Below are 144,179 nucleotides of genomic sequence, written 5' to 3' on the forward strand. Positions count from 1 at the left end.
TTTATGTAGACTTCTGCAAATTGTGAACTTCTGAGTGCCCGTCTTCCCCTATACACTGGATATAAAATTATAAAAATTTCTGGACTTGGGGTTCTGAAGGATGGATTGATTTAGGCAAAAGCACACACTTCTGGACAAGCTGCAGGCAATAAACCTGTTTCCTCAGTGTTCAGCCTCATCTGTCCTACATCAAAGTGGTGTAGAGACTCAGAAATTTGGGTATAATAAACAAAGAACACCACATCGGAGCCACCCTACTGCTCCATGGGTGCCACCTGCACAGATTCACCACAGAGAGAGGGTACACACTTTTGGTACAAAAAAGCATGATATTAAAATATACTGCCTAATCTTAGCTAATCCAGAGGCTGCATTATGCACTGGTGTTTGAAATGCTTGCTCTGTATCTCAGCTTGTTTTGGAGAGCTGAGGCGGGAGCCAGCTTGAGGTGAGCACACTGCCATGGTGACTGCAGAACCTAGGAGATCAGGGGGGAGAAAAACAGACACCATAACCAGGAAGGTGCCTATCAAGTACCTAGGTTGAGTATGGAAGAACTTATATAAAAAGTGCAGAGTAGAACTTACCCAGGGGGTAATGAAGAGAAAGAGAGAGAAAACTCAAATTATTAAAAGCTGTGATGAATAGGAAATATCACAACAGACACTACAAAAATACAAAAGACAATTGTCAGGTTGTTGGTGGTGACTTAGGAAGAATTCACCAAGCAGCCCTTGCTCACAAAAGAAACACCTTCAGGCCTGACATCATCTGTCAATCAGCAGGGTCTCCTGGCCAATCTTGTATCTCAGCCAGTTCCCCCAACCCACCAATTCCAGTGGGACAAGGGACCCTCAAAACCCCTTTCCATGTCCCAAGCCCTCCCTTCCCGCCCTAAATCCAATAAAAATTCCAGTTTCTCCTTAGACCCTCTCCTTACTCTGTCAGTCTGATAGAGTTCCCTGCTGGAAGTGAAATCTCAATTAAGACGTTCAGCGGCCTTTTTAAATCTGCCTCCTCTTGGTTGCTGATGTTGCCTGACTTTACAATAATTAGAAATTATTTTTTAAAATTTGTACTTCAATAAAATAGAAAATATCGAACACAGAGATTCCAAGATGGCAGGCCAGAGGGAGGCAGCACCCTGTGTCATTTTGTGAACCAGATCTCACCTCATGGGAATACTGCATCTAGAAGAGTGCAAGAGGATCCCTAAACATCTGATTTCTGCAGAAATCACAAGTGCTGTGACCCCTGCGCAGGGTTCAGAAAAAAAAATTATAATCTTGAAAAGAACATAGATCACACAGAGATAATGATAAGAAAACATGAGCAAACATTCAAGAAACATGGGACAGCATAAAAAGACCAAATTTAAGAATTATTGGGATAGAGGAAGGCAGAGAGGTCCAAACCAAAGGAATGAACAGTCTATTCAATGAAATAATATCAGAAAACTTTCTAACATGAAGAATGAATTGGAAAAACCAAATTCAAGAAGCCTACAGGATGCTGAATGTACAAAATCACAACAGATCCACACCAAGGCACATTATAATGAAAATGACTAATATACAGAATAAGGAGAGAATTTTAAAAGCCACAAGAGAAAGGAATCAGATTACATATTGGGGAAACCAATTAGGATAATGGCAGATTTTTCAACACAGACTCTAAAATCTAGAAGATCCTAGAACAACATATATCAAGCTCTAAAAGAAAATGGATGCCAACCAGAATCTTGTATCCATCCAGCAAAATTAAGCTTTAGATTTGATGATGAAATAAAAACCTTCCACGATAAACAAAAGATAAAAGAATTTACAGTAAAATCCGGCACTACAAAACATCCTTGGAAAAATATTCCATGAGGGGGAAATGAAAAACAATAATGAAAATCAGCAGAGTGAGGTAGTACCCTAAAAGAAAAACTAATCAAAGAAGAAAATCAAGTCAAGTTAAATAACAAAAATAAACAAATATGGCTGGGAATACAAACCATGTCTCAATAATAACCCTGAGTGTTAATGGCTTAAACTCACCAATCAAAAGACATAGGCTAGCAGACTGGATTTAGAATAAAGACCCCACAAAATGCTGCCTCCAGGAGACTCATCTGATAGGAAAAGACACAAACAGACTGAAGGTAAAATGTTGGGAAAAAATCATAACCACTCATATGGACAGCAGAACAAAGCAGGGGTTTCCATCCTCAGATCAAATAAAGTAGACTACAAGCCAAGGTTAATCAAAAGGGATAAAGATGGACATTACATACAGCTCAAGGGAACCATATACCAACAAGACATACCAATCATAAATATATATGCCCTAAACAATGGTGTAGCTATGTTCATCAAACAAACTCTTCTCAAGCTCAAGAGTAAAGTTGTCTACACAACACAATAATTCTGGGTGACTTTCACCATTAGATCTTCCAAACAAAAGCTACACAAAGAAAGTATAGAACTCAATAATATAATCAATAACAGATTTAACAGACATATATAAAATATTTCATCCATCAACAGCACATGAATTCTTCTCTAAAATAGACCATATATTATGCCACAAAGCAACTCTGAGCAAACACAAAAAAGAAGAGAAACTACCCTGCATTCTATCAGATCATAATGGAATGAAATTAGAAAATCAATGCAAAATAAAAAATAGAAGGTACTCCACCACCTGGAGACTAAATAATATGCTATTGATTGAATAATGTGTTGCAAACGACATCAAAGAGGAGATTAAAAATTCTTATAGGTAAATCAGAACACTGATACAACGTATCACACTACGAAGGCAGTACTGAGAGGAAGGTTCATTGCATGGAGTTCATTCCTTAAAAGAAGAAAAAGTCAACAAATAAATGACCTAACATTACACTTCAAAGCCCTAGAAAAAGAAGAACAAAACAACATAAAAAGCAGTAGAAGACAGGAAATAATTGAAATCAATGAAATTGAAACAAAAGTAACAATTGAAAAAGTGACAAGTTAGTCCTTTGAAAAATAAATAAAATTGATAAACCCTTAGCCAAGCTAATGAAGAGAAAGAGAGAGAAAACTCAAATTACTAAAAACTGTGTTGAAAAAGGAAATATCGTGACAGACACTACAGAAAGATAATTAGAAATTATTTTGAACATTTGTACTCCAATAAAGTAGAAAATATCAAAGACATAGACAGATTTCTACAGTCATATGATTTGCCCAAACTGAATCAAGATGATATATACAAGTTAAACAGATCAACTTCAAGCAATGAAATAGAATATCCCATCAGAAGCCTTCCAACCAAGAAAAGTCCAAGACCACATGGATACACAGCTGAATTCTATGAGACCTTCAAAGAAGAATTAATACCTATACTCCTCAAATTATTTCATAAAACAGAAAAGAGGGAACACTTCCAAACTCATTCTATGAAGCCAATATCACCCTGATTCCATAAACAGGGAAAGACACATCAAAGAAAGAAAACTTCAGATCAACATCTCTAATGAACATAGGTGTAAAATTTCTCAATAAAATTCTGGCAAATTAAATACAAAAACATATCAAAAAGATAGTGCACCACGATCAAGGGGGTTCATCATCCCAGAGATACAAGGTTGGTTCAACATATGGAAATCAATAAATGTAATTCATCACAACAATAGACTTACAGAATCATATGATCATCAAATGCAGAGAAAACATTCAACAAAATACAGCACCCCTTCATGTTCAAAACAATTGAAAAAACTAGGGATAACAGGAATATATGTCAACATTGCAAAAGCTATCTATGCTAAGTCCCAGGCCAACATCATTCTAAATGGAGAAAAATTGAAAGCATTCCCTCTAAAAATGGGAACAAGACAAGGATGCCCTCTTTCACCATGTCTATTTAACATTATTGAAACTCCAGTCAGAACAATTAGACAGATGAAATTAAAGTGACACAGATATGGAAAGAAAAACTGAAATTACCACTATTTGCTGATGATATGATTCTATACCTAGAAGATCTAAAAAATTCCACCAGAAAACTTCTAGAACTTCCAGATTTCATTTATTAATGAATTCAGGAAAGTAGCAGGATATAAAATCAACACCCATAAATCAAAGGCATTTCTGTACATCAATGAAAAATCCTCTGAAAGAGAAACTAGGAAAACTATCCCATTTACAATAGTGTCAAAAATTAAAATATTTGGGAATCAACAAAAGAGGTAAAAGACCTCTACAATGAAAACTACAGAACACTAAAGAAAGAAATCAAAGAGGACCTTAGAAGTTAGAAAAATCTACCTTGTTCTTGGATAGGCAGAATAATATTGTAAAAATACCAAACTACCAAAAGCACTATACAGATTTTTAAAAATCCAATCAAAATCCCCATGGCATTCCTCATAGAAATAGAAAAGGCAATCATGAAATTCATCTGGAAAAATAAGAGACCCAGGAATAGCTAAAGCAATCCTTAACAAGAAGAGTGAAATAGGTGGCATCACTATACCAGACCTTAAACTATACTACAGAGCAATAGTAACAAAAACAGCATGGTTTTGGAATCAAAATAGACTAATGGTACAGAATAGAGGACACAGAGACAATCCCACATAAATACAGTTATCTCATACTAGACAAAGGTGCCACAAACATATAATGTAGAAAAGATAGCCTCATCAACAAATGGTGCTAGTAAAACTGGAAATCCATATGCAACAAAATGAAATTAAGACCCCATCTCTCATCATGCACAAACCTCAACTAAAAGCATATCAAGGGCCTAGGAATTAGACCAGAGACCTTGAACCTAACAGAAGAAAAAGAAGGCCCAAATCTTCACCATGTTGGCCTAGGATCTGAATTCCTTAACAAGACTCCTAAAGCACAAGAAGTAAAATCAAGAATCAATACATCAGATGAATTCAAATTAAAAAGCTTCTTCTCAGTAAAGAAAATAAATAACTTATAAGGACAGATATCATCTGATTTCACTTGAGTTTATTATATAGATCAGGCAAATTCACTGAGACAGAAAATGGAATACAGATTACCAGGGACTGTGTGGGGAGGGAAAGGAAGTTACTGCTTAATGAGATTCTTTTTGGAGTAATAAAAAGTTGTGCAATAGATGTAGAAATGATGATTGCATAACACTATAAATATAATAAATGCCACTCCTGGTACAAATTTGTAATAAACTCAGAATAAATAAAAGAAAGCATTCTGATCAAAATAACCAATCATCATATGTGAAACAGTAGAAGCATTCTCATTCAAAATACAATAGAAGAGTGATATTCCAGCACCATACATCATAAGCATTCCATTTTGTTTTGAAAGTATAGGCTAGTACAATAAAATATAAATTGAATATTAAAGTTAGACATACTGATATTCACCTGATGTGATTTTGATATGATATTGTTTATACTAACAAACACACCTGTTTTGTTCAAGCAAAATTATTACTTCTCTCTTATACAGACATTAGTTACTTGAAATAGACTCTCTGAAAAATATAATGGTAACTTATCAAATTAATTTTTATATAGCTATCATTATTCTTCTAAACCAGTGGATGACTAACAATAATATTCTTCCTTCATTTACTTCTAATTATAGCATGGGGACATTCATATTTCATATTACATGACAGGAAATCATTTTACCTTCAAATTCTTCTGCTGTTTGGTTTTGAGTCTCTGTTTGTAATTTCTCTTCTGATACATCAGCCTTCACAACAAAAAGTACAGTAATTCCAAATTGAATATCTCAGATCTCTATTTAATTACGTTCTTTTAAAAAGAAAGCTAGTTTTTTACTCTCATCTATAATACATTGAAGAAACTTTATAATTTTCCTGAATGTATCAAATAAAAAATGTGGGCAAAATTAATGGATCAGAGAGGCAAATGTGAATACTGAATAGTACTGCAGGAAACTCAGTAATAATATGATTCTTCCTCATAGATACTTCCAAACAAATTGAGTTTACAATTATTGATTACAATTCTTGTTTAGATTTGCATTTTAATAAGCTTAATCTTTAGACAAAGTTCAATGCTTGCAAAGTTTTTAAAATAAAGATATTAATAACTTCTATGATAAAAATACATAATAGATACATATCAAGTATATATAGCCTTTTTACCTTTTTTTCTTTTTCCCAGGATTTTTAGCATAACAATTTCATAATTAAATACTTTTCTAGCAAAAGAAATTCTTAAAAATTTCTATGTCTTCTTTAAAATATATAAAATTATTTTAAAACTGTTACATGTTTACAATCACCTTATTATAGAAGTTTTTGTGTAGATGAATCTGAAATTTTAAAAATGTAAAAATTTTCCTTCTTTTAGTAATTATATTACTTTTATCACAACTTTGTGTCAATACCAATTAGAAATGTTTATAAGTTAAAGGTATCATATAGATTTCCAAATATTACCTTCAACATTCTAAATATAAAACCAGTTGTGTTAGCAAAGAAGACTTTTTATTCTATATAAGATAATATTGATGAGTTTTTAATTAACATTTATTTAAGATACTGAAAGAGTCTAGTAATTCAAAATAAATACCTTTGAGTTTCCTTCAATAAGAACAGGAGGTGAAATCAAGGATGATGTCACTGTTTCTTTCTCATGAGGTAATATTTCAACATACAGTGACTCTTGATTTTGTTTGCTGGGTGATTCTATTTTACGTGGTTTATCATGGTTCTCTAATGAAGATGTGTGAGGTAGAGCTTCATCAGTTGAAACTTCATTTGAAATCTCTAAAAAAGCTGATTTATCTTGAGAATTGAGGTTCTGTGAAAGATCTGAAATAGCAGAGCTAGATCTTTTCTTCTCTGAGCTTTAGAATTACAAAACATCTGTTATTAGATTATATGAAGAAATTTTTATCTGCAACTGAAGAATCATTTTCATAATCAAGAAGGATATTAAGTATGTGATCATAAGTATTCATTAATTAATGGTAACAAATATGAAATTGACATCAGATAACAAGTTAAAGATAGCAATATCTCTTCTGGGATTTAAAACAGATGCATAAAATTAACTCATTTAAAATATTCCTACATAATATCTGTTCAATGTCATAACAGGGTACAACATGAGAAAGATTTAGTCAATCAAAGTAGAGCACTGGATGGTTTGGAGATTGCCCTTTAGTCACATTTATTCCAAAATTATTTTTCCACAATTTCAGAATGAAAATAAAAAAATCTTTCCATCACAATTTTGATATTAAAAGATCACTGTCTTTTACCAAGTCAATTCCCAAGTTCTAAGCTGGTTTTCTTTAAAGTAACAGGTACTTATTTTCTATCAATTCGCAGAGGATCAGCTCTCCTAGTTCCAGAACCAGAATGGCCATATGTCATGGTTTTGCTACACAGTTCTGGTTTATGCTTGTCCCAACGTTCTAAGTTAGATGATAATTTAAACAGTCAAACTACCTATGCTTTCTCTAAAAATTTAACTGCTTTCTTAGTCCTATCAAGTGCAAGGGTTTGATGGTTCTTCATCTTATCAGCTAATGCTCCAGTTGACATAATTTGTGTAAGGTATATTGCAAAGTTAGTAAAACAATTTCAATTTTGGTCCCAGAAACAAAAGTTTTGAAAGTAACTATTACCACTTATTCTACATTTGTTAATTTAGGATAAATTTCAAACACTGGAGTATGGATTATATAAAAGAGTAGTGAAGTGGGAAGGACATTCCTGAAGATAAAAGTGTAAAGTGGGTGGTGGTTTAAAGATGTAATTGACAACAAACAGACTTTTGTGGTGCTATTTATAAAGCAGATTCCAATATTAAAGTAATATTAAAGTAGGAGGCTTCCTATCCTCAACAGTTAAGGATATCATTGCATACTCAAACATGATTTAATAGTTTTATTAGTACTTGAATTTAAGATGACTAGCTGTAAAATAAAGTATAACACTATTCTAAAGACTGTTTTTTAAAGACATACCCTAGAGGACTATTGTCTTTAAGTTACTGAAACACAAAAATGGTCCAAGGGTATAATATAAACTGATACTTATTCACAAGCATACCTACAGTTATCATGCGGACTATCACTTCTGCCAGTAAAATTACCATATAGCTAAAAGTAGAAAGCAAAACATTTTAAAAGATTTTGAAATGGTTATTATGATACATAATTAATCACTGGATTCTAAACAGGTACATTATCATAACATACAGAAAATGTATGGCAATCCCAATAGTCTTAAATACTATCATAAAGTTCATTTATAACCTCCCACTGAGACATTCCCTTCTTTTATCTCCTGCAAGCAAATAACCATGATATTTCTACTGAAGTGATTAGAAATGAAAAACACTAGAAAGGATGCAAGCAGTACTGTATTCAAACTTGCATCAACCAAAGCCAAGAAGTAGAGCTAGGAAAACTTGAAAACCTTACTACTTATCTGAATATTGCATAACAGAAGGAAAAAGAGGACTATATGGAAAGTAGTATATACTCACACATAAAATAATAATGATAATAACAAAGAAAATGATTTACTCCCTTCATATGCTTTGGTAATATTTCAAAAACAACCTAAATATAGTTAAAAATGTTATTAATTTGTATCATTTGCTACCCATTTTAGATTGATTCTTTCTAATAATTATTGAATATTAAAATACAATAGTATAACATTGAGCATTTATTTATTTATTTTTATTGGTTCTTTTTAGTTATACATGACAATAGAATTTATTCTGATATAATTTAAAAAGCATGGAATATAATGTAAAATTTCCTCTTCCTTGCAAAAGCATTTGTTAATTCTGAAGGTCTGAACATTACATCCTTTTCTCACCTAGCAAATAGATGTATAAGAGTACAGTCTATTATGCATATCATCATAGACACATCATGACAAATAATACCTCAAAATATAGTCATCCATGCAAAAGGGAAAATCGCCCTTGGATATCTGCCAAAACTGTCCTTTCTTCTTCTTCTTCTTAGTTTTCTTTTTCTTTTTCTTCTTTCGAAGACGTTCTTTTTTAGGAATTTTCTTAATTCCATTCATTTTCTAAACTGTCAACACAATGTTCAACCCATGTCCTTCTTCCCCTTTAGGGGGAAAAACTCTCTTCCAAGTATTGGTGTGTACATAGAACTTTTAATTATCAATGCAAATATAGAGAAAAATGTATTTGATATTATTATGTATAATAATGCAAGATATGGAATGCATTTCTGTATACAAGAAAAACAAAAAATACATAGGACTCAAAGTGTACATTATAGTACAACCTAAAAAGATTAAAAAAATTAACTTTGTAGAAAATTTCAATTTAGGAAATGTACAAGTCAAAAGTTAACATAAATATTTTGATAGTTTTTTAAAAATTACAAATATCATTGTTTAAAATCTTCATAATGACTAATTTTAGGCTCCTCAACTAAAAAGAAATTTGAAAAGTTTGAAAGGTTTAGCAAAAATCCAACATTATTAAAAGACTAGAAAACTCAAAGGTTAAAATATTGGGAATTATCTCATCTAGAAAAATAGGTCTGATGGACTACTAAGAAATAGATTGTAAATGGGTAAATAATTCTTACCGTGATCATGGTACATAGGTCCAAAGGTACAAAGGTACAAAAATGTTGTTATTCAAACAATGAGAAATAGGACTTAAACTGAAAGTAAATTATACAGAACAAAACCAAAACCATTCTAACACTAGGAAAAAAAATTTTTTGATCCATGGAGATGATGAACATGGTTTTCTTAAATGGCCTGAATTGATATCTCCCTACTTGATAGCTTGGTACTCTCAAAGTCTTTCATTAATACTTGGAATATTCAAACATGTGAGCTCTTTCCAAAGGCTCTTTTCCCAACAAGACTAGTTCCCCCTTATCAGGAAACTTCATAATTCCAGAATCACCTGTTTTCCTCTGCCCTCCCCCAGTTTATCTATAAATTTATGAACTGGTATGTGTATAGAATTCTTCCTTTAGAGTATTCTCCATTGTCCTTCAAATGCCCCTAGACCAAACTCAACTTGTACAAGATAAGAGAGTGGAATGTCACATGTGCTCTGGTGCTTACAGTTCATTCTCAATAAATCTTGTTTAGTGTAGCTGCGGTATGTGATTCATCTGAGTATCATAGCTTTTGAATATAAAAATTTGGGGTCACTACTAAAGTGGGAATAACCCCACTGAAAACCTTACACCAAACAAACAACTGAGTTGAAATGGCCAATATCTCAGTAACTATATTGGATTTAATAGTCAGAATCCCCAGAGAGGGCAAATTACTTGGCCTAAATAGAATAGCTAAAGACCATTTAATCACAGACTAATGGGACCATCATAATCTTAGAGGGGGTGAAATGGCTATATAATCTGTAGCCTGGGAATTGTAAAATTTCTTGGAAATCCTTAGAGCAGTATATTTGCTACAAAGGAAAATGTGTTTATAAGTAGGTAGCTACAAAGTAAAGTTAACTTAAGGGAAAGGCAAGGAGGCTAGGCCCAACAGAGCCTAGAAAAAAGTTACAAATATGAGTGAAAGTTAACATGCCAATACCAAATCCTGAAAAGGATTTAAGAAAATATCATGGATGAGATGCTCTATCAGGTGGCCTCCAGTTTAAATCCTGGGCATCTAATCTCTAAATTTCCCTAGTTAAAAAAAATTCACAATTCACTGCTGGAGCAATTAAGCATGCCCTGTGTGCTTTCATGGGGAGAGTTATTCTTATATGCCTGCCCTTGGTTTCTTCTAACTTTACCCCATGTATCTTTGCCCTTTGCTAGTTTTTCTTTGTATTCATTTTCTACAATAAATCATAGCCATTGTAATAATTATATATTAGGTCCTGTTGAGTCCTCTCAGAAAGTCAATGAGCCTAACATAATTGTCATCAGAGATGAGATTCACTAGCATTCCCATGACTCACCAGAATATGAAGAAAGCTTTGTTTGGGGAAAGGAATAATGAATGGATGATGATTTGCTGTCTGTCAAAAGAGGAATCTGAAAATGATACAACCAAGTCTAGAAGAACTGGCTTGCTAGATCCACTGGCTACTTTTTATGGTAAAGATAAAATAAGAGAATGTGTTTGATTTTTATTCTCTTTTTCAGGTGAGAAGAAAAAGGACGTAAAAATTTCCAAAAATGGGGTTTTAAAAATTTTAAAAGGCATAAAAATTCATTTGTGGTTATTTTTCTTATAGGTGGGAGTATAAAAAAAAGGTTTATCCAGTTTAGAGGGTGCTAGAGTAAAGCTTTAAATAAGTCAGATTAAAAAATATGTATGTGGGGCAGGGAGTGGATTCCCATCCTCCAGACTTTTCTTGTATTTTGTAGATACTGCATCTGAATAAATAATAAACACTGATATAAAATCATATATGTTTAATTTAATGAATGCTAGAGGAATCATTCTGATCAGGGAAAGGTTCAAAGAAAGTGTTAATGGGGTACTATTTCCTTACATTATGAGTCCAAGGGTGCTTGGAATTTAAATTATTTCAATATTGAGAATAGAACAAGGTTTCATAATTTATCATTTTTACTAAGGGTATGCCTAGTAGAGCCTCTGGGAAAGAAATGCAACAGGGGAAAAAAGTCAATCTCAAAATGAGATGTGTCAAAATTATATGTTCTTGTCATTTTCAAAAGCATTTTTTAGTTGCTAATACACTCTATCAAATAATACGGTTGAACTTTAGAGGATGATTTTTTCTAGCATAATGTACATACTTTTTTGAGCGAGTCAATTTGGATTTGAAGATTGACAAGACAGAAAAGGCTTGGTGAAGCCCTGATTGTCACTTATACATGAAATAGCATTGACAGCTGTCTATCCCTCAGCTTTACTATAGATTTGAAGGAAGAAGGGAAGAAAGGAAGGGAGGGAGGAAGGCGAGGGAGGAAGATAGGTAGATAAAAAGAAGGAAAGAGAAAAAGAAAAGGAAGGAGAGAAGAAAAAGAGAGATAGAGAGAGATGGAGAGAGAGAGAGAGAGAGAGAGAGAGAGAGATAGGTCAGCCAGCTACAGGATTTATATGAAGCAGATTCTAATTGCTACGGAGTATTTCAGCTTTAGCACAGGCTGTCCTGAAGGATTATAGAAGGCATAACGTCAGTAAACAGGAATCAGACTAGGGGTCTGTTCCAGATTTAGGACACACCCGACTTGGGGCCCTAAACTTTAAAACATGGATGTAGGCTGAACTATCACATACATTCACATAAAAGGCTTTGCTCTCTGATGGGACTATCTGAAATTCACTTGCTGATAGATTCTGTTTCTGATACAGAAATCTATTGCAATCCTTCCTACTTGTGAAAGGTGCTAACTGGGAGAGGGTACAACATATGGGATATTGTCACTCTGTCTACCTGATGGATCATACTCCAGACAGATCATTCCAGTTCCCTCTGGAATGTGTCATTGCTGTTGATTACTGTTTGACTTTCCGGATTAAAAGTTGCAGCTTTTAGTTACAGCTTGTAACAGGGACTGTTGAATCTGGATCTACTTCCCTCACCTTTCTGCTGGTACACAAGCATTAGTAAAGCAGTCTGATTATTAACTACAGGTGTTCTAAGAAAGGGACTGATCTTTACTAAGCCACACATTAGAAAAATGATCCAAAAAAGGAGTGGGAGGTTATGTAAACCCATTTTGAAATTTTTGAAAATTAAGTGTTTTCATTCTGACCATTCCTGAGCATGACATGTCTTTTGGATTAAGTTGTCTAAAAATGTTTTTCTGTGAAAATTCTTTGGTCCTTCTACACAACGCTTCTAGTCAAATGGCTTGGATGAAAATAGAACATGACTTGTAAAAAATACAAAGCAAATGGGAACCCTGATTCTGTAACACTTGGTGGGAGGGAATCTCTGTACCGTAGGAGGTCCTGGGGAAGAAGAGGCATAAATCATCTCTTTGTTTTTCAGAAATGCTCCACAAGTTTCCCTACTTTCCTTTGCTGCTTAAGCTACTAAGAGCACTTCCAAGTGAATACTGAACTCAAAAACACACTTGATAATGATGATCAGGAGACAATACGGGGTGGCCAATTCCTGCACTTTCCACTCAGAACATCTGCAGATGTCATCTACTTGCCAGGCAGATGAACCGAGTCATTGACAAAAGGAACTGATTGATTTCAGAAAGTCCTTCTTAAACAAAGAGCTCAATTAAATCAATTGGACTGGACTAGGAGACCTAAGGGAGAGGTACCACAGCAGGAGACCCACACGTAGGCCCTGTTAAGCTGGACTGCCTAACATATAACCTAATAATTGTAAAGCCTTTGTTTCCAGGAGTATCACTTGTGCTCTCTGGAATTATACTTCTTGTATATGTATAATGATCATACCTCACTCCTGGTCAGCTTCAACTGACCAGAGTTGCCCAGAGTTGTGCTAAGTACCTGAATTGGTGCCTTAAGCCAAATAAAAAAGGTCAGCACAGGAAATTAAGGATAAAGCCACTTGGCTGTCTAAGATATGGTTAAAGTAAGTTTTTAAATTACCTAAGTTCAGGACTCCTATAGGGCATAACTGAGATCAATAATGCAAAATGGTCTCACCCTGGAGTGTGAGGCCCTAGTGATAATAATTTTAATGTAAAATTTTCTTGGCCAAGAACCACAGCACATCCTATAGAAGGAGAAGATAGCAGGCCTGAGACTGCTATCCTTAGAAAGGCTTAATTGCAAAGTTGACACTTGACTGGCACCTGGGAAATTTGGAAAGGTTCCAACTACTCCCCAAACTATTAAGAGTGGCTCATGTACCTATACTGTACAAAGAATGTAGTTTATGCAGAACACCTGTTTATCCTTCTGAGTGACCGGAAGTTTGGAACTTGGTAGATAGAAAGTTCTATTTGACTAGCCCTTAATAAAAATAAAAATCCCAGACACTGAGTCACTAGTAAACTTCTCTAGCATTCACACATTAACTTGTTACTTGCTGGAGGAATTAAGAACAACTTCTGGATTTTCCCTCACAGACCATTACCCTTTGCTGATTTTGCTTTGAATCCCCTTTTTTCTGCAATAAATGACATTAAGTTTTCCTAGTAATGGAACTGGTCTTGAGTATCCCTGACACACAGAGCTATTATTTTGTACTCTATTTTACTGTTTGCTGTTTCTCAGGTTACATAATTAATGTGATTTCTTAATTATTAAACTCGAAACAGATACACAGCAATACTTGTTGGATAACTAATCTGTTGGAAACATCTATAATAGCTGGTCATGTACATGATAAAAGTTGGTCACGCACATGGTAAAAAAGTGTCTGAACTGGCATTATCATTCAATAATATTGCATTCAAAGAGGGTAAAAATAAATTACATTCCCATTGAAATATAATGTATGCAATGCTAGTCTATCATAGTTGCGTTTTTGTTAAAAAAAACAACACTGAATACTTCATAGCGGACTACAGAAGCTTAAGAAAGAAATAAACAGCTCTGTTTGATGCCTTTGTCTCTGTCATTATGCAAGCTATAGAATAAACTACTACTGTTACTAATATATGTATGAAGCTAAGGATTTGGCAAAACATGTAACATACCTTAACTAATCTTCCTTGAGATTATCTGAATTCCTCTCATAATTTCAAGAGATAGGACAAAAAGTACCACAATATGAACTGCTAACACTATTGAAACATTTGATTACATTGATGACACTGATCTGCCCTGAAAATGCATTGTATATTTGCTAAGTACATTAGATTAAAGAAAACTTTAAATAAAAACATAATCTAGGACCTGTCATTCAACTCAACTTGGGAGCAAGAAGTCATTATATAGATAGCATCAAAAACACACATTCCATATCCTTCAAAAGAAAATGTATGGATTCTGCAACCCCAAACACAAAAGACTTTAGGTAGTGATGACATCATGTTCTATACCTGGTTGATTCTTTAAAGCATCTCTGTATCAATGCAACTAATTTTATATGGAAACCCTTACACTAAAAATCTTTAGAATAAGTCCAGGCATCATTAAAACATGTTTTAACTTTAGATTGTTATGTCCTATCTACTCACAAAATACAGATAAGTCTAAGCAACTTATCATGACTGAAGCCTTTGAAAATAATACTTCATGTTGTTGTCACCTCCTGGATCTTTGAACTCAATGACTTCCTTCTATTGCTAAATGGTATATTTTCTTTGGAAAGTTCCTGCTATCTTATTACTGAGCCTTACTGGGCAGATTTTCTTAGTCTTCAACCCAACATTCCTATTCCACAAATGGTTTTTACTAAACCAAAATCTCCTAAGGAGGTAAAAGCCCAGGAAAACTATTAAAAGGGGAGATATCACATCCTATCAGGGGCCAATCCTGTCCCATAAGACCTTACCCAAATTCACAAAATGTGGTCTTATACAACACAGAGATGTCTCCCTTCTGTTTTAACCAACCATTGTCTCAGTAAGATCTTTGCCTGTAAGATTTGACAAATGACAATAAAATATGATTAACTAATGCAATAGCCTCTCTCAAAGGTGACAAAATCTTATGGAATACTGCATTCATCTACTATAGCAATAGTAGGTTGTTGACATTCCATGGCATCTGAATATCCTTCAAAATTGGGTGAATTTTAAGCATCATTCATGTCCATAGAGCACAAACTGCCTTAGAATGACTGAATTAAATTTGTACAATGATTCATAAATCATTGCTATTGGATAGTTTCATGGTGAGGCCATTGGGACACCTATGCCAGACTTCTTAAACACATAGTTTTCTGAGGTATCTCCTGCCAAAGGAAATAGGCACAACAAATTAGTCACAAATTGATTTTTATTTTTAATATGGAGATACCAAGAGAAGGAACTGAATCTAAAGGAAAATATGAGACATGAAAAAAGCAGTCAAGAAAGTATAATGACCACCTTACTGGGTTCCTGTTTGAATTCATAGCACAATGAAGGAAGAGAATGACATCTTTCAAAGTATTTGAAAGACATAGAACCCACCAACATACATCAAGTTTATTTCATTTGCAAATTAAGCCAGCCTCTTTGAAAAGCACCTCCACAGTACTTGTTGGTCCAGCATTCCCTGATAATTTACAAGCTATAGGTTGTCATATTATATAAAGGCCCCTACTTCATGTTTGAACTCCAAAGCATTTAGGAGTTAGGAGTCAAGAGGAATAATATAATATTATTTTTCTTTTTTTAACCCCTTGCTTTGACCTCAGTACATGATGAATAAAACATATGGTTCATTTAAAAGACAGACACTGTCTTTATATCAGGTGATTTGGCAGACCTCCTCTTCTGACACTGCAGTTGAACTTTAATGGTAAATGGTAAGTGGTAGGATGTTGCTAAATCAATCACTTCAAACAACAATATGGCTCATTTCTTGGAGAAATAATGTTTTTTAGATATGAACTTGTCTGACCCTGGGAAACAGCCTCAAGGGAGGTGAAAAATGACTTTCTCTTTCCTATTCCAGATATTAGTAGACATTCCCAAAACACTTTTCTGTGGCTAGCCAGGAATTAGAGCACATAATGTGAGTTTATTATTATTTTTAGTTCTGAACCTTTACCTAACCCACCTGGTGATCTTATTAATACTTTTCTCCTAGACAATACAATGGAAATTAGCATAATCAGGTTCAGGTAACAACCAGAGCTAATGGAGAGACTTATCAATGAGACTCCCAAACCAAATGGTGGAGAGACAAGTCTTTATTTCTGGATGGCCCTGATGGCTCTCTCTCTTCTCCCTTTTGGTTATTCAGCAGAGCAAGCTTATCAGGACTATGCTATGCCCATTCCCCCAATCAGGAAGCTCTCACTGCTACATGGTTAAGTAGGTCTTATCTATACTCTCCCAATTCCCCTAGAATTTCTATGGTGAATCCAGCTGTCCCAGTTCAAATATATCTCTCTGTGGAATAATATCAATTCAGGAGATATTGTACCCTCTACTGCTTTTCAGGTTATTAGGTTTCTTCCAAAAATTTACCATATGCCTATGATGCAGATCACCAGTAATAAGCTCCTTATAAGTGCAACAAAAATAGTTAAATATTATGAGATCTCTAGAGCTTTCAATGGTAATATAACTTTTCATTTATAGGAGTTTATTCTGATAAAAATTAGAAAAAAACCAAAACATTTTATGAGATTTTTTATTTCAAAATTAGAAATCCTCTTTGTCATTAAATAATACCTTCAGTTACTACCCAATCTAAGTTATTATTTCCTGTGACTCTTTGATAGGGATTTTTATTATTTTCACTTATTGACTTCTAAAATTATCTTGTTCATTTATTTTTATTTATTGTCTAGCTTTCCTATTAAAATATAAGCACATAAAGGAAAAGGATATTATCTGCCTTACTTATCAACAAAACTAAATATCTAGAAAATACTTGGCATTTGAAGGTGTCAAAAACATCTTTTGAATGAATGGGTTTAATGACTAAATATATGAGTAAATTTAATAATTAATTGTCTAGTATATGGAGAAAAATAGGCATGAATTAATGTTCTGCTTTTTTTGTATGTTTTTGTGCTTTACAATAACCCTAACTAGTATTGGGGGCATACAAGTTCTAACAAAAAGATTTAGAAAAGTAGTATATTGGATATGAATCTCTGAAAAATAAACCACCAATAAATAGTTTATATTTTTGTTTCTTAAAGGTATGAATTTCGATGCTGTAAAACAAGAAAAGCTAAGAACACATATGATGTGAAATAATAAATTATTAAAATCTATTGTTGCACTAAATATTTGCCACTACTTGTTCCCTACGCCAAAATAAATTGTTAAATGCTGCAAAGTGCGAAAAAAAAACTGTATTTTATTGTAAGCAATACCATGTGTCTGCTCAGGTTGGGTCTCTTTACTTCACTCCCATCCACTCTCTGAAGGTTAGGAGACTTTTCCAAAGTATTTCAGAAATTCTATTAGGATCTAAGAAGTAACCCAAAATGAAGGTTGATGAATAATATTGTGCTTTGTGCTTTATATTTTGAACTTTTATAATATTTAGCAATATTTAACGTAAAGCTGTTATGGGCAATTCTATGAAACCTATCAAACTAAAACAGCCTATTTCATGTTATATTTCCCATTATTGTCCTTAATCAAGACTTCAAACAAAATCAATGTCTGGCCTTTCTCTAGGCACACTGTGTAGATTCTAAGCACCCTCATCTTTGCCTTGAAACAAAATTCTGTCCACTTGGAAAATCTTTTGCTTATATTCCCTGTAAAATCTAACCCAACTCTTTCTTAAATTAAATGCTATGTAGCCAGAAGTAATCTAGAATATCTAGAAAATACTTGGCATATGAAGGTGTCAAAAACATCTGTTGAATGAATGGGTTTAATGACTAAATGAATGAGTAAATTTAATAATTAATTGTCTATTATATGGAGAAAAATAGGCATGAATTAACGTTCTGCTTTTTTGTATGTTAAGATACAAAAGTAACCATTCTCCTTTTTTTTTTTTTTTTTTTTTTTTGGTGGTGCTGAGGATGGAACCCAGGGCCTCGTTCACGCGAGGCAACCATTCTCACTTTTATGGAACATCTTGGTAACTTCTTGTAGAATGCATCATTGTATTACACTCTACTTATTCTGTACATGTCTTACCCACTTTACCAGATAGTTAATTCATTGAAGGCAATGGCCATATATTTGCCACCCTTTATACCCCATAAAATCTAGCACAGTGCCTTGCATAGAATGAACTGTTAATACTTCCTCATTAGAGCTCAATTGAATTGAAATGAAATGAAATTATCTTCCTCCTGAAGTTAGAGAATATTACATCAATCAAGTTTCTAGAGGTGAAAAACCATTTAAGAGGAATTACTTGATATTAATTCTATGCTCTTTTCCCCTTAATCTTATATTCCTTATGATCCTCAGTCTGTTGTTATCATATGAAAGGTGACTGAGGCTGCTTTATTATATCATTTTTGAGAATAGAGATTCTCTTTAAAATATATATTTTTTCAATGCTGAAGATCAAACCCAGGCCTAGTGTAGGTTAGGCAAGTATTCTCTCAACTGAGCTGTGTCCCAGTCCTAAAATGCCTTCTCCCCCCCCCATTAAAGGCAATGTTTATATTTTCTGAGATGCATTAGTGTACAGTCTACCAAATTCATCAGCAACAACTAAATGGTCGATATTAAAACAATTTATATCAAAATTTACCACTTCATGTTCTTCAGAGTGATAAACATATTATTGACTTTCCAGCATTTTCAAAGCTATACTTCACCATATTCCTACAGAAAAACTAGTAACATGTCATGCTCTGTCATAATCTGAGCATGAGTAGAAGAGTCTCATGCTTTATTTCTGTTTCTAACACAGCTCATAAGATGGTTTAGTTTCCATAAAAGTTGTAATTAATCCCTTTTCTTATTACCTCTTAAATATTCACAATGCTGACCATTCACATATAAAATATAAAGGAATACATTACAAGAAAGCTACCCATAAGTTTGCAAAGCAAAAAAGTAAACCAATGTTTACACACTTTAAAAAATATAATCTCTACAAACATGAAAAATGGCCTTTTCAAAGCTTTTGACCATTAATCATCACACTTACTACCTAATACTTACTAATTCATCTAGATATATAATCTAGAAATATTAAAAATGGTAATAAATGAGAGAAATGCATATTTGTAGGTAATTCTTTTTTCTTTTCTACATGATAATAAAAGCCCCCAAAATTTTACACATTAGGCTCTGTAAAATTAAGGAATAAACAAATTCCTCATGTATATTTGATTTGGATTCTCAATAATTTATGTCAACAACAAAAGGAAACATTGACACAATTTATTTTTATCAAATAACAATGTAACTCTTAATGACAGAATTTGCTGTTACTAATACCTGTAGTTCAGGCTTACTATTTCTATGGTTATTCATATTACTATTAATATAGCTAATCATACAGACTCACAAGTAAAAACTACAAGTTTTCTAACTGGATGAATCAATAAACTCAAACATTTATGTACATTCATATGTATATAATAAATAAATATAAACAATATATATTTAAATATATTAATATTTATATATGTTTATAAATATATATTAATATATATATTTATCAAGTAACTGAGAAAAAATCACATTCAAAAATGTTTTCAAGTGAGTTTTTTAAAAATATAAGTCATGACAAGCATGGTGGTGTACATCTGTAATCACAGTCACTCAGGAAGCTGAAGTAAGAGGATTGCAAGTTACAGGGACAGCCTTGACAACTTAGAGAGGCCTTGGAAAACTTAGCAAGATCCTTACTCAAAATAAAAAGGGTTGGGGATGTGGCTCAGTATTAAAGTGTTCGTAGGTTCAATTCCCGATACCAATTCTACTAATCTAGGTCATGCATTTTGATAACTAAACTTGAAACAAAGGTTAGGGGCAGTTCCTACTCTCTGGAAATTTAATTGCTTGTGTTCTTACTTCAAATTTTTCATTTAAACTTTTTGATTTCTCACTGAATCAAAATTGTTCAGTCTTTGACATCTAAAGTTTCACACTTTTCTCTATTTAAAATGTGTTTCCAAAAAAATGTACTTCAAATATATGGGTACAATATTATAAGCAAAGATGTAAATCAACAAGTTTTAGACACTGGATTTTGATTGGATATTTTCATCACAGATGTATGAACTCATAAAATTAGAAAAAGAACAAAAATTTTTAAACGTTTTACCTTTCTTCAATTGGTCTTTGATTTTGGACAATTGAGATCTATGATAAAGATAATAATACATTTTAATATACCAAATACATATAAAATATTCGCATTACATATAAAATATTCGCATTAGGTCATTTAGAAAAATATCATTCAAAATACTTTTCTTAATATGACAGTTGTGTAATATTAAGGTATCAAAAAAGATAAGAAATTACCATATTTTGGCATTGGAATAGATATATATAGGAGAACATTATAGCAGAACAAATGATACTTTACTTTTCTAAATTAAGAGCAAAGAGGGTTTTACACTTTTAGTAAATAAAATTACTTTAAACATATGTTAATTATACAATCATTTTCAATATCAATTTGGAAGAGTTTGTAAGGCTAATACATACAATATACAAACATAGTACTGCTTTTTATAAATTTTTGTAAAATGCATGATCTGAATGCACACTATATTTATTGAGGTGTGTGATTAAAATATATAAAAACTGTGATTTTAAAAATGTGATTTCACTAATAGACTATCTCTTGGGAACATGATACATATTTCCCTACACCATAAATGTTGATTCTAGGTTTTACTCCAGGCCTGAATTTCATCTAACTTGGTTTCTTTTATGCAGAGATTAGCTGGCTTATCCTTATCTACCTGCAAACTTGTGTTTACCCAACTAATTTTCTTTTCTTCTTAGTCACATTGCTAGTATACATTCCTAAATTCCCCCTGAAGTTAAATGTGGCAAAGAGAATATGAAAGAAATGGTATGTTCCACTTCCAGTCTGGTCAATGAAAATTGCTCTTGTTTGTTCTCCATCTTCTCTTCTGATGTGTGGTGCAAAACATCACATTTAAAATGGTAAAGATTGCACATGCCAGGATACCTGAATGGCCTTGGAGACAACCCTCTACCTTGAATACTGACCTTTAACTTCTTAAACTATTAGCAAAGGAAATAAAGTATAATTTTTGAGCCATTATATATTTTGTGTCTATATGTCAAAATAGTTAGCCATGATAATAATTAACATATCAAAAGTGATTTTCATACACCCTACATAGAAAACTAGGATAGAGCTAAATAATGATGCAATAAAACATTTACGTAGTGCTTCACAATATAGAAAAGCAGTTCATTAACCTTATTTTATCCTCATTATATTCTTATAAGGTATTATGATCTTTCACTAAGGGTTTGTATATAATCTTGATAGTTCTTAACAGAAGATGTAATAGTTTAGTTAATTTTAAAAAGATGGCTCTTCTACTAAAAAACCTTAAAAGCAGATATGAAAACAATAAAGAACTACTTTTCCAAAATGTCATTTTTATATGTGTGTGTGTGTGTGTGTGTGTGTGTGTCAGACCTTTGTATAATATAATTTAGTGTCTAGTAGGAGAAATCCAAATATTTTCTTCTTTACCCCTTTTAGATTTTAGGCTTCCATTCCCCATAGCACAGGGTGACAAGCTAGAATCTCTGTGAAATCCAGATCCAAGAGCATTGGATATTTCAGACCTTAGAGAAAGCTTGATTTTGATACAGCAATGTCACAGCTTCCAAAAGAGTTAAATTAGCAAAAAAAAATCATTTAAGTTCATATTTACAATATACACAAAAGACTTCAATAATTATAGAATCAATGAAAGAGAAGACTCCATCTGCCTCATCTATGGTTTAATTACTTTCTATGTTTAATAACATAGATCTTACTTGTTATTCATTTACCTAAAACTTTCAGTGTTTCTTCCTTTCCTGAGTATTGAAGATCAAACTGCTTAATTTAGCATTCAGTTCGGGAGTTATCACAATCTCATACCAATCTATGTTTAGTAGGAAGCCTCTAAAATGGCCAGCTTCCATTGTTCTCTGCCTCAGGGTATTCATGCCAATGATATATTGTTATTTGTGAACTGTTCATAATGCTACTACTTCTAAACTTCTAATGAAAGTGATATAATTAAAGTGATGAGATGTCATTTCTGAAATTAGGTTTAAGGCATTCTCTCCCTCCCTCACTCTCTTTCTCTCTCCATCTATCTATCTCTATGTCTTTCTGCCCTTGCTTATATGTTGTAAGCTTTCTTACGGAGAAACTCCCATGAAAAAGTACTGATACCTCAAGCCAGCAGCCAGCAGCCAGCAAGGATCTGAGGCCTAATGAATGTTGCATTCAAATGTGAGCCCAGTGACATACTTGAAGTACTTTCTCCTCTACTTGGATCTTAAGATAAATGTAGTTAAGAAGAATATGTTGATTATATCTTTATGAGAGATCCTGAGCCATAGGACCCAGCTAAGGCAAACTTAAATTCTATTTTTCTTTTATTGGTTCTTTTTATTATACACCTGGATCCTTAACTTACAAATACTGTGAGATAATTAATACATTTATTGTCTGAACCACTCAATTCTGAGGTAATTTTTATGCAGCAAAAGATAAGTGAAATACTACTACTTTTTTTTGAGAGAGAGAGAGAGAGAGAGAAAGAAAGAGAGAGAGAGAGAATTTTTAAAATTTTTTTTTTTTTTTTTTTAGTTTTTTGGTGGACACAACATCTTTATTTTTATGTGGTGCTGAGGATCGAACCCAGCACCCCGTGCATGCCAGGCGAGCGAGCTATCGCTTGAGCCACATCCCCAGCCCATACTACTACTTTTTGATTCTCATTTATTTTTAAACAAGATGAATTTTAGAAAAGAGGAAAGTGAAGAAACAGTGTTTCAAGAAAAGAGAACAAAATATTCAAAATCCTGAATGTGACAGGAAACAGCAATTTAAATGAACTTAAGTACAATGTAGTTAAAGTATAAAGTGTATATCAGTGTGATACAATAAAATATTTATGATATGCATTACAAAAGCCTGTACAATGGCCTGGAGGTCAAGTCTGAACAAAGATAAAAAGAGTTTCTGAATCCATTGTCTTCACAGAAACAAAAATAAGACTTTTTAAGAGTTTTTTCTCCATAATTTTGAATTTATATTTAATTTTATTAATTTATAGCAGGATATCATTAGTTTTCAAACTCTATTTTCTTCTGGTTCTCAAATATCAGATGCTTAAATGATCATTCAAAATCCATATATACATAATTTATTGTTTGTTATACCAGATAATAATGAATTGATAAACCTTTAAGAAAAAAGGCAAAAGAAGTAAGTAATGATATGAAAGATAAACACATATTACTATTTCTATTTTGGTTATTTCCTTACCTCTTGGATTATATCATTTGTCCTTTGTTCACCTGAATTTGAAACAAATGCTGTCCTTGTCTCTCTGTCCAATGGCATATTTTTTGAATGTTCACCTTGTGTTTTACCAAAACCCGTTTCCATTGTTTTGGTCTTCCCCTCACTTTTAATAAGCTCCACCCCTTGATTTAGGAAATAGTCAAGTTGAAGCTTACTTTTTTCTGCTTCCTGTTTTTAAGAAAGTTAAATTTGTCAAGTATTGTTTTCTGTGACATTTTCCTGACAATACTACAACCTCCAGGAATCCACATTTATTTATGCCTATATGATTTCTCAATTTTTAAATATCTAATATTATTATTTTCATATTGACAGCTGAACTCAGAGATGCTCTACCACTCAGCTACATCACAGCTCATTTTATTTTTTGTTTTGAAACAAGGTCTTGCTAAGTCACCCAGACTTGCTTAGATTCTCCTGCCTCAGCCCTCAGAGTAGTTAAGATGACAGGTGAGGCTACCACATCCAGCTCATTTTTATTTAGTAGTCAGAGGAAACTAAGTTAAACCTTTGGTATAATGTATAGTTTAAAGTTTGATAATTAAAATTAAAAGCTGTAGAGCATTGTCTACTGCCTCAACACACGCCCCAAATCAATGGGCCAATACATCCTGGATTGAAACCTCCAAAAGCGATGCCAGTAGGCCAGAAGTTACAGAAGTTCTGGTGTTGGCTGAAATTTGTTATACCTAAGATGTCTGCTAGAATGACTTCAAAACTATCCATCTGCATGCTAAATCACACACTCCCAGTACCCTGAGACCTGACAACTGCCATGATACAACTAAAAAGAACCATAAAACGAGTGAAAAGAAGTGGTGCCCAAATTACCAGAAAATCTTCCCAGCCCTAAATTTCATTTCCCCTGTTATCTCTAACTTCTAGATCCCCAACAGATAGAGAAATTGATTTGCAAATTTATCTTCCACTTTTTCTATTCTTGGCCAAGAATAAATATTCCTTCACTGCTAAAAAACAAAAACTTCCATTTATTATTAGTAGTTATTTATTATTTTTACTTTTTTTGGTACCAGAGATTGAACCCACTGAACCACATCCCAGCTCTTTCCATTTTTTATTTTGATACAGGCTGGCTTTGAACTTGTGATCCTCCTGCCTCAGCCACCTGAATTGCTGGGATTACAGTATATCACCATGCCCAGAAAAACCTTCCGTTTTTAAGGGCAATTTTTAAAACATAGGTGTTTCTCCGAGTTTCTATCTTTTAAGACTCTAATTATTATACTGGAAAAATAAAAATAATAAGTGTTTATTATTAAAAGTGGTAAATAAGCAGGACAATTAACATCCATAATAACAAAGAATGAAAGAAACTGGAAAATAAGCTATTTATTCCTTCTAGAAATAAATTTCTCTTTAAAATGTCTCTTTTTATAGTTTTTATTAGAAAGAATATAAATAAAAATAAAATTCAAAAAATGTCTCACCATGAAGAGAAAAATATTTCTGATGTATACTCTTTTGAGTTATGTCTAAATACTAAATATACTAGTATATATGTGTATATTTAATTTTTATTTATATTGAATCATACTATACATAGTCACAAATATGCTAATATCATAGGTATATTTCCATGACAATAAACATGCATTTACCAGAGTAGATAACATAATGTATTTAGTAATATACCATAATATATTTAGTAAATTCCTTATCAGTGGGCCTCTAAATCATTTCAAAACCTTTTCAGTTAAAAAAAATATTACTTTACACATTAGCATAAAATTTCTGAACACTTTTTTCTTTTTTGTAAATTTTTAGAACTTGCATAACAAAATGGCTATAGCTTTCCAAGACTTTTGCTATGTATTTTTCTTTCAGAAAAATACAAATTCATAATGAAAATAGAAATATGTAAAAGATTATTCATTTCAGCATCCATTAAGAAGTATAGGTATTTCTGTTCCTTAAATTTTTACTGAAATGTTAGATTTAAAAAAACCTATTCCACTGTTACTTTAAGTTGCATTGATTCAATAATTAGTGAGGTTGAATATATTTGTATGCCTTTATTAGCATTTCTGAATTATGTCTTTCCAATTTGTGTTATTTATATATTTTAGGCAAAGGCTCCTTATTTCTTATATGTTTGTGAAACATCTCCATAGAAAATAAAAATATTTTCCTTTTATCTTTGTTTTTTATCATAAAAAGTTTTAAATTTATATCAAATTAAATTTATTAACATTATTTTGGGGGATGGTGCTTACTTTAGTCAATACCATTTAGCTGTTATCTAGTGTTTATTCTAATATCTTCATAGTTCATTTATTACTTTTGGATCTTAAAACAATCTGCAATTTATTTTGGTGTTTTTCATGAAAGAGAAACCTAGCTATTTTCCTTTAATATTTACTTTGTGTGGCTACTGTATCCTTCTATGAAAACTTCTAATAACTAAAAGTATATAAAATACTAAATTATTATATTTCTTTGAATTTGTGTCTGGACTTTCCATTCAGTACCAGAACCAGAACCTCAGTGATTTAATTATTACAGATTTATTTATATGTTGATGAGTGAGTCCTCCTTATTTGCTCTTCTTTTGTATAATTACCAGTTTCTTATCTCCTTATGTCTTACATTAAATTTAAGTTCAAAAATAATTCCATTTATATGTAAAAGTAATTGTTTTAAGTTGGTATATCAATTTGGGATATATGGAAAGCAAAATACTGACAATATCACATTTCCAAAACCAAAATTATAAATTTTTATTTCTTCACTGTTCATCTGTATCACTGGTAAAGTTCTGTCATTTTTCTTCATGTAAAGCTCTCTGTATTGTTTTTTTTTAATATGCTATCCTAATATGCTTGACTAATTTTTATAATTTCTTAGTTATAAAGGAATAATTACTTTTAAATAGTTTTGGATAAAAATAAAATCTTTTGCTTTATTATTTTGTGTTCTAAATCTATCTTATTTTGTCCCAGCCAATTTTTTTAAATTTATCACTGTTATTTAAATTGTATATTTTTATAAATTTATGTAGCATACAAATCATTATATTTTTGTCTATCCATTTATTAAAAGATTTGTGGTTTCTTTCATTTCTTGTCTTAGTTTTCAGCTAGAATTTGAAAAATAGCATGAGAGTAAATATCTTCACTTTACCGAGTTTAACTGAAATGACTGCAATATCTTAATTTCAAGTATATTTTCTTTGAATTTGAAAGAGATTGCTTTGTTTTATTAAGAATGTTTACTTTTGTTGGGTATGGTGTTGCATGCCTGTAATCCCAGCATCTAGAGAAGCTGAGGCAGGAGAACTGCAAGTTCAAAGCCGGCCTCAGAAAAAGCAATGTGCTAAACAACATGGTGAGACCTTATCTCTAAATAAAATAGAAAATAAAGCTGGAGATCTGGCTCACAGATCTCTGGTACCCTCAACCCCTGCAAAAACAAAAAACAAAAATCCAGAAAGTATACTTTTTTCTAGTTTACTGATTTTGATAAGAATGAATATTATATTTTATTAATATATTCACATCGCATAAAGTAGTATTTTAAAATTCATAGAATAGTACAATATATAAATCTATTCATTTATAAGGCTGCAATTATTCAATTGAAAAGTTCCTTATGAATATGTTCTTCATTTATAATAATTTTCAAGTAACACGATATCCTCTACCTGTAAAGCCTGTTTTAGTTGTTCCTGAAGAACTTTGTTCTCAGTTTCCAGAGCATCTGCTCGTTTCTAGGAAGTAATAAGAGAAAAAGCTCTTCACATGGGTATTTTTAAATTAATTCATTTTATAATTACTACTTTTCTAAAGTCCATAGAGAGTCAAAATGATGATTTGAACACACACATTTAACTGCATATTTCTCAGGCACAGCTTTGGGTAGATATTAGCTAAAGATTTCCCACAGGCATAAATTGATCAGAATCTGGTAAATTCAATGTACTTTATTTTTGGATAAAAATAAAATCTTTTGCTTTATTATTTCTCCTTTTCTCCTTTATTTCTCCTTTTCTTTAGACCTGAATATTTAAATAGAAACATTCCAAATGAGTCTTTACGCACCTCAACATAAAGAGTTCTGGTTTTGTTTGAATGAGTGAGTTCTATTACACATGAAAGATCTCAGAAATTGTCCATCCGATGAAAAATAGAGGAACATATCTAAAGTCCCCAGTTATGCTTCTGGTACATTAGAACAAGTTTCCACTAAACAAGCCATGCTACAGCTAACAACCATAAACTCTTGACAAAAATGCAAATAAACTCTGATGAGCAATCAAGTAGTAGGAGAGTTGAGTGGAAAGTGATACTTGGAAGAAGAGTCCTAGGTCGGATTCAGATTTTTATGATTTCAGCTTGAAAGCAAGCCCTCTTGAAGTCATGCAAGGCATATAATAGCTGAAGAACAATTCAGCTGATCCCAGTCAATCCAAATATCAATGAGAAATAATTAACCATTGATGTATTAAATCTCCAACTTTTAGTGTTGTCTGTTATAGAACAATAGATAAAAAACAAATATGTACTTGATCATGAAGAAAATCTTTTAAAACTTGAAATAAGTAGAGAGGAATAATTCCGTAAAAGAGAAATCAATAATGAAAATGTGATCTAAAAATACTTTGAAAAAAAACCCCTCAAATATCTATGAAATACAAATAAAGTTTTATTCAGTGAAATTTGTATAGTGTTTTGCTTGGATAGTGTGTTACTACTATTAAGCAAAGCTTAAAATATACGAATTAATTATATAACATAAAAACAAAGCAAATTAGCAAAGGAATGAACATTAAACAAAATAAAAAAGTAAAATCAATTTATAAAGATAAAGCTGGAAATAATTAAATAGAAAATAATCAATAACAAGAAAGACAAGAGTAACAACTAAATGAAACCCAAAACTGGTTAACTAAAAACAGCTATAGTAGATAATCCCCTGAGATTTATTTATTTATTTCCCTAAATAAAAGGGAAAGAAGGGAAGCAAACAAAAACAAACAAATATTTTTGTAAATAGAAAAGAAGTGGCAAAACAATATAACTATAGATACAAAACAAATAATAAAGAGAACACTAATACAGAGTAAAATTCTAATGAACAAATTTGTAAAAACATTAAGATGGATGAATTTATATCAAAATTTACAAAGCCAAATAGATTCATCAATTATCTCAAAATAAATTGAAAGAAGAAGGCTCTCACATTACTTAAGGTAAATTGTATATAATCTTCAAAGTATTTTTCCCTTTTAAAAAATTTATTTTTGAATTCTGATTAGAAATGCACTATATTAGTTTTAAATAAAATTAAATCTTCCCACTGGCAATAGTATAAATTTAGATTATAAGTAATGTCATTTATAATTCTATCTTAATAAATTTATATGATTTAGGCTGGAGATGTTTAGCATGCATAAGAGCCATAAGAACTTTCATGTGAGTTAAATTACTTCAAAAACACTCTTGTTCTAGCTGATTGAAAAATCCAATCTATACTCCAAAATTTATCATTGATATAGCTGGCAGAATAATCTCAATAAAAAATGCCAAGTGGCTCATTTCTGATATTCTTCAATACGACCCCATTTCCTACTCAATCAAATTCAAACTACTGATGTCATCAGTAAATGGCACCTATTAGGCTTCCTACTACTGTTCTGTTTAATTCAAAACTCCTATCAGACTCAAGTACTGAATTTTCCTTAAGTAGTCTTGCTACTTTATTTCTATCTTTCCACAGTGTTACTCATATATAAAAATCCTTCCTGTTTTCAATCTCCAAATTCTTAGCTACTATGCCATTTATTTTACTGAACCTAGTTGGAAACATTATGTTTCCCATGCTTATGTTCTATATTTCAGCTTCAAAATCCTTTAGCAACCTTAAATTCAGGGAAAAAATCAGCATTTTTCAGTTCTGTACCTCCTATATATTATGTAAGATACAGGAAATTTATTCAATTTTATTAAGGAAATATAGAATGTAATTAAAGTTACCGTTTACATTTGCATTATAGACTTCACATTTGGGAGTAGATAGTAAAGAGTTTTTACAGAAAAACAAAGCTCTTAGCACTATGCATAGTGCACATATATGTATATATATAAAATTTCTGTCACTTTAGAAAGGTGATGACCCTTGAAAACAATGGGAAAATTACATTTGAATTTGTGCTTGTAGTCATTTTAGTGCCACCTACAAAAAGAGTCTTTAGACTATTTAGTCCAACCAGAGTATACTTGATAATTCTGTACACCTAGTCTATTTATTCCATGTTTCTTCTACAAATATGGAATAAAAGTAACTACATCCAGGGTGTGAAAATATGGTGTACATGATTTAACCCATGGAATATTAAATATGTATAAATATTTCCATTTTCTAAAAGTTTTTATTAAAATGCAATTATCTTTCCTTATCTCCACATGATAAAACTGCAATCATCCAATGAGATGCTTGTCTACAATAAATGCACTCTATTTCTCTAACAAATAATCTGAAAATCAAAAGCTAATAGAATAACCTAATATTTGAATATCATTTTATCTAAGCATAATTTTTGTTAGGTGCAACTATGGTTATTGACTGCTAGTTGATAGAGTGTCAAAGAACTCTTCTTCTAGGCAGATTCAGCTCTAAGTCACAGTGGTAGGGAGGGGTACCAGGAATTGAACTCAGGGGCCCTCAATCACTGAGCCACATCCCTAGCCCTATTTTGTATTTTATTTAGAGACAGGATCTTACTGAGTTGCTTAGCATCTTGTCATTGCTGACTCTGGCTATGAACTCACTATCCTCCTGCCTCAGCCTACCAAGCTGCTGGAAATACAGGCATGCACCACCATGCACGATCAGCCTTAAGATTTCTAATATTAATAATATAATTAGATTATTTAAAAAAATTTTTGAGGCAGGATCTCCCTGTTATTGTCCAGTCTGGTCTCCAATTCAAGAATTCAAATGACTTCCTGCCTCAGCATCTTAAGTAGCTGGGACCACAAGTGCATGCTACCATGTCCAGCTAATAGATTTTTCTTTCTAAATATAGAAAATACTGTGCTAGCTAAAATAAACCATAGGCAGAATTCAAGGATAGCATCCTGATCTTCAGCAATATGGTAATGTTCTGTATAATCCACTTCCTTTGAAAGTAGATAGAACCTGCTTCTAGTTAATAGCATAGGGCTACTCTCTTGTGTCAAATTATGTATCAAGGGTGACGGGATACCACCCCCATGATCAGTTACATTGTATAAGATTCTGAGTTAGCAAACAAAGAGATTCCTAGCTGGCATAAAAAAAAAAAGCATGATGCTATAATATGACATGCCTTTGGAAAAGTTCATCTAGCTGCAAACTGCAGACTGCCTCTATGAATTGTGTGCCTGAGTTCTACAGATGGAAGGACATGAACTTATTGAGAGTGTGTGTTACCTGGACTTGAAACAAACTTTCTTTTACTTTAAGCTGGCTTCCTTGAGGCAACATCCTGTAATTAAAAATGTTTTAAAATGTAAATAATATTCTAAAATTCATCACTGCTTTGCTTTCTTAAAGAGAATTTTAAAGAATTCCAAATGAATAACAATTTTAAGAATTCTTATTTTTTTTAAAGAGAGAGAATTTTAATATTTATTTTTTAGTTTTTGGTGGACACAACATCTTTGTTTGTATGTGGTGCTGAGGATCAAACCCAGGCCACACGCATGCCAGGCGAGCATGCTACGGCTTGAGCCACATCCCCAGCCCAGAATTCTTATTTTTTAAAAGTTACTAAATCAATACAGGTTAAATGATAACAATTTAGTAACACATGTCAGACCTACTTCTTACTGGTATAATTAAGAATATGAAGAAGGGAGAGAAGAGAGAAAAAAAACGTGAAGTACTGATATTTTCAAAATATATTGGTCATTTTTTTCTTCTCTGATCATTTTTCTTCTCTAAGTCAAAGACAAAAACCTTTTGTCCAGTGAATTTTGTTATGGTTTATATGTGAGGTGTTTCCCAAAAGCGCATGCATGGGACAATGCAAGAAAGTTTAGACAAAATTACTGGGTTATGAGAGACTTATATTAGATTATAAAAGACTTGGCCTAATCAGTGCATTTATTACATGAAAGGGATTGGTGGTAACTGTAGGCACATAGGGGTTAGCTGGAGGTTGGTACCAAGGGGCATGCCTTTGGAGTATATATTTTGTCCTTGGTCAACAGAGTTCTCTCTGCTTCCTGGTTCTATGTTTTCAGCTACTTTTACTCAGCCACTTTTCTGCCACTCACATCATGCCCCAAAGAATGGAATTGTCTATCTATGAATTGAGACCTCTGTTTCAAATTTTTACTCCTTAAAATTGGGTTTTGTCCTGTCTTAGTCACAGCAGCAAAAAAGATGACTTAAACAAATTTCTTTTTAGCATTCATGGTATTCTCTAAAAATAAATTCATAGTTTTTTTTCAAAAATTATATTTCTATTTTAAGATGTGAACAAATTAAAAATGAAATGATTATTTTATAATACCAATGAAAATATTCATTTAATAAAGCCATTTTATAATAATCCATATACATAAAAGTTTACTTTTTTAATGTTTCTGAATAGTTTAATCATGTTACATTTTTTAAATAGTGGAATGCATTACAATCATAATTATCTATTCACAACACCATTTTCATAACTCTGTATATAAAGTATGTTCATGTAAAATTATGCCATTATACATAAAAGTTAAATTTTATAAAAATAAATACAATTAAAAACTTCAGTAGAAAATAATAAATTCTGGGTATTTGATTTGGGGATTTAACAAAGTACAAAGCATTAATTAGATGATTTTCCCATAATCATATCCTGGTCTTTTTATAAAACTATTTCCTAATTTTATGTTTTAAAAAACCTGTCGTGTTTATATGACTTTAAATTATTGGTATGTAATAAAAATAAAAATGTCAATTAACAAAGAAGAAAAATATTAACATTATCTTTGTCTTACCTTTCTGAATCCTCTGGCTTTTCTTTGTCTTTTTTCTTTTCTATTTTTACAGTTTTCTTTGTTCGATCACTTACATGTTTTTTCTGTGTAATCTTATATAAGCCAGAAATAAATGGTTAAGTACACAACAAATTGTGGGAAAATATTTGAAAATATACATTACTAAGATTTCCATTTTACTCCAAGAGTCACTATACTATGTTTCAAGGAAACTTATTTAAACAGAAGCAAACCAAAATTAGTGATTATAGTTGAACTGTTTGTAATAGTATTTTATTAAATATAAACTGTATATAAGTTAACATATATTGAAATAATTTAGTCACCCTGATAAACTACAGTCAGTTTTGTTGTAATGTAGTGTATGACATTCTGAAAATTACTTTACTATGCAAACAAATGCAATAAAACCTGCAGGATGTATGGGGAAAATGGGTTAGAAGCACATTATACAGACACCATCAATTATACACTTTGAAAAATAGAAACAGTAGTACTATGCCCTTCTACACAGTTAAATGATTTAGAATAAACATTATAAAAAATATAGTTGGGACTGGGGCTGCAGCTCAGTGGTAGAGTGCCTGCCTAGCACATGTGAGGCACTGGTTTCAATCCTCAGCACCTTATAAAAATAAATAATGTTATTGTGACCATCTATCAACTAAAATTTAAAAAAAAAATATATAGTCTTTTAAAGAAATCCTAATAACAAAATATTTTGGGGTTATGTAGTAAAATGTATGAAAACAATAGCATAAAGACTGAGAAAGGCTAACATATTAAAGTTCTTATATGTCAAGTGATTTAATATCACTTGAAGGTAGACTGTGACAAACACTATAAACCTTAAAGTAAACAATTAAGCCAATAGAAAACGTAATACAGTTCGGGAAGCCATCCGTGAAATACATGAGGATCTTCTCTCATAAAGCCAGGGAGATTTAGGTTTGACCTTGGGAACTATCTGTGGCTCCTCACTGCAATAGACTGCCCAACGCACGTGACCTTTATCTCCACTCTGTTAGGAAGATTCCCCATAGTAGCTCCAGAGATGGGCATAACCTGTTGAGACAGCCCACTTTCAACTGTTTTTGGTGAAGAACGTTATATGGAAGGCCTCTGATGTTTCTTGATATAAACAAAGCAGGCACAGGTTGCATTTTGCCTTTAGTCTAGAAGCTGGATCCATCTGAAACTACTTTCTATGTCCTGTGATTTTTTTGTTGTTCTATTTTTCCTAGCTTTTATTTCTCAGCCAGCTCCTGCACGGGATGGGCAAAATACAGATTTGGAGACCTGGAAGTGGGATGGTTCTATAACATAAAATCAAAAATGTGAAAGTGGCTTTGTAGTTGGGCAATATACATAAGACAGAAGAACCTAATGAAACACTATAAAAATAGAAAATTGAGACAAATAGAAAATAAAACAACCAGTTCACAGTAACGCTGATTAATATTTCACAAGCAATCACAGAAACCAAATATGCTTTTTGTTATTCAGCTTGGCTGTCTAAAAAAATTATTGAGAGAAACTATTAAGTTATAAAAAGGAAGGCTACGTTGGAAGAAAATTGGCTGTAAGAGTATAAAATTAAAATGCACACATGGGCAGATTACATGATAGATTTTCAGCCTTTTTTGTGCTGATTTTCTATTTCTACTTGGTCTATATCTAAACAGAATTATTTCTAAATTGAATATATACAACAGTCCTGATCTTATGTTTGATACTTGTATAAAATCACTACTTCTCTGACTGATTAAATTGCTAATCTCCTAGTACTATGTTGGCTTCTTCTTCTAGGAAGGAAGAAATATCAATATCCAACTTTAGCGGATTCAAGAATATGTTCATCCAACCACACAACTGGTGTTTTTAAGTGGTAAATAAAAATTCACTTCTAATCAATTTGACTTTGTTGTTGATAATTTAAATTTATAAGCTGTATAAAAACAAGAAAATACTAAAAGAAATAAAAGTTCATTTATCCTTGACATTTCTATTCACTGTGCTTGGTATAGTGAACTATAACAAATCATTAGTTAATTGCAGGGAAAATATATAATGCAAGTAAAAGATTCTTGAAAATTCTAACTTACTGATAAATTGATGAAGTTAAATATTTGGCAGATAAATATCTTTCAGAATGTTTTCATAGCATAATTTTGGTTTTGATAACTAATGTGATAATTTAGAAGATAAGATTATTTTATTTTTAAACTATTATAATTTTTTATTTTGAAAATATATTATAAAATATTTAAATATCACTTTGATTCCTATCCTGAAATAAGCAGCTTCGTTAGATACTATATGCCAATTTTAGACACTAAAGTTTTACCAACCTCTATATCCTTCAACTTTTGTAGTTCATTTTCCAGCACTGATTTCTCCTCTGATAATAATTCAAAATCATTTTGCATCTGTTTGTACTTCTAAAGAAAAATAATAATAATGAAGACCAAAGTTTTCATTAACTCATTAAAAATAATGAATTATTGCTATTAATCTGTATTAAGGTTAATAAAAACTAGGATTGGTAATGAATGAAAATATTCAGAAGACTATATAATATTACATAATAAGATTTCAGAAATGAAGTGCTTCTGAGTAATAATATAGTAAAATTAAAAGAATATCCCAAAGCTTTCCAGCTTACATTTTCATAGAAAACTTTTGAATAAAGTGAGCAAACATTGTGTCTCTATTTAGGATAATGTAATACTGGCAATTCTAGAGGCTATTAAAAACTCATGGACAAGGTGCAATTTCAAATTGAAAGTGACATACTCACAGCTTCTAATAAGCCTTGATCATCTTCAGCTCTGAAAACATAATATAAAATTGTATTATATCTATCAGTAATGTGCTAGACTTTTACATTTATGTTTTTATTTATGTAACACACCTATATATTTTTTGTAAAGAGTTTAAAATAATACAATCAAGGTTAGAATACATTTCTGATTCCTACTCCAAAAATCCATTGCTCTACCCAGAGATATTAATACACAGCTATTATAGTTTCAGAATACATCTACATAAGAGTGAATGTACCTATTCAGTTGTATAATTTTTGTTGCTGGGTTAGAGTTCCATGTCTTTTTTTAAATACAAATGACCACTCTACATATTACTCCAAACTTATTTTTTCACTTAACATAATGTTTGATACCTAATTTATTAATAAGCAAAGATTTTTCTCATTCTTTTAAAATGCTATTCCATAGCAGAGGTTGCCAAACATTTTCTGTAAAGAGTCAAACAGTAAATGTTTTAGATTCTACAGGCCTAATGGTATGTACCACAACTATTCGATATGCAAAATCAAATGTAGATGATAAAGAATGAGTGTTGCTCTGTTCCAATAATATTTAATTTATGAAAATAAGCTACAGGACAGATTTGACTTATGGGTCACCATTTGCTAACATCTGTTAAATACTATGAATAAATCATAGATTTTTGACAAATATATTGTTTATTAAGTTGGAATTTATAACAACTTTAGTAAAATATAGTTAATATTCCATACAATTCACTCTTTAAAAAAATATATAAATGCCTTTTAATATATTCACCAAGTGGAGCAACCATCGCCACTAATCTAGAACATTTTAGTTATCAAAAATTAAACTTCATACCCATTAGTACTCATTCTCTATTCCTCCTAGCACAGCCTATATATATAAACCAGTGGTTTGCTTTGTTTATATAAAAGTTCCTATTCTGAATAGTTCATATCAATAGAATCATACAACATGTGGTCTTTTGAGACTGGCTTCTTACACTTTGCATGTTTTCAAGGTCAATCTCTGTTGTAGCATGTATTAGAACTTTGTTCCTATTTACTGCCCAATAATAATCTAGTGTGTGGATATCTCACATTTTATCTCTCAAATCCTCAGTTTATGAACATTTCAATTATTTCTCCTTTTTAACTCTTATGAACTATGACATTATGAGCATTCATATACAAGTTTTGTATGACTATGTTTTCATTTTCCTCAAATACAAACCTAGAAATAGAATTCCTGGGTCATATGTTACCTCTGTATTCAGCATTATGAGGAAGTGACAATAAGAAAAACATTTTCTAAAGTGAATGCTCCATTTAAATTCCTACCAGAAATGTCTGTGGGTCCTACAGACTTGCTAACAGTTGATATTGTCTGCCTTTTAAGCCATCCTCATGGATATGAAGTAATATCTCATTATCACTTTGCTTTTCAATTTCCTAATGACTAATGAAGTTAAAAATATTTTACAAGTTTATCAACTATTTGTATTTCTCCTTTGAAGAAATATCTATTCAGTTCCTTACCTATTTACATTTTTATTATTGAGGTGTAAGTGTTTTATACATGAATCCAATGCATACTGTTTGAATAAATAAACTCACTTTCTATGAGTTGTTTTTTCATTCTTTTTATATATTTAACATAATATATATTTTATATATTGATAAACCCAGGAGTGCTTTATCACTGAGCTACATCCCAGTCCTTTTTTTCTGTAACTTTTAATTTTGAGACTAATTTGCTGAGGCTGGCCTCAAACTTGCCATCATCCTACCTCAACCTCCAAAGTCACTGGATTTCCGGGATGCACCACTGTGCCCAGATTTTATTTCTTCATGGTTATCATTTACAGTACTAATGTTTTAAATTTTAATGACATTAAATTATTCTATTTTTTCCTTCAGTTGGTGGCATTTTTCATATCAAATCTAAGGAATTATTGCCTAACCCAAGGTCACAAAGCTTTACCCCTTTCTTCTAAGAGGCTATAATTTTAGCTCTTAAATTTATGTCTTTGAAAATTTGGAGTTAATTTAAGAGGAAAAATTAAGAAAGAATCCAACTGCATCCTATTGCATGTAGATAACCATTTGTTCCAGTACTTTTGGACAAATTATTCTTTTAAGACAAGACATTGGTCTTGTCTTAAAAATCAATTGAGCATAAATGTAAGAGTTTATTTCTAGACATTCAATTTAATCTATATGTTTATCTTTATGCCAGTATCACATTGCCTTGAATACCATAGCTTTCTGTTAAGTTTTAAAATCAGTTAAGTGTGAGTCTTCCAACTCTATTGATCTTTGGTTGGCTTTGGCTATTCTGTGTTCCTTACATTTTCCATATGAAATTTAGAATTATTTTATCAATTTAGGCAAAATAGAAACAGATTTTGAAAGACATTGCATTAAATCTGCATGCCAATTTAAGAATTATTGCCACTTTAAGATTATTAAGTTTAACAGCCCATATATATATATCCATATATTGAGGTCTCTAATTTGTTTCATTTATATTTTGTAGTTTCAGTGCATAAGTTTTGTTTGCATTTCTTTGTTAAATTCAATCAAATTCTCATTGATATTATTATACATGGAATTGCCTTCTTTATTTCATTGTCAGAATGTTGACTGCTAGTGCATTAGTTCTATAGGGCTTTAGTAACAAAGTATCATGATCTGGATTACTTAAGATGAAACGTGAAGATTTTTTCCCACATTTTTTGTTGGTATATTATAGTTATATGTGATGATGGGATTTGTTCTTACATATATGTACATATGTACAATAAAAAACAATATAATTTGGCTAATATCATTCCCCAACACTTTCCCCTTCCCTCCCCACATCATACCACTTTGTCACTTTCCTCTACCAATCTCTCTTTGATTTTCATGAAATCAGTCCCTCCACCTTTCTTTTCCCTTTTTCCTCTCTAGCTTCCACATAGGAGAGAAAACATAAACCCCCTTAACCTTCAGAGTTTGGTTCATTTTGGTTAACATAATTGTCTCTAGTTCCACCCATTTTTCTGCAAATTATATAATTTCATTTTTTCTTTATGGCTGAAAAACTCCATTAATTTATTAATAGACACATAGCCTGGTTCCATACTTTGGCTATTGTGAATTCTCCTGCTATAAACATGGGTATGCATATATCACTGTATATATGTACATATGATATATGATATGCATATATCACACATATCCATACAGATTTCCATAGTGGTTGCACTAATTTACAATTCCACCAACAGTGTAAAAGTGTTTCTTTTTCTCCACATCCTCTCCAGCATCTGACTGGTGTGAGATGGAATCTCAGTGTAGTTTTGATTTGCATTTCCCTAATTGCTAATGATGTTGAATATTGTTTCATATGTTTATTGGACATTTATATTTTTTTTATTTTTAGAGTGTCTTTTTAATTCTTTTGCCCATTTATATTAATTGGGTTGTTTAATTTTTTGGAGTAAAGTTTTTTGCATTCTTTATATATTCCAGATATGAATCCTCTGTTATACGAGTGGCCAGCAAAGATTTTCTCCATTGTGTAGAATTCTCTTCACATTCCTAATTGTTTCCTTGCTGTGCATCCCATTTATTAATTCTTGACATTATTTCCTGAGCTTTATATTTCCTATTGAGAAAATCATTGCCTATGTCTATATGTTGGAATATAGATCCTACATTTTCCTCTAAAGTTGCATCTAATTCCCAGATCTTTGATCCATTTTGAGTTCATTTTTGTGGAGGGTGAGAGATAAGGGTCTAGTTTCATTATTCTACATATGAATAATCAGTTGTCATAGTACCATTTATTAAATGGTACCTTTGTCAAGGATCAGGTGACTGTAGATGTGTGGGTTTGTCTCTGTGTCTTCCATTCCTTACCACTAGTCTATGTGCCTGTTTTTATGCCAGTACCATTCTCACTATATTCTGTAGCTCTGCAGTATAATTTGAAGTCAGGTATTGTCTCCAGCATTTTTGGCTTTTGTGTTTTTTTTTTGTTTAGAATTGCATTCACTATTCTGAGTCTTTTATTTTTCGAAATGAGTTTTTGAACTGTTTTCCCTAGTTCTGTGAAGAATGTTATTGGTATTTTTATGGGCATTGCATTGAATCTGTATATTGATCATTTTAACTATTAATTCTGCCTGTGAACATGGGAGATCTTTTCATCTTCTGAGGCCTTCCTCAATTTCTTCTTAAATGTCTTCTAGTTTTCATTGTAGAGGTCTTTCACATCCTTGTTTAGATTCATTTCTAGATATTTCTCTTTTTTGAGGCTATTGTGAATGGGATTGTTTTCCTGATTTTTTTCTCATCAGATTAATTGTTGTTATACAGAAAGCTATTGATTTTTGCATACTGATTTTGTAACCTGATACTTTGCCAAATTTGTTTATAGCTCTTGTCTTTTGATGGAATTATTTGGGTCTCCTAGGTGTAGGATCATGTCATCTGCAAACAGTAATAACTTGATGTCATCTTTTTCTATTTTTATCCCCTTTATTTCTTTCTATTACCTAATTGCTTTGACAACAATTTCTAGTACTATATTACATAGGAGTAGTGAGAGTGGCATCCTTGTTTTGTTCCATATTATAAAGAAAATGCTTTCATTTTTTTGCCATTTATTTGAGTTGGCTTTGAGTTTTTCACATAGCTTTTATGTTGTTGAGGTAGGTTCCTTCTACCCCTAGTTTCTTCAGTGATTTTATCATAAATGGATGCTGAATTTTGTCAAAGACCTTCTATGAATCTATGTATTGAAATTACTAAGTATCCTTAATTCTATTTATGTGATGAATTACATTTACTAATTTGTGTGTATTAAACCATCCTTGCATCTCTGAAATAAAACCAACTTGGTTGTGGTGTATGGTCTACATAATATGTTGTTGAACATGATTATATAATATTTTATTAAATATTTTTTGCATTGAAGTTCATTAGGGATATTTGTAGTTTTCTGTCTTTCACGTGTCCTTATCTGGTTGTAGCATGAGTGTGATATTGGCTTCATAGAGTAAATTTGGAAGTGTAATTCCATCCTTGTCTATTTATGAAATAATTTAAGGAGTATTGACAGTAGTTCTTCTTTAAGAATTTGGTAGAATTCAGCAGAGAATCCATCTGGTCCTTGGCTTTGCTTTGTTGGAAGGCCTTTTATTACTGCTTCTATCTGCTAGTTTTTGGTCTGTTTAGGTTTTCTGTGTCCTCTTGATTCAGTTTTTCCAGAGCTTATTTGTCTGGAAATGTATCCATTTCTTCTAGGATTTCCAGTTCATTTGAGTGTACACTTTCAAAATAGTCCCTAATGATTTGTTGAATTTCTGTGATATTGGTGGTAATTTCTCCTTTTCATCTCGAATTTTATCCATTTGGTTTTTCTCCCTTTTTCTCTTGATTAGTTGGCTAAGGGCCTATAAATATTTTTTATCTTTTCAAAGAACTACCTCTTTATTTCATCAGTTCTTTGTATTGCTTTTTATTCTTAATTTCATTGATTTTGGCTCTGATTTTAATTATTTCTTCCTTCTATTGGTTTTGGAATTGATTTGCTCTTATTTTTCAAGGGCCTTGAGATGCATCATTGGGTTGTTTATTTGAGATCATTGTAATTTTCTTAAGTAAGTGCTCATAACTGTAAACTTTCTTCTTAGAACTGCCTTTATAAGTATTCCAGAGGTTATGATATATTGTATCACTATTCTCATTTGAGCCTAAGGATTTTAAAATTTCTCCTTTAACTTCTTCAATCACCCATCCATCATTCCAAAGTGTACTATTCAGTTCCTTAGCCCATTTACTGATTGGATTATTTGTTTTGTTTTGTTTTTTGTGTTAATTTTTTTGATTCTTTATATACTAGAGATTAGTGCTCTATATAATGTGCATGTGGTAAAAATTGTCTCCCATTCTGTAGGCTCTCTCTTTACCTCACTGTTTCTTTTGCTGAGAAGAAGCTTTTCAATTTGAATCCATCCAATTTATTGATTCTTCATTTTACTTCTTGTGCTTTAGAAGTCTTGTTAAGGAAGTCAGATCCTAAGCTGACATGGTAAAAATTTGGACCTACTTTTTCTTCTGTTAGGCTCAGGATCTCTGATCTAATTCCTAGGTCCTTGATCTGCTTTGAGTTGAGTTTTGTGCATGGTAAGAGATAGTGGTTGGATTTCAGTTTGTAACATACGAATTTCCAGTTTTCCTGGCACCATTTGTTAAGAGGCTATCTTTTCTCCAATGTATGTTTTTGTTTTGTTTGTTTTTTCCAGTGGCCCTGAGTTCTTTTTTTTTTAATCATTTTTATTATTGGTTGTTCAAAACATTACATAGTTGTTGATATATCATATTTCACATTTTGATTCAAGTGGGTTATGAACTCCCATTTTTACCCCGTATACAGATTGCAGAATCACATCGGTTACACATCCACTGATTTACATATTGCCATACTAGTGTCTGTTGTATTCTGCTGCCTTTCCTATCCTCTACTATCCCCCCTCCCCTCCCCTCCCCTCTTCTCTCTCTACCCCATCTACTGTAGTTCATTTCTCCCCCTTGTTTTTTTCCCCTTTCCCCTCACTTCCTCTTGTATGTAATTTTGTATAACCCTGAGGGTCTCCTTCCATTTCCATGCAATTTCCCTTCTCTCTCCCTTTCCCTCCCACCTCTCATCCCTGTTTAATGTTAATCTTTTTCTCATGCTCTTCCTCCCTACTCTGTTCTTAGTTACTCTCCTTATATCAAAGAAGACATTTGGCATTTGTTTTTTAGGGATTGGCCAGCTTCACTTAGCATAATCTGCTCTAATGCCATCCATTTCCCTGCAAATTCTATGATTTTGTCATTTTTTAATGCAGAGTAATACTCCACTGTGTATAAATGCCACATTTTTTTATCCATTCATCTATTGAAGGGCATCTAGGTTGGTTCTTGCTATTGTGAATTGTGCTGCTATGAACATCAATGTAGCAGTGTACCTGTAGTATGCTCTTTTTAGGTCTTTAGGGAATAGACCGAGTAGGGGAATAGCTGGGTCAAAGGGTGGTTCCATTCCCAGATTTCCAAGAAATCTCCATACTGCTTTCCAAATTGGCCGCACCAATTTGCAGTCCCACCAGCAATGTACAAGTGTACTCTTTTCCCCACATCCTCGCCAGCACTTGTTGTTGTTTGACTTCCTAATGGCTGCCAATCTTACTGGAGTGAGATGGTATCTTAGGGTGGTTTTGATTTGCATTTCTCTGACTGCGAGAGATGGTGAGCATTTTTTCATGTACTTGTTGATTGATTGTATGTCCTTCTCTGAGAAGTGTCTGTTCAGGTCCTTGGCCCATTTGTTGATTGGGTTATTTGTTTTCTTATTGTTTAATTTTTTGAGTTCTTTGTATACTCTGGATATTAGGGCTCTATCTGAAGTGTGAGGAGTAAAGATTGTTCCCAGGATGTAGGCTCCCTATTTACCTCTCTTATTGTTTCTTTTGCTGAGAAAAAAAAATTTTAGTTTGAGTAAGTCCCATTTGTTGATTCTAGTTATTAACTCTTGTGCTATGGGTGTCCTATTGAGGAATTTGGAGCCCGACCCCACAGTATGTAGATCATAGCCAACTTTTTCTTCTATCAGACACTGTGTCTCTGATTTGATATCAAGCTCCTTGATCCATTTTGAGTTAACTTTTGTGCATGGCGAGAGAAAGGGATTCAGTTTCATTTTGTTGCATATGGATTTCCAGTTTTCCCAACACCATTTGTTGAAGATGCTATCCTTCCTCCATTGCATGCTTTTAGCCCCTTTATCAAATATAAGATAGTAGTAATTTTGTGGATTGGTCTCTGTTTCCTCTATTCTGTACCATTGGTCCACCAGCCTGTTTTGGTACCAGTACCATGCTGTTTTTGTTACTATTGCTCTGTAGAATAGTTTGAGGTCTGGTATCCCTATACCACCTGATTCACACTTCCTGATTAGAGTTGTTTTTGCTATTCTGGGTCTTTTATTTTTCCATATGAATTTCATGATTGCTTTCTCTATTTCTACAAGAAATGCCGTTGGGATTTTGATTGGCATTGCATTAAACCTATAGAGAACTTTTGGTAATATCGCCATTTTGATGATGTTAGTTCTGCCTATCCATGAACAGGGTATATTTTTCCATCTTCTAAGATCTTGTTCTATTTCTCTCTTTAGGGTTCTGTAGTTTTCATTGTATAAGTCTTTCACCCCTTTTATTGGGTTGATTCCCAAGTATTTTATTTAATTTTTTTTTGAGGATATTGTGAATGGAGTGGTTGTCCTCATTTCCATTTCAGAGGATTTGTCGCTGATATACAGAAATGCCTTTGATTTATGCATGTTGATTTTATATCCTGCCACTTTGCTGAATTCATTTATTAGCTCTAATAGTTTCTTTGTAGACCCTTTTGGGTCTGCTAGGTATAGAATCATGTCAATTGCAAATAGTGATAATTTAAGTTCTTCTTTTCCTATTTTTATGCCTTTAATTTCTTTCATCTAATTGCTGTGGCCAGTGTTTCAAAAACTATGTTGAACAGAAGTGGTGAGAGAGGGCATCCCTGTCTTGTTCCAGATTTTAGAGGGAATGCCTTCAATTTTTCTCCATTCAGAATGATGCTAGCCTGAGGCTTACCATAGATAGCTTTTACAATATTGAGGTATGTTCCTGTTATCCCTAGTTTTTCTAGAGTTTTGAACATAAAGGGATGCTGTACTTTGTCGAATGCTTTTTCTGCATCTATCGAGATGATCATTTGGTTCTTATCTTTAAGTCTATTGATGTGATGAATAACATTTATTGATTTCCATATATTGAACCAGCCTTGCATCCCAGGGATGAATCCTACTTGATCATGGTGCACAATTTTTTTGATATGTTTTTGTATTCGATTTGCCAGAATTTTATTGAGGATTTTTGCATCTAGATTCATTAGAGATATTGGTCTGTAGTTTTCTTTCTTTGAGGTGTCTTTGTCTGGTTTAGGAATCAGGGTGATGTTGGCCTCGTAGAATGAATTTGGAAGTTCTCCCTCTTTTTCTATTTCCTGAAATAGTTTGAAAAGTATTGGTATTAGTTCTTCTTTAAAGGTTTTGTAAAACTCTGCTGTATACCCATCCGGTCCCGGGCTTTTCTTAGTTGGTAGTCTTTTGATGGCTTCTTCTATTTCCTCAACTGATATTGGTCTGTTTAGGTTGTCTATATCCTCCTGACTCAATCTGGGCAGATCATATGACTAAAGAAATTTATCAATGCCTTCATTATCTTCTATTTTATTGGAGTATAAGGATTCAAAATAATTTCTAATTATCTTCTGTATTTCTGAAGTGTCTGTTGTGATATTGCCTTTTTCATCCCTTATGCTAGTAATTTGAGTTCTCTCTCTTCTTCTCTTCATTAGCATGGCTAAGGATCTGTCGATCTTACTTATTTTTTCAAAGAACCAACTTTAAGTTTTGTCAATTTTTTCAATTGTTTCTTTTGTTTCTATTTCATTGATTTCAGCTCTGATTTTAATTATTTCTTGCCTTCTACTTCTTTTGTTGTTGTTTTGCTCTCTTTTTCTAGGATTTTGAGATGAAGTGTGAGATCATTTATTTGTTGATTTTTCCTTTCTTTAAGGAATGAACTCCAGGCAATGAATTTTCCTCTTAGAACTCCTTTCATTGTGTCCCATAGATTCCGATAAATTGTGTCTGTGTTTTCATTTATCTCTAAGAATTTTTTAATTTCCTCCTTGATATCTTCTATAACCCTTTGATCATTCAGTAACCTATTGTTCATTCTCCAAGTGATGCATGATTTTTCCTTCCTTCTTTTATTGTTGATTTCCAGTTTCATTCCATTATGATCAGATAAGATGTGTGGTATTATCTCTACTCCTTTATAATGTCTAAGAGTTGCCCTGTGACATAATATATGATCTATTTTTGAGAAGGATCCATGTGCTGCTGAGAAAAAAGTGTAACTGCTTGATATTGGGTGGTATATTCTATATATGTCAATTAAGTCTAGGTTATTAATTGCAGTATTGAGTTCTATGGATTCTTTATTCAACTTTTGTTTGGAAGATCTGTCCAGTGGTGAGAGAAGTGTGTTGAAGTCTCCCATAATTATTGTATGGTGGTCTATTAGACTCTTGAACTTGAGAAGAGTTTGATGAACATGCTGCACCATTGTTTGGGGCATATATATTTATGATTGTTATGTCTTGTTGGTGTATGGTTCCCTTGAGCAGCATGTAGTGTCCCTCTTTATCCCCTTTGATTAACTTTGGCTTGAAATCTATTTTATTTGATATGAGTTTGGACACTCCTGCTTGCTTCCAAATTCCATATAAGTGATATGATTTTTCCCAACCTTTCACCTTCAGTCTATGTATGTCTTTTCCTATCAAATGCATCTCTTGTAGGCAGCATATTGTTGGATCTTTTTTTTTTTTTTTTGATCCACTCTACTAGACTGTGTCTCTTAATTGGTGAGTTTAAGTCATTAACATTTAGGGTTATTATTGAGATATGGATTGTTCTTCTAGCCATATTTGTTTATTTATGTTACTTCACATGGTTTGTTTTTCCTCTTTGATTTTTTTTCCCTTTACTGTACTACCTCCCACTGTTGGTTTTCATTGTTATTTTCCATTTCCTCTTCCTATAATGTTTTGCCGAGGATGTTTTGAAGAGATGGTTTTCTAGCAGCAAATTCTTTTAGCTTTTGTTTATCATGGAAGGTTTTAATTTCATCTTCCATCCTGAAGCTTAATTTCGCTGGATACACAATTCTTTGTTGGAACCCATTTTCTTTCAGCGTTTGAAATATATTGTTCCAGGATCTTCTAGCTTTCAGAGTCTGTGTTGAAAGATCAGCTGTTATGCTGATTGGTTTACCCCTATATGTAATCTGCTTCCTTTCTCTTGAAGCTTTTAAAATTCTCTCCTTATTCTTTATGTTGGGCATCTTCATTATAATGTGTCTAGGTGTGGATCTCTTATGATTTTGCACATTCGGCGTTCTGTAGGCTTCTAGGATTTGGGATTCTGTCTCATTCTTCAAGTCTGGGAAGTTTTCTCATATTATTTCATTGAACAGATTGCTCATTCCTTTGGTTTGGACCTCTATACCTTCCTGTATCTCAATGACTCTTACGTTTGGTCTCTTTATGTTATCCCATATTTCTTGGATGTTCTGCTCATGGTTTCTTAACAGTCTCGCTGAGCTGTTTATGTTCTTTTCAAGTTGAAATACTTTGTCTTCATTGTCTGATGTTCTATCTTCTAAGTGTTCTACTCTGCTGGTAGTATTTTCATTTGAGTTTTTAAGTTGGTTTATTGCTTCCTGCATTTCTAGGATTTCTGTTTGTTTGTTTTTTATAACCTCTATCTCCCTGTATAGTTGATCTTTTGCTTCTTGGATTTGTTTATGTAATTCATTGTTGAAGTGATCTTTCATTGTCTAATTTTGCTGTCTAATGTCTTCCTTGAGACACCAGATCATCTGAAGCATGTAAATCCTGAATTCTTTATCTGACATTCCATCTGCTGCAGCTATTACCTCTTCTAAAGTTGAGTTAACCTGCATTGCTTGTGGTCCTTTCTTTCCTTGTCTTTTCATACTGCTCACGTTTCTTTCTGCTTGGTGAAACTGTTGTGTTATTGAATATTCCCCCTATATATTTATATTGCTCTTGTATAGTTGCAAAATCTCCCTTGCAGGGGCGGGCAGCGGCTGTGCTCCTCCTCTAATTGGGGTGATCTGTCTGTCTTGCCGGCGGGCCGCTGGGCCCCTTCTCCAGGTCGCGTGGTCTGCCTACCTTGCGGGCGTCAGCTAGGCCCTTCCTCCAATTGGGGTGATGTGTCTACCATGCCGGTGGGCCGCTGGGCCTGTTCTGCCGGTCAGTCGCAGGTCTGCCTACCTTGCAGGAGCGGGCGGCGGGCGGCGGTTCTGCTCTGGTCCTCCTCCAATTGGGGTGGCGTGTCTTCCATGCCAGTGGGCCGCTGGGCCTGTTCTGCCGGTCAGTTGCAGGTCTGCCTATCTTGCAGGCATGGGCAGCAGGCGGCGGCTCTGCTCTCTATATGTTTTTGGATTCTTGGTCTAATATAAGCTAACAGTAATTATATGGGTTTGTCTCTGTGTCTTCTATTCTGTACCATTGGTCTACAAGTCTACTTTGGTGCCAATACCATCCTGTTTTTGTTACTATTGCTCTGTAGTATAGTTTAAGGCTTGGTAGAGTGATGCCACTTACTAAGGATCTCTTCTTATAAGGATCACTTTGGCTATTCTGGGTCTCTTATTTTTCCAGATGAATTTCATGATTGCTTTTTCTATTTCTATGAGAAATGTCATTGAGATTTTGATTTGAATTGCATTAAATCTGTATAGTGCTTTGGAAGTTCAGTCACTTCTCAGAATAAGATATGCAATCGATCAACAAATATATAAAAAAATGTTCAACATCTCTAGCAATTAGAGAAATGCCAAATCAAAACTACTCTTAAGACTCTTTTCAATCCAGTCAGAATGGCAGTTATTAAGAATACAAACAACAATAACTATTGGTGATGAAGTGGGGGGGAAAGGAACATTCTCACATTGCTGGTGGGACTGAAAATTGGTGCAACCAATCTGGAAAGCAATATTAAGTTTCATTAGAAAACTTGGAATGGAGCCATCATTTGATCCACCTATCCCTCTCCTCAGCGAGCTTATACCCACAGGACTTAAAAACAGCTTACTGCAAATGATATATCAAGAATTATGTAATGTTTTGAACAAACAACAATAAAAATTAATAAAAAAAAACAGCTTACTACAGTGACACAGCCACATCAATGTTTATAGCAACACAATTCACAATAGCTAAATTCTGGAACCAAACTAAATGCCCTTCAATAGATGAATGGATCTTATCTTGATCTGTGATATATACACACAATGGACTATTACTCAGCATTAAAACAGAATAAAATCATGGCATCTGCAGGTAAATGGATGAAGTTGGGGAATAAGTGAAGCAAGCCAATCCTAAAAAAAAAGGTTGAATGTTTTCTCTGATAAATGGATACTGATCCATAATGGGGATGAGGGGGAGCATGGGAGGAATAGTGGACCTTTGATAGGGCCAGGGGGAGGAAGAAAAAGGAGGGACATAGGGGTAGAAAAGATGGTGGAATGAGATAGATATCATTATCCTAGGTACATGTATGAAGACAAATGGTGTGACTCTATTTTGTGTACAACCAGAGTAAAAAAAAAAATTGTGTTCCATATGTGTACTATAAATTGAAATGTATTCTGCTGTCATGTATAACAAATATATGAATAAATAATTTTTTTTAAAAGTGTATTATTCAATTTCCCAGTGTTTATATAGTTTCTGTAGGGTGTTGTTCTGTTGATTTCTGATTTCATTCCATTATGATCTGATAAGATTCAAGAAATTTTATCAATTGTTTTGGACTTGCTATGAGTTGATTTGTAGTTTAAAATATGGTCTTTTTTGAAGAAGATTATGAGCCATTGTGAGAAAAAGAGTATTCAGATGTTGTTTAATAAAATATTCTGTTAGGTCCTTTTTATTCATCATATTTTTCAGGTCCAAAGAGCCTTTACTTAGTTTATGTCTGGATGCCTAGTTCATGGTTAGACAGGTGTACTGAAATCACCCAGTATTATTGTACTAGGTGTACCTGACACTTCAATTTGAGTAGTGTCTCTTTTACATAAGTAGTTGCACCCATGTTTGGAGCATAAATTTTTATTATTATTATTATTATTATTATTATTATATTATTATTTATTCTTGTTAGATTGTTCCTTTTGCCAGTATCAAGTGACCTTCCTTGTCTCTTCTTATTAATTTTGGTTTGAAGTCTTCTTTTGTCAGATGTGAGAGCAGTTACTCTTGCTTTTTGGGGGGTTCCATTTAGATTGTATATTAATTTCCAGTCTTTTACTTACACCCGTGGCTACCTTGCCTGTAAGGTGTATTTCTTGCAAAAAAACATAAGTTGAATCTTTTTAATTTATTCTGCCAATCTATGTCTTTTCATTTGAGAGCTGTGACCATTTACATTCAATGTTATTATAGAGGTGCATATTAATTCTTGCCATTTTATTTATAATGTTTAATTTGGTTTTGTTTCTCATTTGCTTAGCTACTCTTCAAATGAGGTTTGTTTACTTATGAGCTCTTCTGTTTTCTTCTATGTGGAGTATTTCATTAATTAAGCTCTGTAGCGCCAGTTTAGTTGTCACGAATTCTTTTAATTTCTGCTTATCTTGGAATGTTTTTATTTCCTCTTTGATTTTGAAGAATAGCATTGCTGGATATAGTAGTCTTGGTTGACAGTTATTTTTTTTCATCACATCACTCCAAGTCCTTCTGGCTTTTAGAGTTTGTGCTGAGAAATCAGAAGTAATCTTGATTAGCTTCACTATAAATGTGACATGATATTATCCCTGGAGGTTTTAAAAATTCTATTCTAGTTCTAGTTCTGTATATTAGTCATTTTAATTATAATGTGTCATGGAGAGTTTTTTTGTTGATCTTGGCTGTTGTGAATGTCTCCTGTATCTGGATGTCCATCACATTCTGAAAGTTGGAAAGATTTTTTATTTTTATTTCCATGAAGAGTTTATCAATTCCCTTAGCCTGCATCTTACAACTATCTTCAACTCCTCTGATTCTTAAATTTGTTTCTTAATGTTGTCCCAGAGGTCTTGTATAGCTTAATCATGTTTGCTTATTTTCTTTTCCTTAATTCATCTGAATGTTCAAGGCCAGACACTTTGTCTTCCAGTTCTGAGATTTCTGCCTTTAGTCTAGTCAACTCTATTAGAAAGACTTTCAACTGAACATTTTGTTTGATTTATTTTGTCTTTAATTTACAATGGTTCTTTTTCAATATTTCTATCTGCTTATTGAACTTCTCATTCATATGATATACTGACTTCTTAATTCATTTGGTAGTTTTTCTGTGGTCCCTTGAAATTCACTGACCATTTTAATGTTTCTTTTGAATTCTTTATCTGATATTTCATCCACTTAATCAGTTGTTGATAAGTAACTTTAGGAGGTGTCATTTTACCTTGTTTTTCATATTTCTTGTACTCCTGTGTTGTGTTTTATGAATCTTTGGAAGATATTTCTCTTCTACTCTTATGTGTGGGCCATTTTAGGACACATTACCAAAGTGAAGTTCTGGGAAACTACAGCAATATTATTGTGTTCACTTACCAAAGTGTCCTAGAGTAATTTACATTGAAAACTCCTCATAAGTGTGGTATCCACAGTCTTTGTGCTAATTCACTGCTTTTGCTATAGCAGTGGATATTTGAAGATGGGACCTGAGGGTCCACACTTATCCATTTCTACTTGGGACCTGGTTGTAAGTTTGTGTTTCTGTCTCTTCTGGTCATTAAAGTACAGCTGAATTTGAGTGTCATTTATTTGTGTGTGGAGCAAGGTGTGCTGTTTAGGTTGAGTTTAGTTCAACAGCAGAGTCTCTATCATGTTAACTTCACAGAATAGGGCAAAACAAAAAAATAGCTACAATCAATGCAAACAATATATAGAATTAAAATAAATACCAAGGACCTTATATGATATATATAATATTAATTACTACCCAAACCAAAAAATGGTGAGATTAGCAACTTTCAACAGTAAAAACAATTACCATAAACTATATATGGTTTTAAAGCAAACAGCTTGTGTTGACTATGTTATCCACAGCAGTAATAATTGCATCAGATTTAATGGTGGGGGAAGGAATTATATAAACCAATTAGTTCTAAAAGATGGTAAAAATACAGTTAATTAAGAGAAAAGAAAATGTGCTAGGAAGGTAGAAAAGAGTTTACAATTTCAAAAAGTAAACAGAATGCAGAAGAGATGTAGCAGTTGATAGTTATAAGGATGGAGGAGAAAATGGAAGAAACAAAGTAAATAGGGGAGAGAGAGAGAGAGAGAGAGAGAGAGAGAGAGAGAGAGAGAGGGATAACAATAGAATTTTTCTGTTAGAAGAAACAAATGACAACCATACAAAAAATATATAAACAAATAAAAAACTTTAACCCTCAAAAGACAAGGCAGGGAAAAACAATGTATTTAAAAATGCTAAAAATGAGGGGGATAAAACCAAATATGTACATTAAAAATGGACTTAAACAAATCACAGACATCTCTCCCTCTGTCTCTTACTCTCTCTCTCTCTTTCCCACCCACACACACACAAAGAGAGCGAGAGAGCTGCCAGTTGGAGTGGTTTAAGACTCAAGCTGATTGAAATAAGTCTCACCTTCCCTTCTCACCAACATGAGGTAGGATGAAGTGGAAAGCACTGTCAATTGGAGTTCTGTCCACACATATTATTGCATTCCCAAGGTGGAGTTGCTGCAAAGTTCTTCAAATGGAGTTCTGAAATTTGGGGATTAGGTCTTCAGGCCACAGGGGCTTTGTTGGTGACATCTGCTCTGGAGACATTAGATCAACATACTCCTTCGGCCTTGTAGTTGCTAATCTCTATTGGGAGTCTGGATCTCAAGAGCCTCCCAAGAATTCTAGTTCTGGGGCAGGTGACCTAATCTTCCCCACACTCTGATGCCCAGAAACATATTTGCTAGGCTTGATCCCTGAGTGTATTCACATCTAGCAGTTCAGATTTCCAATTAGCTTCAGCTGGTCATGTGAGCTGCCAGACTAAAAAGGAAAAGCAAGTTGGTGCCCCTTTCACTTTTCCAACTTGAATCCCACTGGGTACAATCTTTTCTGTGCCTGTTTTAATCATGTTCTCCTAGATCATACAGTAGGCACCTAATGGAACAGTGTGACACTGTTTGCTAGGATGACCTCTTGGCTCCTGAAGTAGCAGCTGCAGCATATTTACTTCAAAATGGCTCCCACCTCAGCTCTCTGGTCAGTTGGAAAACAGAACTTTTCAAACACCAATGCACAGAGCTTCCTCTGGATCAGCTAAGATCAAGCTACTTTTCTGATCTCAGGTTGTTCCATACCAAATCTGTATTTCTCTCTGTATTATTCCTCCCTCTATGGTGAACCAGCACCACTACCACTACTGCTGCCCCAAGCAGCTCTGCTCTATTGTACTCTTTCTTCTTCATTTAATGAACCCAAGTTACTCTGGCTGTCCAATGTTAAATTTTAGTGAAATCCCTCTTTCACCCACCTCACTAAGGAACAGTACTCCCATTGCTTGAATCCCAAGCCATGGAGCAACTAAGAATGAAGTCTTTCTCTATTCCATCATCTTGAATTTCCCAAGCATGAAGATTTAAAACACCAAATTAAGGTGTTTCCATGGCTACACTCCTTCTGAAACATCTAAGGAAGAAACTTTTCTGCCTCTTCTATCTTCTGTCATTCCTTGAATTGTAACAGCATAACTCCAACCTCTGCCTGAACCCTCACCTGAAAGTCTCCCTTCTGTGTGTATCTATACTCTCCGATTTTTATAAGGATATCAATTATATTAGATTAATGGTTCATCCTATTTCATTATGACTTCATAATAACTAATTATATCTGCAACAGTCTTACTTTCAAATAAGGCCACTCTGTAGTAGCAAGGATAAAGAATTTCAACTTCTTGGGAGACACATTCAATTTTTAACAACTAGTATATACAAATGCAACTGACTTTTTGCTTATTGATCTTGTATTTATTCAGCTTGATAAATTCATTTCCTACAGGTTCGGCTTCCTTTTTCCAAAATGCTTGAGGCCAGAAGTATTTCATATTTCAGGCTATTTCAGATTTGGGAACATTAGCATAGATTTTACAAATTGAGCATCACTAATTAGAAAATCTGAAGTCCAAAATGTTCCAAATCCAAAACATTTTTAGCATAATGTTGGCACTCAAAAAGGTATGGCAGTGCATGCCTGTAATCCCACTGGCTCATGAGGCTGAAGTGGGAAGATCACAAGTTCAATACTAACTTCAGCAACTTAGCAAGATCTTCAGCAACTTATTAAGACCCTGTCTCAAATTAAAAAATAAAAAGGACTGGGGATGTAGCTCAGTGGCAAAGTGCCCCTGGGTTCATTCCCTAGTACACCCCCCCCCCCAAAAAAAATGTTTCAAAGTAGGGCAGGAGGTGAAGGAAAATGGGAACGTGTTTGTGAAAAGAAAAGAGTTACATAGCAGTATTAAGTTCTAGAGTTCTACAACATGTTGATTATAGTCAATAATGATATATTGCAGAATTCAACATCTCTAAGACAGTAGATTTTTAAAGTTCTCACCACAAAAATCAATAATAAGAATGTGAGAAGAAGATTACCTCTAGATAGGGAAGAGAGGTGGGAGGGAAAAGGAGGGAGATACGGAATTGCATGGAAGATGGAAGGAGACCCTCATCCTTATACAAAATACATTTATGAAAATGTGAGGGGAAAAAAAGTGTGTCACATTAGATTGGATAGAGAGAAGTGATGGGAGGGGAAGGGAGGGGTAGGGGGAAAAGGAAGGACATCAGAATAAAATAGACATTATTATTGCTGTGTTTATATATGTGACTGCATGATCAATGGGATTCTGCAACCTGTACACTCAGAAAAATGAGAAATTATATCCCATCTGATTCAAATGTATGATATGTCAAGATCATTGTACTGTCATGTTAACTAATTAAAACAAAAAAATTTTAAAAAAGAATGTGAGGATGGTGAATATGCTATATTGCTTAATTTGGATATTCTACAATGTATGCACATATCAAAACACCATGTAGTACACCATCAATAAACATGATTTTATTTGTCAATTAAAAGAAAAAGTACATTTACTTACAGAGGAATTATATGAATTTACCAGTGAAAAGACTATACATAAACTACATTTTGTATCATTTGATTTTTCTTGTTTTTTTCAAACTATGGTAAAACACATATAACATAAAATTAACAATCTTAACCATTTTAAGTACTGTTCTGTTCTGTTAAGTGCATTAACATTATTTTTTAACCAATATCCAAAGGTATGTTCATTACATAAAACTAAAGTTATATTATATGCATTAAAAAATAATTCCCCATCTTCCTCTCTCCTTGTCACTTTACAATCATCATTCTACCTTCTGTCTCTAAAACTGACTACCCTAGATAACTTATGTAAGGGGACTCATAAGACAGTATTTGTCTTTTTACAATTGGCTTATTTTACATAGTACAATGTCCTGTTATTCATGTCATAGCACAGATAAAGCATTTTGTTTAAGGCTAAATAATAATCCATTATATGCATATACCACATCTTGTTTATTCATTTATACATGCTATAATTACGGGAAAAAAGAGTTGTTTTAAAAGTTTACCTTTTCAACATATCTGACTGTTTTTCAAATACTTTCAACATCATATTGAATTGGTTAGTCACTGAAGCAGTATCTATTATAATAAAAGTAAAGGCATTAAAATGACTGAAGTTATAGTTCTATGCTAATATAACTCATGCATTAGATGTTAAAACTAAATAAGCATAATTAGGAGATAGGAGGGTGACATGAATACTAAGTAGCAAAATGCTTATGATGAATGAAAATATAATTTTATTAAATACCTATTATGTGCAAATCTCCATGTTATTTTGCATTTTCGTAATCCTTAAAATAACTCAAAAAAAAAGTACCATCACTATTTTTAAATTAATAAATTCAGGCTCAGAGAGATTATATAATTTAATCAAAACTTGGCCTCTGATAAATTAAAAACTTTACTGAGGTCCAGCAAATGTAAACTATATGTGATAGAGCACATCAGATGATTTTAGTCTATTAATAAAGATTTATTTTGGTTGCTGCTGCTAAAGACAATGGAAAGAATATGTCTAACCTATTGTTTTCCAACTGTATCAAATAACTTAAATAGGAAACTGAGATGCTTCTTAAAAAGGTAAACAATAATCCTTTTTAAGGATTCATAATAATCAATGGGAAAACAAAAGTTTTCAGTCTTGGGACATAAAAAGTACAAGACAGAAGATAGTCACTGCTCCAGGTTTTCTACTAAACAAGATATGACATGTACAAAGAAAATGTTAATAATATGGAAACATATAACCTGAAGCATAACTGTAGTAGTGGGGTTGTTGGATTATATAGTGGTTCCTATCGTAATTCAAAACAGTATTTTAAGAGCAATCTGATGATAGCATACAACATGATTTAAATTTATATCCTGAATATGTTAAAGAATTATGAGGAACAAAAACTGTTATTCTGGTTACAATTTGAAAATTCAATATTCAGAAAGAATTAAAGGCCATTATCTACCTATGACTCCACTAACTTAGGATCTTCAACTCAGTATTATTACAGGGCAGCAGCCTGCTGTGAAGCCAAGGCAGCTGCAGAGGCCCCCATTTTGTAGCAATTCTTGCAACCATGGTAAAAGGATTTCAGACATGTCACTTCAAGTAGCGGGCATGACTTTACTAGAGGGGATAGGAAAAGGAAAAAGGAAACACTCTCAAAGGAAAGAATGGATAATTTCATAGAGGAGAAGAATGGCATACCCGCTCCTGCCCTCTAATTTTATTGGAGATCCCAGGAAAATTTCAAGAGAGTCTTGCCCCAGTCCACCTCTTGACTTTTGACTGATAGCTGGATGACATCAGACTTTCTTTTTTTTATTGGTTGTTCAAAATATTACAAATCTCTTGACATATTTCATACATTAGATTCAAGTGGATTATGAACTCCCATTTTTACACCAAATACAGATTGCAGAATCACATCGGTTACACATCCACATTTTTACATAATGCCCTATTAGTAACTGTTGTATTCTGCTACGTTTCCTATCCTCTACTATCCCCCCTCCCCTACCCTCCCCTCCCATCTTCTCTATCCCATCTACTGTAATTCATTTCCCTCCTTGTTTATTTTCCCCATTCCCCTCACAACCTCTTATATGTAATTTTGTATAACATTGAGGGTCTCCCTCCATTTCCATGCAATTTCCCTTTTCTCTCCCTTTCCCTCCCACCTCATGTCTCTGTTTAATGTTAATCTTTACTTCCTGCTCTTTCTCCCAGCTCTGTTCTTAGCTGCTCTCCTTATATCAAAGAAGACATTTGGCATTTGTTTTTTAGGATTGGCTAGCTTCACTTAGCATAATCTGCTCTAATACCATCCATTTCCCTGCAAATTCAATGATTTTGTCATTTTTTAGTGCTGCGTAATACTCCATGGTGTATAAATGCCACCTTTTTTATCCATTCATCTATTGAAGGGCATCTGGATTGGTTCCACAGTCTAGCAATTGTGAATTGTGCTGCTATGAACATCGATGTGGCAGTATCTCTGTAGTATGCTCTTTTAAGATCTTCAGGGAATAGTCCGAGAAGGGCAATGGCTGGGTCAAATGGTGGTTCCATTCCCAGCTTTCCCAAGAATCTCCATACTGCTTTCCAAATTGGCCACACCAATTTGCAGACCCACCAGCAATGTACAAGAGTACCCTTTTCCCCACATCCTTGCCAGCACTTGTTGTTGTTTGACTTCCTAATGGCTGCCAATCTTACTGGAGTGAGATGGTATCTTAGAGTGGTTTTGATTTGCATTTCTCTGACTGCTAGAGATGGTGAGCATTTTTTCATGTACTTGTTGATTAATTGTATGTCCTCCTCTGAGAAGTGTCTGTTCAGGTCCTTGGCCCATTTGTTGATTGAGCTATTTGTTATCTTATTGTCTAATTTTTTGAGTTCTTTGTATATTCTGGATATTAGGGCTCTATCTGAAGTGTGAGTAGTAAATATTTGTCCCCATGATGTAGGCTCCCTGTTTACCTCTCTTATTGTTTCTCTGAGAAAAAACTTTTCAGTTTAAGTAAATCCCATTTGTTGATTCTTGTTATTAACTCTTGTGCTATGGGTGTCCTAATTAAGGAATTTGGGGCCCGACCACAATATGTAGATCGGAGCCAACTTTTTCTTCTATCAGACGCAGAGTCTCTGATTTGATATCTAGCTCCTTGATCCACTTTGAGTTAATTTTTGTGCATGGTGAGAGGAGGGGATTCAGTTTCATTTTGTTGCATATGGATTTCCAGTTTTCCCAACACCATTTGTTGAAGATGCTTTCCTTCTTCCATTGCATGCTTTTAGCTCCTTTATCAAATATAAGATAGTTGTAGCTTTGTGGATTAGTCTCTGTGTCCTCTATTCTGTACCATTGGTCCACCCGCCTGTTTTGGTACCAGTACCGTGCTGTTTTTGTTACTATTGCTCTGTAATATAGTTTGAAATCTGGTATCGCTATACCACCTGATTCACATTTCCTGCTTAGAATTGCTTTTGCTATTCTGGGTATTTATTTTTCCATATGAATTTCATGATTGCTTTATCTATTTCTACAAGAAATGCCTTTGAGATTTTGATTGGCATTGCATTAAACCTATAGAGAGCTTTTGGTAATATCGCCATTTTGATGATGTTAGTTCTGCCTATCCATGAACAGGGTATATTTTTCCATCTTCTAAGATCTTCTTCTACTTCTCTTTTTAGGGTTCTATAGTTTTCATTGTATAAATCTTTCACTTCTTTTGTTAGGTTGATTCCCAAGTATTTTATTTTTTTTGAGGATATTGTGAAAGGAGTGTTTTTCCTCATTTCCGTTTCAGAAGTTTTGTCACTGATATACAGAAATGCCTTTGATTTATGCGTGTTGATTTTATATCCTGCCACTTTGCTGAATTCATTTATTAGTTCTAGTAGTTTTTTTGTAGACCCTTTTGGGTCTTCTAGGTATAGAATCTTGTCATCTGCAAACAGTGATAATTTAAGTTCTTCTTTTCCTATTTTTATGCCTTTAATTTCTTTCGTCTGTCTAATTGCTCTGGCCAGTGTTTCGAGAACTATATTGAATACAAGTGGAGATAGGGAGCATCCCTGTCTTGTTCCAGATTTTAGAGGGAATGCCTTCAATTTTTCTCCATTCAGAATGATGCTAGCCTGAGGCTTAGCACAGATAGCTTTTACAATGTCGAAGAAAGTTCCTGTTATACCTAGTTTTTCTAATGTTTTGAACATAAAGGGATGCTGTACTTTGTTGAATGCTTTTTCTGCGTCTATCGAGATGATCATATGGTTCTTATCTTTAAGTCTATTTATGTGGTGAATAACATTTATTGATTTCTGTATATGGAACCATCCTTGCATCCCAGGGATGAATCCTACTTGATCATGGTGCACAATTTTTTTGATGTGCCTTTGTATCCGATTCGCCAGAATTTTATTGAGGATTTTTGCATCTAGGTTCATCAGAGATATTGGTCTGTAGTTTTCTTTCTTTGAGGTGTCTTTGTCTGGTTTGGGGATCAGGGTGATGTTGGCCTCATAGAATGAATTTGGCAGAACTCCCTCTTTTTCTATTTCCTGAAATAACTTGAAAAGTATTGGTATTAATTCTTCTTTAAAGGTTTTGTAAAACTCTGCTGTATACCCATCCGGTCCTGGGCTTTTCTTGGTTGGTAGTCTTTTGATTGCTTCTTCTATTTCATCCATTAAAATTGGTCTGTTTAAATTGTGTGTATCCTCCTGACTCAGTCTGGGCAAATCATATGACTTAAGAAATTTATCAATGTCTTCACTATCTTCTATTTTATTGGAATATAGGTTTTCAAAATAATTTCTAATTGTCTTCTGTATTTCTGTAGCATCTGTTGTGATATTACCTTTTTCATCCCATATGTTAGTAATTTGAGTTCTCTCTCTTCTTCTCTTCGTTAGCATCGCTAAGGGTCTGTCAATCTTATTTATTTTTTCAAAGAACCAACTTTTAGTTTTGTTTATTTTTTCAATGGTTTCTTTTGTTTCAATATCGTTAATTTCTGCTCTGATTTTAATTATTTCTTGCCTTCTGCTACATTTGCTGTTGTTTCGCTCTTCCTTTTCTAGGGCTTTGAGATGAAGTGTGAGCTCATTTATTTGTTGGTTTCTCCTTTTTTTGAGGAATGACCTCCAGGCGATGAATTTCCCTCTTAAAACTGCTTTCATTGTGTCCCATAGATTCCTATATGTTGTGTCTGTATTTTCATTTATCTCTAAGAATTTTTTGATTTCCTCTTTTATGTCTTCTGTAACCCATTGATCATTCAGTAACACATAGTTCATTTTCCAGGTGATGCAGGATTTTTCCTTCCTTCTTTTATCATTGATTTCCAGGTTCATTCCATTATGATCCGATAAAATGCATAGTATTATCTCCACCCCTTTATATTTACTGACGGTTGCCCTATGGCATAATATATGGTCTATTTTTGAGAAGGATCCATGTGCTGCTGAGAAAAGAAGTATATCCACTTGATGATGGTTGATATATTCTATATATGTCAGTTAAGTCTAGGTTATTGATTGTGATATTGAGTTCTATAGTTTCTTTATTCAACTTTTGTTTGGAGGATCTGTCCAATGGTGAGAGAGGTGTGTTGAAGTCACCCATAATTATTGTGTTGTGGTCTATTTGATTCTTGCACTTGAGGAGAATTTGTTTTATGAACGTCGCAGCACCATTATTTGGTGCATACAAATTGATAATTGTTATGTCTTGTTGGTGAATGGTTCCTTTTAACAGTATATAATGTCCTTCCTTATCCCTTAACTTAGTCTTGAAGTCGATTTTATTCGATATGAGGATGGCCACCCCTGCTTGCTTCCGAGGACCGTGTGCGTGGTATAGTTTTTCCCACCCTTTCACCTTCAGCCTGTGTATGTCTTTTTCAATCAGATGTGTCTCCTGGAGGCAACATATTGTTGGATTTGTTTTTTTAATCCATGTTACCAGCCTATGTCTCTTTATTGGAGAGTTTAAGCCATTAACGTTTAGAGTTACTATTGATATATGGTTTGTACTGTCAGCCATGTTTGATTATTTATCTTTTTTTTTATTATTTAGTTTGTTTCTCCATGGTTAGCTTTCCCCCCTGCCCTCTGTCTTTACTGAGGCACTTCCCACTGATGGTTTTGGTTGTTGTTTTTCATTTCTTCCTCGTGTAAGGCTTTGCTCAAGATGCTTTGTAATGCTGTTTTTCTGGCTGCAAATTCTTTTAGCTTTTGTTTATCATGAAAGATTTTTATTTCTTTGTTGTACCTGAAGCTTAATTTTGCTGGATACAGAATTCTTGGTTGGCATCCATTGTCTTTCAGTGTTTGAAATATGTTATTCCAGGATCTTCTCGCTTTCAGCGTCTGTGATGAAAAATCCATTGTTAACCGTATTGGTTTACCCCTGAATGTAATCTGCCTCCTTTCTCTTGTAGCTTTTAATATTTTCTCTTTGTTCTGTACATTGGCTATCTTCATAACAATGTGTCTTGGTGTTGGTCTACTGTGATTTTGTGTGCTCGGTGTCCTGTATGCATCTACAATTTGTATATCCGTTTCCTTTTTTATTTCTGGAAAGTTTTCTGTAATTATTTCATTCAGAAGGTTACTCATTCCCTTAGTTCGAATCTCTGTACCTTCCTCTATCCCGATGACTCGTAGGTTTGGTTTTTTTAAATTGTCCCATATTTCTTGGATGTTTTTCTCGTGATTTTTTACCAGCCTTTCTGAGTTGGCTAGACTCTTTTCCAAATGATATATTTTGTCTTCATTGTCTGACATTCTGGCTTCTACAAGCTCCACTGTTAGTGATACTCTCAATAGAGTTTTTAATATGGTTTATCGTTTCCTTCATTTCTAGAATTATTGTTTGATTTTTTTTATAATCTCTTTCTCCTGATAAAGATGCTTTACTTCTTCTTTTGTCTGTTTATGTAATTCATTTTCAATGTGTTCCTTCACTGTTTGGATTTTCTGTCTCATATCCTCTTTAAGGTTCCATTCCATCTGTCTAAGGTGTTCCTTGAGTTCTTTATATGACCATTTTTCTGGTGACTCTAGGTCCTCCTGAATATTTAGGCTGTCCTTCATTGTTTGTACTCCCTTTCTTCCTTGCTTTTTTATGCTGCTCATATTACTTCTTGTTCTGTTTGATTGCTGGGTTACTGTTTACTCTTATAAATTTATTTGATGCTTGGGAGGAAAGATATTAGAAGGGAGGGGAAGAAGTCACTAAAGAGAATGAGGGTAGGCAGGTGGAATTCAAGGAAGGGGGAATAAGAAAATTGAAAATAAATGAAAAGACAAAAGAAAAAAAATAGAAAGAAAAATTTTAAAAAAAGAAAATAATGATAATAAAAAAATGAAAATTAAAATTTTTTAATAATAAGAATAAAATAAAAAATTAAAAACATTAAAAAAAGTTAAAGAACAACAACAAAAAAAATGAAAATGGAAGAAAAAAAACAATTAAAATAATAATAATAATAATAGTAATAATAAATGCAGTCATAGAGATCGATTAACTTCTCTTCCAGTAGGTGGAGCTGTGCCCACTGGGTCAAGCTTCTCCTCTCAATAGGTGCAGCAGCTCTTCCTCCCAGACTGGGCGGGTCTCCAATCCTGAGTGTCTAGGGCCTTCTCTTGTGTTTTCTCGAGCCAGGCCCCGCTCCCCTGTGAGGCTCACCACAATACTGGCTACACGCCAGGTCTGCTGCTCCTGGGAGCCCTGTTTTCATTAGCGCCTGGGCAAACTCTCCCTGTTTGCCTCCCTCAGACCCTAAGTTTGTAGAGCTTAGGGCTGAGAACCCCAGCTAATTTGCTTACCTTCCGGTAGCCACGCCCCCGGTATCTGGTGCAAGAGACCTCAGTTGTCAGTACTGGTGGGAGCAGTAGCCGGGAGTTCCGCGCCGCGAGTCTCATGCCACTCCTGATTCCCTCGGTCTGGCTATCGTGCTCACGGGAGAGCTGGGAGGGGCCCTTAAGGTTTCCCCGCTGAGTGGAGAGGGATGGCTAGGGGATTACACACCTGTCGTCCCTGGTTTCAGTGAAGTTCTCTCCTCTGCCCGTGACGTCAGTTCTCTGCCATGGTGGTATCCCATGCAAATGGTGACCGTTCGTTCCCTTTGCCGGGTGACCAATGCAATGGGTAGGTCCTGACTGTCTCTCTCCCAAGCCCCGTTTCAGTCCTGTGGCCACTGCCTATGAAGGCTCGGTTGGCTTTTACCTCTGTAAGTTAGAAGGGCCGACCATTTATTTCAGCTGGATCCTTAGTGCTAAGTCACGAAAAGCAGGTGAACCTGAGCTTGAATGCAGCCGATCCGGGCTCAGTGTGTGTTCTCCGTGGGTTCTTTAGCACTGAGCCTGAGTACTTTGTCTGCGAGATGCAGGCGAATGGCAGTTTCCACGGATTCTTTAGCCCTGGGCCAGAGCAGTTCCGGGAGCCGGAATTCGGCCGCTCCGGGCTCAGTGTATGTTCTGCTAGGAGCAGGCTCCAAGAAGCAGTTTCCGCGGGTTCTTTATCACTGAGCCTGAGGAATTTGTCTGCGAGACACAGGCAAATGGCAGCCTGAAATTACCTGTTCTATAGCTGAAAGAGCTGCGATCAGGGAGGGTGACATCAGCTCTCCAAGATGGTGGCCGCTGGCTTCCTCTGTGGTCTGACCGGTGTGGAGAACCGAATTGGACCACTTCCTACCCCCATCTCAAACCCAGAATTCAGGTCTGAGTACAGTAAATGCCAACATCAGACTTTCAAGTCCCACTGCACATGGTAAATCTAGGTCACTTTGGCTCATGTTGACCTGTTTTAATTGAAACCTGCTCTTACAGATTTTATGATTGGGAAATTAGCCTTAATCCTCTTGGGTTCTGGGATCTGGTCTGTGTAAAGTTCACAAAAGTTCCCTACTTCATGGTGTCAAGAATGGCAAATAAATTATTGCTTTTAACTTCATGGCCTTGGACAGCTTGACTGCCATATTGGGGAATCTTTTCACGCAAAGATGTAGAAAGATATGCCCATTTGCAGGCAGCCACTGTTAATGAGGAAGAATCCATGCCTAGTGTGGAATTTATGAATTCCATAGCTTTGAATTTAGATGCCTTGGATAAAAGAGATACCAGCGTGCCTAAACAGCCTTGACACACCAGCTGCCTGGAAGATGAAGAATTATCATGCAAGTGTTAAGTCCCCAACCAGCCCAACTTCCCCACAGCTGCTTCTTCTTTACCTTGAGGAATCCCTCCTCACAATAAATTCTTTTGGTGGGTTTCACTATAAATAAAGCCTTCATGGGCTTTTCCCTTTGTTAGGATCAGATCCATCAGGTCTCTTCCACCCATCATACCCCTGGCTTTGAAAACCATTTCTCTGTGTTGTTTGCTTTCTTTCTTTTTTAAAAAATATTTTTAATTTAGATGAATACAATATATTTATTTATTTTTATGTGGTGCTGAAGATTGAGCCCAGTGACTCACATGTGCTACCACTGAGCCACAAACCCAGTCCCTGCTTTATTTCTTAATACTACTTTTCCAGACTTTTAATTTCAGCTGCCCCACACCTCTGATTGTTACTTATTCCGTCCCCATGCAGGCTATAGGTGACATCAGGGTAAATTTGTGTTCTTTTTATTGGAATTTTCAGTTTGTATTTCCTCTGCAGGTATCATGCTGTTGCTGAGGAATGTAATATATCCTGTCAACTTAAATCAGGCAAGGGTATGGGTAAATTGCTTTTGAAAAATGAAAGCATATGGAGATCAGCACAGTAGACCCAGTTTAGACAGTTATTCCTTCAACCTCACCACTCACATATGTCTGTTTCCTGTAATTTTCCCCTCAAGGATTTTGGGTCCCTAAATGTTTTTAGGAGATGTGGAAATCAATTTGATCTGGCTGCTTCTTGCTGAGAGAAGACAAAATTATGGGGGGAAGCAATCAAAAGTCATTTTCTATCAGGTTGAGCATAGACAGTTTACTTAGCATCAGGGAAGTCCAGAGGTCCATATGGCAGCTGACAGGTAACTGATTGGCCAAAGTATGTATAGAGGGATCCAACATGGTGGCGGGCAGAGAGGCTGCGCTTTTAATGCACTCCCAGTGATGGGGTCATAAAGTCGCCAGGATAACTCTTGGATTCTACCAACGGAGATTCTCCTAGCAAAATTCCACTGAAGAGAGACCGCCCGGGAGCTACTAGGATTTTTTTGAAGCATCTGTGTGACCCGGACGAGCGGGACCCTGCCACTAGACGCGGAGTTCCAGATCCACCAGCCACAGTCCGCGCACCACGGGCACAGCTGCAGATCCGTCCACCTGCCCCCAGCCAAAGTGACTGGGTCCTGCTAGACGCCGAGACACAGCTTGACAGGAAGAAGTCTTTAGCCAAGCCTCCATGAGCCAGGAGCTGAGGCAAACCGGGCCAGACCAGTCCCACCCCTCCCCTCGGACACTCCGGCAAGGAGCCTGGGGCCCGCCATAGCAGAGAGGTGACGTCATCGGAGTTCGGCCAGCGGAATTCCTTCCCAGAAGAATCCACTTTAGCAGGTGCGTGACTCCCCATACTGATTCAAGCAGCCAGGAAACTTCATTGACTTCTTAGGGGTCGTGTCCGTAGGGAAGCAGAGGGGATCCCAGACCCCAAGGCCCCCATATCACCAGCAGTGACCCCCAAGGTTTTAGCCGCCAGTTTACCACAGCACTGGGGCTTAAAAGGTACACGCGGTAGGGCTGCAAGTGTAACTAGATCTCTGGAGAATCACTTCTGGGGATCAGGACCTGGCTGGCAGGCTGACAGGAGGAAGGGGGTTAAGAGCTGGAGAAGTGAAATGGCTCTGGACTGACAAGTCTGAGAGACCCCCAGGAGACGCCATACAGAGATAGCTCTCGGCAGGTAGAGAGCAGATGCTCCGCTTGGAGGGCACAGCTCCGCCTACTGGAAGAGAAGAAGGTGGATCTCTAAGACTTTAATTTTGTTTTTGTTGTTGCTGTTGTCGATATTTTTTTTCTCTCCTTCTTCTCTCCCTGTTCCTTTTTCCCCTTTTCCTTCTCTCTTTCTATCCCATTTCAAGTTTTATTGTTCTTTTCATTCCCCTCTAATCTATCTCTCCCTCTATCCTTTTGTTCTTTTTAACAGCACCTTCATTCCCCTACCCCCCAACTCTCATCCCAAGCATTACATCTTCCATTGCGTGTAATTGTCTAAATGCAAATAGGTGAATGTCTCGAGGCTGTCTATAAGACTCCTAAATACCTAGCTACTACCAACACCCTGATCCAATTGCCTGGTAGTATCCACCTTCAGTGGAGCAATCTTCTAAAGTAGCCAAGACATACTAACCATCATACCATCAGAGCACCCAACCTAAACATATAGTCCTAAGAACAAACAGCAAATCATTATATGCATACAGAACCTAGAAGCCTTATATGAATTGAATGAATCAGCTTTAAAATACAACAAAGCCCAACATTTCTAGGCATAATCTCCCACCACAAAAGAGAGACAACAGAGATATACAAAGCCAAAACTAATGTATAGGAGAAAGCAGTTACAAAGCAGTCAAACAGAGCTGGAAAGCAACGTGAACAATATGAAAAAACAAGGGAAAAAAAGGGTTACAAACAATGCAGGACAATCTAAATATACAGGAGGACCTAGAAGAATCAGAAACATGGACAGGGAAAGAAATCAAGGCATACCTAATTCAGATGGAACGGAATATTAGAGAAGACATAAGACAGCATGTTTAGTAATCTTTTGATGGCTTCTTATATTTCCTCACTTGATATTGGTCTGTTTAAGTTGTGTATATTCACCTGACTCAATCTGGGCAGATAATATGACTTAAGAAATTTATCAAAGCCTTCACTATCTTCTATTTTATTGGAGTATAAGGATTCAAAATAATTTCTAATTACCTTCTGTATTTCCGTAGTGTCTGTTGTGATATTGCCTTTTTCATCCCATATGCTAGTAATTTGGGTTCTCTCTCTTCTTCTCTTCATTAGCATGGCTAAGGGTCTGTCGATCTTATTTATTTTTTCAAAGAACCAACTTTTAGTTTTGTCAATTTTTTCAATTGTTTCTTTTATTTCAATTTCATTGATTTCAGCTCTGATTTTAATTATTTCTTGCCTTCCACTGCATTTGCTACTGATTTGCTCTTCTTTTTCTAGGGCTTTGAGATGTAGTGTGAGATCATTTATGTGTTCGCTTTTTCTTTTTTTGAGGAATGAACTCCATGCAATGAATTTTCCTCTTAGTACTGCTTTCATAGTGTCCCATGGATTTCAATATGTTGTGCCTGTTTTCATTTATATCTAAGAATTTTTTAATTTCCTCTTTGATGTCTTCTGTAACCCACTGTTCATTCAATAGCATATTGTTCATTCTCCAAGTAATGTAGAAATTTTTCTTCCTTATTTTATCATTGATTTCCAATTTCATTCCATTATGATCGGATAAAATTCATGGTAATATCTCTGCTCCTTTATATTTGCTAAGAATTGCCCAACGACATAATATATGGTCTATTTTTGAGAAGGATCCATGTGCTGCTGAGAAAAAAGTGTATCCATATATATATATTCTATATATGTCAATTAGGTCTAGGTTATTAATTGTGTTATTGAGTCCTATAGCTTCTTTATTCAACTTTTGTTTGGAAGATCTGTCCAGTGGCAAGAGAGATGTGTTAAAGTCACCCATGATTATTGTGTCTATTTGCCTCTTGAACTTGAGAAGAGTTTGTTTGATGAACATAGCTGCACCACTGTTTGGGGCATATATATTAATGATTGTTATGTCTTATTGATGAATAGTTGCCTTTAGCAGTATATAGTGTCCTTCTTTATCCCTTTTGATTAACTTTGGCTTGAAGTTAATTTTAATTGATATGAGTATGGACATCCCTGCTTGCTTCCGAGGTCCATGTGAGTGGTATGATTTTTCCCAACCTTTCACCTTCAGTCTGTGTATGTCTTTTCCTATCAGATGAGTCTCCTGTAGGCAGCATATTGTTGGATCTTTTTTTTAATCCAGTCTACTAGCCTATGTCTTTTGATTGGTGAGTTTAAGCCTTTAACATTTAGGGTTACTATTGAGATATGGTTTGTACTTCCAGTCATGTTTGTTTATTTTTGTTATTTAACTTGATTTCTTTTTCCTCTTTGATCAGTTTTTCCCTTTACTGTGCTCTACCTCCCACTGTTGATTTTTGTTGTTGTTTTTCATTTCTTCTTCACGTAATGTTTTGCCCAAAATGCTTTGCAGTGCTGTTTTTCTAGCTGTGAATTCTTTTAACTTTTGTTTATCGTGGAAGGTTTTAATTTCATCTTCAAACCTGAAGCTTAATTTTGCTGGATACAAGATTCTTGATTGGAACCCATTATCTTTCAGTGTTTGAAATATGTTGTTCCAGGACCTTCTAGCTTTCAGAGTCTGTGTTGAAAGATCAGCCATTAACCTAATTGGTTTACCCCTAAATGTAATCTGCCTCCTTTCTCTTGTGGCTTTTAAAATTCTCTCCTTGTTCTCTATGTTGGACATTTTCATTATAATTTGTCTTGGTGTGGATCTTATGTGATTTTGGACATTCGGTGTCCTGTAGGCTTTTAGGATTTAGATTTCCATTTCATTCTTTATGTCTGGAAAGTTTTCTAAAATTATTTCATTGAACAGATTGCTCATTCCTTTGTTTTGTACCTTGGTCCGGTACCCTGTGGAGACATGGGTGGCAGATCTTCACAGAATCTGAAAATTCTGCTTCTCTACACTGCCAGAACTCCACAGTGCTCAATTCGCCCATTTGCAGAGAGCTGCTGTTCAGCTGGTCAGGTTCTGCGCACAGAGGGACCCAGATTTTCTCACATCTGGACTGTGTTTGTGACCACCCGTTGTTTAAAATCCTGTCACAGGCTCCATGAAGATTAATGGGTGGGGGCTTCTATGAGTGTAAGTGTCTTGTCTACTAATTTGGGGTCATGCCAGTCACGAGTCTCCTCTTCCAAGGTAATAGAAAAAGAGTAATCATTTAAATTCAGTATTATTATAGAGAGATACTTATTATCTTGCCATTTTGATTAATTTTTAATGTCTGCTTCAATACTAATTCTCATTTGCTTATCTACTCTTCTAATGACAGTTTTTCTTCCTTAAGTGCTCTTGGTTATTCTTATTTTCTTCTGTATGTAGGGTTCCTTTAAGTATCTTCTGCATGACTATCTTAGCAGTCATAAATTCTGCTTGTTTATGCTTATCTTAAAAGCTTTTTACATCTCCTTTGACTCTGAGAATAGCTTTACTGAATACAGAAATTCTGGCTGGCAGTTTTCTTTTAGGGCTTGGAATACATTGCTCAAAGCCCTCCTAGACTAAGGATTCTTCTGAGAAATCTGCTGTTGTTCTGGTTGATTTTCCTTTAAATGTGACCTGTCAATTTTTTCTTGCAATTTCGAAAGTTTTTAAATTTTTTTCCTAGATTTTTGGCATTTTATTTATAATGTATTTGGAGAGCCTCTTTTTCTGGTCTTGTATATCTCAATCACAAGGTTTTCATTTTTTTCTGCTATCACTTCACTGAACAGATTATTAATGCCATTAGCCTGTATATTTTCTCCTTCCTCAATACCAATGATTCTTAAGTTTGGTCTCTTCATGTTTTCCCAGAGTTCTTGAATATTCTAATCATAATATATTATTATTTATTCTTTAATATAATCTGAATGATTAAGTCCTTCCATCTCTCTCTATATATATATTGAAATGTTATATATTCTTCATTGTTCACTTTAATAATCAACTAAAAAGTTGATTGTCCAGATTTTGATCCACTACAATATCTGTGGATTCAATTATTAGATGATTATAAACTTCTGGAGGATACTTCCTTGTTTTCTCATGTTTTCAGAGGTTATATGTTGTTTGCACATCTCTTGTGAAGGATTACTCTTCCTCTAGTATGTGAGGATATTTTAGTAGTTATCACTTAAAAATATGCCCTGATTGAGGAATATATTTTAGCATCAAAACATCCAGTGTAATCAAAGTGTAAGTTCAACAACCAGCACTGCTTTGTGAGGAAAGTAATCACCAAAATCACTAACTGAAAGCAAACCATATATCTACATATATTGAAATATTACTAGTTTTTTGTACAATTCTATTAACCAATGAGAATAGTGTGTCAAAAATATAAATTAGGCTGAAAAGTTAAGCATTAATGACAGTGCACTTAATAATAAATGATACTGGAAGAAGAGGAGAAAAGAAAACAAAAGAAAGATAAAAGAGAAGGGAATGGAGGTAAGAAGAAAAGAGGTATCAAGAAAAATCCAATTAATTGAAAAAATACATAAAATCAGAACAATGAAAAAACAAATAAAGAAGGATGACACAATAAAAAACATTACAGAAATATTTAATGCAACAATAACCAATTTGGTTTTCTCTTTGCTGCAGTATTTAAATTGTAAACACTTCTTTCTGGGGCTTCAATTTAGAGTCTCCCAGCTATGAGGAAGTTTGTGGGACACAATTATCATAGTGTTCATTCTCACCTCTGACCCCAAAGAAGCAAACTTGATAGGGAATTCTGTATGTTGAGTTTTGGTCTTCCTTCCCTGCCTGCAACTGTTGGAAAAGCACTATCCATGTCAGAGCAGAATTCACCCTCAATTTCACTGTGATTTTATACCTGGAGATAAGAGTGTACCTTTAGTAGGAGATGGTGGCCAGCCCTCTCACCCAGGTAGCCTAAAATCTGATGCAGATTACACCACACCTCTCATTCTAAAAGCCTCAGTTCATGTGCTGGAGGGAGGTCAGTGAGAAATGTTCAAATTTTATTAGCAGATCTCCCAGACATTTCTGGAAATGGAGGACGTGGCCAGTCCCACAGTCAGATGCTGCAGGTAGCAGCTTTTCACCCAACCCAGACCTGAACCATTTCTAATCCCTGTCAGCCTTGCTTGTTATCACAGACTTCATATTATTCAGACCAATTTCACATGAAAGCACCTTCTACTTTTCTATGTCTTAAAAATCTGCAGATCAGCAGCTGAGCTCCCATTGGTGCCCAGAGCTTCCCTCAATCTTGTGCCAGTCTCACTCTTGAGCTCCAAATGACTGATGGGTTTGTGCCCACCAATCCAATGAGAAGCAAAGCATAAATGGTTGTTGGATCTTGAGTACACAAAAAGAAAGAAAACAAAGAACAAGAAAAAAATAGACAAAGGAAGCAAAAAGAAAAACTTTAGGGATTTTTAACCTCCTTTGCAGAAACTTTAAAACAATGATCCTTTTTAAGTTGGTTACACTTTCCCTACTTTCACTAAATCCATTGGGAAGTGCTAGGATCTCTTCCAGGCCAGGTCACTTTGTAGTATCTCAATTCCTTTTTCTGTTCAGATTGTGGGTCTGAGACACAAGAGAGCCTCTTTCCTTAAGATAATTGGAAAACCTTCTTTCAGCTTATTGGAGGGGCATTTTTCCTTCCCCAGTGAACTACTACATGTCCAATGTGAGTGCAGTGTACTTTTTAAAATGTTCTAAAAACCAATTTTTCTTGGTTTCACCTGATTGCTGGTTCTCTTGAGTTGCATTCTAGTGCTTTTCCACAGTCTTCCTACCTCAATAGGCAGCTGAAAAACTGCTGTTTTGATTCAGTCTGAGGGAGCAACTACTATATTTATGGTGGATTCTTCTAGTTCACCATTTTCAATTTCCTTCTCGATACTCCACTTTCAGCAATGGACAGATCACCCAAACACCAAATCAATGAAGAAGACCTGGACTTGAAATGCATTTTAGACCCAATGGACCTAACAGATATATATTCAGAACATTCCAACCAAAAACACTGCTCTCAAGTGGACATGAAACGTCTTCTGAATAGAACATATTAGGTTAGGTCATAAATCAAATTTTAATTAAAAAGTTTGTTTTGAGATGGATTTTACTATGTTGTCCACGCTGGTTTCAAACTCCTGGGATCAAATGATACTCCCACCTCAGTCTCCCAAGTGCTAGAATAACAAATGTGTGCCACCATGCTTGAATAAGTCTCAGTAAATTTAAGAGGATTAAAATCAAAACATAAATATTTCCGAACAACAATGATATGAAACTAGATATCAATAATGGAAGAAAAACTAAAAAATCCACAAATGTGGAAATTAAACACTACTCTCCTGAATAATGATTCAAAAAGAAATTTCAAAGGAAAATTTTTTAAAATCTTCAAACAAAAATGGAAATACAATATACCAAAACTAATGAAATATAGAAAAACCAGTACTAAGAGGAAAGCTTTAGTAAAATAAAAGCTTACATAAAAAAGAGAAAAGATCTCAGATAAACCATCATTATAACTCAAATAATTTTAAAAAAGAACTAAGCCCAAAGTCATAAAAGGAAGAAAATAAAAGATCAGCACAGAAATAAATGATATAGAGATGCTGTTGTTAAAAAAAGACAAACAAAATTAATAAAACTTAACTAGGAAAAAGAAGACTCAAATATCATCAAAAAAGAAAGAGGAAACACTATAACTGTTACCACAAAAATACCTAAGATCCTAAAAGACTACTATGAATAATTATATGCCTAAAAGTTGAATAATCTGAAAGGAATGAATAATCTTTATATACCTACTATGACTGAATCATGTAGAAGTAGAATATTGAACAGACCAATTAATGAGTAAGAAAATCTTCCATCAAAGAAAAGTTAGGACATAATAATTTCACAGATTAATTCTACTCAAATTTTAAAGAACAAATATAATCCTTCTCAAAGTCTTCCAAAATATTGAAGGGGTGGGAGTACTTCCAAATTATCAGCCTTATTCTGATATCAAAACCAGAGAAGTTCATTACAAAAAGAGAATACTGTTTTACAGTATTTTACTAAATTACAAGCCAATATCCCTGGTAAACACAAATGCAAAAATACTATCAAACAGCACAGAAATGAAACAAAATGAGTTATCAAACTATGAAAAGACATGGAAGAAATGTAAATGTATATTAAAAGAAAGACTATAAATATAATTCCAAACATGCTACCTTCTTGAAAATTTAATAAAAAGATTAGGGGTTGCCAGAGACTCAAGTGAATGGAGAGCGAGAGATGAACAGATAGGTAGAAAACAGGGAATTTTAGGGCACTGAAACCATTCTGGGTGATACTATAATGGTGGATATATTTCAATATATGTTTATCAAAATCCAGAGAACTCTCCAACACAGAAAGGTATCCTATGTAAGCTATGGACTTTAATTAACAATAATATATTAAAATTGCTTCATTGATCATAACAAATGTATCACGCTTACACAAAATATTAGGAGAGAGAACTTTGTGCAAAGAAAATGAGTTAATGGGAACTCAGTACTTTCTGCTCAATTTTTCTACAAATATAAAATATAAAATTTCTCTAAAATTGTCTATTAATATTAAACAAAACAACACAAAGATAAAATTGTGGTCTGAAAATTAAAAAACAATACAGCACAATGCTAATAGAATATAGAAAATGGGAAGGGACAGAGGGACTAAATTTGGGCCAAAGACGATAAGAGAAGGGGAAAATAAACAAGGAGGGAAATGAATTACAGTAGATGGGGCAGAGAGAGAAGATGGGAGGGGAGGTGAGGGGAGGGAGGGAGGATAGTAGAGGATAGGAAAGGTAGCAGAATACAACAGTTACTAATAGGGCATTATTTAAAAATGTGGATGTGTAACCGATGTGATTCTGCAATCTGTATTGGGGGTAAAAATGGGAGTTCATAATCCACTTGAATCTAATATATGTAATATGAGATGTCAAGAGCTTTGTAATATTTTGAACAACCAATAAAAAAATATTTATTATTGACTGATCAAAAAAAAAAAGAAAGAAAGAAAATGAGAGTAAACAAGTGAAACATAACAACATTGACAGAAACTAGGTTTATTCTGCTTTATCCCAGAGGTTGAAGCAACTGCCATGGGAAAACATACTTAGAAATTTTAAAAAGGGTTTTTACCATATTGTGCAATGTAACCCTGCCCTCTGCTTCCCTCAAAAAACATGAAGAAAAAATTTCTACTATATTTGATCCTTTAAAATTTGACTTTATGGTTGGAAGATGTGTTTGAATATCCTATAAATGGGCACAGAGACTTCTGCATTCTTCCATGATACAGCATTAGGGACCAGAATTACCCTTCCACCTTAAACCACAAAATCCTAGACAAAAATATATATTAAAAAACATAGAATTCAGAAACTGGAAAACAATCAATACAGAAAAACAAAGAGTCCTAATAACTTACTAACTGGAATTTCCAGGCCATAGTATAAGAGTAAGTCAAACAGAGCCTACTAGTCTCCTTGAATATAAGAGTCAAAGTTCAGTAGTTGTGGAATTCAAATCAGCTAAAATTCATGGAGCATGCTATTAGAGGGAAAAGTCAGTCAAATAGATTGAGAATAAGCTTAAAGATCTCAGAGAACATTATAGATGTGCAAAGGATTACCTTTGATGCAGAGGGAGGTGTTTGTTATCCATTCTAAAGCTCTAGATACCTACCTACACACACACACACACACACACACACACACACAGACACCCAAAACGTTCAGAGTTCTCTTGGATCAAAATTCTCCATAAAAACAGGGATTACTAAAGAATGTGTAGATTTCTTTATTTAAACACAGCAATACTCGGGTTTAAAGGTAATGCTGAAAAATGAGAAATTACCAGCAATTTCTTCCAACGAATTTTATTTCTACTTCTAAATTATATTCCATCATGTATATTACATTATTGTTTCAAAATTCTCTTCAGTATTAATACATAAACAAAATAATTTCTCCTTTCTCTTGATAATAGTCATTAATTTCATACATGTTCTGGCTACTCTTTATATTCATGAACTGACAAGTTCTCAGTGGCAAAGAATTAGTATATTTGAGATGATATATAATTCCTAATATTGAAATCTATAAACCATGTCTTAAATTTATCACTGTACCAACTTAAAAGCCTGCTGACTCTTCAGTGGCATGTTATAACCACAATCAAAACCTCCATTCCAAGAACCCGCATGGCACTCCTCAAAACTGAAACTTAGCAGCCTCACCTAAGAATTTCAATATGTCCTTGACAGCCAGCTCAATTATATGGCAGTTAACTTCAGGGAATCTGTGTTGTTACCCTAATAATTATTACTTTAAATTATAGAAATAAATATATTTGAAAAGGCTATTAACACAATGATGCTTAATAGCAACTTACGTGTTTCGATTTCAGAAGTATCTAAAACTTCTTCTATTGAGTGGGTTTTTATGAATTCTGAAAGAATTAAAAGTGTACCAATCATTATAAATTTTAAATAGCAATCATATGTGCTAATTGACTTTAGATGTTATAGTTAACAATTTATCCAAGGGAAAGAAAAAGTGATAATTTCCAACACTATGGATCCCTCCAATCAGGCAATAAATGGTAGTATATAAAAAATATGTAAAAATTTATTATAAATTCATCATTTTCTCATTAAAACTTATTTTCCCTCTCATATTCATTTCTATGAGTTGATAGTAACATCATTATCTAAACTCCCTTCCTTTCATATTTAATTACCAAGTTTTTCCTTATATCAACTAAATATTTCTCAAATTTGTCCCTTTCCTTCCCTTTTAGTAGTGTTCTAATATATGTATTTATCACATATCTAAGATACAATAAAAACTTCCCTTACTCCTAATCTCAAATCTAGCTCCTCCAATATGGCTAAATCGTTTCTCTAAAATTAAATCAACAATGTCATTTCTCTGCCAAAAAAAATCTGCAATAAATTCCTATTACATATGAAAAAAGTCCAAGCACTTTAGCACAGTACATGATCCTTCTATGTCTAGGCCTTCTTCTCTACCTTAACCCTGTCACTTTATACCAATTCAGTTGTAATTCTTTATTCATGCTGTTTATTCAAACTATTGTTATTTCTTAAAACACCAAATATCTTCCTCTTTTGTTAAAATAAATCCTATTTATCCTTTAAATTTTAATAAACTCTTCCTAATCCCTCAGGTTAAACAAATCCTTCCTTTTTTGTAGACTCTCTGCAAATTACACATACTTTTTAATGCATTATACTATATTAAAATGATGCATACCAGGCTTTTGTTCCTGTAAGATGTGATTTTTCATGGGAACAACAACAAAATTATATACTATTCATTTAGTATTTTCCCAGAATCTAGAATATAAACTTGGACTGATATACCAAACCCAGTATTGAATAGTTTTTAAATTTAGTGTTGTAAGATTTTATAGCTCTCAATTTTTAATTGTAAATCTCAAAATGTTAGTATATTTAGGAAACCCTGTAAAGGCTGAAAATATACAAAATATTTTTAGGAAACCCTATAAAGGCTGAACATGTAAAAAATATTATCACCTTCAATTTTCTGCTGTATGTTTTCACAACTTTCCACTGATATTAGTTGATTTTCTTTATTATCTCTGTTGAAGTTTCAACAAATAAAACATTTTAATATATCAAAGAAAAAGAGTTTAAATATATTCCATAAGAATTTGAATATACAGTCTAGACATAAGAAATTTGTAAAATAAAAGTGACATGTTCGTTAACCTTTGTTCAGTTATTAAGGTAAATTAGTAATAAGCATTTTAAAAGTATGAAACTCAAATTCTATAAGTTGTATATATTCCATTAATATAATTATTTCAATAATATAAATGACAAAAATAAATTGGGTAAAACATTAGTTTTTTTTCTTTTTTTGTAATGCACCAATGTTGTAAAGGTTAAATAAGAGTACAAGTTTTGAAGTGAGACTAAATGGCCCAAACCTGTTTTACCTAGTTATTATGTGACCTGGAGCAGAAACTTATTTTTTTTATCTAGTAAACTGTGGTATAATACCTTTATTATAAAGTGGTTATGATGATCACATGAAATTATACATGTGGTTAGTAAAAAATAGTACATACCTGTAATGCCAGCAGCTAGGGAGGCTGAGGCAGGCAGATGGCGAATTCAAAGCCAGCCTCAGCACATCAGCAAGGCCCTAAAGAACTCAGTGAGACCCTGTTTCTAAATATTTTTAAAAGAGCTGAGGATGTGTCTCAGTGGTTAAGTGCCCCCGAGTTCAATACCCAGTAACCCCCCAAAACTTAACACATACCAGATCATTAAATGTCAAGTATGTATATTAACATATAATCTGACACTAACGTCATCCCTAATAATAAATAACTCAAGTGAATATACCTGAGCCTCTAAACCAAGAGTCTAGTTATGCAATTCTCATGGCAGCTAACCCAAGTAATATTCTTTTCATTCCTTTAGGTCTGTTAATTAATACAAAGAAATCAATAAAGTAATTGCATGATAAACAATGCCTTCTAATTATGCATTCTTCTTATTTTAACAATTCAAAGTACAAAGGGTTTTAAGATGCTTTCAACTGTTGTTTGAAAATGTAACTTTTAAGTTGGCTATATAATTTTTAATATTAACATAATGGTCTCTAGTTCTACCCATTTTTCTGTAAATTTCATAATTTCATTTTTCCTTATGGCTAAATAAAACTCCATTGTGTATATATAGCACATTTTCTTTATCCATTCATCTATTTATGGACTCTTAGGCTGGTTCCATAGTTTGGCTATTGTGAATTGTGCTGTTATAAACAAGGGTATGTATATATCACAGTAACATGATGACTTTAAGTACCAAGCAGTGGTATAGCTGAGTCATATGGTCATTCCATTCCTAATCTTTTGAGAAACTTGCATACTAATTTCCATAGTGGCTGTACTAATTTACAATCCCACCAACAGTGTAATACTGTTCTTTTTCTCCATATCCTCTCCAGGATTTTTTTTACTATTTGCACATTTTTGTAAAAGAACTTTTATGCTTTTTGAGTTAATTTTATTTTTATTGGATATAACATTAGTATCCATCTTGACATACTATAAAAGCATGGAATATAATTTGCTGTAATTAGTCCCTGGTATTTCTCTCTCCTCCTTCCTCCCCTATTCCTTTCCCCATACTCCACTGATATTTCTATTACTTTAAGCTTTTTTTAAAAGTTAATGTCTTTTGGATACACCTGAGGAAAAGATTCACTGTGTTTTATTCATACATGTACATAGAAAAGTTAGGTCAGCTTCATTCTTCTCTTATGCCATTCCTTCTCCCTCCTCCCTTAGTCCCCTTCATCTAGGCCACCGATCTTTCTTCTATTTTGATGGAATCCTCCCTTTTCCCTCCCTCCCTCCATTCCTTCCTTTATTTTTCTCTTTTTATTCCCCTTATTTTGGGCTAGCTTCTGAAAATCATAGAAAACATTCAACATTTGGCATTCTGAGTCTTATTAGCATAATAGTCTTCATTTCCATCCATTTACCAGTAAATGCCATAATTTCATTCTTTTTATAACATTCTCTTTCTCTCTCTCTCTCTCTCTCTCTCTGTGTGTGTGTGTGTGTGTATAACATTTTCTTTATCCATTCATTTGTTGAAGGATACTTGATTAGTTCCATAGTTTTGCTATTGTTTATTGTGCTGCTATAAACATTGATATGGCTGCATCCCTATGGTATGACTCCTTGGTATGTATCTTTTGGATAATATACCAAGGAGTGAGATAGATGGATTATATGATAGTACAGTTCTATTTTTTTGAGAAATTTCCATACTGCTTTCCAGAGTGGTTGCACTAATTTGAAGCGCCAGCAAAAATGTATGAGCGTACATTTCCCTCCACATCCTTGCCAATATTTATATTCTTGATAATTGCCATTCTAATTGGAGTGAGATGAAATTTCAGTGTAGTTTTGATTTGCATTTCCCCAAGTGATGGAGATGTTGAACATTTCTTCATCTATTTTCTAACCAATTTATTCCTTTTAGTGTCTATTTATGGGCTGAGATTTTGGCTCAGTGGCAGAGCACTTGCCTCGCATGTATGGGGCACTGGGTTCGATTCTCAGCACCACATAAAAATAAATAAAATAAAGGTATTGTGTCCATCTACAACTAAAAAAATATTTTTAAAAAGAAGTTTTTAACTATTTTTGACTATTTTTCAATCAGGTTATTTTGGGGTTTGGTGTCAGATATTTGAGTTCTTTATATACTCTGGATATTTATATACCTATCCAAGGAGAAGGTCGCAAAAATTTTCTCCCATTTTGTAGTCTGTTTCCCCGTGCTTTTGTTTCCTTTGCTATACAGAAGTTTTCAATTTGATGTCATCCCATTTATTGATTTTTTGTTTTATTTCTTGCAATTTAGAAGTTGGTGCCTATGCCAACATGTTGGAAGGTTGGGCCTGCATTTTAATCTTGCATTTGCAGAGCTTCTGGTCTAATTTCTGAGTCCTCAATCCACTTTGAGTTGACTTTTGTGTAGGATGAGAGATACAGGCCATATTTCATTATTCTACATACGGATTTCAAGATTTTCCAGCATTAATCATTGAAAATGCTGTCTTTTCTCCCACAAGTGTTTTTGGTACCTTTGTCTGGTATCAGATAATTGTATTTATGGAGGTTTATCTCTGTGCTTATTCTGTTCCAGTGGTCTTCATGTTGGTTTTGGTGCTAGTACCATGCTATTTTAGTTACTACACCTTTGTAGTATATTTTTGAGATCTGGTATTGTGATGCCTCCAGCATCAGTTTTTTTCCCCTTATAATTGCTTTGGCTATCCTGGGTCTCTTACTTTTCCAAATGAATTTTTAAATTAATTTTTCTAGTTCTGTGAAGAATGTCATTGGTATTTTGATGGTAATTTCATTGAATCTGTAGAATGCTTTTGGTAATGTGACCATTTTAATAATATTAATTCTGCCTATCCAAGAACATGGGAGGATTTTCCATCTTCTGAGGCCTTTTTCAATTTCATTTTTAAGTGTTCTATATTTTTAATCACAGAGATCCTTGAATCCTTTGTAAAATTTATTTCCAAGTATTTTCTGAGGTTGTTGTGAATGAATAGTTTTCTTCTTTTTCAGCACGTTTGTTATCGCAGAATATGAAAGTGATCGATTTATGTATGTTGATCTTGTATCCTGCTACTTTACTAAATTTGTTTATCAGCTCTAGAAGTCTTCTGGTGGAATTTGGGGGGGGGGGTCTTCTAAATAAAGGATCATGTCATCAGCAAATAGATAATTTGAGCTCTTCCTTTCCTATTCATATTCTTTTAATTTCCTTCTCTTGCTGATTGATCTGTCTAGAGTTACAAGACAGATACTGAATGGAATTGGTGAGACAGTACTTTATTGTCTTCTTCCTTTTTTAGAGGAAATGCTTTTAGTTTTATCTATTCAGTATATTTTTGGCTTTGGGTTAGTCACATATGGTCTTTACAATGTTGAGGTAATTTCTATCTCTAGTTTCTCTAGGGTCTTAAAATGAATATGTGTTGCATTTTGTCAAATATTTTTAATGTATTGAAATAATCATGTGATTCTTGTCCTTAAGTCTATTTATGTGGTTAATTACACTTATTGGTGTCAGGTTTTTGAGTTCTACATATACTCTGGATATTAATATTAATTCACCCAATTTTTTCTGCTATACACTCGTCATTCAAAAGTGAATTATTTAGTCTCCAGGTGCTAGAGTGGTTTCATTTCTTTATTTGCATATGCTGAACTATCCATGCATCCTTGGAATAAAATCCACTTGATTTTTGTGCACTATCTTTTCATTGTGTTCTTGTATATGGTTTGCCAATGTTTTATTAAGAATTTTTCAATCTATGTTCATCAAGAATATGAGCCTGAAGTTTTTTTTTCTTTGAGGTATCTTTGTTTAGTTTTGGTATCAGGGTGATACTGATTTCATAGAATTAATTTGTCAATGATCCCTCCTTTTCTATTTCATGAATATTTGAGGACGGTTGGTTCTTCTTTAAAAGTCCTGGACTTTTCTTTGTCGAAAGGCTTTTGATAGCTGCTTCAGTTTCATTACTCTATATTGATCTTTTTAAGTTTTCTATATCCTCATAGTTAAACTTGGGAAAGTCATATGTTTCAGGAATTTGTCAATATCTTCAAGGTTTTCTAGCTTATTGGAGTATAAATTTTCAAAATAGTTTCTGATGATACTCTGAATTTCAGTAGTGTCTGGAATGATATTTTCTTTTTCATCTCTGATTTTGAATATTCTCTTTTTATAATTTGGTTAATTTAGCAAGGGGTTTACCATTCTTATTAATCCTTTCAAAAATTCTTTGTTTCATTCTCTATTTCATTGATTTTGGCTCTACTTATAATTATTTCCTGTTTTCTGCTGACTTTGGTGTTGGTTTGTTCTTTTTCTGGGACTTTGAGGTAAATGTTATAGAACTTATTTGGTATGTTTCTAATTTTTTAATATATGAACTCAGTGCTACAGACTTTCCTCTTAATGTGTAACTAATGTGATTCTGCAATCTATATTTGAGGTAAAAATGGGAGTTCATAACCCACTTGAATCAAATGTATGAAAGATGATATGTCAAGAGTCTTATAATGTTTTGAACAACCAATAAAAAAAAAGATTAAAAAACTGCTTTCATACTGTCATATTTTGATATGTTGTATCGCTATGCTCATTGTTAGTAAGAATTTTTATTTCACCCAATTTTTTCTGCTATTCATTCATCATTCAAAAGTGAATTATTTAGTCTTCAGGTGCTAGAGTGGTTTCAATTTTTTTCTTGTAATTGATTTTTAATTTTATTCCATTATGATCTGATAGGTTGCAAGGAATTTTCTCTATTTTTCAGTTGTTGTTTGGGGTATTGCTAAGATTTATTTTATGACCTAAAATATGATCTATTTTATTGAATGTCCCATGAGCTGCTGAGAAGGTGACTTGATTATGAGCATCTATTGGGTCCATTTGGATAATAATGCTGGATAACCTAGTGGTGAGAGAGGTGTGCTAAAGTCACCCAGTACTATTGTACTTTGGTTTGTTTCTTAATATTGAGAAGAGTTTGTTTTATGTATGTAGGTGCACCATTGTTTGGGGCACAAATATTTATAATCATTGTATCTTCTTGTTGGATGATTCTCTTAACTAGCATGAAGTTACCTTTTTTGTCTCTTCTGATTTTCTCTTGAAATCCACTTTGTCTAATATGAGAATGACTACCTCTGCTTATTTATGAGTACAATTTGCATGGTATAGGTTTTCCCATCCTCTCACCTTCAATCTCTAGATGCCTTTGTAAGGTGAGTCTTTTGCAAACAACATTATGTCGGGTCTTGTTTTTTAATCCAATCTGCCAATCTATGTCTTTTGATTGAAGAGCTTACTTTTACATTTAATGTTATCACAGAGAGATGATTTTTATGTCCTGCCATTTTGATCTATTTCTTATGTTTAATTCAGACTTATTTCTCCTTCAATTGACTATCCTTTAGGGTAATGCAGCTCTATGCTGGTTTTCATTCTTATTTTTCATTTCTTCTTTATGATATTTCATTGAATATATTTTATAGTATAGGCTTTATGGCTATGAATTCTTTTAGGTTCTGTTTATCATGGAAAGTTTTATATCATTTCAATTCTAAAGCTTAATTTTTCTGGATATAGTAGTTTGGTTGGCATGCATTTTCTTTCAGAGCATGGGACACAGTATTATAAGCCCTTTTGTCTTTTAAGGTCTGGGTTAAAAAATTAGTTGAAATCCAAATTGTTTTGCCTCAAAAATGTGAGCAGCTGCTTTTCTCTTGTAGCTTTTAGAATTCTATTCTTATTCTATATATTAGGTGTTTTCATTATAATGTGTCTTGGAGTAGATCTGTTGGTATTTTGTAAATTTGGGATCCTATACACCTCTCATATTTGAATTTCCAGCTCATTCCTAAGGTTTAGAACATTTTCCAATGTTATCTCATTTGTATCCATTTGGTTTATATTTTAGAACCTTCATCAACCTCAATCATGTTTAAATTTGGTCTCTTGGTGTTATCCCAGATTTCTTGAATATTCTTATCATGGTCACTTAACATATTTTCTTTATGATCAACTTTATCTTTGAGGTTATATAGTTTGTCTTAGAGGCCTAAAATTCATCTGCAAAGTGGTCTAATCTATTTATGAAGTTTCCATTTAATTTTTAATTTGGTTTATTAAGTCTGTCCTTTCCAGGATTTCCATTTGCTTCTTTTGCAGAATCTCTTTTTTTTTTAAGTGATCTTCACCTTCCTGTATTTTCTAATTTCACTCCTTAAATCTTCTTTTAGCTAATTGAAGAGTTTGATATAAACTTTCTAAATTCTTTCTCTGACATTTCCTCCACTGTACTGTAGAATTGCTTTTTCATATAACTATTATGTCTACCTATCTATTGGAATTGTTATTGCTTCTTTTAAGTGAGGGACTACTTTATGAGCACATCTTTCTTTATAAGCCCTGGATTGTATGTATATCCAGGTATTGATAGTTTAACTCAGTGTGTGGCCTCTGTTGATTCCAATATCAGGTCCATTTTGGGAGATGCCACTGAAGCCTATTAATAACTTCAGAGCCAAGCCACATATTACTCAACCTTATCAAAAGTAAAAAACTTTTTGATATTTTCAGCTATTGTTCCTGTAATTTAGGTATAAACTTGTAGTAAGATTCTGGAATAGGTTGAACAATCAGTTATTATATATAGCAAAGTTACTATAATATTACATGAAGGCTAAAGGGGGGATGAAGAGATTGGGCAAAAGATTGAGAAAAAGAAAAACTAGAATGATACAAACTGAGCTAAAAAGCATAAAAATGGAGACGAGAAGTATTTGAGGTAGTAGCACACAGTATGAGAGGAAGTGGGTAAGAGGATAAAGTATGATTAGGGCTAAAAGACAAAAGACAAGGATAATATGATTCCAATTAATACTTTAAACCATTAGAATAAATATTCACATAGGTTGATGGTACAATGTTAGCTATGAGGATAACAATCAAGATAATAAGTAACATACGATCAAAGTTCACATTAGAGTTATTTATAGTAAACCATGCCAAGGGGAGGAAAATTATTATTGAATTGTTGAATCATTAGGATTTGTGACTTTTAGAAGATGTCCATCACTCTTTATCTTGGATCCTTCCACAGGTGCTGGGGCACAGGAGCCAGTCCCCTAGTTGCTATGGACCATCCACAGGTGAGTTCTAGCTTGTCACCTCAGGGTCCTGTGGCTAATTACTCAGAAGGTGTAGTGTTGTGTCTGTTGGTTGTTTTTATCACATTAAGAGGTTCCGGGTGCAGCCTCTGGTCTGTGGTTGTGATTGCTGTAGGTTTTCTTGTACCTCCACTCCCCATCCCGGGAAAAACAGGGTTCTTTCCTTGGTTATAGATTCTCTGCAGGTAATCTGTGATGCAGAAACAATTCCCCTGGTCTATGGAGCTCACTGAGGTACTGTCATCGATACTGAGTATAGGGCCTTAGTTGGTTCATTTGGGTTCTCATTTCCACTGCCCCAGGTTATGAAAATCAGGTGCCAATTCTCTTTTATGATTGTGTCTGAGGTAGAATTCAACCAGTATCCAAACAGTGTCCTATCACTCAACATTTGTAGGCAGGAGTCAGGCTGGGGCCATTGCTTTTCGTTGCAGGGAAATTTCTGCCTTAACTGATTTCCAGCTAGCTGTAGCAATGGCCTGGGCACTTTTCCTTTACACTTTCTTGGGACTTCAGCACCATCTTGTCATGGCTTTCTGCCAGCTGCAGCCACAATCTGGGAATTCTTACCTCCATGCCACTGGATATTCAGGCAGCTTCGCTCCATGTCAGCCCCATGTTTGGGGGACTGTCTCTCTAGGAGACTTAGCACTAGTGCAACTTCCTGCCATGTCTCCCTCTAGTGTCAGCAGGCAGCAGGAACCATTCTAAGGGCCCCCTTTTCCCTTACCTCTGCTCAGTGCTTAAACTGCCTTGCCTCTCAGACCTGATCTCTGAAATTCACCACTATTAATTGTGGGCACCTGCTTTGTCTCTGCCCAGGCCTTAGCAGACTATCTACCTACAATTTAGTAGTCCATTAAAAATTGATTAATCCACTGATGAGATTACAACCCCCACGATCCAGTCATTGCCTGAAAGCTCCATCTCTGAACCTTCCTGCATTGAGGACACACTTTCAACAAATGATTTCCTGGGGGAAAAAATTCAGATACAAATCATAACAGCATTTTTATTGGGTTATCAGGTTATTGTAAATGGAATTTTTTATAATTGCTTTTTCAGTGAATTCATGATCAGTATATAGAAAAGCTATTTATTTTTGTATGTTTATTTTGTATCCTGATACTTTCCTAAATTTGTTTATCAGTTCTAGATATCTGGTGAAGGTGTGTGTGTGTGTGTGTGTGTGTGTGTGTATTTGTTTTATGCCTCTTCTAAACAGAATTATATCTTCTGCCAACAGTGATAATTTGATTTCTTTACCTACTTCTATGACTATTTTCTTCTCTGGTCTACACTGCTTTGGCTAAAATTTCAAGTAATGTATCAAATAGGAGTAGTGAAAATAGATTTCCTTGCTTGGTTCTTGGTTTTAGAGGAAATGCTTTCAATTTCTCCCCATTCAGTAAGTTTTTTTTTCTTTAGTCTGTCATACATACCCTTTATGATGTTAAGTTCCTCCTATCCCTAATTTCTTCAGGGTTTTTATCATGAGTAGACAATGAATTTTGTCAAAGCTTTTCTTCTGCATCTAATGATATGATCATTTCTGTTTTGTCCTTAATTCTACTTAAGTGGTATATTATATTTACTGTTTGATGTATGTTGAACAATTCTTGGATCTGTGTAATGACACCATCATAGTGTATAATATTTTTGATGTGTTACCACGATTGATTTGCTAATATCTTAGTAAGGATTTTTGAATGTGTATTCATCAAGAATATTGATCTTTAATTTTCTTTCCTTGCTGTGACTTTATGTAGTTTTGGTATCAGGGTGATACAGGCATCACAAAATAAGAATAGAAGTGTTCCCCCTGGGTCTATTTCACAAAATAATCTGTGGATCATTAGCATTAGTTCATTTTTAAAGGTCTGGTAGAATTCAGCTGAGAATCCATCTGGTCCTGGGCTTTTCTTTGTTGGAAAACATTTTATTATTGCTACCTACCATCACACTGCTTCTTATTAATATTTTTACATTTTAAAAATCCTCTTGGCATAATTTTAGTAGGTCTTATATGTCCACAAATTTATCCAATTTTCTAGGTTTTTTGATTTATTGAAATGTAAATTTGCAAAATAGTCCCTAATGGTCCTCTGGATTTCAGTGGTATCCACTGTAATATCTCCTTTTTTGTTTTTTTATTTTATTAATTTTCATCTTCTCATTCTTTTGGTTACATTGGCTTATCAATCTTCTTTGTTTCAAAGAACCAACACTTCTTTATGTTGATTCTTTGTACATTTTTTGTTGCTTTTATTTCATTTCTTTGAACTCTGATCCTTTCTTCTTCCTTTTACTAGTTTTAGAATTGGTTTGCTTTTGTTTTGTTTTTTTTTAAGATGCCTCATTAGGTTGTTTATTTGGAATTTTTCTGATTTTTTTCATTTTCCCTTTTTCTTTAAACTGAAGATTGGATCCAAAGGTGCTTTACCACTGAGCCACCTCCTCAGCCTTTTGTTCTTTTGTTTTTTTCTTTTTGAGACAAGATCTCACTAAGTTGCTTAGGGCTCACTAAGGCTGAAGCTGGCCTTGAACTTGCAATCCTCCTGCCTCAGCCATCTAAGACACTGGGATTACAGGCATGTACCATTGTGCCCAGCTCTAATTTTTTCAAATTAGGCACTCATTAGCATAAACTTTTCTCTTAGAACCACTTTCCCCAGGTCACAAAGATTTTGAAATGTTGTATTTCAATTCTTTGGGAGGGTGGAGATTGAACCTAACCTAACCACTGAACCACATCCCCAACCCTTTATTTATTTATTTATTTATTTATTTATTTATTTATTTAGGTACCAGAGCTTGAACTCAGGGGTACTGGACCACTAAGCCACCTCTCCAGCCCTATTTTGTATTTTATTTAGAGACAGGGTCTCACTGAGTTGCTTAGCACCTCGCTTTGCTGAGGCTGGCTTTGAACTCACAATCCTCCTGCCTCAACCTCCTGAGGCCACTGGGATTACAGGCATGCACCACTGCACCTGGATATTTTTCATTTTGAGTCAGGGTCTTACTAAGTTACCTAAAGGTCTTGCTAAATTGGTGAGATGGCTTTGAACCTGTGATCCTCCTGCCTTGGCCTGACAAGCCACTAGGATTACCAGCATGGCCACTATACCCACCTTTGCTCATTTTATTCTAATAATTTAAAAAATTTCTTCTAGGATTCATTTATCATTCAAAACTGTGGCTTTCAATTGTTATGTATTCATGTACTATCTGTAGTTTTTCTTTCTTTTGATTTCTAATTTTACCCCACTATAATCTGATAAGATGCAAGGAATTATACCATTATTTTTGTACTTGCTAAGACCTACTTTGTGGCCTACAATACGAACCATTTTTGAAAATTTCCATGAGCAGCTGAAATGAAAGGTGTTGTTGGGTTAAAATATTCTTCAGATGACTGTCAAGTCTTTTGATCTGTATGTTTTTAATTATGTAGCATCTTTGTAGATTTAATGTCTGTATGACTCATCTATTAGTGAGAGATGTGTATGAAATAATCCAGTATTATTGTACTGGTATCTACCTGAGCCTTTAGGTCCAGGATGTGTTCATTTTTATGTAACTGAAGGGCATAAATACAATTTTATCTTCTCACTGGATTGTTCCCTTTATCAGTATGAAGTGACCTTCTTTGTCTCTTCTGATTAGTTTTGGCTTGAAGTCTGGTTTATCAGATATGAAAGTAGATACTCTTGCTTTTTAGGGGGATTCCACCTACACAGAATATCATTTTCTATCCTTTCACATTCAGTCATTGATATCTTTGACCAAGAGTTGTGTCTCTTCAGACTACAAATGGTTGGGTCATGGTTTTTAATCCAATTTGCTAATCTTTTAATTGGAAAGTTCAGGCTATATACATTCAATGTTATTATAGATATTATATTTCAATTTGATTTACTTCTCATGTTTGTTTCAATACTAATTCTCATTTGCTTATCTACTCTTTTAATAAAAAAATTTCTTTCCTATGTTCTCTTGGCCATTTTTATCTTTTCCTCCTCCTTCTGTTTGTAAGATTTCTTTCAGGAACTTCTGCAATTATGGCTTGGTAGTCATGAACTCCTCTTGAAAGGTTTTTATTCTTTGATTCTAAGGATAGCTTTGCTGGATAGAACAAACAAGGCTGGCAGTTATGTTCTTTCAAGTTTTGAAATATATTGTTCTAAGCCCTCCCGAATCTTAGGGTTTCTCTTGAAAAATCATAGGTTGGCTTGAATGGTTCACCTTTAAATGTGTCCTGACATTTTTTGAGGATTTTCAAATTCTGTCTTTATTCTATAATATTTGGCATTTTAATCATAATGTGTTGCAGAGGGGCTCTTTTTGATGTTGTATATTTGATGTTCTGAATGCATCCTTCATCTTAATGTCCCTTTCATTCCCTAGGTTTGGAAACTTTTCTGCTAATATTTCACTGTAACATTATCAATGCCATTAGCCTGTATTTCTATTTCTTCCACAATGCTAGTGATTTTTAAGTTTAGTTTCTTAATTATCCCATAGTTCTTATAAATTCAGATCATAGGTTTTCTTCTTTAATACCTTCTAAATATTTTAGGTGAGCTTCCTTGTCAAAGTTCTGAGGTTCTGTGTTCTACCTGATTTAATACATTTGTGAGACTCTCCACTAAACTTTTTATTGAGTCTTTCAATTCCAAGATTTTTACTCTACTTCTTTTCAGAGTCTCTCTACTGAAATGCTTTCACATTCTGTATTTTCTCGCTTAATTCATTCCTTAGATCTTCTTTTAATTTCATTCATCATTTTAACAATCAACTTTTTTAAATTCTTTGGAATTTTACCACTTCAGTGTCTGTGGATTCAATTAATAGGAGCTTATTGACTTTTGGAGGTATTCTACTTACTGTTTCCTTATATGTTCTAAGGTCCTCCTTTATTTGTACATTTGTTGATATAAATTCCTCTTTTTCTTTTATGTGAGAGGTCCCTTAGTGGGTAGTTATCTATTTATAATAATCCCTGGGCTGTGGGTATATATTAGCTTCAACATATATGATCAGCAAAATAAAAGTGTTAAATTCAATCTCTAGTACCACTTTAAAAGGAAGAGTAATCCTCAGTAATAGAGGTAATTTAAGAGTAAACCATATCAACATAGGCTATAAAAGTTATTACTAAATGATCTCTGCAGCTCTATTAAAGAGAAAAGTGGATGGAAAATAAGTAGAATCAACTATAAAGATTAAGCATTAATGATAGTACAGTAAATTGAACTAGTAGAAGAAATATTTTTTAAAAGAAAATAGGGAAAAAAGAAAAACACAAGAAATAAAAGGGATAGGGAAAGGAAAGGAGACAAAATAAAATGAGAGGAAAAAAATGGAAAGAAACTGATTGAGAATGGAGATGATATAGAAGAAAAGAAGTATAAAAGAGGACCAAATTTACAGAGTATATAAACTTAGCACTCTGGGGGAAAAATAATGTGTGAAAGTTACTAGAAATCAGTTTATATTGAGCAGTTAATGCAACAATAGTAATAAAGAGATTCAGTGTTCTTCTTGCTGAGTTTTTTAGAATAGAGACATTTTCTTTTGAGATTTCAATTTTAGAATCTCCCAACAATGAGGAAGTTTGTGTGACACAAATATCACATTGTTTGTTTGTCTGTCCAGTCTTGTTAGGGTGATCTGTATGCTGAGCTACACCTCCTCTTTACTTGGCAGCATCTATTAGAATAACACTGTCTGTTTCAGAGGAGATTACAGCCTCAAAATAACTTTGTTATTATGACTAGGATGGGAATGTAAGTGTGACAAGGACTCCCACACTCAGCCCTGTTCCAACCCAATTTTACATTCTTTCAGCTACTTTCCTGATCCCAGAGTTTGGACAGCTAATTTCAAATGAAAGCATCCTTTGTTCTTCTCTGGTCTACAGACTTGTAGACCAGAGCTGTGGCTCCCACTCTCCAGACCTTTTCCCAACTCTGTGTTAGAATCTCACATTTCTGTACTCAGACTGACTCATGGCCTGAACATCCAATGATCCAGAGAAAAGTAAAGCCTAAGTGGCTGTTTTGTCTTGGGTATTCAAAAAGCATGTATACCAAAGATGCAAGTATGGTTTAATATACATCAATGTAATTCATCACATAAACAGAATTAAGGATAAAAATCATTTATCATCTCAATAGATGAAGAATACAAATAATAAAGACTGGAGAGGACATAAAGAAAAGGGAACACCTTTACATGTTGGTAGGACTATATGTTGATACAACTGCTATGAAAATCAGAATACAGGCTCCTCAAAATAGCAGGCATGAAACCACAATATTACCTAGCTACACCACTACTCAGTATTTATCCTGAAGAATTAACATCATCTTACTACAGTAATAGATGCATACACCCATGTTTACAGCAGCACAATTCACAATAGCCAAACTATGGAACCAGTCCAGGGTTCCATCAACAGATAAATGGATATAGAAAATGTGGTATATGTTCAAAATGGAGTTTTATTCAGCCACAAATAAAATTAAAATTATATCATTTGCAGGAAAATGTATAGAACTAGAGACCATCATGTTAAGTAAAATAAGCGAAACTTAGAAGGTTAAGGATCATATGTTTTCTCTCATAAGCAGAAATTAGAGAGGAAAAATAAAAACAAAGGTGGGAGTTGATCTAGAAATCAAAGAGAGACCAGTAGAGGAAAGGATCAAGGGATGAGAGGTCAGGATGAAAGTAGGAAAATACCAAGGAGTAATAGTAGCCAAATTATATTGTTATATTTGTGTGCATGTATAAATATGTAAGAAAAAAGTCCCACCAATATGTAGAACTATAATGCACCCATTAAAAGTTTGAAAAAATAATATAAATAATAATAAATGCTAGAAATGATGTAGAGGAACCTCCTGTAGTTGTACTAATTCATAGTTCCACTCTTGGTGGGACTATGAATTAGTACAAGTACTATAAAAATCAATATGGAGTTTCCTAAAAAGATTAGGCATGGAATCATTACATGACCCAGCTGTATTACACCATGGTATTTTTTTTAAATATTTTTTTTACTTGTCAATAAACTTTTATTTATTTATTTATATGTAGTGCTTAGAATGGAACCCAGTGTCTCACACATGCTAGGCAAGTATTCTACCACTGAGCCACAACCCCAGCCCCACTCGTTGTTATTTATCTTAAAGAATTAAGGTCATGATACTACAGTGATACATGCATATTCATGTTTATAGCAGCACAATTCACAATAGCCAAACTATTAAACCATCCAAGGTATACATCAACAGATTAATGGATAAAGAAAATGTAGTGTGTATCTACATAATGGAGTTTTATTCAGCCATATAGAAAAATTATGTCACTTGCATAAAAATGGATGGAGCTATATACATTATGTTAAGTAAAATAAGTTCAACTCAGAAGGTCAAGTGTTGTATATTTTCTCTTATATGTGGTCGCTAGAGAGGTAAAAGGAAAAGAAAGGTGGGTTGGACCTAATGAAAATGAAAGGGAAAATTATGCAGTAGAGGAAATTGACCAAGAAATGTGATGTGGGGAGACAGGGGAGGAAGTGCTTGAGAATAATATGGCCAAATTATATTGTTATATTGTGTGCATGTATGAATATGTAACAACAAATTCCACCATTACATACAACTACAATGCATCAAATAAAAATGTGGGGGGAAAAACAGAAAAAGGCAAGTATACCAATAAGAATAAAGAATTTTAAAAAGAGAGAAATAGGAAAAGCAAAGGTACTGAAGGTACTGAAGGGATTTCTAGTTTCATCTCAGTAGGTCCAAATGAAGAATCTTTTTAAGTTGTCACTTCCCCACTTTCATTATCTCCCTTAAGAGTGCTGGGACTTTCTCCTGAACATGCTCAGCTCATAATATCTGATCTTATTTTCTGCTAATATTACAAATTTGTTGGACAGTAGCACCTATTTATCAAACTGGGCTGGAGAATTACTTTGGCTTGTTGGAGGGGAGCTTCCCTCCCTGACTCAGACACCATGTGCCCAGTGCTGCCACAGTCCATTCCTTTTATTAATTCTCTTTCTAATTTAGAAACTTGATATTTTTGGGTTTTACTTGGTTGATAGATATCTGGGTTGCCTATTAGAATTTTCCCAGTCTTTCTACCTCGTATCCTGCTGCTGCAAAAATGTTATTTTAACTCAGTCTCTTGGAGCTGCTACAATATTGTGGGTTCCTCTGATCCAACATTTCCCAACAGACTTTCTAATAGCCATATATGGTTAATAAGCATATAAAATGTGGCTAGTGTAACCAAAAAAATGATTTTTTAAAATTAAATTTGAATTTGAATTTGAATAATCATGGATGGTTAGTAACTACTGTAGTATATACTGCCACTTAAGACTAAATTTTTTTTATTGTTGGTTGTTCAAAACATTACATAGTTCTTGATATATCATATTTCACACTTTGATTCAAGTGGGTTATGAACTCCCATTTTTACCCCGTATACAGATTGCAGAATCACATCAGTTACACTTCCATTGATTTATATATTTTAAATAGAAAAACTGAGTAGGGGGCTGGGGTTGCATCACAGTGATAGAGCACTTGCCTGGCATGTATGAGGCACTGGGTTCAATCCTCAGCACCACATAACAGTAAATAAAATAAAGGTCCATTAACAACTAAAAAAAAAATAAATAAATAAAAAACAAAAAACTAAGTAGGCCTTCTGATTTGATTTAGAAGTTCTGTGTATAGGGATACTATGCAACTGATTATACCCATTTTCCTCCCACATCTCAATAAGGATGTTTACATGTCAAAACTGATATCAATGTTAATCATATCGCCCTCTTATTGCTTTTAATTCAATTAATTATTATATTTCACTTACGTGGATTTACATGGCATGTCTTTCAAGGAGTATTTAGGCATCTGTGTAAGCTGATTTTTCAGTTCTTCAAGCTTTTGCATTTGCGTTACTACTTTTGAAATGTTTAAAGAGACTGTTTTCTCAGGTGCTAGAATATCTGCTTCTGAAAGACTATAACCTCTACTTAGCTAAAATAATAAAATAAACAAATTATTTAAGAAATACCCATTTTCCTCCACATCTCAAAGAAATTTCAGTTTGCTTTATAAAATCTGATTTTATCTACAACTATTATGTCAAATGATGATACAATAGTTAACAAAAATATGAGCAATTATCTATCAATAGAATCACAGCCCAATAAGGATGTTTACATGTCAAAACTGACATCAAATCTTCTGTTTACACTTTTTATATCCAGAAATTTGAAGCAAGCCCAATAATAGTAAGTACAACATAAAATATTTACAAGAGTAATTCTAAAATAGTTGCTTCACCTAAATTCTTTCAAAAAGTATCCCTACTGTGATAATTTATAGAAACACAATAATTTGCTCTCAAAGACTAATACCTTGTATATCAAATCCCAGAAGTTAACATATAAGTTTCCATGGAACTGCATTTATCAATCTGTATGAATAAAATCTTAGATCACTTTGGGAGTCTCAAGTTTTTTGGAATAGACCAACTAAAAAGCAACAGGCAATAGAGAGAATCAATAAGATTTATAGAATAAGATGACACATCATTATTAATATTCAAAGCAATAGGCCTACCCAAAGGAAGTCCAGCAAAGAGGAGCATACAAAAGCCACAGTGACTGTTTTAATATGTTTTTTTGCTGCTTGACCAAAAGACCTGACAAGAACAATTAGAGAAGGAAAAGTTTCTTTGGGGGTTCATGATTTCAGAGGTCTTAGTATACAGACAGCCAACTCCATTCTTTGGGGTCCAACATGAGGCAGAACATGGTGAAAGAGTATGGCAGAGGAAAGCAGCTCAGAACATGGTTCCAGAAAAGAGAGAGAAAAAAAAAGGGAGACAGACAGACTCCACTCTCCAGGGACAAGATACATACCCTTAAGGCACACCCTCAATATCTTACCCTATCTGCTTTCAGTTACCACTCAGTTAATCTTTACCAGGGGATTAACACACTAATTAGATTAAGGATCTCATAACCCAATCATTTTACCTCTTAAACATCTTACATTGTCTCACATTTGAGCTTTGGGAGCACATCTCATATTGAAACCATAACAGTGAAAGAAACAGCAATTCACAGAGTTAAACAAGCATAACAGCAATTGGTCTGGGTGGAGAAGAGTAAGAAGTTTTGACAGGATAATACCAGAGATCCATCCATGTATATACCTCTAATGATGGGAGGGAGAGTGGTCAGGGGAGAATTCAAGGACTAGCAAAGAGAAATTCTAGCATTAAATATTTAGAACAAGTTTTTCATTATAGTAATGACTACCTAGAATGGTATTAGAATAAAGCAACAGGAAATGTTGACCAGTATAATGCAAGTTTGAGATATTGATAAGGCTATGGAACTGGGGAAGAGAAGTCAGAGACTTACAAAACCTTACTGGTAAAGGCAAGATCCCAGAGAAGAGCCAGGACATGGCACATTCTTGTGGGCAGCTTCTCCCAGACCTCCTTAGCAAAATTCCCCAAAGCAGAACCCTTATGCACAATGTCCCAGCAAGAGGTACAGCATCTCCCTGGAAGATGTCTTTTCCTAGGACCACAGAGTAACTTTCAGGGTACCACCCTCATGAGTACCTTCCAATTGAGTTTAAGTTCTACCAGCATGGTACCCAAGAAAGTTTCTGGCACCCAATGATGACAACTAATCCCTCTTCAGAAGGTCTGAATCTTAGCCCTAAGTTGGGAGAAGAGGATCTGGGGTATTTAGATGTGTTCCTTCCTTGAGTGCTCTTTTTCCATCCTGGGGGTTGAGGATACTCTCTATATCTATTGCTATATTCTTTTAGATTGTCTTTACCTCTTTAATAGTATTTTCTCTACTATAACAATTCTCAAATTAAGCATTGCCTAATCAAATTAGTATGTGGTTTTTGTCTTTTGATTAAACCATAACTGGTACATTGCATTTCCTAGTATGAACTTAATGTGAACAGAAGTCATTCCTAGGAGAAGGAATGATGGCCCAGAACTAAAGAAGTAAGAAACAGTGAGATTATCAACTATAATTGGAATTGATATTATAGCTATTTTAGTTTCTGTAAGTGTACCCTGTGATGACACAATTTCCTGATAACACATTGTTCAGAATATATCCTTGTCATTAAGCAATGCCTAACTGTAAATAGAAAGATAGAAATCTATAGTTCAATAATAAGTTACCTGCATTAGAAATTTGATTAATAATAAAGTTCAGAGTGTGACTTGACATACAGTCCAAGGGTAAAAAAGAACACTGATCTTTATAAATGCAGAAGTCAAGGAACTGAGAAACTAGATTTTAGATTTTAGATAGATCATGTACGTTGACAGGAATGAGTGCAAAAAAAAAAGAAAAAGAAATACAAATCTATAAATAAAGCAGAAAAAAATATTTCTAGTTTCAAAAATAAGAAGGCAGAAGACAGAGTGAAGTTCCTAAATTATGAAGAAGAAATTTTACAAGCGAGTAAAGGAATAGTTGACTTCACCCAACCTTACTTCTCTAGAAAGATAATGATCATTATGCTATAGTCAAAGAACTTCTAACATTTCTCCAATGTCAGCCATATCTATCTTAAAGAAAGTATGTATAGACAATGAAAGTCTTCTACTCTGCTAAAAAAATAGTTTATTTTCCCTTTAATTTTGTATTCCAAATAAGTCAGCCTCTTTAAAGAGCTTGGGCTTCAAAAGTAATTTGAGTGGACCATAAGCATGACAAAGGTAAAACTAAAATAATTCTATATACCACTAAAAGCTACTTTGGAAATCATTGTTATTAATGGTATATATGAAGTTTTTTCCAAAATAGATTAAAAGCCCTTAAGTCAGAGGCTTAAAGTTCTCAAACTGATAAAGTACTTGAAAATCAGAAGTACAAATTACTCTAGCATTATTTAAATTATTTAATACCATTAAAAGAACATATTAAACTTAAGAGAAAATTAATAGATAATTGTATGTCTGTGAATATATTATGCATGATTTTTTAAATATAGGATTTTTTAAATTGATAAATTCTACCTTATCATTTACTACTTTCTGTAAATTAGGAAAAGAAAAACAGTTCAATTTCCCTTATTCAATTTTGGGAAACAAAATGTATCAAATTTTGAATATAGTAGATAAATACAGGAATATAGGGTATAGATCACTAAAAAATATTTTTCTACCCACTAATTCCTCTTCTATCAAAATCAAATGATAACTTTATGACCCAAACTTTAAACATACCTCTAATTGATTTTTCAAATGAGTCGAAATATTGATTTAATTAACAATGAAGAAATGTTATGGAGCTGGGGTTGTGGCTTGGTGGTACAGTGCTTGCCTAGCACGTGTGAGGCACTGTTTTTAGTCCTCAGCACCACATAAAAAATAAGTAAACAAATAAAGGCACTGTGTCCATCTACAACTAAAAAGGAAAAAAAGAAATGTTATACTTGCCTCCTCCATTTGATTGACCTGTAGCTGAAACCACTATACAATAAGCAAAACATAAAGGAGCAAAGAAGAAAGAATTAATGACAAGTTGAATTTCCTCAGTAAAATTAATGTACATATACATATATGCCTCTGAACTTTCATCTGGCAAGCATCAGTTCTTAGGGTTCATAAAAGGGCCCAATGCAACATACAACTGAAAATAAAGTTTTAAATACAGCAGCAAGTTTGAAAGTCCTTTAACTTCCACAAGACTTAGAAAACTGTTTCATTTAAATGTATTTCTCTATTAAGTTTTAGTATGTTAGCTTCAATACATTGATCATACCTTAAAAAGAGATTCCAAAATCTGGAAAATAAAAATTTAAATAATATATTTTAAAATAAAATCCTTCACAATGTATAATATTTAATTCATATCTTATTATTTTCAATTATAAAAGTATAATAATTGCTAAAATAGGACATAAATCTATAGTTTAAAATCATAATTTTAAATTCAAAGACAGTGTTTCAGTCAATTCTGTATAGACAACTTACTTCAAGAATAAAAAGTAATTCTACACCCTTACAGAACTATATTAAGAGGCCCCAAAATAATCCATATGAGTCATTTCATATATTTTCTTAATATAGGTAAGGAATAAAAATATATGCCAAAGGGCATATGTTTCTCTTCATAGAACAGCAAGTTAAATAATTAAAAGCATTACCTTTAAATACTAATAATACAATTTTTTCTTGCTAAGGAACTAAAATATCAAGATAGAAAATATCTTACTGCCATTTTTGTTTTTTATGCAAAATACAAAGAACTGGTTTGGGAGCTTTAAAAATATATGAAAAAAATACACAGATTAAAATATACTTATCCCTTAAAAATTTAATGTGAAATGATTAGATCTTCTACCCTCTATCCACTTTCACATCTGGGTAAAAGTTTTGAATTGCACTATTAAAGAAAAATATTTCTGCAAGCATTCGGATAGAGGAAAAATGTTATTCACAATGAACCAATATAGACTAGTCTACACTGTCTCTGCTGCAATATTGACTCTACATCAGGGTTCAAAAATAGTGACTCCACAACCAATAGTAGCAGCACCACACAAACATGCTACTTATTAAAGCAAAACCTCAGGCCCCACCCCAATACACTGAATCAGAAATTCTGGAAGTAGCACCAGCAATCATCTATTCCTTTAGGTGATTATTTTTTTTATGCTAAAGTTTGAGATTCACTAAGCTAAATAATAAAATGCATAGATCTACTCAAAAAAAATATGAGGCCCTCCAGAAAATAAACTAAATCAAATTAGTATCCATGTTTGAAGAAAAATATTTTCAGCTACATAAGGGTTTAGGAATAATATCCATTAAGTCACACTGTCTTAGAATAACATCCTTCTTTACGTTATTAAGTGGATTCTGAGGTTCACAAAACCACTCTTCTGCCCTAAAAATTGATGGGAAACACTAACAGATTCAAACACTCGATGTAGCTTGAGTTCTACAATTATGTACACCATTAAGAACTAGGAGAACAGTGGCTTCCTAAGTTCCTGAGAAATCTCACATCAGTAGTTGCTAACACTGTTAAACTAGAACAGTACTGATAAAAACAAAGATGAAAATTGAATAGAAGTGAGAAAAAGCAACATTCGACACACAATACTTAAATAGGGAAAGTACAGTTAAATTATGGAGTAATGCCTACAAACTTTTTGAGGAAAATATTAAATTGCAATTCTAAATTTAAAGATATTGAGGACTGCCTCCACCAACCTGCACGGGAACCCAGGCCCAGGCAAGGCCCTGCCAACCAGCAGACCCATGCCAGAGCTCAGTCCCTGGCCCAAGACTGCCCCTCATACCTACACAGTGAGCTCTTGGACTCATAATACTTGAAATGACTGCCTTAGTTTCACTTATTGCTTCCACAGTCACAGCTTTGGTGGCTATATCTCAAAATACTCAGCATACAGATTTTCTTAATAATTTGGTTCAGAATACTTCCAAATCTCTTCATAATCAGATAAATATTGATGAAAGAATTTAAACTAAGTTAAATGCCTTAGAAAATACTGTCATAAATATTGGTAATGAGCTTTCAGCTTTAAAGTTCAAAGAAAGACTCAAATGTTATGCTGATTATAGATACGTGTGTGTTACTGCTGTCAAATAAAATGCTTCCCAGTGGGATTGGGAGAAGGTTTAAAACCATTTACTAGGTATTTAGTAGAACAATAATAACAATTTGGATCTTTTAAAGTTACTTCATCATACTCACGATATACAAAAAAAAAATCATATTGATTTTTCAGATCCTACCACTTTAGCTGACCAAATACTTTGAGAGTTAAATGTTTTTTTTTTTTTATTCCTGAAAACATACTAAAACATTCTGCATGGTATATTATTGGACTGTTCTGTTTGCTATTAATCCTTTCTTGTATTGTAATCATATGATGTTGTGCCTTCAGAACAAGAACTCGGGAACTTGAGATAGCAATTCATCACCTACTTTTTCAAAGAAAGAAGGGGGAATATGTTGGGAGCCACTCAGTAAATACACGCCCTTAAGTCCTAAGCAAGAGATACTGAACCACTATTGCACCCTGCAATAATTTAGGCTTTACCTCCGCTCAGATAATAAGGCGTGACTCCAGGAGTAGGCGTCACCCAATGGAGTTGAGTTACACTCACTTATTCCTTTGTAATCCTATCCTTTTGCCCTTTTTGGGATACAATGTTCCAGAGAACCTCCACTTGTGTGTCCCCTATATAGGAATAAAGAATTCCAGTGGCTGTCTCTCTTTCTATGGACCCCTAAGTTCAGAGAACCATCCTGGATTTTGACCATCCTGGATTCTGTGTGTTTGTGTGTTTTCTTCACCATTTTCTTAAATTATTGGAATAAATTTGTGAACCCAGCATAGGTCACAATCTAGGATAGATGGCGATAGGTGACTAAATAATACACTACTGAATAACTAATGGGTAGCTGAAGAAATCAGGAATGAAATTAAAGAAAAAAATAGAGGTAAATGTGAATAGTGAAACAACATATCAAAATCTCTGGGACTATGAAGACAGTTCTAAGAGGAAAGTTCATTGCATTGAGCTCACTAATTAAAAAAACAGAAAATCACCAAATAAATAACCTAACTTTACATCTCAAAGCCCGAGAAAAAGAAGAACAAAGCAGCACCAAAAGCAGTAGAATACAGGAAATAATAACAATCAGAGCCAAAATTGATTAAATTAAAACAAAAATAATATTTAGAAATTTTATCTCTAGAAATTCAAAAAATTGATGAAATAAAAAGTTTGTTGTTTAAAAAACAGACAAAATTGATAAAAGCTTAGTCAAACAAACAAAGAAAAAGAGAAAACTCAAATTACTAAAATTCTGAGAAAAGGGAAAAATCATCATGAACACCACTGAAATATGCACAATAATTAGAAGCTACTTTTAAAATCTATAAACCAATAAAATAGAAAATACTGAAGACATCAAAAAATTTCTAGAGACATATGACCTACCCAAATTGAATCAGGATGACATGGAAAATTTAAACAGATCCATTTCCAGCAATAAAATTAAAGACACTATCAGAAGCCTACACAGCAAAGAAAAGTCCAGCACCATATGGATTCTAAGCCAAGTTCTATGAAAGCTTCAAAGAAGAACTTACACCATACTCCTCAAATTGTTCCATGAAGTAGAAAAGGAAGGAATCCTTTCAAACTCATTCTATGAAGCTAGTATCAGTAATAGAATGGTAGCTTGAAAATCCCACAATTTTTGGAGATTAAGTAATATACTTCTAAACAATGCATGGATCAAAAAATCTTAAGAAAAATTTAAAATATTTTGGATGGAATCAAAGAAAATATGACATTAAAATTGTGAGATATGATGAAATCTCTGCAAAGAGAGACATTTAAAGCATTAATGTAGTATGGATGTTAAATGTCCCCAAGGTAGTGCTTTGAGGATTTGGTGGGACCTTTACTTGGTGAGGGCTGACAGCAGGTCTTTAGATAAATAGGGATGTATTCCCAAAGGGGATAATGGGACTCTAGCCTATTCTGTTTCTTATTTTCCTTTGCTTTCTGGCTTATAATGTAAGTGGTTTGCTCTACCCATATATTCTTGCTATAGGCCTAAAACAATGGGGAACAATCAATCATAAATGGGAACCTCTAAAAATATGACTCAAAATAAACCATTCCCCTTTATAATTAGTTATCTTAGGAATTTCATTACCATGATGGAAAACTACTCATGCAAGCATTGAATGTATATATTTTTAAAAAAGAAAGACCTAAAATTTAAAAATCTAAGCTTCCACCTGAAGAGAGAGCAAAAAAATATGAAGTAACCAAAACAAAACAGATAATAGGGCATAAATCAATGAAGTCCTAAAAAAAAGAAGAACAAATCAATACCAAAAGCAGAAGAAGACAGGAAATAATTAAAATCAGAGATGAAATAAATGAAACTAAAATGAAAGAAAATTTTAAAGAGGTTTCTTTCCCTCTCTTCTGTCAAAAGCTCAAGCAGAATTATCTCTGTCATTCAGGTAAGAATCTGGTAGAATTCCTAGAGATAAAATTCCTAAAAGTGTGGGTGTCCCTTGATAATGGGCACCCCTAATGTTTTCCACACTGAGAATCACCAATTACATTTTATGTTTGGGAGGGTTTTGCTAATCAGTTTCTGCTCCTGTAAGTTGTGATTCTCTGTATTTGCCTGCTGGTACTCTCCAACTTAAGGGTAGCTCCAATTTTAGGGTAGCACAAATTTACCTCACCTTTTGTAGGAAGAATTATTGATTTTTACCTTTGTTTAGCCTTTCCTCATTGTTTGCACCTCTTGAATGGTTGTGTAAATCTCCTATTCTGTTTTTAAGCTGGCTAATTTTAAAGTTAAATTTGACTACATAGTACCCACAACAAATGGTTGCATTCTAGTTTGGTTTGCTCTGGTCTGTTTTGGCCTGATGCAGAAACTCAGCCAAAAACAAAAACAATAACTTCCCATAATTTTTTTTTGATACCAGGGATTGAACCCAGAGGCACTTAACCACTGAGCCACATATCTAGATTTTTTTTTAATTTAGAGACACAGTCTTGCTAAGTTGCTTAGGGCCTTACTAAGTTGCTGAACCTGACTTTGAACTTGCCATCCTCCAGCCTCAGCGGGTATTACAGCATGCTCCATCATACCTGGCCCATAATTTTTTTAACACATAACAAAACATAACATGGAAATCCTACAAATTCCTACAAAAAATATGACTAAAGAACCAATTATATGTGTACAAAGAACATGTTACCACAATGTTTACAATAAGTAAGATAATCTATTAAAATGTCTATAAATTTTAAAGATGATAAATGTCATTGAAAACCAGACATAGGAGCTTAGAGATGGTGGAGTTGCAGGTTGCAGATCCTACTTTTTCTGCTGCAGCAGGCAAATACAGCAGAAATTGGAATCAAAACAATCAGAGAATAGCTATTCAACAAGGTGAGTGACAAAGAGTACACAATGAAGGACAATTATAGATGAGCAGAGACTTAAGACTCTGAAACTATGGTTATTAAAACAGAAAGCAAGAAAGAATTCATCAATCCCAAACCTGCACCTGCAATGTCAGGAAAAATCTGGGGAAGGTGTGAAAAACAAAGAAACAGAGGCAAAACTAACACCTTTGCCTCAGAAACACTGGTAGAAATGAAATGCACACCAAATTAAGCTGGAGCAGAAGAAGCTGCAAAGTGAGCTGATGCATAAGAAGTGTTCTTCTTTTCTCTAATCTGTTGGTGAATTGGAGCAGGCAGTCATTTTATAAATACAATGCCTAAATTGGCAGCTCTAAAATGATTACATTTACATAGTTTTGTCCCACCTAGAGATACCGGCAAATATTTTCATGGGAAATGCCTTTAAGCTGAGCATCTAATTAACTTATGTAGTGGGATCACTATGAATCAAAATTTCCTGAGCCCCACCACCAGCAAGGGAATGGAGCAAAGCAGTCAAAGTAGAGGTGGGGCACTGAAACTGTCCAGGTATAGTACATTTATACACATACCACAGCTCAACAGAGTTTAATTTGTCCCCAGGTTGGAGAAATCTATCAAAAGGATTCACTAAGGAGCTCACAGGCCCTGGCACCAGACAGACAAAGTAGCAGTATAAGCCAAGGATAAATCAGGCTGCTGGGCCACAGATAATATAGGCCCTTTCCCTCAGGGCCTCCAGAGAGCTCCTAGGAGCCCAGGCACACAATGGAACCACTGAAGTCATCTACATTTGTACTAGAGGTAGGCAGAATGAAGTTTGTATGAAGAAGCATCAGACCCTGAATTCTGTGCAGTTTGTGAAGTATAACTCTGTTAGATTGGGTGGGGGAAGGGAAGACTAAATATACAGTTCTCCAAACCAGCACAGAGACAACTGGTATTGTCACTACCTCGATGCCCAGAGACACTCAGAGGTCATGCAGCCTCTAGGTAAACAAATGAGAATCAGGATAGAATAAAACATTAGAAATAAATCAAAATGGCAAGATTATAAATACCTGTCTATAATGATACAAAATGGCAAGATTATAAATACCTGTCTATAATGATACAAAATGGCAAGATTATAAATACCTGTGTACAATGATACTGTATGTAAAGGGTTTCAACTCCCCAGTTAAAAGACAGAATTGTCTAAAAAAAATACACTACATAAATAGAGCCAATAACAAAAACCAAATAATCATCTCAACAGAAGCAGAAAAAGGCTTTGACAAAATTCAACACCTACTCATGATAAAAATCCTGAAGAAACTAGGGATAGAAGGAACTTACATAAGCATTATACAGGCTATATATATGGCAAACCCAAAAACCAAAATCATACTGAGGAGAAACCAAAGTCATTTCCCCTTATACCAGGAACAAGACAAGAATATCTACTTTCACCATACCTTTTCAATATAGTACGTTAGCCAGAGCAATAGGCAAGAGAATGAAATAAAAGAGATGCAAGCAAGAAAAAATAAGCCATCACTGTTGGTAGATATGATCTTGTTCTCAGAAGGTAAAACAAACATACAAAAGAACTGCACCAGAAGAGTTCTAAAGCTGATAAATTCAGCAAAGTAGCAGGTACAAAATAACATAAAAATTAATAGCTTTTCTATATACTAATAATGAATCTACTGAGAATCAAGAAAACAGTTTCACAGCATATTATTTTTACAAAGTGAAATAAAATATATTACATTTGAAAATACACATAACTCTCTCAATTTATTACGTAAAAGAAAAATTCAGATATCTAAATGTCTGTGTGAAGAATAAAGGAAAATAAATAATGCTTTCCAATGCCTTTTATAACTCGTATTGAATCTAGGCTAATATTGCTAACTGTATATCACATTCCAGTTTCACCAACCAATGAAAGTTTTAATATTTTACATTTGGCAGTTTACACAGAATACATACATCATGTTCTTCTTTAACTGCTTCTTCTAGCTGAACTGCAAATTGTGAACAATTTACCAAGAACGAATTCATATCATCCCCAACCTTTCAGAAAAAATAACAAAACAGAAAGTTAATTTTATTTTTCATAATCCATTTGCATACTTTTCTTAGTATACATAACTATATTTTGAAAATATTTCAATTTTTGTGTAATTTATATTCCTTCAAACACGTAAGGCAAGAAACCATGCTTCAAATGCAAATTTTCCCAGAAAGAAAATGTGGAAGAAAGTACAATATGGGAATTGGTCCATTAATGACATACTGATTCTCCTCTTCTCATTCTCATCTACACATCTTCAGAAAATCAAACAGCCCAGCCTTACTCTCCTGAAATTTCAGGTGGTCTAAAAAAGGTAACCACTGTGTGTATAACTTAAAAATATCTCTTTCTGTTAGAGAGTGAATGTGACACTGGGACTGTACCTCAGTTGTAGAATGCTTACCTAGCATGGACAAAGCTCTGAGTTTAATCACCATAATCACACAAAATTAAAAAAAATGTATGTGAACTACAACTTTTGACTAAAAGTACACTTAAAATGAAGACTACAGTTTTTTGCTAAGCAATAGAAAACTTTGAGGAAGACAATAGTTACAGATTAACACATCACAACAATTTAAGCTCTTGTAGAACAGTGATTTATAAATCAAAAAACCGACCGATGATAAACAAGTCTTAAATGCACACATACAGTTAAGATTCTCACAAAATGGTTTTCCATGAATGGTATATTCCTTGAATATTACATTTTAAATATATTAAAAGAGAAAAAAATGAAACAATCATCCAAGAGAGTGGGAAATGCACAGATTAGAGTTACTAATCAAAAATATAAAGCAAGACCACCAGCATACTTTAAGATTTTTCATACACTCATATTTCAGATGCACAAACACAGAAGATGGAGATCAATCTCACTAAGTTTGCAGTTTAACCAAATAACATCTAAAAAGGGGACAAGACAGGGCAAGAGGGTTAAATACATGTGAAAAGAAGTGTTAATAATAATGAATCATGCAATTAAAGCTGGGTAAGAGGACAGAAGGCCACTAAAATGGGAATAGAACCAACAAATTACAGTTCCCAGTGAAATCTAAGAATTTTTGAACTCAGAATATTAAATGTACTAAGTAGGAAAGATAGGAGGTAGTGGCTATAGATTAGATGATTGAAATTCCAATTATGAAACACTTACTAATAATGACAAAGATTAGAGAATGCCACTTCTCAGTAGTTGGATAGAAGATACAATCACTGGGGGAAAGAAATTCAATGGCATAAAAGGCTAAATTATTTGGAAAGTTCTTCTGCATGAGCACTGAAATAATCGAGAATAATGACAATAGTAGATGTTGTGAGAAGTAGATTATATAATAATTCAGACTATAATGGTCTATCATATATCAATTCTTCCTTTCTTCCTAATAGAAATTTAACTTTATTGGGCATGGCAATAACATACATAAAATGATAATAATGATGATAAATTTTTAGCCTCATTTACCAATAATGGTAGTCATGTGTCCCAATCAGTCCAAAGAAACAAAAGGAAATTATTGTCAAAAAGATCCAATAGTGCTAGAAAGTAGTCAAAAGTGCCACGTAACATTAGGATGCAAGAAGACACAAAAGGTCTTCACTCCAGTGTTAATATATTGAAAAGAAAAAGAATAATCTTCATGTTTTTCCTTGAGGATATTGAAAAGGCAAGAACTGAATTCCACAGAAAAAGCTCTTTATAAATGAACAAGGAACCAAAGCCATATCCATACCTAATGGGGGTATAGTAGATATAGGATGGTAGTTGACCCAGTGTATACAGTCTAAAACCAAACATGGCATTGACAAACAGAATTTGAAGCAATGAAGAAAATCAACTGAGCCTTTGACAGTCAGTCAGCCTGATAGATGAACAGGAATGAGAAAAAGTACCCAATGCAAAAGTAAATCATTCAACCCAACAAGGTTTCTTCCACCAGATCCCTCCATGTTTGAATTTTTCTAAGAAGATGGCAGAAATGGAGGTCCACAAATCCATTGTGAATGACCAAAATTAAAAGGACTGACAACATCAAGTTTGGTAAGAATGTGGTGCCACTGGAACTATCATACAAGCTGTTAGCAATTCAAAATGATACTGCCCTGTTAGGAAACAGTTCAGAAGTTGTTCACAAAGTTAAACATAGTATAAACTATTTTTTACAGTATAAACTATATTTTACAGTATAAACTATTAATTGAACTCTTTTTTTCTATTTTTTTCTAATTGAACTCTTAATAGCATATATGTTCTCCAAAAGAATTATATACAAATGTTCATAGAGTTTCATTCATAATAGCCAAAATAGCTACTGGATTCAAAAATACAAATTGTTTATTAACTGGTAGGTAGATAAACAAATAGTGGTATGGCATGCAATGTAGCACTCTTCAAAACAAAAGGAGCAAACTACTGATATGTGAATACAACAACATGAATAAATCTCCAAGATATACGTAATAAGGATGAAAAGCTGAATAAGCAAGTCTATATACTATGTGATTCTATTAATATGAAATTCTCAAAAAAAGCAGAACTATATTGAAGGACCAAGGACAAGATAGGAGGAAAGAACTGAACAGAAAGAGGTACAGTGAAGCTTTTTGAGATAGTGGAAATGTTTCAGATTTTGATTATAGTAGTGACTGTAAACGATAAAAAAAGAAGAAATTAAGAGAAATTCTACTCTGTATATTCTTGTGATGGTCACATTTTGAAGCTCTGCCAGATTTAACCAAAATGTAACCAAACCTATTTAAAATTGAATTCCAAACTCTTGCCAGCTCAAACACTGGCAGGATCAAAGAAATCAATCCTTCCAGGAAAGCAACAAAAAGGAAAGGTTGTAGATTATAGAAATCAAATGAGAATCAATTAAATTAAAAGTTAATGGTTCCAGCTCAATTCAATTCTTAGGAGAGTGCAAATGCTTAGCTCTTCAGTCTAAACGCCAAAGAAAAGAATAAGCATTCTCTAGAAAATAAATTATATCTCCACTCCCAATATTCAGAATATTACAATGCTCAGAATTCAATACAAAAATATATAAAATATATGAAGAACCAGGAAAATGTAATCCATAATCAAAAGAAAAAACAGTATAAGAAAACACTCTGATGACCTAGACATTAGAATTAGAAATCAAGGAAATTTTAAAATCTATTATTGATAAAAAGCATTTTCCAGGAAAGAAAAATAGAATAGGTAAAGAGGTGTAGAAAATAGCAGAAGAGATGTAACAATATCTTCAAAACAATCAAAAGGTAATCCTAGATATGAAAATTATAATATTTGAAATAAAAAATTATCAGATGGAGCTTAACAGCCAATCAGACAGTATAAAATGGATTGAACTTGAAGATAGTCTAAGGTATATTGTCCAAACTGAAACACAGCGTTCTCCAGCACAATACAAACCTTTCTGACAATACTTATCTGAGTCAAAACCAAAAAGCATTCTTCACCACCACTCCTGTATGTCAGCAGGTCTGAAAAATAGTGTGGCAGTAAAAATTGGCCTTCCATTTTCCTCAAGGTATTGTCAGTAGGGTTGAATGGAGAGCAAATTTTCACCATCTCTCTGGTAGATATAGATGGCAGCCCACAACATACCAGTGTTATGTTGGTGGGGCCAACCCAGAAACTTCTCTTTTACTCTTGTCTGAAAAAGCTAGCAGTAGAATGCAGCAAGGATATCTGCTCTTACCACTAACATTTGATGCAATACTGCAAACCATTGCTAGCACAAGAAGTCAAGCTAAGAAAATAAAAAGCATTCGGATTGCAAAGGAAGAAATAAAACTCTCCTTTGAATGAAACATAATTGTCTATACAGAAAATTCCAAGGAATCTATAGAAAACTTCTAGAATGTAAATGTACATTGAACAAAGTTGCAAGATACAAAATCAGATGCAAAAGCAACATATAAAAATCAATCATGTATGTACACTCATACAAAACATGGAAATAAAATAAATGCAATTTATAATTATTTCAAAAAACATAAAATATCAACGTATAATTAAAGAAATCATGTACAGTATCTAAAGGATAAAATTTTTTAAATGCTGGTGAAAGAAATTAAACAAGACCTATATAAATGGAGAGAAAAACTAAATTCATGGTTGAAAGACTCAAGTATATCATTACACAGAATCAAACTCAATCCCCAATAAAACTAATTATATAATTAAAAAGTACTACTCCATGTATCAAGTGTAGTGAAGTATGGTTGAATATTAAAAATATGTAAAATAACTCATCAATAAGCTGAAGGAGAAAAATCATATAATTATCTTAATAGCTGAATTATTCCAATATTCATAATGAAGATATTTGTTAAAACTCAATAACTTCCTTTATTCTTTTTTGGGCAAGACAGAAACACTTTTCCAGTACTTTCTCAATATGTTTATACAAAACATGCATCTTAAACTGACACCAAGTCCATCCTTAAAAATTAAATAGGAGAAGCATTATTATTAAAAGTAGACTCAAGATATAAATATACCTTAATTAAACTTTAAGATAGGGGTTGACAGGGGATGAAAAAACTAGTACACTTCTGTCAAATTTTCCAAAACTATTGTTTTCATGCATAGGGAATTCATTCTGAGAACATATGTGGACGCAAAAAGAAAACCTTTTCACTTTTCAGTGTTAATTTCTCTACATTAGGATTATATACTTACAGATAAAGATAATTCTTTCTCCCCAGGCTTTGCTACTGGTTTTGCTCCATCTTCAACACTAGATCCATAGGATTCTTCTAAAGTAGAAACAACCTATGAAAAAATACAAAGCAAATTAAATATTTTCATACTTTAAAATTAATTATATTAAATGTAAAATGTAAATGTAAAGTCAATAATGCCAGGATCTTTTTATCAGTAAGACATTTCTGCCAGTGCTATAATCTTAAACTTTCCATTCCATGCCCCATCATATATCATCAAGATCATATCATCAAGCCATCACGTATCATCAAGTCGTAAGGAATAGTTCTTGATTTTACTCCCTAGCAATGAAGAGATGCTCTGGCTACCATTTCTGTGTTGATAAACATCTGAAAGAGAAAGGGTGTGTACATACATGATGGTTGAAGCATTAAGTAGGGTTTTCCTCAAAGTATGTTTTGACTTTCTTCTATGAAGGGAGCAAGAAAATAGAAATGTGGAGACAGAAATCAATACAGATTTAGAGGAATTTCTCTGTGCTAACACCTGAAACTTTGAACTAGTATTGTGGAAGTTTGACAAACTATATTGTATTCTCCCTCATTGTTCTCACATATATTTGGTACATTTACAATTCAATTCTAAATCATTATACCAAAAAAAATTCTCAGAGAACAAGGGCTATTTTTCCAACACTATGAACTAGTTCTGAAGTGCAGAGAAGAGATAACATAGCAGACATGAGACTCAAAAGTGTGTCATTATGAATTCCCGCTTGCAAAGCTGGCCTTAGCCTAGCATTAGATTAGGACTTCCTACCATTCACTAATGAGTGGCTCCTATCCCTAAACTGTTTGTACAAACAATGATTTATGCTGCACACCTGATCTTCTTGTCTGATTGGAATTTTAGTACATGCTAGACATAAGGCACCTAAGTGACTACTCCCAATAAAACTCTGGGCACTGAATTTCTAATGATTTTCCCTGGCAGACATTTCACCTGTGTTGTCACAATTCATTGCTAGAGAAATTAAACATGTTCTGCATGACTCCAAAGGGAGAGGATTCTTAAAAGCTTGGACCTGGTTTTCCTCTAGATTTCCCTTCATGTGTCTGCTATACTAAATCTTACCAACAGATTAATTATATGTTGAGTTCTATGCATCCTCCTAGAAAATCACCAAACCCAGGGGTCATTATAGGGACTTCCCAACATGGGAACCAGCAAGTGTCTTACCACCTTCAGATGGTTGGTAATCTTCCTGATCATTTCATCTTCTGCTATTAACTCCTTTGTCTTACTTGATGGAATGGGCAAAGCATATCGTACAACGGATTCTCCTGTTGGTGGAGATCTCAGAACCATTGGTTCAATTTTACCACGTACTGATTTTGCACCATGTTTTTCTTTTGGATTAGGTAACAATGGTAAATTAAGTTGTCTTTTTTTTTTAGATAATTCTGGAACACTTGCTAATTTGTTACTATTAGATGACAGATTGATTGCTGACTTCATTTTGTTATCAATTTAGCTTCCAAATTGTAGATGAAAAATTTAATTTCTCCCTGAGAATAAAACATTAAGACATTCAGAGAAATCTGTACATCATTTAATTAATCAATAAAAACAGAGTCATTCTAATTGAATTCACATATCATATGTTTCTATTGGTCTGATATTTTAGCAATTTGTTCAGAATACATCAAGCAACTTCTAGGAACTACAATTACACTTTTGACTCTTCTGAGTTACAATTATTGAAATAAAACAATGAAAGAACACAGTTATCAGTGTATCTAATTTACAAAAAGAAGTTATTTAAACCTAAGTGTAATAACTATAACAGTAAAAGCTTCATCATGTTTAAACTAAAATATACCAATATATATATATCATTCTTCCAATTTTACATCTAATTAAACTGATCTCAGGGAAGTTAGTGAACAGCTAAGAATCATAAAGATAATTAGTATTAAGTTTAAAATTTCATCATAGATCAATTTTGCTACAAATCGTGTTTCTTTCCTGTACTATTTGCTTTCAGAGTGTTGACAATTTTATCTATACACTTTATAGTATTTTGTATTTTATATATGTAGGGGCAAATAAATTAAAATATTTCCAAATTTAAATGATGGAACAATTATCAATTCATATGAAAATGGCAAATCCCAAAACCAACTCCAGAGAAATTACAAAATGGAGAAGAAAATGTTCCTAACAACAAACAATATGTTTTAAAAAAAACTAAAAATGTGGAGCACTTGTGGATTGTTTGGAATGAGAATGCAAGAGGAAAGAAGGCAGAAGCAATAGTGAAGAAATATATTTAGAAAAAAATCATATTCTGTTCTTACTTTTCCCCCATATTAAGCTAATTCATGCCCCTAATATACATCATTATTCCCAAAGCTACTCTGAGATAAAGAAGTATAGACTGGATAGGCCCTTGACTTTCATTCTTCTAATCCTCTCTCCCTCCAAAACTGATTACAAATCCCAGAATAATGTCTCCTACTAAAGAATATTAAAATGTGAATAGAATGGCAAAAATGGAATAGAATAACATCAGAATAACATCAGTTCTGCTACTTGACTCTCACCACATGTAAGCTAGACCTAGTGGGCCTTGAACTATGTCTCCCAAAAAGATGTTTTGAGTCCTAATCCCTGATGCTGTAAATGTGACATTATTTGAAAACTGGTTGTTTCATATATAACCAAGCTGAAGTCTTACTGAACACTGGTGGGTCCTAAATCAAATGACTAGTTTCACTATTTTTTTTAAAAAAAGTGGGAACAGAGGCAGAGATTGGAGTGATATACTTGCAAGCCAAGGGATTTCAAGGACTACAGGATTCCTCTAGAAGAAAATGAGAAAATATAGACCTGCCTTTGTTGATAACATACTAAACATTATAAATTCAAATTTCAGAGAGTCAGTATCTAGTATTGAGAGGATCTCCCAATAAATTTGAAGAATCTGACAATAAAAAGATTTCATTTGGCAGAAATCATAATAAAAGATCACGCAATTCTATCAGCATATCTATGTAAAATATCAACACCAAACAACAGTCTATTGTAGGGAATAAAACACAAAACCAAATGATACGAATTACTAATGTTATAAATTAAGTTATTTTGTTTATAAAATTCAGAATTGAGTCTGATCTCTCTCTTACTGCAATAGTTTTGGTATCTATTACAATATTCCTGAATAAAGTATTTCTTATCATCTAAAAAATAATTAAATCACTTTGAATAAGGTTTTTAAAATCTTACTATTTCTCAAGAATTTTGATGCAATCCCTAATATAAACAAATAATAATTTTTTATATAATTGTGGATTTTCAAAATATTTGGAAATATGTGTATTTCTGCATGTGAACTTTTTTTTTAACCAGTAGAGGACACTGTTAAAGGATCATGCACATGATTTACAAAGAAATGTTTTTAAAATACACATGCTTACCCACTCTTCCAACACACTCAAACGGAGCCAGAGATACATGCCTTAACAAACAGAAAATTCTCAAAAAGAAAAATTCTAAACATTTTATACAACTTGCTAATACATTATTTAAACTTGGATTGTGAACAACATAGCAAAAAATACCTTGACTGCGCTGAAAACTTTTACTTCATCTAAAAACAACTGCTTTATTACTACCCAACGATACAGCAGTGTTAGTTGAAAACAAAGCTGCCAAATAAGTTTTAAATGTAGTCAAATATGAGTTAGGAAAGATATTTGATGACAATGTCCCACAAAAATTCATTTGAAGGAAGAACACAATGCTCTTTTGAAAATTGTTGATGACAATACCAAATGCGTACTTTATAAAATTTATGTCGCAGGCTTCCATCCCAACTTTTAAATATTTCTCACACTAATTGTGACTTAATGCTTCAAGTAAAATTAATGTTATAAGAAAAATGATGCAGAAACTAAAGTTAAACTTATATAATTGTAAAGCATCAAAAAGTGTTAAAGGAATTATACTACCAAAGAAATTCCATCAAAAACAGAGAGAGGAGGACCTGCAAACAGTATTTAAAATGAGTAGCCCATGATCCATAAGGTAAAACTAAGAGGGGATATGTTGAAAGCGAAGAGAAGAAAACATCACACAAGACTGAGTGATGAACTATGTCAAATGCTGAGAAAGGTAAAATGAAAAGAATTGACTCCGTGAATATACAAACTCTAGAGAAAATTTACTATAAAAAAGGGGTAAACAGTTTCTTACTAGAGAGAGGAAATATGTAGTCAAAGGGAGGAAAATTTTTTAATATAAGAATATTTGTATGCTGTTGGGGTTGAATTGTATCCTTCCAAAAACTAAATTCACGTCCCAATTCCAGAACCTGTGAATATGACTTTGTGTGGGAAGAGGGTCTCTGCAGATGTAATCAAGTTAAAATGGGCTCATGAGATTAAAATGGGCCCTAATCCAGTGACTTTATTATCCAAAGATAAAACATGGATCCAGACACACATGTGAAAGAATGCATGTTAAGACTAAGGCAGATATTGGAGTGATGTGTTTAGAAGCCAAAGGACACCAAGGATTGCCAACCATCACCAGAAGCTAGGAGAGAAGTTTTGGATGCAGTCTCCCTAAGAACCTCCAGTAGGAACCAACCCTGCCAACACCTTGATTTGGGACTTTCAGCCTCCAGAACTATGAGATGATAAACTTCTGTTTCAAGCCACCAAGTTAGCCCCACTTTGTTACAGCATCCCTCACATATACACACGCTGATGAAAATGATCCAATGGAAAGTTGTCTGGTAGAGATTAAAATGCTCAGATAATATCTTTGAGTAAACAAGGAGTTTTAACACAAATGGAGCAACTTGCTTCAGATTGGTACAAAAATGTTTTTATGTATGCCTGATTATAGGCAGGAGGGCAGAGATGTAAGATGTGATCTGCTTCAAGAAACCAGTAAGAAAATAATATAACATTTGGTTGGTGCAAAAGAATACAGTCTAAAAAATGCACCCATGAAGTTCACATAAATACAATAAACGGTAACATGAAGTGTATTAGCAAGAAAATAAGAATTTTACATATTTATTACATTTAGCCCCATTTAGTCCTTCTAACAACCTTAAAAGATAGATATTTTATCACCGTTAACTTGACCAAGTTTATTGGTCACTGTCCACCATTAACACAAATATTTTGTGGTTTTACCCTTCAGGGTTAATTTCATATTCATTTCAAACCCTTTAATCAAACAGTATTAAAAAAAAACAGGGAAGCAAGAGGGAAAGAGAAGCACTGTCTAGGGAAATAAGTGATTTGCCTTAGATCTTCCATCATTTAAAAAAAAAAAAAAAAAAAAAAAAAAAAAAACACTTAACCCCACACACTGTAATCCTAGGGACCGGGCAGGCTTTGGCAGGAGTATCGCAAATTTGAGTCCAGCTTCACCAATTGAGAGAACCGGTCTCAACATTAAAAAAAAAAATTAAAAGGGCTGGGGATATAGTTTAACGGAAAAGTGCCCCAGGCTTCAAGGAAAGGAAGAAGAGATGGGGAGGGGAGAAGATCTGCACAGCTGCCAACTGCTTCGCGCAGCAGGAAAACTAGGGGGAAGTAGGGACGCTCCGCCCTCGCGGCCAGTGAAAACCTTCTGCTGGCTGGGGAGAGGGCCTCGCCGCCCCTGCCCTCCCGGGCGAATACCTGCAGAGGCGGTTGCAAGTCCGGTTACGGGTAGTTTTACTTCGGCGAGGCTGATTGTAAAACGGAAAACTGTCTAGGAAAGTTGGAAATGGCGAGCTTCCTAGACTTCCTTGAGGAAGGAAGCCAGCAAACCCTTGAGACTCCAGCGCCACCCTTTACAAACCGACATTTGTGCTGAAAGGAAAGGCCGGGCCTTTGTGTCCCGTCCCAGGGCGGCCACAACAACCGCAGGGCGCGGTCTCCGACCTGCCTAGACGCCTTGGCGTCTGCAACGTCCTCGGGCCGCGTGCTGCGGGGCTCCTTGGCGCACGCGCTCAGACGTCCAAACCGCCAGAATCGCGGGTACCCGGATGCCCGGGCTCCAGCTTCGCGGCAAGCCGAGGACCTGGTGAGAAACCCGCCCAGGGGTCTCTGAGAAAAATTTTAAAAAATGGGCTGGAATGAGCACTGAGTGGCATACACAGTCTCGTGCCTTTGACAGTGTCCTCTTGAGTAGCTCTGATTATCAGTTGTTATCGATTTAATAGTTGTTTTGATGTGGGGCAGGGAAAAGGGATAATTTTGTTTCATTACAGTAGAAAATTGACAATCTTGCCCAGATGATTACTGTTAGGTTGTAGAGTCCAAAACTATAAAAGCCTTGTTTCCTTGCGTCAGCGCTGTCATTGGCATGTATTGTGTGCTCAATAAATATTTGTTGAATGCCTGCTGTTGGTGAATTTCTTCAGGAAAAAATAAATCTTTAGTTTATTGAAAGTATGTTTCCAAAATTGCCTAAGCATTTTTATTTCAAGAAAACATTTGCAAGATTCAGAAATTATTACTTCTTGAGAATGATAAAATGGATTCCTCTGCCATTATATCACTTAAAAACACTGAAAGATAAATATTACTTTCCCAGTGTTTTATGAAACACGTTGTGCAGCCAGAATTCCTGGGTTTTAATTCTGGATCTAGTTCTATGAGCTTGGGCAAGTTACTTGGTCTTTACCTAGTTTCTTCCTTTATAAAATACCAATGTTACCTTCCCCAGAATTGTGAGAATTAAAATGAGTTTAACACACGCACAGTGCTTAGAACAATTTATAGTAATTACATAGTAGGTCCTGAAAAAGCTAATAATTCCTCTCTATCGTTATTAGAAAAAGCCATTCTTCATATAAGGACTCAAGTATAATTTTCTAAATAGGTTTTCCTGCCTGAAAAATTTTGTTCTTATTGAAAATTATGGTGATTAAACCTGTTAATTATGGTGATTAAATCTGTTTCTTATACATATGAGAAACATGTTTTTGTTGCTGCTACTGTAGTAGTAGCAGCAACAAAAACGATGGTGTATTTCTTTCTATCAAATATTGAAAGTTACATGTTTTTCCTTTTGCTTAAACTCTCAAAAGTTTGATTTAAATTTAATTCTTTACTATATTAATAATATTATTCATTGTTCCTTAATTTTATACTTTCTGTTCATAGTTGAATCCTCCTTGTAGAAAATTATTTTTATTTTAAATAGCCTGTAAACTTATGAATACATTACAAATACAGAGGTTTTATGTATAAAGACAATAGTTTTACACATTCTTGGTATTTTACATATTTAATATTTACCTGAAAAGATTTTGTGTCTTTTTAGGCCCAAAAAGAAAATACCTAATGAAAAGAACAAGGTATTGTAAGAAATAGCATTTTGTTGAAAACGTATATTTTTAAAGGCAAAATGATATATTATAAAAATATAAATTTAAAAATCTTATAAAAATAAAATTAAAAACTTGGAGAATCTTTTGCTATTTAAGGACATTTTTTTTGGAAAAAGCTATTAAGAAACAGTAACTATGGATAAAGGTATCCTGTTGACCCCCCCCAAAAAAAAATCTATTAAAAAGTACCTATGCTTCTGCTATTATAAAAAAGCTGAATAATTATCCTGACTATACAATTAATATATGGTATAAATATTTGGGGAACATTTTGAAATAGTATTATTTTCATAGGTAATAAACAAGCAAATGAATGCTATGGATGACCTTGATGATGTAACTCAGTCATCTGAAACAGCTTCAGAGGATTGTGAGTTGCATTACCATAATTATGAGAATATTTTGCTGCTAATTGAACAACACAGAATGGAGTGCAAAGGTAGGACTATTGCAAAATGTAAAGCCTTTCATTTAGATATAGTAATGTATACACACATTCTTATCACAACACCATAAAACACTGATCTGTTAGAATACTATTCATGTCAGAAATGTGTTTTATAGGAAAATAGAATGAGAAGTACTAAACACTGTCAGCCAAAGAGCTATGAAAATTCCCCATGCACTTTTGCCCAGTGGGAATAGCACTCTCAGTGTTTCTGAAGGCTCTGCTGCTCCCCTGTGTCTTTGCCATCATCAGATCAGGTTACCATTGTCTGAAATACAGCAACATCCTTAGAACTGTTTCACACTGCTGTACCACGTCTTCAACCCTGATCCACTCTGCACCTATTATTATACATATTTTAAAATCCAGATCTAATTGTTTTAACTCCTCACTTAACACAATTATCACTTCTCATTACTCTACTGTTAAAGATCTAAATTCTCTTTCTTTATCCTTCTCTGTGTGGTCCAGTCATTATATGCTCAGATGTTTGTTCTTGCAAAAGAGCTTTCTGTTTTCAATAGTCCTAATAAGGTATTATTGATACATAATGAATTGCACATATATAGTGTTCAATGTGATAAGTTTTGACATATGTATAAGAAACAGGTTTAATCACCATAATTAAGATAGTTAACAAATCTATCACCCACAGAAGTCTAGTATGTGACAGGTCAAATTCCTCCCTATCTTTACAAATACATAGTATAGTCAACTTTTTTTCTTTTTTCTTTTTGTAATTTTAGCTGTTCTAATAGGTGGCTATTATGTGTATATAATATGGTTTTAATATACATTATACTAATGATTATTGATGTTCATATCTTTCCACATTCTTATTTTCCTTTTGTATATCTTCTTTGGTGAACTGTCTTTTCAGATCTTTTGCCATTTAAAAAAATTAGTTTGTGTGCTATCTGTTGAGTTTTAAAAGCTCATTATATACTCAGGATACCACTTTCTTTTTCAGCTATTTTTTTTCTTCTGGCAAGTGTTTCTTTCCCTAGTTTGTGCTTCATTTATTTTTATCCTCTTTATAGTATCTTCTGAAGAGCACTTTTTTTCAATTTTGATGAAGCCCGATTTATATATTTGTTCAATTATGGTTTTTAGTTTTTGTGTCTTATCTAAGAAATCTATGTCTAGTGCAAAGTTATAGATATTTTCTTCTATGCTTTCTTCTGGATGTTTTATAGTTTTAGGCCTAACTTTTAGACCTGTGACCCATTTTAAGTTTATTTGTATATATGGTGCCAAATTTCTTTTTGGATATGAATATCTAGTTGTTCCAGCACCATATGTTGAAAACATTGTCTTTTCTCCCCTGCATTGTAACTGTGCCTTTATCAAAAATATGTTGCCTATTTATGTGTGGGTAGAATTCTGTATTCTCTGTTGTATTGCATTGATCTAATTGGCTTTCTTTATACAAGAATTATACTGTTTTGATTTCAACAACACAAGCCTTCCTATCCCTTTTATTTTGTTTTTGTTTTTCAGAGTTATTTTGACTATTCTGGATTAATCTACTGCTGAGGTATATTCCTAGCCTTCTATGTGAATTTTAGAATCAGCTTGTCATTAAAAACAAACAAAAAGCCTAGCAGTCTTCTGGGAAACAGATTGGGGAGAATTAACCTCATAATAAGGAATCTTTTGACTCCCAAAGTCTGTCTTTCAATTTACATAGGTTGCGTTTAATTTTTTCAGTAATATTTTATAGTTTTTAGTGAATAGATATTTCCATTTTTTCATTTCAGATTTATCTGTATTTCAGCTATTTTGATGAAGTTGTAAATCATTTTCTCTTTTTTAAATTTATTTTACTTTTAAATGACACAGTTAGTGTACCTATTATGGAGTACATTGTGAAATTTCAATGTATATGTAAAATGTGTAATGATCTGATTAAGGCAATGGCATATCTGTTACCTCAGATAGTTATTATTTCTTTGTTTTGGGAACTTACTGTTTTGAAGGAATGTAATTATCAACTACAATTATTCTACTGTGCAATAATAAAAAGTTAAAAGTGATTCCTACTACCCAGCTGCACCTGCCTGCCTCCATTCCCCATCTTCCCAACTTCCTTAGCCTGTTTTACTCTCTCGTTTCATAAAATCAACATTTTTATATGGAAATTACGTAAGTTTATCATTTATTGATCTCTGTTATGGTTTCAATATAAGGTGTCCCCAAAAAGTTCATATGTGAGATAATGCAAGAAGGTTCAGAGAAGAAACGATTGGGCCACAACAGCCTTAATCCAATCAGTGAGTTAGTCACCTGATGGGATTAATTGACTGGTAACTGAGGGCAGGTGGAGTGTGGATGGAGGAGATGGGGCCTTGGAGGTGTGGCTTTGGGTATAAATTTGCATTTGGCAAGGGAGATTCTTCTCTCTCTGTTTTCCGAACATGATGTAAGCTGCTTCCCTCTACCACACTCTTCCACTATGATGTCCAGCCTCACCTCGAGTCCTAAGGAATAGAGCCTGCTTTCTATGGACTGAGACCACAGAAACCATGAGGCCCCCAATAAACTTTTTCTCCTCTACAATTGTTCTGGTCAGGAAAAACCTCACTAAAACATTCTCAAACTTTTTGATTTCATTGATTTTCTGTATATTTTTCTGCTTTGTGTTTAATGTTATCCCCCATGAGAGCTCAGGCTCGGCCCAGATCTGCTTCCACCAACCTGTTCAGGGCCTAACCTGGGCCATCGTGAAACCAGCAGAACGCTGCTGGAGCTCAGACCCAGGCCCAGGACTACCTCCCCAATCTGAGAGCCCAGGCCTCCATTTCCATCTTGGGAGACTGCAGCCATTGCCATAGCCTTTGCCATGCAGTATCCTCTACCATGTAGTAGCCTCTACCTTGTGACTACAGACAGGGCCTAGAAGCAGCTTCTCTAGGAACAGGAGTCCCAAAGCCAGTGTAAAGCCCACCCCTTCAACCCCATCTCTGAAAGACATTGCATCCATCTAGGGGCACTTCCACTGCAATCTCAATTACCTCCCCTACTGTTGCCACTACCTTTAGTTGCAGTAGCATCCATCGTGGGACACTGGCAGGGTCTCGAAGCCCAACACCAAGGTGAGGTACAGATAATCTGCACAGATACTACAAGATTATAGGGTGGAAACTGTAGTACCTCAGATCCACACTTCAAGAAAGGAAGACACATAAACAACATGAGAAAACAAGGGAGGAAAGTGCCCCAAACAAACCAGGATACTAAAATAACAGAACCTATGGGCAGTGCAGTTGATGAAATGTCAGAGAAGGAGTTCAGAATGTTCATAATTAAAATGATCTGTGAATTAAAGAATGACTTAATGAGCAACTACAGGCAAAAATTGATCGCTCCATCAAAGAGATAAGATAGCAAATAGAGGCAACCATTGAGGACACCAATAAAGAGATAAGGGAGCAAATATGGGCAGCCATTGATCACATCAACAAAGAGATAAAGGGCGCTGGGGATGTGGCTCAAGTGGTAGCGCGCTCGCCTGACATGCGTGCGGCCCGGGTTCGATCCTCAGTACCACATACAAATAAAGATGTTGTGTCCACCAAAAACTAAAAATAAATATTAAAAAAAAAGAGATAAAGGAGCAAATACAGGTAGCAAAAGATTACTTCAAAGAAGAGATAGAGATTCTGAAAAAAAAATCAGAAATCCTTGAATTGAAGGAAACAACAAACCAAATAAAAAATTCAATAGAAAACATCACCATAGACTTAATCACTTGGAAGACAGAAATAAGATAAGACAAAATATACAATCTGGAAAATAAAGTTGACCACACAGTGAAGATGGAAAGAAACCATGATCAGAACAGCCAAGAATTATGGAATAACATAAAAAGGCCAAATCTAAGAGTTATTGGGATAAAGGAAGGCAAAGAGTTTCAAACCAAAGGAATGCACCATCTCTTCAATGAGATCATATCAGAAAATTTCCCAAACATGAAGAATGAATTGGAAAATCAAATAGAAGAGGAACCCAAATGTACAAAATTACAACAGATCTACACCAAGGAGCATTGTAATGAAAATGCCTAGCATACAGAATAAGGATTGAGTCTTAATGGCCACAAGAGAGAGGAATCAGATCACATATAAGGGAAGACCAATTTGTATCTCAGCAGATTTTTCAACCAAGACCCTCAAAGCCAGGAGATCTTGGAACAACATTACTAAGCTCTGAAAGAAAATGGATGCCAACCAAGAATCTTATATCCAGCAAAATTAAGCTTTAGATTTGATGATGAAATAAAAACCTTCCATGATAAACAAAAGTTAAATAATTTACAACTCAAAAGCCTGCACTACATACTCAGAAAAATATTCCATTAAGAGAAAATGAAAAACAACAATAAAAATCAGCAGAGGGAGGTATTACACTAAAGGAAAAACAAAACAAAGGAGATACCAAGTCAGTTAAGTACAAAAAATAAACAGAAATGGCTGGGTATACAAATCATGTCTCAATAATAATCCTGAAGTTTAATGGATGAAACTCAATAATCAAAAGAGGTAGGCTGACAGATTGGATTTTTTAAAAAGCCCCAAAATATGCTTCCTCCAAGAGACTGATCTCATAGGAAAAGACATCCACAGACTGAAGGTGAAAGGTTGGGAAAAATCACAAGCAAACAGGGGTTTACATCCTCATCCTAAATAAAGTAGACAACAAGCTAAAGTTAATCAAGAGGGATTAACACTTCATACTGATCAAGGGAACCATACACCAACAAGACATAACAATTATAAGTATTTATTCCCTAAGCAATGGAGCATCATGTTCGTTAAACAAATTCTTCTCAAGTTCAAGAGCCAAATAGACCACAACACAATAATTCTGGGTGACTTTAACATACCTCTTTCACACTGGATAGATCTACCAAAAAAAAAAAAAAAGCTGAAAAAAGCAACTGTAGAACTAAATAATACAATCAATAACTTAGACTTAACAAACATATATAGAATATTTCATCCTTCAATGAAATAATACGCTTTCTTCTCAGCAGCACATGGATCCTTCTCCAAATTAGACCATATGTTATGCCACAAAGCAAATCTTAGCAAATACAAAAAAGTAGAGATACTATCCTACATTCTATCAGATCATAAAGTAATGAAATAAGAAATTAATGATAAAATAAAAAATAAAAGCTACTCCAACACCTGGAGACTAAATAATATGCTACTAAATGAACAATGGGTTGCAAAGGACATCAAGGAGGATATTAAAAAATTCTTAGAGGTTAATGAGACCACTGATACAATGTATTGAAATTTCTGGGACACAATGAAGGCAGTACTGTAGAGGAAAATTGATTGCATTGACTTCATTTTATAAAAGAAAAAAAAGTCAACAAATAAATGATTTAACATTACATCTCAAAGCCCTAGAAAAAGAAGAACAAATTAACACCAAAAGCAGTAGAAGACAAGAAATAATTAAAATCAGAGATTAAATTGAAACAAAAGGAAGAGTTGAAAAAATTGACAAAACACAAAATTGGTTCTTTGAAAAAATAAATAAAATTGACAAATCCTTAACCATGCATTAAAAAACTCAAATTACTGATATATGTGATGAAAATATCACAACAGACACTACAGAAATACAGAAGATAATTAGATATTATTTTGAAAACTTGTACTCCAATAAAATAGAAAATATCAAAGACATCAACATATTTCTAGAGTCATATGATTTGCCAAAATTGAATCAGGATGATATACACAATTTAAACAGATCAATTTCAAGCAATAAAATATAAGATGTCATCAGAAGCCTGCCAAACCAAGAAAACCCCTATTGTGCAAGAATTAAAATCAAGAATCAATAAATGGGATGGCTTCAAACCCCAAAGCTTCTTCTAAGTAAAAGAAACAATCTATGAGGTGAATAAAGAGCTTACATCTTGGGAGCAAATTTTTACCATATGCACATCAGATACAGCACTAATCTCTAGGATATATAAAGAACTCTAAAAATTTTAACACCAAAAAACAAATAACCCAATCAATAAATGGGCCAAGGAACTGAAGAGATACTTCTCAGAAGACAATGATATACAATCAATCAACAACTATATGAAAAAATGTTCAACATCTCTAACAATTAGAGAAATACAAATCAAAATTACTCAAAAGAACAGACATTATTACTTTATGTATATATGTGACTGTATGACCAATATGATTCTACAATATGTACACTCAGAAAAATGAGAAATTATATCCATCTATGTATAATATATCAAAGTATATAAGTGCATTCTACTGTCATGTATAACTAATTAAAACAAATAAAAAATAATTTAAAAAATTAGTCAAAGATTTCATCTCACTTCAGTCAGAATGACAGCTATCAAGAATACAAACAACAATAAGTGTTGGCGAGGATGTGGGGGAAAAGGCACACTCATACATTGCTGGTGGGAATGCAAATTGGTATAGCCAATAATGGAAAGCAATATGGAGAATCCTTGGAAAATTGGGAATGGAACCACTGTTTGAACCAGCTACCCCACTCCTTGTTTTATACCCAAAGGACTTAAAAACAGCATACTCTAGGACACAACCATATACATATATTTTTTTCATAGCTTTAATCATTTTTGCTTAATCCATTTATGAAGATTTATTGCATGGTCTTAAAACATGTTCTATTTTTTTTAAGAAGAATGGTGTTCAAGAATGCTGTATTCTTGCTGATTTTCTGCCTACTTGTTCTATCACTTATTGAATAAGAGATATTGAAGTCTCAGATGATACTTGTGATTTCTCTATTTCTTTTGTAAGTTCTATCAGTTTTGCCTCATGTATTTTGAAGCTGTTATTAGATGCACAATCATGCAGGGTTGTATGTTACCTTAGTTAATTGAGCCTTTTATCATTGTGAATAAGCAGATACTTGACACACTTGAGCTCCCTGGTAGCAATAGAGGTGGCTATGAATTATTACAGTAGTACAGTTATCCAACATCTTAATGGTATTTTTTTTACTTTTCTCTTAACTTTTATACCAGATATAGTCTGTTTATGAGCATAAATTTGATAAATTTTAACTTTTTATAGTAGATTTGTATATATCTTATTATAATAAATGATAAAACAGACCATTATCTACAACTACATATGTTTTATGTATTCCTGACATAACTTTTCTTAGTTTTTTTCAATACTTCTAGATTATGTGATTTGTCTGAAACTTTTTTCAAATTATCTCAAACCTCCAAAAGAAATAAGTGCTCATATCAGTGACCCACACAGTTTCAACCATATTGTTCAGTCAGCTATAGTTAGGTTTGTCTGCCATCACACTTGTTATTGCATTCTCTACAAGTGTAACTGGCTTTAAAACATATTATTCATGCCTCTAATTTTTTTTTTGAAATTTATTTTGATTTACAGTTTAGTTACTTACAAACAGCTTGATCCTTCCTGGTCTTGTTTTTGTCATTTGTTAGGTGTACCAGAGCAGGGCTCATCCCAGGGTGGATTCCCCGCTGCTGAGGTTTGCCTTTCTTATTACTTTATCCATTTCCTGTGAATCAGGAGTCTTTGCAGCCTGGCTGATGACAATGGGCTGGCATTATGTGAGCACAGGCACAGTTTCCTCCAAGTTTTTCAGTTGTTTTATTCCCTCAGTCTCAGTTTCCTGGCACACATGCATTCTTTGTTACTCTGCTAAATATTCAAAGTGGACCCTCTGCAGATCTCCAGGGCTCTTACCAGTGCTTCTACTCTCTCCCTTTTTTTTTTTTTTCCCCTTCGGTACTGGGGATTGAACTCAGGGATCTTGACCTCTGAGTACATTCCCAGCTTTATTTTGTATTTTATTTAGAGATAGGGCTCCACTGAGTTGCTTAGTGCCCTGCTTTTGCTGAGGTTGTCTTTGAACTCAAGATCCTCCTGCCCCAGGACCTGAACCACTGGGATTACAGGAGTGCACCACTGTGCAGGCTCTGCTCTCTCATCTTTAGTGTTATGTCCTGTGATCTCTATCTGCCTTGTTTTACCAGACTTTCAGCTTTAGCCCCTCTGCTTGAGTCTGGTCAAGTGGACCCAGTTTCTTCTCATTGCGTCATGGCCTGAAAACTGTCAGAGCAGAAAGCTAAGATATTATAAAGGCTTACTTCCTTTGTATCCTGTCTACCCAGGTATCATTGTCTTCAAGTCTAACATCTTAAAATTTGTTATTTAAGGTATTTTGTCTGTTTTTATTTTGAAATGGAAATCAGTACTGCCTATTACTCCATTTGGACTAGAAGCAGATTACCAAAATCCTCAGCTATAGATTGAATTCTCTTCCTCATCCTTTGCCTAACTGCTTTCTGCTCCTCCTTCATTTCTCATGATAGCCATCTCTTCCTCAGGGATATTTTCCCAGGCCAGGTAGAGATCCAGTTCCCTGATGTGATCCTAGAACTCTATTTTCTTACAGCATATATCTTAATTTATATTGGTCATTTTCTTTGTCATTCTTCTTCAGTAGACTTTAAGATAAAACAGAGCAGAGTCATATGTTTTATCTGCAGAGCTTTAATATAATGTGTTCCATGCTGTAGGCCCTCTTTACACATTAGTTCAGTATATGAATGAGCAATTGTAAAAATGAAGTCCTTTATTCACAAAAAAATACTCATATGTTTTATTTCTATCTTTTTTCTCCCTGATACAGATTCTGTTAGTCTATTGAAAATCTGTGATGCAGTTCATTCATTTAAAAGATTAATAAAACTTAAAAAAAATCACTGTAAACTACTTACAGCAAAAATTTTAAAAGTGGAAAATAAGGTCACTGGATTGCAAAAGGAGCTCTCAGAAACAAAAGAAGTGAAATCACACTTAGAGCATGAAAAAGTAGAACAGGAACAAGAGCTTTGCAATCTGAGGTATGATAGCCTAGTTTTTGGTTTTTGTTCTTTTAAAGAAATGTTTGAACAATTTCCTTTATACTACAGATATGTAGAGGAGTTTTTATAATTACTCTTCTAGGGTTTGTAGGGGAGAAAATGTCTCAATCTTGTGGACTATGAAACATTGGAAATCAATTTTCAGTATAAATACTTCTAATAATTAAAGGAATATTATTCCAAGTTACAATTTTAATGGCTATATGGGATACCACAGTAGAAAAATTTCACTACTTATTTAGTGAGTAGAACTCTGATTTTTTTATATTTTTTGTATTGCAAATATGGTTGTAAGGAACATCATTTAAATTAATAATTGTCTATATTTCTAATGATTTACTTTGAATAAATTTAATATAGAATTATTTGGCCAAAGTTCACAAACTTTTCAAAAGGATCTTTGATCAATATTTCTGTATTTTCTTCAAGAAAGTTTATGTTAATTTACAGTGCCGCCAGCAGTGGCAAATAACTATTTTTTTCTCGACCCAGAAAAAAATCTTTTGATTTTTACAATTTTTTTGGTTTGGGTTTTTTGGAGTATGTGTGCATGTTTGTGTGCATGCACATATGCTATTTTGCTGAGGATTGAACCAAGGGATTTATGCATTCTAGGCAAATACTATGCCACTGAGCTTGACCCCAGCTGTGATTTTATTCTTAATATATATGAAATAAATAGTAAAATGGAAAGTGATTACCAGCTAGTTTACTCAACATCTCTCTTGCGAAATTTTTAACAAAATTAATCCAAACTCTTATGTTTAGAGAACATATTACTCATTGTTATTCAATTAATTATTAGATCCTGTCTTATTACAAATCAATTTTACAAAATGAATAATTATCAACAAGATAAGTTGAAAGTGTTACAGAAAAAGAAATATTAAAAGTATGATAACAGTTATTAGACTCCTTAGACTAGTGTTGGCTTCTAGTAATGTGTATGTGTGTGTGTGTGTGTGTGTGTGTATACCATATATATATATATATATATGGTATAAAAAACATCTGTACACTGTAAATCATTTTGGGGGATACCTATAATGCTTCATGAAGATAAATTTTATTTCTCATGAATATATAGGCATGTCTGTAAACAATAACTTTAAAGAATAATTAACTTTAAATCTGTTTTAATTGAGGAATAATCATTACTGTGTACAAAAGATAATTTTCAATATATAACTTGACTGAATAATTTCAAAATTTCTTTTACATAACATTTACCAGAGTTGCTAGTAATTAACATTCACCAAATTTCCATTTTTTTCCATTATTAACTTTCAAGTTTGTGGGTCCTTTGGAAAAAAATGGAGTGATAAGTTAAAAACACAAGAACTAGAAAGGAAAATATTCAAGAACATAGAAATCTTATTAAGATAACAAATCAGCATGTGAAAAGCCAGATCACAAAATGAACTTTTTATTTTCTAACAAAATGAATTTTAAGATAATTATATTTAACTGCAGATTTACCTTAAAACAAGAACAGGAGAAGAGAAAAAATACTGATTGGCTTTATGAAAAAATAGAGGAACAGTTAAGAGAAAAACAAGAGCAATATAATAAAGAAGTTGAAGTGAAACAACAGCTTAAAATATCTCTTAGAACATTAGATATGGAGTTGAAGACAGTAAGAAAGAACTTGAATCAGGTAAATTAATCTGTGGTAAAAAATTTTTATCTCTAACTTTATTTCATCAATATCACTTATAATGTCCCCTTAATTACATATGTATGTATGTATATATATATATATATATATATATATATATATATATATATATACACACACACACACACACATATACATATATATGTAGTCATACCACACTTAACAGAGATATTATCTGAGAAATGTGTTCTTCAGCAGTTTCATCATAATGCAAACATCATAAGGATATGTTTACATGAAATTAAGATATCTACCACATCACAAGGCAATATATTTTTGAAGGATCACCATTCTTGATCAAAACTGGTTGTTGATCAAAACATTATCATCCAACACATGAATTTATTATTAAAGATGAAAACAAAATGTTAATTCAACCTAAATAATTTGTGATATATGTATAAAATTATTTATTTGTAAATCTTAGCATCTCCTAGGTGCTTAGTATATGTGTTCTGAATAAAGGTATGGAAGGTAAGTTGAGATTAATCACTAACAAATAATTAATTTAACATTAAATTAATAACATTTTTATGTTAAAATACAAGCTGGCTTTGAAACTAAATTTTTTGTAAAGAAAATTTTATTTCAAAATTTTATCTCTGCCTGTATTTAAGAACTATTTTGATCTTTGAATAATGTTGCTGTCATTTATCAGTTATCATTTGAGTAATTTATGTGGGATAAAAGGCTTTGTGCTTTAATAGGTAACTTCCTTTTAACATTTTTTTTAAGATTCTGCTTTAATTTAAGTTTTTAAACTTTCCCCCACAATGGTATAAGACCAAAAACTTAATGAAATGTATCCCTAGGTTTTAGAGGAACGAAATGACATCCAAAGGCAACTTTCTCAAAAAGAGAATGTCAGAATATTACAAGATGGGATTCTTTGCAAACAAAAGGAGATAGAAATGACACAAGAGAAAATGAGTTCTGAGGTATTTTCTTAATTATTTTCAAATATATATATACATGTATTTGCATGTGGCATATTTTTAAAACCAGCTATACATATCATGGAAAGTACAGAGAATTTTTAAATCATATATTTATAGACATAATACATATATTTGGGGGTAGGGTAGTGGCATTTTTAGTCCATTGAATAAAGTAAATGTTCTTAATTCAATTCTGTTAGTCTATAACAGTCAACTAATTATTTGAACAATGTCCTGGTCTAAGGAAATGGCTTTTAATATTTTTCATAGGAATTAATGATTTTTCTATAATTGCAAAACCCTTGCTACTAACAGTAGGTGTTCTAGTTGTTGGCAGTGATTTCACTCCCTTGATATGTTAATGGGGAGATTTGCTACTCCTAAGTAAGGAGGAAGTATACTACTATAAAGTAGGGAGAAAAAGTATACCCAGCAGAGACCATATTTTGGATGCTATTTTGTCACTTTTGAGAAAAGTAAGTTTATTTCAAATAATCTTCTATTTCAGCATGGAGAGCTTTTGAAAGCAGTGATATGCCATAGTATATGCTTCAGCAAGTGCTCTTCTACTACATTACATTCCCAGCCCAAAGTTTTTGTTGTGGTGTTTCTACTATAGGGGATGAAACCCAAGTCCATGCACATGCTTGGCGAGCACTCTACCACTGATCCATGTCCCTGGCCCCAGATCTGTATATATTTATTTCATAGATTGCAGGATAACTTGTACAGAAAAGCCATTATACTTTTCTCAAATTTGGATGTTTAAGTTAATTTTAAAACTACTTGAAAAGTCAGGTATTTCTTTATGTCCTTTTAGACATACTATGAAAGCACAGAAATGTATTTATTATATCCAAAAGAGAGAATTAAGAAAATCATCTAGATATTGCCATTGCCTTTTTAAAGCAATTTTGTTGAAATATAATGAACATACCATAAAGTATATTCAGTGTTTGCTATTTATTCATATAATTGTGTAACCATCACCACAGTCAATTTTAGAACATTGCATCACCTTGAATAGAAATCCCAAATCCCTTAAATGTCACCACTTAGTCCCTTTTTATTCCCCAGTCTGTCTTTTTGTCCATATAATTTCCCTGTTCTCCACGTAAACAGAGTCAATCAAAAGTATTTAGTCCTTTTTGACCAGCTACTTTAACTTCACGTTTTCAGGATTTGTATGTGTTATAGCAAATATCAGTGCTTCATTTCTATTATTGAGAAGTAGAAAGACCTTAGATTGCTTCCAGTTTTTGGCTAAATGCTACCATGAACATTGATTTACAAGTTTTTACATGAACGTGTTTTTATTCCTCTGCCATTGGATTTTATCCTCCAAGTTAATTGTGCTGATTTCATTGTCTCTCTGCCTAACTCAGGATGTCCTTTCTGTCTCTTAAGTTTTTATTTAACTGACCTCATTTATTCAGAACTGGTTGACAATTTGCTCTTTTACTCAGTGCTTTCTTTGTTCTAACTCATTAATGTTATGATTTTTCAGTAATAATCTACAGAACAATTTAGTCCTTAATTTTACATTATTATTTTTTGCAGGACAGATAATCTTGTCTGAGTATATAATATGCATGTTATCTATCCTTGAATAAATTGAAAATATTTTTACTTAAGATAAAATTAAGTACTGTATATATACCATATCAATAATTTTTTGAGACATTGCCATAATAAATAAAACCTTATTAGATTTTACAACTCCATATTAAGCAATTAAATATAAAAATAAAAGCACTTAATCTAATAGAAAAGAATTGTTCTATCAAATGCTCACATTTTTCATAGCTATGGAAAAAAATCTAGATTTATCTTTGCTCATCATGTAACCAGAACTGGAAATTTTAGATTTATAGCATTTGGCCAGCTGAAAATCTCTGGCTACAGCTTTTCTGATATACCATATCACACAACCTTAATTTGCTCATCAGAGTGCTTTCTCTAGCAGCCCAATATGAATAGATGCTAGGAATGAATTAATTAAAAACTTTAATTTAACAATAGAGGCCAGTATTTTCAAGCCAGTGATTTTAGACTGCATCTGATTGTCATGTCAGTTATACACTGCTTCATTCAGAAGGTTTATATGTACACCATACTACATGATCAGTGTCCACTGAGAGAAAGTAAGCTATAAACTATTATAAGTGGACAAAAATACTATTGGCTGATGGTATTAATGAAAGATTTAAGAACTACTGCCAATGTATTCAGGCTTCATTCTCCTCATTTGTTGCCACTTTCAATGGTGTGATGAATGATTCGGTACAACTTGTATAGAAGACCTCTTCCATTGGCATACCTAAAATATCAAATTTTAATTATAACATGAAATACAATAATAATATTAATGCTATAGTATTTGTCATCATTTATCTATATGATTTTTTTCAAATTATAGTTGATGAAGTGGTGCTTGGAATACAAAAATTTAAATGCTATTCCTTAGGAAATTTACTGCTTTTCCCCATTTTACTAAATTTTTGAGTATCTGATAAAACATAATTTAAAACAAAAATAATATGTTTCCTACAGCATGAGTTGATACACTTTTTCTGTAAAGAGCCAGGTGATATTATTTTAGGCTTTGTGAGGCATAACATCCCTGTTTCAGCAACTCTGTTAACTCTGCAGTTCCAGCACAAAAGTAGCCATAAATAGTGTGTATGAAGGGATATACCTAAGTTCCAATAAAATCTTAGCACAAAAACAGAATGGGCAGATTTGTAGTAGATTATCAGTAAAGATGATTTTTTTCATTCCACATTTTAGTTGCAAGAAGCACAGGATCAACACACAGAGGCTGTACGATGTGCTGAAAAGATGAAAGATCGCCTACAAAAGTGCAATTTAAAGCAGAATTCAAAAAAACTTGAGTATTTATATGACAAATAAGCAGTATATTATGAGAATTGTTTCAGTTATGATAATGAATACATCTGTGTGAATCCAGGGAAAATTTTTATCTTTAAATACGTAACTTAGGATTGGTGATATAGCTCAGTGGTAGAGCATGTGAGTTTCATATATTCAAATCCTGGGTTTGATCCTCAGCACCACAAAAATAAAGAAAAGAAATGCATAATTTTTGCACATTTTCCATAAATTTTGCACATTATATAAAACACATCCAGAAAAATTATATAGATGAGACAATTACCAAATTAGCTACTTTGCAAATTTTAAAGAATTTATGTAATTACTCTTTCAGATGTTGTTTAGAAATTATATGGTATTTTCAAGATTGGTCTATGATAATAATTATTGTAAATATACATTTTAGGCTTGAACTTAAAAATTCCAAGTTAAAAGTTATAATAAAAAAGCAAGCAGAGAAAAATGAACAGCTTCAGAAAAATCTGTTTAGTGCAAATTTGGTAAGTTAGTCTCCATCAATTTTTGTCATACTGAAAAGGAATTTTTTTTTTTTTTTTTTGGTACCGGGTGTTGAACTCAGGAGCACTTAACGAGCTGCTGGAATTACAGGCATGCACCACCACACCTGGCACTGAAAAAGAATTTTTATTAAGTACTAGTATACAGTAATATTTTAGGCAATATGAAAAATTTCACTGATACATTATAAAATAAAAACAAGACAAAGTATGCTGGTCAGCATCCTACAGGTGAGTCATTCCCAACCCCAAGATTAGATAGTAACTACAAAGTAATGCCACTAAGAATCAACATAATATGTGTGAGATTAGCTATTTACGGGAATAATCCATACCAAGTAATGGCTTATGAGGCCATTATGAGGTCTGTGAGAAGTGAACTAGAAGGAAGAAATAAAAGTTTATATGACCTTGGTAGAGAGGTGAGGAGCCAAGCATGGTAGCACACACATTTAATCCCAGCTACACCAGAGACTAAAGCAGGAGGATCACAAATTTGAGGCCAGCTTAGGCTAAAAAGGGCTATGGATATAGCTCAGTTGTGGAGCACTTGCCTCACACAAAGACCCTGAGTTCTATTCTCAGTACAACAGAAGGGAGAAAAAAAAGAGGTGAAGGCTGGAAATGTGGATTAGGTAATCTGAGTTGAAGCCTTGAATGTTAAGGAACATGTCCAAAGAGAAATAGAGCATTTCCAAAGAGAAATAGAAAGGGACAGGAGTAAACATCAGGGGCTGCTACTTTTAGCAATGCAGTGGAGCTAGAGGAACAAAGCAAAGAAGGTATGGTCATCATTATCAGTTGATACTGAGGAATAAAGCAAAGTAGACTTTAAAAAGATCCTGGATGAACCTTAGATAATTTTTATTGGAATTATAGAATTGAAACAGATTTTTGTGTAAAAGAAGATACTAAGTAATAAAAAATAGATCTGTAGCTGAGACCATGTATTAAAGAATATTAGAGTCTAATGGAAGGGGGAATACAGAATGATAGGAAAGCCACAAGAACCAGGGAAAAGTTGTGTTTTTGTATATCATGGTGAAGACTTAAACTTTACAAAGAAATGGATAAGAGCAAAGAAAAAATTGAAACTTCTGGGAGAATGCTTGCAAAGAATGAGAGCATTTTTGTGATTCCTAGTGATTTTAACTGTATTCCATTTTCTTACCTAAGAAGACACAGGGCAGTTCCATCAAATTCTGTTCACTAGAAAGCAGTTCCTAGGGCCTCAAGTGAAAATCAAAAAAAAAAAAGTCAAGTGAAAATCAAAAATGTAATGGAAATCAAATGAGAATTTACAAAAAATTCTTAGTAAAATATGATTTTAATAAACCTGGAATATCATTCTTAATGGAATGTTTCTGGTTCATCTTGAACTAAAATATAAATATAACCACTTGTTAAAATTTTTTCATTAACACCAATGTGTAAAAACTTTTTTTTAAACAAACTTTGGCAATTTAAATTCCAGAAAAAATAATAAAGAAAGTGTATACCAATTTAAACTACTTAAAGAAAAACCACTATTTTTTTAAGTTTGTCTTTATTGGCATCAGGTTTATAAAATTATCACATATTACTGATGAACTTAGGAGAAATAATATTTTTACAAAAAAAGGAGTGAGTCTCTAGATTTTTAAAGATAATTTTCTTTTAAAATTTTTCTCAAAGTATGATGACAATACACTAGGGCTTCCACTAACACCTTCTTTGAAGCCCTTTTGGCTTTTTTTCTTTTCTAGGTTATTTCTGCTTCTACCTACCTCCTGGTCCAAAAGCATCTTACATGTTCTATTTTTTTTAATGGCAGCAACTCATATGGTTTCAGTATCTCTGCCAGTTATTGATGTATAATAAACCACCTCAAAATTTAGTATTTCAAAACATCTATTTTATTCATAATATGCAGTTTAATTAAGACTCAGTGAGGCCCAATCAGAAGTTGGCCATTGAAGCTGGCCTGTAGCAGGGCCATCATCTGGACTACCTACATGAAGACTCTTCACGTAGGTTGGGTTTCCTCACAATGTGAGAGCTTGATCATAAGGGCAAGTTTCCTTAGAGAGAGTCAGGAGGAAGCTATATTCCATTTTCTTACCTAAGAAGACACAGGACAGTTCCATCAAATTCTGTTCACTAGAAAGCAGTTCCTAGGGCCTCATTCTCAAGAGAGTAGATTTCACAGGATAAATGTTAAAGAAAGTATATACATGTTATAAAACTGCTACTCTAAATAATCATTGTGTCCAAAGTAATTCTTCTCAACTCAGTATGTGTTGTAGCAAATATCAGTGTTTCATTTCTATTATTGAGAAGTAGAAAGACCTTAGATTGCTTCCAATTTTTGGCTAAATGCTACCACCAAATTTTAATTACTGTTTAGCATACTTCCTAATTTGTGGAAAGAATCAGAAGATTACAAGATAATGTTCTTTAATTCTGTCATTTTTGTTCCAAAAAATGCACAGATCCTGTAACTAAACTTTTAAACTGGGAAATAGCATTGCTCTTTACTGAGGACAATTACTTCTTGAAATGTAATTAAAATTAATTTAAAGCACTTCAAAAAAAGCTATTGACCTTAGAATCCATATTTACAAGATTTATTAATTAGAGACTTATTCTCAAAGTCTTATTCCGGGAGTCACTTATTGATATAGGCCTAGATAACTTAATATGATGTCCCTAAAACGTCTTTAGAAATTATGAGGAGTGAAGTTGGAGCAAGGGTAAAAGACTCTCTATTAAGAACTAATTTAGTCATTTTAAGAAGTAGAGACATAAAACTGTCATAGAAAAATAAAAGTTTAAAATCAAGTACAGATGTTTTGTTGACAAAATGATGAGTATAAAGAATACATTTTTGTGATTCCTAGTGATTTTAACTTTCTTAATTTTCTGAGTAACTTAAGGGACCACATTCTAAGAGTCTAATAAAGGTTATGTTTTATTGCAACTGAATTTATGTTAAAATTTGTTGTTAATTTTGTGTTTGACTATGCTCAGTCTGCTTCCTTCATTACCAAACTATATTATTTTATTCAATCAGATTGATGATCTCAAAGAAAAATTGGAAATTGCATCTTTAAAATATCTACTTCTAGATTTTTAAAAAATCTATTTTTTGCAGGAGTTATTATCTATGAAATCTATACAAAAAGAATATGAAAAACTAGAGAAGAATAAAAAAAAGTTGGAACAAAAAGTAGAAAAACTCAAAAGCCATATTGAAAAGAATATGATAAAACATGATCAAGTAAAACAGTATGAAAAAGAGGTTCAAAAAAGAGCAAGACAAGATTTAGAAGAAAAAATAGAACAAGTCAATCTATTTTTACAGGTTAATTTATCTTTAATGTGCTTTAAGTTTATTTCACTACAAATTTCTTTTGGATATATGCATTGTATGTGTTTCCTCTACCTCCCTTATAGCAATTTGTCTTCCAAATTTATAGAAGGAAGATGACATTTTGTTCTTCCTCTAAATATTTTAGTTTCAATCCTATCATAACTAGAGCTTTCAGAATAATGATTTTTAAGAATAATTGGCATAAAACAAGATCATTAGGGGGAAAAGAAAAATTATAATGTACAAATCATATCCTATTCTTAAATGAATCTTAAATTTTATTGTTCAATTTTTTAAATTTTTGAGTTGAGTCTATTCTTTGAAATATCAGATTACATGAATGCTAACATAAGAATATTATGAGCTGCAGATGTTGCTCAGTAGTAGAACACTTGCCTAGCATGCAGGAGGCCCTGGATTTAATCTCCAGAACTGCAAAAAGGGAAAAAAAAGAAATGAGTCATCTTTTTTATAATTCAGATTTAACACATTTATTTATAATATAGATATTTTAAATTCGGCATCTTTTTTCACATATTAAAATTACTAATGGAAACAGTGGACTGAGACTGTAGCTCAGTGTTAAAGCACCAGCTCAGCATAAGCAAGGTCCTGGGTTCCAGCACCGAAAGGGAAAAATAAAAACCCTAAGGGATTCAAATAACAGTTATTTGGTTTATAATTATTTGTAAAAATATATCCTTTAAATTTGCTTTAGACACAGGCAGAGTCTCAACACTTACAGCAGATAAGAGAAAATAATAGTGCTTCAATAAAAGGCCAGATGGAACTCCGAATTAAACATCTGGAATCTGAACTGTTTAAAATGAAAACTCAAGAAGATTCTAATAGAAAACAACTGGGAATATATCAGGAAATCTGTCTAGAAGGATTCCAAATTACAAAATCATTGTCAGATGAACTAAACAAGTAAGTCAAAACACAGAATCCTAGAAAATAAATTAAGTTCATTTGTCTGTTTCTATAATTTTAGTGAGACAAGTTCATGAGATTAGTAGGATGTGAAACAACTATACAATATAATTTGGGGAAATAATAGTAGTAAATCAACTTGCCTTTAAAATGCTAGATTGGGTAGTCTCCCACCCCCACTCATACTTTGTTTTGTTTGTTTTTTCTATTAATTAATTAATTAATTTTAATTAGGTCTATATGACAACAGAATGCATTTTGATTCATTATATACAACTCTCATTTCTCTGGTTGTACATAATATAGCATCGTACCATATGTGCATTCTTACATGTACCTAGGGTAATGATTTCATCTCATTCCACCATCTTTCCTGCCCTCATACCCTCCTCCCCTTTGTGCAATCAAAGTTCCTCCAATTTCCCCATGTGCTCCCTGACCCCCATTATGGATCAGCATCCACTTATCAGAGAGAACATTTGACCTTTAGTTTTTTAGGATTGACTTACTTTGTTTAGCATGATATTCTCTAACTCCATCCATGTACCTGAAAATACCATAATTTTATTCTCTTTTATAACTGAGTAATATTCCATTGTGCATATATACCACAGTTTCTTCATCCATTCATCTATCAAAGGGCATCTAGTTTCCTTCCACAGTTTAGCTATTGTGAATTGAGCTGCTATGAACATTGATGTGGCTGCATTATTATAGTATACTGTTTTTAAGTCCTTTGAGTATACACCGGGGAGTGGGATAACTGGGTCAAATGATGGTTCCATTCCAAGTTTTCTCCATACTTCTTTCCAGATTGGCTGCACCAATTTTCAGTCCCACCAGCAATGTGTGAGTGTGCCTTTTCCCCCATATCCTCACCAACACTTATGGTTGTTTGTATTCTTAATAGCTGCCATTCTGACTGACATGAGATGAAATCTTAGTTTTGATTTGCATTTCTCTAAATACTGTCTCCCCACCACCAGCCTTAATAGTCTTATACAGTTAACCTGATCTATTAGTCTTTCAGCTAAATATTTTTGAAGCTTTTGTAATTAAGACAGTTATAGTATCACAAATTTTCTTGTCAGTACTCCCTTAAATAGAAATATTAACAAATTTAACTGTGTTCTTGAAGATTACTACTTAAACCCAAAAGGTCAAGTACTACTATAATACTGGTCCTCTGAATGCATTCTGACACTTGGTAAATTAATTTGATTGGGATATTTGGTGTTATCACTAGAGGATGCCTGCAGACAAACTGTTCTTTTTAGTTATTCTATTCTACATAAAGACATATTTGTGATATAGAAAAATATTAAAACAGGTATTAGGGGATATTTAATTAGCAAAGTGATTAAAAAAATAATTTCTTTGTCAATATGAAAGACTATATCGAAAACAGAAATGGCTAGTTCTCCCTCTGATGCCTTAATAGCAATCAGTTAATTTCTTTAGGAGCTACCTTAATTCTTTCTGATCACCAACTCACTTATCTCCCCTAGCATTTGATGCTCTGAATCACACCTCAGGGCCAGATGCTTAGTTTCTCCAAATTAATGGATGAAATGTACCAATGGTAAAAGGAAAGACATGAAAATGCCTTCAAGGGATGTTTTAGTAAATCCCTAAACTGGTTTACTAAGTACAAGTATTTCTAGCTTTTTTTTCAGTTTTACTTTTTAATTGTGTACATTTGAGTACATGTTTTAATATGTTTATGAATAGTGACATGACTGTTATTCTCAAGCACATTAACACATTCATCACATAGTTACACCTCACATGGTTACCCTTTTTTTCTAATGGCATACTCCAGAATGTCATAGGTAGAGCCAGAGTCCTTCCAGAAGGCAACAGCATTACCTATTGAGCCACACATCAATGACACCATTTCTCTTCATTTGTTTGCTTTAGAAATCTCCCTAGTATATGTACTTCTTTAGAAACCTATAATTGTATACAGTAGGTATGCTGTGACACATTTTCAGTGTTAAAACACTGTTTAAGGGGCTAGGATTGTGGCTCAGTGGCAGAGCACTTGCCTCATACATATTAGGCACTGGGTTCCATCCTCAGCACCACATGAAAATAATTAAAATGAAGGTATTGTGTCCATCTACAATTTAAAAGAAATTTTAAAAAAACACTGTTTAATGGGAAATGCTATTCATTCTTATGGCAATATTTTTTTAAATGCAAGTCATTTTGAAATCATTTAGAGAAAAGTGAAATATTAAATATTTGTCTTTTTCAACATTCACAGGACTAATGAGAAGCTAAAGGAGGTTAATACCAAACTTCTCATAGAGAAACACTACAACAGATCTTTACAACATAGCACTCTTAGCACAAGACCTATCTCTGAGTGTCATTGTACTGGAAATCATGATTGCTTTGTATTCGACAGAAGTTTTACTCCAAGAAGAAATTTAGTGACTCCTACCTCAAACCCATGGCCTTCAAATGAAAGCATGCAGAATCCTAGGGTTAGTTATTTTATTTTTTTCCATTGCTTTTCAGATTTCTGATATAATTCTTGTTTTTAATTTGGTGAAATGCTAAGTCATTTAGTTGATTTATGCATGTTAAGTAAAGGTCACAATAATCTGTTAATGAAGAAAGAAAAAAATTCAAATTTTTTTCTAAAGTCCCTAGAGCTTTTATTTTTAAAGAATACTCGTGTGTTAACTTGATTTATTAAATGGAACTAAGCTAATACATTTTAATGCTCTTAAAAAGCTGTGTGTAAATTATATTTTTAGAAATCTATGAATCTATGAAATCTGTGAAAATTATCCCTTACAACTAAAGGTATACTTTGAGATGCTTTTCTTCTAAGAGATGTTTGTTTGGCTGTGCTTTATAACACAAAATTTTCCTATATCAAGTTTACCACCCAAATTATAAGTGAATAATATTCAAACATTTAATGACATATGGATGTTTATAATTAAACAAATCTGAGGTGTATACTTTTTTAAATTTATTTTTTTAAATAAATGACAACAGTGGAATGCATTACAATCCTTATTTCACATATAGAGCACAATTTTTCATATCTCTGTATATAAAGTATGTTCATGCCAACTTATGTCACTATACATGTACTCTTTTTTGCATTAAAATTCTTAATACACATATATACCACAATTTTTCATATCTCTGTTTGTATATAAGGTATGTTGGCACCAAATTCAAATCTTCATACATGTATTTTGTATAATGATGCCTATCACATTCCACCATCCTTGCTAATCCCCTTTCCCCTCCCTTTCCCTCCCACCCCTCTTCCCTATCTAGAATTAATCTAATCCTCCCATGCTTTCCCTCCCTACCCCACTTTGAGTCACTCCCCTTATATCAGAGAAAACATTCAGCATTTTGGGGGGAGGGATTGGCCAATTTCACTTACCATTATCTTCTCCAGTGCCATCCATTTACCTGCCATGATTTTGTTCTTTTTTAGTGCTGAGTAATATACTTTTTATGAATCAAATAAACCTGTTACACTAAAAAAGATTATTTTCTGTTTCTAAGTTGAAGCTTTTTTATTTTCTTAAACAAGAATATTCCTTAATTGCTATTTTATTTATAGAACCTGTATATCATTTCTTAGAAAATGTTCATTGCTGCATGTGGTTTATTATTATTACAATAGTTTTTAAATAGTTGCATTAAGCAAATACTTGAATTTTTAAAATTAAGTTCTCTTATGTCTATTTTGCTTCACTTGAATAATTGATGGCAGTCATATCAACAACCTTTAGCAACTACCATCAGACAAAATCAATTATGTTTTTCCTATCCAGAATCTCATATAAAGCTGCACATTCCCCATCTCCTCTGGAGATGTAACTGGAACCTTCTAATCCAACCATGGGATTTCATTCATAGGTAAACAAAGAATCCATTTCTGGAGATCAAAAAATGGTCCCAAGAATGATAAACTGTATCAATTATAGCATTGGTTTAAAAAAATGAAAATGTAACTGTGCTTGACCCAGTTTGAGATATTTGTCTAATGTTTGACCATTTTTTTGACTAGAAGGAAAATTATAAAACCAAAATATTTGTTGGTACAAAATACAAATAATATAGTTTTCATTGTTTATCTTTACTACTAAAATATCCATTTCAATCACTGCTCATTGGCTTAAAGCTTTGATTTTGCTTTTACGATCGTGATCAGTAGTTTGCCAGTGCACAGAAGGGAATCAGCTCTGTGTTACCTGAGACTTCAAACTTATTTTTTTATTTGGCTTCATTTCCTAACAAAATCACAGAAGAGTAAATCTATGGTTTCTAAGCAACACTGTAGATTGTAGTCAAATAGTTTAAAATGGAATAAATTAAATGACTTTTAATATATAAAATTATAATATTCTAAGTAGCAGATATATTTTCATCATTATGCTGCCTTAACTTTGTTTTTCTGGGAAAATGAGCAAATCAGTGTCTTAAATGATTCAGAGTCATGAAATTAAATTACTTACACAAGAAGATAATGAATATTAAATGCATATGTAAATAGTTAAACCTGATCCAAATATAAAATGTTCTCATTAGTTCTTACCAGAAAACTCAGGTAATGTATTATTTTATAAAAGAATGATAAATTAGTGTGTAAATGTAGGTATCACACAAAGGAACTATTTCTCTCACCTTAATTGAGGGAGGGAGGAGGAATATTTATTTTTTAGTATTTCTAGGTAATTTTCAGAATAGCTTCTTTTAAATTTAATCTGGTAGTTTCATGGTATACATGGTTTCCTTGTGGGGCATTAGTTTGCCACATCATGCTATACTTTATAAAAGAAATAAAAAAAAATCTTCTCTCAAGATCCTAAGACATGTCTTTTATAATCACTTCACAATTTCTTGAAAGAGTACTTTTGCAATTGTAATTTCCAAAATTCTTAGTGTCTTATAGAATTTCTAGGAATTTGATTATTTCTGCTATGTTAACAATATTGCAGGACATAGTAACGTATGCTCTAAAATAATAGTAGAAAAGGGTGGGTTTTGAAGATGCTTTAGAAAGCAATAGACTTTTAATGATTTTTTAGCTATTATTTAAGAAAGTACAGTGTTAAACTAGCATTAATACCAAATTCGTTTACCCATCTCTTACTTGCAAGGTTTTAACATTTCATGAAGTTCTATCTTACTAGCATTTTTTCCAAACTTTAAGGAAGATTATTATAATAAATGATTGCTGTAGTCTGAGATCTCAATTGGACTGGTTGTTGAAGCAGTTTTCTCCATGTTCATAACATTAAACATTAGTACATCTCCTACCCTTCCGTGAAATTTAGCCTTCCACCTAACAAACTGGCTTTAACCTGTATCTTTATTTTTTTCAAGCAAACTTTCTTAAATTTTTGTGTCTATATTAATAAAAGAAACGTTGGGTCATAATCCAGATGCATATTTTAAATTTTTGCCAGGAGAGTTTTCACTTGACATTATGATATTTTTGCTTTTTTCATTTTTGTATTTAAGGTTCTGTGCTGAAAAATTAATAGCATAGGACATATATTGATTTTTTAATTTTCTAAAAGTAGCAAATTCAGAGTTCATTTTAAGGAAGAATATATTAAATTTTAAAAACTGATTAAACTTTTATAAAAGGCAGTTTTTCTAAGAATCACAAAATAACACATTCATTATAAAATACAAGTTGAATAATTAAACTTACATTAATAACATAAAACATCACCCTTCTGAAATATAAATTATATTTTATCAGAGTAATCTAAACAGCATTGCACACATATTCTCCATTATCTGAACTTGAAATAAGTATGAATTTTATGCATATTACTTTTATTATAATTATTAGCACATATTAATTGTACAAAACAATGGATTTTATTGCAACATTTTCATACATGCATATATCATGCTTTGATCTTAACTGCCTTTCCTTTCCGATCCCTTTCCCCTTCCCTAATAGTCCCTCATATGCCTTTTGTCATCTTTTTTTTTCTCACATATGAAATGCAGTACTTGTCTTTCTGAATCTGGCTTATTTTACTTAATGCATAACAGTATGTTCCATCCATTTTCCTGAAAATGGCATGATATTATTTTTCTTTATGTCTGAATAATACTCCCCTGGGTGTGTGTGTCTGTGCGTGTGTGTGTGGTGTGTTCATGTGATTTTTTTTTAAAGCAATTCTCAGGTTCTAATCTCTAAAAGTCTCAAAGGCCACATTTTCTAAGTGATATATCATCCTCATAATAATGTCTCAAATTTAACTTAAACATTACAAATAATGTTTGGCTTATTTCAGGTCTGGCAGGAGTTGAAAGAAAATATAACTAGAGAAGTAACAGAAGGTATGTTGCCAAAATTTATGAATTAAATTTAGATTAAGTAATACATTTCTGAAGTAAATTATAGATAACAAGTGCCCTCCCTTTGATTAATAGATTCTACAGTATGTACTTTTTCTTACACATATCCAATGAACTTTATTCTGTTAGTCACCTTTCTGTCACTGTGACCAAGATACCTGACAAGAAGAACTTAGGTCATTGGTTTGCTTGAGCCCTCAGAAAAAGTTCCAAATTTCTTGGCATGGAATTAAAAAATACATAAATCAACTTGATTCTTTTCAAATTATGCTGCCTTATCTCTTCCCATTTTTTCCTATTCAGCTCTAGCTTTTAGCCAAACTGGACCACTATAATTCTACAAATGTTCTTTCTCAACTCTAGCTGTTTGCATGTACTTCTTTCTTCTTTCTGATATACTTTCTCCTTATCCTTCAATACCAATTTACATATCATCTCTAACAAAAAGCCTATAATATTGGCACAAAACTGGTATCTAAGTGCCTTCTCTGTGTTCCAATAGTGCTCTTTTGTATCTGTGACAGTATCTATGACTTTGTATGGAACTTGCCTGTTCATGTTTTTCATGTTATACTACACAATTGTTGAGGAGTGACTTGTATCATCTTCATCTTGTCATTCCAGTGCTTGTTAAAGTACCTTAGCATTCAGTTGTTAAATAAATGAATGAAAAATGGAAAAACCAGAAGCTCTGATACTTACCCATAATGATAATTAATTAATTCAGTGTACAACTATGAGCAAATTATATTTAGTAGTAATTTTGTACTATAACCATGCATATGTATTCTTCATTCATACAAAAATTGATCTTTTATTATAATAATATAAATATTTTATATAATAATATTTTATTATAATAATAAAAAGTTCTCAACTTTGTTTTACTGACTTGTGCTTAATCTTCTATGAAGTCTGACATAGAGAATATAATTCTTTTCTTTTCTCTGCAGCTGCTGCTGAACTTGAATCTAGATCCTTTAGAGTTTCTCCACTAGGATGTACTAATAAATAAAGTCAAGATCTACTTTCAGAAGCATAAGAACATACAGAGATTTTTAAATAAAAAATATATGATATGAAAGACAAATTGTTCTTTGTTACATTGTTTACATAACATCTTAATTGCTTCCCAATAAATATGAAGTATGAAAACTTTATTGAAGGAAAAAATGTTTTTATATCATATATGTGATAAAAATTCATATAATATTTTTAACTCTTTCTTGGGTTTTGCACACTTAAACTTTCCAAATACCAGCAGCTTAAATAGTACCCAACCAGGTTGTCCTTAATAATTTGGTGGACTTAAATCTCACCTTAATGATTTTTTTTTGTATCTCCCAGTTTTTATCATTATATAGAAACCTAAAAATTCATAATGGCACTATAGCCAATGCCAATGTTTTAATGTAATCATTGTAGTGCCATTTAACACGATTTTAATTTTTTCCATAAACATATACCTAAAACTTTTGACCTTTGTGCTTTTTCATTTGTTTACTTAGTCATCTTTGATTTACATTTGGAAACAGTCTTAAAATTAAGAAAAATGTTCTAAGTTCTAGTGCAAAGAACTTTTCCCCTGAGTCAGCCAAGAGTAAATTGCTATATATTACCATCATCCCTTATTACCATAGTATATGTTTCATATAAATCAGAGCATTCTGCATAACTACAATACAACATTAATCCATTCCACAATTTAATTCTCAGATTTTTTTCAACTTTTGCTATTTGTCTATAATGTCCTTTATAGCAAAATGATTCCATTCAGATCCATGGATTAATCACATTTAGTTATAGTATTTTTTAGTATTTCAGTTTGGAACTTCCTCAGACTTTCCTTCACATTCATAACGTTGAATTTTTTAAGACAGAATGTCCCTCTGTTGGATTTTTTCATGATGATTAAACTCAGATCATTATGTCTTTTGGCAAGAGAAAAATAAGTGATTCTGTTATTTTTGCAGTGCACCTTATCATTTGACCTATAATTTTGATTTTCCCATTAC

At 33.4% G+C, this 144,179-nt stretch overlaps 1 protein-coding gene across 1 annotated transcript; it reads right to left on the reverse strand.

The window, feature by feature from the left end:
• Positions 1-356: 356 nt before the first annotated feature.
• On the reverse strand, positions 357-110,214 carry Ccdc7 (coiled-coil domain containing 7). Its single transcript, XM_076872895.1, has 19 exons — positions 109,936-110,214; positions 108,712-108,804; positions 103,934-104,017; positions 96,750-96,770; positions 96,425-96,457; positions 92,804-92,970; positions 84,817-84,875; positions 74,978-75,034; positions 68,400-68,534; positions 55,182-55,254; positions 35,812-35,842; positions 35,363-35,452; positions 34,800-34,816; positions 33,012-33,080; positions 31,453-31,507; positions 27,683-27,748; positions 23,983-24,189; positions 5,669-5,732; positions 357-478 (listed from the first exon to the last, which is right to left on the reverse strand). Exons 1-19 carry the CDS (start codon positions 110,212-110,214, stop codon positions 357-359), a joined length of 1,722 nt encoding a protein of 573 aa, XP_076729010.1.
• Positions 110,215-144,179: the final 33,965 nt, after the last annotated feature.

The sequence above is a fragment of the Callospermophilus lateralis genome, chromosome 13 (genome assembly GCF_048772815.1).
Source record: "Callospermophilus lateralis isolate mCalLat2 chromosome 13, mCalLat2.hap1, whole genome shotgun sequence".
In the NCBI taxonomy this organism is placed as follows: Eukaryota; Metazoa; Chordata; class Mammalia; order Rodentia; family Sciuridae; genus Callospermophilus; species Callospermophilus lateralis.

Coding starts and splice junctions, on each gene's coding strand:
- Ccdc7 (XM_076872895.1), bottom strand. CDS start 110,214: ATGAAGTCAGCAATCAATCTGTCATCTAATAGTAACAAATTAGCAAGT. Junction 92,971..96,424: donor AGGTCAATCAAATGGAGGAG/GCAAGTATAACA, acceptor TTATTATTTTAG/CTAAGTAGAGGTTATAGTCT. Junction 479..5,668: donor AACAGCAGAAGAATTTGAAG/GTAAAATGATTT, acceptor CTGATCTCCTAG/GTTCTGCAGTCACCATGGCA.